General features: G+C 48.6%; 4 protein-coding genes and 1 pseudogene across 13 annotated transcripts; 2 read left to right on the top strand and 3 right to left on the bottom strand.

The window, feature by feature from the left end:
* Positions 1–10,448: 10,448 nt before the first annotated feature.
* On the top strand, positions 10,449–74,404 carry OLFM2 (olfactomedin 2). Of its 7 annotated transcripts, XM_060145255.1 has the most exons (9): positions 10,465–10,683; positions 12,290–12,424; positions 14,818–14,882; positions 47,757–47,811; positions 68,778–68,927; positions 70,692–70,838; positions 71,091–71,310; positions 71,645–71,751; positions 73,261–74,404. In XM_060145255.1, exons 5-9 carry the CDS (start codon positions 68,916–68,918, stop codon positions 73,936–73,938), a joined length of 1,164 nt encoding a protein of 387 aa, XP_060001238.1. In that variant the 5' UTR covers positions 10,465–10,683; positions 12,290–12,424; positions 14,818–14,882; positions 47,757–47,811; positions 68,778–68,915; the 3' UTR covers positions 73,939–74,404. The 7 variants fall into 7 exon arrangements, with proteins under 7 accessions (XP_060001236.1, XP_060001238.1, XP_060001237.1 ...); XM_060145254.1 differs by lacking the exon at positions 47,757–47,811; XM_060145258.1 differs by lacking the exons at positions 12,290–12,424; positions 47,757–47,811.
* A 3,526-nt stretch (positions 74,405–77,930) lies between these two features.
* On the bottom strand, positions 77,931–90,410 carry PIN1 (peptidylprolyl cis/trans isomerase, NIMA-interacting 1). Of its 2 annotated transcripts, none has more exons than XM_060145250.1 (4): positions 90,267–90,410; positions 88,071–88,283; positions 79,489–79,599; positions 77,931–78,556 (listed from the first exon to the last, which is right to left on the bottom strand). In XM_060145250.1, exons 1-4 carry the CDS (start codon positions 90,322–90,324, stop codon positions 78,447–78,449), a joined length of 492 nt encoding a protein of 163 aa, XP_060001233.1. In that variant the 5' UTR covers positions 90,325–90,410; the 3' UTR covers positions 77,931–78,446. The 2 variants fall into 2 exon arrangements, with proteins under 2 accessions (XP_060001233.1, XP_060001232.1); XM_060145249.1 differs by lacking the exon at positions 90,267–90,410 and adding an exon at positions 88,634–90,253.
* Positions 90,411–96,335: 5,925 nt separating this feature from the next.
* On the bottom strand, positions 96,336–98,023 carry UBL5 (ubiquitin like 5). Its single transcript, XM_060145263.1, has 5 exons — positions 97,872–98,023; positions 97,434–97,500; positions 97,143–97,226; positions 96,944–96,981; positions 96,336–96,490 (listed from the first exon to the last, which is right to left on the bottom strand). The coding sequence occupies exons 2-5, from the start codon at positions 97,487–97,489 to the stop codon at positions 96,447–96,449; spliced, it is 222 nt and encodes a 73-aa protein (XP_060001246.1). The 5' UTR covers positions 97,490–97,500; positions 97,872–98,023; the 3' UTR covers positions 96,336–96,446.
* FBXL12 (F-box and leucine rich repeat protein 12) lies at positions 97,936–110,006 on the top strand. 3 transcript variants are annotated; one of them, XM_060145261.1, is made up of 4 exons: positions 97,936–98,546; positions 103,397–103,545; positions 103,661–103,733; positions 108,528–110,006. In XM_060145261.1, exons 2-4 carry the CDS (start codon positions 103,460–103,462, stop codon positions 109,347–109,349), a joined length of 981 nt encoding a protein of 326 aa, XP_060001244.1. In that variant the 5' UTR covers positions 97,936–98,546; positions 103,397–103,459; the 3' UTR covers positions 109,350–110,006. The 3 variants fall into 3 exon arrangements, with proteins under 3 accessions (XP_060001244.1, XP_060001243.1, XP_060001245.1); XM_060145262.1 differs by lacking the exon at positions 97,936–98,546 and adding an exon at positions 104,777–104,817 and having other exon boundaries at positions 103,482–103,545; XM_060145260.1 differs by lacking the exon at positions 97,936–98,546 and having other exon boundaries at positions 103,226–103,545.
* Positions 110,007–117,588: 7,582 nt separating this feature from the next.
* On the bottom strand, positions 117,589–117,779 carry LOC132518962 (small nucleolar RNA U3; annotated as a pseudogene).
* Between the last annotated feature and the right edge of the window lie 20,965 nt (positions 117,780–138,744).

Here is a 138,744-nt window from a genome sequence, read left to right on the forward strand (position 1 = left end):
GTGTACAGTTCAGTAGTGTTAAGTATATTCACGTTGCTGGGCAACAGATCTCTACAACTTTTTCATCTTGCAAAACCGAAACTCTATACTCTTTAAACAACTCTCCATGCCCTCCCACCTCAGCCCCTGGCACCCACCTTCTACTTTCTGTCTCTATGGATCTGACTCATCTAGGGACCTCACATGAGTGGAATCATGCAGTATTTGTCTTTTTGTGACTGGCTTATTTCATTGAGCATCATATCCTCAAGGTTCACCCATGTTATAGCATGTATCAGAATTTCCTTCCTTTTTAAGGGTGAATGATATTCCATTGGATGGATGGACCACATTTTGTATATCCAGTCATCCACTGATGGACACTTGGGTTGCTTCCAGCTCTTGGCTACTGTGAATAACGCTGCTATGAATATGAAAGTGCAAGTATCTCTTTGAGACCCTGCTTTTGATTCTTTTGGATCTATCTCCAAAAGTGGAATTGCTAGATTGAGTATTATTTCTTTCTTAGCAATTGTTTTCATCCAGGCACACAATATGTACAATAAAATGCACTGATCTTAAGTGTTCTGTTGGAGGAGTTTTGACAATTGTCTACACACCCTAAACAAGATGTAGACTGTTTCTAGCACCCAGAAAATCCTGATGCCCTTTCCCATGCCCCCCTACCCCGGAGACACACCTTCTTCTCGGATCCATTCCAAGTGTGGCAAAACTGATGAATGAAATATGGAAGGTTTATGGAGGTAGTGTTGTGTAGTGGTTAGAGCCAAACCACCTGGTCCAAGTTTCAGCTCCTTTGCTATATCAGATGTGACCTTCACCCCTCTGAACCTCAGTCTCCAGAGCTGTAAAGTGGGGTGAATAATAGCACCTACAGCGTCAGATTGTGTGAGGATTAAAGTAGTTAAAATAGATCACATACTTAGAACAATGTCTGCCATGTGGTAAGTGCTACAAAAGTGTTACATTTTAAGTGTTGCATATATAAAAATATGCATACATATGCAACACTTAAAATGCAACATACATATAAATATATGGGGAGAGAGAGAGAGGGAGAGAGAGAGAGAAACTTTATAATGAACACTCACGTGCCCACCACCCAACCTAAGAAATAAAGCATCATACCCACAATTGATGCCTCCTGTATACATTTCTGCCATTGCATTCCTCTCCCTTCCCCAGCAAGGGTAGATGAATGTGGAGAATTAAAACAATGGGTTTAGGGACTTCCCTGGAGGTCCAGTGGTTAAGACTCCGTGCTTACACTGCAGGGGTTGGGGGTTCGATCCCTGGTTGGGGAACTAAGATCCTTCATGCCGTGCAGCACGGCCCAAAAAAAAATACATACAATAAAATTTAAATCATTTACCCATTTTTAAGTGTCCAGTTCAGTGACATGAAATACATCCACATTGTTGGGCAACAATTCCCACCATCCAACTCCAGAACTTTTTCATCTTCCGCAACTGAAACTCCATCCCCATGAAACCCTAACTTCCTATTTTTTCCTTTCCCTAGGTTGTGGGAATTTTTGACCTCAGTTTATTTCTCCATGTTTACTGCTTGCAGAAAGCTGTATCCAGAGATGATGGACAACACGATTTTGCAAGTTTCTAAACTATCTCACGCTGGTACAATATTGAACATGTTTTTTTGTGACTTGCTTTGTTAGTTCAGACAGAGATTTTTTCATCTTCTCCATGTAGGCACAAGTATTTCTAGTCTTGTCTTTTTAATTGCTTTGAAAATGCTCACCTCAGCAGAGTTAGCTGTTCTCCTACTCATAAACTTTTAGGTACTTCCCATTTTGTTCCTCTTCAAACATCTAGGCATGTGTTGCACATGGTAAGTATCTCTAGGATGTCTAAGTATATAAGGAATTAGGAAATTCTGGGTTAGGGAGAAGCTGCATTTTCATCTATCCTGAGTAGGATATTCATGCCGGTTGCTCAAACCTCACGAGGTACCTTTCAGATCACCCCTCTCCCGAGACTCCCTTTTAGCCCTAAGACAAAGTCCAAGTTCTTCTACCTGTGGTTCTGGCCTCACTTGCCACCACACCTCATCAGGAGACCTAGCCTCCTGCACCTTGTGGCCTCAGGGCCTTTGCGCCTGCTCTTCTTTCTGCCCACCACGCCCTGCCAGCTCTTACTCATCCCCCGGATTGCAACTCTGGTGTCACTCCCTGATGCTGACCCCTCAGGCTAGATCTGGGCCCCCTAGTCACACTCAGTGAACCCTGCCCACCTGTGCAGGCACCTACTCCTAACTCTCAATTACTTGAAAACGGGGCTTCCCTAAAGCCAGTGCAGGCTGGGCCTGGATTGAGTGCCCGGTCTCTGCTTGTGGATAGCTGGAGGAGTCTGTGCATCTGCCTTGGGGCTGGGGTAGCAGCTGCACAGAGACCTGGGCTCCACTCCCAGTTCTACCACTTGCTATAGCTGTGTGACCTCAGGCAATGGCTTAACCCCTTTGAGCCCCTCACTTTCCTCTCCTGTGAAACCCTTCCCAGGGCTGTTGCAGGGGTTGAAATGAGCCCCGGCCAGGTCTGGCTCAGGGTAGACCGCTTTTGGTAGGAGCTGCTGTGGTTCTGAGCCAAGTTCCGGCCCCATAACCTTGGATTAGGGCTTCTCTCCTTCCTGGCTTGGCAGGGCTGGGAAGTGATGCTAGGTCTCCTTGTCCCGCCAGCTCATTCCTCAATTCCCAGGCCTTTAATGGGAACCACATGCACTGGACGCCTGCCTGTCCACCCGCCCTCCCTCCTCCGTATCCTCCCCCAGAGAGGCCTCCTGAGTCATCTGGTCCCCCTCCCCCTCCCCTGCTTCTCACAACCTCATTCCCACACTGCTCCGGCCTGGGGTTTGCGTGTTGTGGGTGTCTGTGTTGTGTCATGGGTCCCTGTGGGTGTGTGTGAACTGTCTGCCTGTACTTTGTGACTGTGTCTGAACTGTGGGTCTGTGGGTGGGTTTTATACAAACGGTGTGCCTCTTTTTTTTGGTTTTTTTTTTTTTTTTTTTTTTTGCAGTACGCGGGCCTCTCACTGCCGTGGCCTCTCCCGTTGTGGAGCACAGGCTCCGGATGCGCAGGCTCAGCGGCCATGGCTCACGGGCCCAGCCGCTCCGCGGCATGTGGGATCTTCCCGGACCGGGGCACGAACCCGTGTCCCCTGCATCGGCAGGCGGACTCTCAACCACTGCGCCACCAGGAAAGCTCCCCCGGTGTGCCTCTTTTTTGTGTCTGTGTGTTGTACTTAAACTACCTGCCCTGTTTTGTGTGATTGTCTTGTGAGTTTGTGCATGTTACTGTATGAACGATATGTCTGTTTCATAGATCTCCACATACATGAATCTGTGTGTGTGAGCTGTGCGTCTGAACCATGGGGTTTGGGTGTTTTTTGTGTCGGGGGTCTGTATGTGTGTTGGATCAAATGTATTTGTGAGTGCTGGTTCTTGGGTAACTGGTTGGTTCACCTCTGACGTTATTCCACCATTTGATGGGTGTGTGTGTGGGTTTCTGTGGGCTCTTCTGCCTGGAACGTGTATCAGGCTGTGTGTTGCATGTGGTTGTATGTGCTGGTTCTGGGTGACACTGTTCCGTCTGAGCATGGCATTGTGCCTGGACCATTTATCAGGGTGCAGTGTCCCCGGGTGACTCTAAGTCCATGTTGTGTGTTTGTGTGTCAGTTCACTTGAGGCCAGGCCTGTGCAACTGGGGGACAAATTCTCATGGTCAGTGTGTGTGTGTGTGTGTGTGTGTGATGCCTGGAGGGGAGGGAGTTCCTTTGGTGGCTGCAGCTCCATGGTGAGAAATGCCCAAGAGAAGGAAAGAATGGGGCTGAACAGTGGGGCCAGTCTGTGGGGAAGCCCCAGGCTCAAGGGCTGAACTTAGGAGCCTCTCCTAGGACATGGAAGGAGAGCTGGGCTCCATTCTGAGTGAACAACTGGAAGAGCAGAGCCCTGGACCTGGAGGGCGCCTGGAATGATCGCCATGGAGTTGCATGTGCAAGCCGGGCAGGGGAAGAGGTGATGCTCAGCTCATCTGGGATGGACCAGGTCTTCTGGATGCCACGTGAACATATCCCCTGCCACGTGAACAGATATCCCCTGCAACCACAGCATAAAAAGCCTCGTGTCTGGAATCCGACACGAACCAAATTATGGTCTTAGCTCTGCTGTACACCCTCTCTGTGACCTTGCTCAAGTGTCTTAATTTCTCTGAGCCTCAATTCCTCCATCTGAAAAGTGGGACCGAGGCAGATGATGTCAGTGTCCTGCCTGTATCCCTCTTGCCCTCATGGGTTCCTGTGCACACTTTAGCCTCAGGGCTTTCTCAACTCATATTCCGGCCAAACCAGAAATGCTGAGGAGCTGATGCCCCTGGGAGCAGGCCTCCCACAGTGACACGTGGGACTTGGAGAATAAATACCTCCCTCCCTCACCCTCTGGTGGGACAACTATGAAGGGCAGCATCTATGCTCTCTCCAAGGGGTCTCCAGGAGGACTGACCCTCAGTTGTCTATGTGGATTTGATAGGAAAGGAAAGATGCAGAACAAATAACCCAGTATCATGCTACAGAGGTCAATAGGTTGGCTTTGAGTCAGACAGAACTGGGTTTGAACCCAATGTCTGCTGTTTGTAGCTGGATGGCCTTGGTCAAGTTAGCTAACCTCTCTGAGCCTCAGACTTTGCATTCTTAAATTGGGTCTTAAATTGGGGATAATCATTCCTACCTCATAGGGTTGTTGTAAGAATTCAAGGAAATAGGGACTTCCCTGGTGGTCCAGTGGCTAAACCTCCATGCTCCCAGTGCAAGGAGCCCAGGTTCAATCCCTGGTCAGGGAAGTAGATCTCACATGCTGCAACTAAGAGTTCACATGCCGCAACTAAAGATCCTGCACGCGACAACGAAGATCCCACACGTGGCAACGAAGATGCTGCGTGCTGCAACAAAGATCCCGTGTCCACAACTAAAAAAAAAAAAAAGAAGAATTAAAGGAAATAATGCATGGAGAGGACTTCATCTGGTGTTGAGTCCTTAGTGGGAGCTCGATGAGTGGGGATGGTTGTTATTAAAGAGATGTAGGGAATTCCCTGGTGGTCCAGTGGTTAGGACTCTGCGCTTCTATGGCAGAGGGCATTGGTTTGATCCCTGGTTCGTGAACTAAGATCCCGCAAGCCACGTAGTACAGCCAAAAAAAAAAAAAAAGTGTGTGTGTGTGTGTGTGTGAGAGAGAGAAAGAGAGAGAGAGAGAGAGAGGGAGAGAGAGAGAGATGCAGCCCTGAGTAGGTAGTCGCACATAGCCTGGGGTATTAGGACTTCATGAATGACAAGGTTTTCTCCAAACAGGTAAGGGGAATGAATATTCCAAGAACATATCAATCAGCGTTTAGCTATAGGAAATAAGGACCAAAATCAGGGAAGCTAGTGCTTACAAAACTGTTGGAAGGCAGAAGGATGGGGCTCTAGGCTAAGCCTATTGGATGACTTACTACAGAACATGACTTCTGAATTGACCCTTCCAGGAGCTTCTGCCTCTGATATTCACATAGGAAGGTGGGGAATAACACACTGGAACCACTGACTTCAAGAATACATCACCATAACAAGAATGAATATATGTATATGTGTAACTGAATCACTTTGCTGTATACCTGAAATTAACACAACATTGTAAGTCAACTATATGCCAATAAAATAAAAAAATACATCACCATAATGCATAAGCAAAATCCGGTCCAGCCATACAATGGAATATTATTCAGCTATAAAAAGGAGTAAAGTTCTGATACATGCCATACCATGAGGTTTTTTTCCATTGTGGCCTTTCCCGTCGCGGAGCACAGGCTCCGGACGCGCAGGCTCAGCGGCCATGGCTCACGGGCCCAGCCGCTCCGCGGCATGTGGGATCTTCCCGGACCGGGGCACGAACCCATGTCCGCTGCATCGGCAGGCAGACTCTCAACCACTGTGCCACCAGGGAAGCCCATACTTTGAGGTTTTGTTTTGAACCCCATGTTTTGAGGTTTTGATAAACCTCAAAAACATTATGTCTAGTGAAAGAAGCTAGACACAAAAGGACAAATATTTTGTGACTCCACTTATATGAAATATCTTAGATAGGCAAATTCATTGAGACAGAAAGTAGATTAGAGGTTCCAGGGGTTGGGGATGGGAAAGATGAGGAGTTATTGTTTAATGGTTACAGAGTTTTGGGGAGACGAAAAAGTTCTGAAAACAGATAGTGTTGATGGTTTCACAACACTGAAGAGGTAATTAATACCACTGAATTGTACCCTTAAAAATGGTTCAGGGAATTCCCTGGTGGTCCAGTAGTAAGGACTTTGTGCTTTCACGGCTGAGGGCCTGGGTTTGATCCCTGGGTTGGGGAACTAAGATCCCACAAGCCACGCAGTGTGGAAGAAAGAAGGAAAGAAAGAAAGAAGAAGAGAAAGAAAGAAAGAAAGAAAGAAAGAGGAAGAAAGGAAGGAAGGAAGGAAGGAAGAAAGATGGAACTTCCCTGGTTGCACAGTGATTAAGACTCTGAGCTCCCAATGCAGGGGGCCCGGAGTCGATCCCTTGTCAGGGAACTAGATCCCAAATGCATGCCACAACTAAGAGTTCGCATGCTACAAATAAACAGTTGGCGAGCCGCAACTAAGGAACCCACCTTCTGCAACTAAGACCCAGCGCAACCAAATAAATAAATAAAATATTTTTTAAAAAGAAAGAAAGATAGTTTAAATGGCAAATTTTATGATACTTATATTTTACTACAACTTAAAAAATTAATAATGTAATATACCAAAAGCCATTGAAGTATACACTAAAGGGTGAATTGTATGGTACGTGAATTATATCTTGATAAGACTGTTTTTTTTAAAAAAAAATACATCTCCATGGTTGCAATTTAGAGATTTGGAAGCTACCCTCATTGTCACTTGCAACGGCCTCTCAACAAAAGCTAGTGACACTGGTGACTGAAGACAGTAACATCTCTGCAGGAAAACCCACAATAGAAAGATGACCTCCATCCACTTCCCCCACCCACATCTCAATCTTCCAATTGATAGAATCTCATTGCCATACAGAAATCTAGCTGCAAGGGAGTCTGGAAAACATAGTTTTTAGCTTTGCAGCCTCTGTAGTGTAGGAATGCACACTAGGAGGTTGGGATGGTGCTGAGAGTCAATTCATTGTCTTTTGGTTTTGCTTACACAGGAATTTTTCCCTCTTTCAATGGTAAAAGTTCCATATCTCCCCCCGCCACACACACTTCGCTCCCTTGTTTTCCATCCAATATAGATTGAATGAGGCTAACTCCACTTTCTGGGTCCAGAGGGCTGAACTATGAGCCAGGTCTTGTCAAGCCACATAATCAATTCCTCTGAAACCATGATTGGCTCAGGGATGGGCACATGACTTGGGATGGACCAATGAGAGACATTATTTTGCAAGCTCTCTTTTTGCTGAAGTTGCTGAGCTTGGAAGATGTAAGCTCCTGGGAATTATCTTTAACACCTCCTGGCTAAAAGGGATCCCTTGTAGAGAATAGTAGAGATGATAAATGGAGACAGAATTCTGATGATGTAACAGAACCCCTGGATCCAGCCATGCCTGAATTCCATTACCTCTGGATTTTTTCTTTCAGCTATGTGAGCTAATAGATATTCTTTTTTTGTTTAAGACGGTTCAAGTTGCCTTTCTGCTACTTGCTATCAAAGGAGCCCTGAATAATATATGGAGGGGTCAGCAAGAGCAAATGTATGGGTAGACATGAATGGCCTAGATTCATTTACTCATTAAATTCTTCTTGATCATCTTCTCCATGTCAGGCCCTGTGCAGAGTATGGGAAAACAAAGGCCTGGACTGTTTCTTCCTCTGGCTGGACACATAGAGGGGTCACAGGTGAGTAAAGCCAATGGCTGCCCAAGCATCAATTAAGAAAACCCAACGGCCAGCTGGCGAGAGCTGGCAGGGATCCACTGCCCTTCTCCCCTGCCTCTGCACATTGTGGAGAGCAGACTGCGCAGTACCAGACCCCAAGCCACCTGGTCCGTCAGTTTTGTTGTACAAGGTCCTTGAGAAGCTGATCTCTCTTCAGTGACGGTGCACAAGGCAGACATCACGCTCATCGTAGCACTGACCATGGTGCTGATCTTGAAGCGGACAACTGTACAACCGGGACACCGAGTATGACCCTGACCACAGTACAACACGATAATAATTCTGACCATAGCCTGGCCAGGTCACTGTCCAAAGCTAGGTCAGAACACTGACCACAGCATGACCAGGACAGTGATTGTGACTCTGAGCCACACACAGCCAGGAAGCTGACCACCACACTGACCACAGCACAGTCAAGAATGACCAGTGGAGACCACAGTACTGACCACAATGCTGACCACAGTAGAACCGGGATGCTGAGGGCAGTGCAGATCACGGTTTAATAGAACATTGACACAGCACGATCAGGCCACTGGCAGTGCCACTGACCACAGCTGTGGTTATGTCTACAGCACTGAATGTATTGGCCAGGGTCTAGTCAGAAAAACAAAGCTCACGCCAGATAGTTCAATAGCAAGAATTTAATATGGGGATTTAGTTACAGACGTGTTAGTTAAGCTTTAAGAGCAGACAGGGGGCGGTGAATCTACTCTAGAATAGCAAGCCACCGCCTTCCAAGGTCTGAAGCAGCAAAGGGAGGAGGTGTTTACCAGAGTTACGGCCACCTGGCAGGAGCTGAATGAACCATGGTGGGGACCCTCAAAGGGGCTGAGACCACAGAGGCTGAGACAACAGCCACGGCCAGAGACACCCAAACTGGAGAGAGAGGGAGAAATACCCTGGCTTCTTTTTTTCTCCGGTCCTCCAATCTCTCTCCAGGCTTCCCATTGCCTGAGCCCAGCCTGGGAAATGTAGTTTGTAAGGATCAAGGGAACCTGGGAAATGTAGTTTTCAGGGGCCATCTCTCCTGAAACAGAGCAGGGGAAGGGTGAGGAATGGACCTAAGGGCCTATTGACCCATGTCAACCACACAACACAGGCCATAGCTTGACCATACAATGACCTCCTCCGTGACCAATCCCAAGGAGGACATTGTCCGTGGTTCTGAAACACAGCACTAACAAGGGCAAGGAAAGGGACAGGGACAAGTAGGGCCCTCCTCCACCCGAGTTGACCACAGCCCACTCTTCGTCAAGAGCTCGTGGGTTCCAACAACCAATACCCCTCTCCTATCCCATGCCTAATGCAGGCTTGGCCTGAGGAGTCAGCAAAAAGATCATCTCCCATCTGGGAAAAAGAGGGAGAGAGATGACGAGATGCCTTTCCTGGCTCAGATTCTCTTTTGTGTCCCACATCCCATGGCCAGTGTCCTCAACCCCACGCTTCATTGTAGTAATGCCCTCTGGGGATTGGGCGCTGGTTAGGTGCTCTATTCACTCATGAGTCACAGAAGTCCCCAACACCTCAAGAGGAAACAGGTCTCCTAAGAGAAGGAAAGCTCTTTGCCTGGGGTCACATGGCCAAGAAGTGACAGAACCAGGGTCGAACCCAGGTCATATTGGATAACAAGCTCTTTCTCCTTGCTTTGACAAAACCATAACTTATCTACAGGGCACACAGTAGGGTAGGAAAAATGCCAGGCTTCCCCACTCCCAATATTTTATGGCTGATTTCTCTATAACCTGACTTGCTTGCTCCCTCACCCAAAAAACCATAGAGGAACTTTGGTGAGGGAAGATATCTGGGGAGACCGATGAGGGGGGACAGGCAGAGAAAGTCCGGAGGCTGGACGAGGACGTCCTTCATATGCAAATAGCTTCGTGTGGAGGTGGCCTTAATATTTTGATTCTCTCAGGATCTGGTCTCTTGCCATTGCAATGGGAAACAGAGACTGTCCCAGGTGTGATGGGGGAAGGAAGATGCCCACCAGCTGGCCATCCCCTTTGGCCTAGTCTAGAGATCTCCCGCCCCCTGTATCTGTCTCTCACTTTCTGTCTCCATCTCCGCCCCCGTCCCTGCAGTGATCCGTCCCTCGAAGCCCAATTTCACAGACTCTGTCTCAGTTTCCCTGTTGACTCCTGGGCTTTTTAAAGAGGAGGCCTCTCAATTTCTCTTCTTTGCTACCAGGCCTTCCTCCTACGCCCCCTGCCCCTTGATCCCTCTCCCAACCCCATTTATAACGTGGGAAATGTCCAGGGAGGGTGAAATTGACTACCACGTGAAGGAACCCCCTCACCGTCCCCATCTCCATGAGCCACCCCCAGATTGGCCTTGGGGTTCTGGGTCGCAATCCCAGCTACCCTCTCGGGTGCCGGCTTCCCCCCGCCCCGCTTCGCCGACCCCAGACCCCGCTCCTTCGGCGCCCTAAGACGAGCTGGGGGCGGGGCGGGGGGCGGAGCCCGCAACAAAGACTCGGAGCGAGCGAGGGGCGGGGGTGGGGCGGAATCCCAGCCGCCCGCGAGGCCGGGGAGGCGGCGGCATAGGGTCGCCCGGCCCGGCGGGCGGGGTAGCGCCTGGTGGCGGTCCCCGTGCCGAGGCGTCGCTAGGGCGGGCGGGGAACGGGACGCCGGGCCGGGGGCACGTCATGTGGCCGCTCACGGTCCCGCCGCCGCCGCCGCCGCCGCCGCTGCCGCTGCCGCTGCTGCTGCTGCTGTGTTCAGGCCTCGCCGGACAGGTAGGGGCCCGGCAGGCAGGTGCGGGCGCAGAGGGCTCCAGAAGGGGCGGGGGCTCAGGGGGCCCCGCAGAAACGGGACTGGGGGCTCCATGAGCCCCCCGCGGCTGCGAGGGAGGGGGCGTCGCGGCGAGGGAGGGGCTGGGACGTCCACCCTGGCTTTGGGAATGGGAAGGGGAGCTTCAGATCCAGCCTCAGAAGTGGGATGGTTTGGAAGACAAGCTGATCCCAGCTTTGGGGTTCTCAACCTCTCGGTGACCCGGAGCCCACACCCGCCATCTCGCTCGAGCTAAGTGGGGTCGTGGGGGGACTTCAGGGGGCCTTGTGTGTCGCTTATCCTTCACTTCCCCCATCATGGCAGGAGGTGCCCGGCTTTTATAGCCCCCCACTCCTCGCCCGCACCCCCAAGGTGGGCAAGGGGGCGGGACTCACGTGTGAGTGACTGACGGGGACGTGTGTGAAGTGCTGGAGGGTGCTGGGTAAACGTGTGTGCCTGTGTGTCACAGCTGGGTGTGACTGAGAGTTTGCGTGTGTGGCTGTGCAGGTGTGCCCAACCGTGCATGACCTGGGGCATGAGTGGGGGAGGGTGTTTGTACCTGAGGCAGAGTCTGTATGTGACAGTGGGAGGCTGTGACTTGGAGGGCCGATGAGGAAGGCTTGTGAGCCTGAGACCGGGAGTTGTGTATCTGTGTGTGACCGGCTGGGTGACAGCAAGTGAGGACTGTATTAATCCCAGCGGTATGTGGGTAGCTGTGGCTGTGTATAAAGGACGGTGTGTGTCAGTGTCCCCATGACCCTGGCCCATCTGCCCGGGTGTTGTACAAAATGTGGGTGACCAGGTGTGTGGGAGCTTTGGGTAACCATGTGTCATTCTGTGCCTAAGTCACTCTAAAAGCGGATGTGCGGGGCAAGGGCTGTGTGTGCGAACGTGTACATCCGTGTGTGTGTGTTGGTGCCTTGCACACTACATGCTTTCACAGGAGCACGTCTCCCTCTCCATGGTACCTCATCTCTTGGGCAAGAGATGGGGGCTTTTCAAGATGCGGGGGAGTGGTCCCAGCTTTCTAATGCTATTGGGAAACCTCCTTCCTCCTCCATCTTGGGGGTGGGAACCCCCTAAGTTCTCCAGAATAATAAAATGTCTATAATAACAGCTAACACTTATTAAGTGCTTATTATATGCACACCGAATGAACTAAGACATTTAATCCTCTGAGCGGCTTACCTTCATTTTACAGATGGTGGGGGCTGAGGCATAGAAAAGTCAGGTCACTTGCTTAAGCTCAGACAGCTTGGGAGTGGCAGAGCTAGGATTGAACCAAGGCAGTCCGGCTCCTTAGCCCACACATTTACCCTCTTGTTAAATAGTCCACTCCATGGGTGTGAACAGTGCCTGTGTAAACACTAGGAGGGTTTCTGGGTAGAAGCTCAGAGGAAAAACAGTCCTGGCACCTTCTCTTTCCTGGCCAAGAGAAGAATCAGAACCTTGTATCCACCCTGAGGGGGGCTATTGGGAGGGATGGAGATCAGACTCTAGATAGAAAGATTTCCAGGCTACAAGGAGACCTCGTGAGGTCCCCTCCCTCACTCCTCTGTTTCCCTATCTCAGGACCCACATACGGGCTGGGATGGGAAGTGTGCTCAGAGCCAAGCATCAGGCCACACACACTGGGTGCTCAACTGATATGTGAGCCCCAAAGAAGTAAAGAGAGTCAGCTGAGCGAGAGATGAGAGACCGAAAGAGGTATACACTTGAGAGAATGGTGCATAAAAATGCACCAGGAGTGAAGTTGAATTGGGTCTCCAAGGAGGATCCTTGAAGCCACTACCTGGGGATTTTCCTCCAACCCTGCCGGCCCCTAGGAAACTCTAGATATCCTGTTCGTTCTCCAAGATTGCCTAAGGGTGTGGGAGAGTGCAGTGAGAGGTGATGTTGGGTGACCCCAGAGGAGGGTGGGAGATGCTTGGGGGCAGGGCTAACATGAAGATGCATGAGAGCCATACCAGGCTCTTTAGGGGGTGGGACTAAACTGGGTTCAGTGGAGGTGGGGCTAAATGGCCGGTGGGGCGGAGCTAAGCTGGAGTAATCAGGTGGGGTGAGACTGGTAGGGTCCTGCCACCAACTACAGTGCCTCCAGGCGGCCATGGGCACTACAGTGTTGCGTGCCCCAGCTTGCCCACCCAGCCTGGCGCCCCAGGGAAGGAAGAGGTCTGGAGAATGGATGCTCTGTCCCATCTCCGTCCCCTCCATCACTTCCCAGAACCCCCTCCTCGGTCCTTGATGGGCCCTGGTCTCCACCAGGTGTTCTTTCTAGAAATCATTCATTTGTCCATTCAATCAACAGATATGATGAAGCATTGGAGATATAGCCATGAGCCAAGTCATCAAATCCCTGCCCTCCTGGAGCTGACCTTGTTGCAGGAGAGACAGACAAGAATCGAATAAATATATAATACAATGTCAACAGCTAAATCAATATATAATACAATGCAAGTGGCCTGAAGAATAATAAACAGGGCAAAGGGGATTAAAGTGTGATGGTGGTGCAGTGGGGGGCTATTTTAGCAGGTGTGGTAGAGGCGGTGTCTCTAAGAAGGTGGTATTTGAGGCGACACTTGAAGGAAGTGAGAGAAGGATGCCTTCTGTATCCAGGAGAAGAGAATTCAAAGCAGAAATAGCAAGTGCAAAGGCCCTGAAAGTGGGAACAAGCATGGTATGTTTGGGGAGCAGCAGAGAGGCTGGTGTGGCTGGATAGGTGTGAGTGAACGGGGAGTTGGGGGGAGATGAGGCCAGGGAAACCAGGAGGGACCGGCCAAGTGGGAACTTGTGGGCCGTGGACAGCAGTTTGGATTTGACCCTGAGAACAGGGGAGTAGGACCTGTCAGAGAAGTTGTCCATCCCTCCAGGGTCTGGAGCTGCCAGAGAGCTTGACAGGTCCAAGGCCCACCATCTTACCCGTGGGAAAGATGGTCCCTTCCTGACCACTGGGAAGTCCTCCTTAAGATCTAGCTACAGGGCTTCCCTGGTGGCACAGTGGTTGAGAATCCGCCTGCCAATGCACGGGACACAGGTTCGAGGCCTGGTCCGGGAAGATCCCACATGCCGTGGAGCAACTAAGCCTGTGCGCCACATCTACTGAGCCTGCACTCTGCAGCCCGCAAGCCACAACTACTGAGCTTGCGCACCACAACTACTGAAGCCTGTGAGCCTAGCGCCTGTGCTCCGCAACAAGAGAAGCCACCGCAATGAGAAGCCCATGCACTGCAACGAAGCCCCGCTCGCCACAACTAGAGAAAGCCCACGCTTAGCAACGAAGACCCAATGCAGCCAAAAATAAATAAATAAAATAAATACATTTACAACAACAACAAAAAGATCTAGCTACATCTTTGGTACTATCTGGGTTTGGGGTCACCTCTTTCCTGGGGTCCCCACAGGATGGGACAAGAGGAGTAGCTCAGTTTACAATGCATGCCTCAGGACCTTTGCACTTTGCATTTCCTCTGCCTGGGACACTGATCCCCCAGGTAACTACTCAACTTCCTCCCTCTCTTTCTGCTTAAATGTCACCTCCTCTGAGAGGCCATCAAAAATGACCTCCCACTGCCACTTTCTGAGCTCTTACTCTGTGTTATTTTTCTTCATAGGCTTTGTCACTACATTTCCAGGATTTTTTTCTTCACCTATTGTCTGTCTTCCCTTAGAGGGGCAGCTCATCAGGGTCCAGTGGTCTCTGTTGTATCCTCAATGCCTACAGCAGAGCCTGGCACATAGTAGGTTCTCAACAAATATCTGTTGAATGAATGGATGAATCCCCCTCCTCCTCCCACAGAATCTCTTTCTTTCTCAAACAGTGGAACTCTTGTGTCAAGGGAGGGTCGGGGGAACAACTCTCCCCTTGGGCTATCCCATACCCATTTCAAGTCAACCACAGCTCCTGGATCAGAGGCATCAGGAAAACCCATCTTCTTCATCTGTGCCTAAAATTCCACCATTGCAGGGCACCACTATTTGAGGTTAAGATGCTGTTTCCCCCAGGGCGCCTTTAGAAAATGTAAATGTCCCAGGTGGGTGGAAGTAAAAGGAAATCTTGAGGACTCCCAGATAATAAGTGAACTGGACATTTTCTTCCTAAGGAATGGTGGTGTTGATGCTGAGCCGAAGATGAAGGAGCTGGGGCGACACCTAGTGGTAGAATGAGGTTTGTTCAGAGACTGTGTACGTCCCTGGGACTCTGGGGAAGACGTGTGGGCAGATGCCCCTGGGTATGTGTGTCAGCCAGGGTCCTGATCAGGGTGTGAAGCAAACGGGGCACTTGCCTTGGGTGCAAGATTGAAGGGAGCGCCCAAAGCCTCAGAGACCAAGATAAATACTATTTTAATGCAATATTTTAAGAAACTCAAAATTAATGCAAAAGATCCATGATGAACAAAATATCAAAATTTAAATACAGGCAGGATCTACCTCTGCTCTTGCATGACTCACCTCACTGTAACTCTGGCCCTATAGGAGTGTGTCTGTAGTGTCCATGGGTGTGTGTGTGTGTATGTTTAGGGACATGTTTGTGGGTGCGTGGGCACAGTGACTCTGTGTCCATACAGGTTGACCATGTGGGCGTGTGTGGATTTCTCATAATCCCAGCAGTTGTTGTTGGCAATGACTCCGTGTCCCCAGAATTCAGTGTCAGTGCCTGGGAGGCAGTAACTTGCTCTTTTCATTTATTCATGCGTTCACGTATTCATTTAGAAAGCGTCCATTGTGAGCCTTCTGTGTTTTGAGCCTTATACTGGACACCAAGGCTGGGTGGCTGCTGGAGCTCTCAAGGACTGGGATGGAAGATTTAACTTCTCTAAAGTTGAGCCTGGCTGTGCTGGGGAGAAGGGAGTTGTGACAAGGGCAGGAGATTTTGTTCCCATTTTTCAGGAACTCTTGTCCAAGAACATTGACATATCTTTACTCCCAGAGCGGAAGCCTGGTATGTCTCACAACCTCATCCATGCAGAGCTCAGCCACAAATCAAGGAGAAGCCAGAGGAACAGAGAGGAGTCAGAATAGGTTCCATGAAGTCTGTGTGCAGAAACTGACTTGTGTTGCTTCTGGGAAACCCAGGAGGGTCTCAGTGCCTGTTAGCATCTAAGCCCTGCTTAACAGATGAGAAGACAGGGTGTCGCAGCGTGAGAAGAAAGAAACCAAGAGGCAAAGTCGGTTGAAGCGATTGAGTGAGATGGCAGATAGCTTCTTACCTTTTAGGTGCTGAGAGGATCCTGGTTGTTCCCAAGAAAAATACACGGGGAGCACATGATGAGCCAGATTCTTTCTAGTCCTAATTTCTCTGGTAATTCCTATGTGAATGACACCGAGCGAGGTACTGGGGAAGTGGAGGGGTGCGACACAGCCCACTGTGGAATCGTTCTCAGGGCCAAGTAAGGGTGTGTGTGTGTGTGTGTGTGTGTGTGTGTGTGTTTAAATAAAAGCGTTTTTTAAATTGTGTCAAAATACACAGAATATAAAATTTATCATCTTAACCATTTTTAATTATACAATTCAGTAGCATTAAGTACATTTGCATTGTGGTGCAAGCATTACCACCATCCGCCTCCAGAATTCTTTTCATCTTGCGAAACTGAAATTCTACCCACTAAACAACAACTCCCCATCCTCTACCCCCAGCCCCTGGCAATCTTCATTCTACTTTCTGTCTCTATGAATTTGACTCCTCTAGGGACCTCACATGGGTGGAATCATGCTGTGTTTGTCTTTTTGGTTTATTTCACTGAGGATAATGTCCTCTAGGTTCATCCATGTTGTAGCAGGTGTCAGAATTTCCTTCCTTTTTAAGGCTGAATACTGTTTCATTGTATGGTTGGAACACATTTCGTTTATCCATTTATCCTTCAATAGACATTTAGGCTGCTTCCACCTTTGGCTATTGTGAATAATGCTGCTATGAGCATGAGTGTGCTAATATCTCTTCAAGACCTTGCTTCTAACTCTTGGGTGTATACCCAGAGGTGGGTCTTCTGGATTGTATGATAATAATGTGTTTAACTTCCTGAGGAATATGCATACCATTTTCCACAGTGTCTGGACCGTTTTCCGCTCCCACCGACAGTGCACAAGGGTTCCATTTTCTCCACATCCTCACTAACACTTGTTAGTATTTGACTTTTTGATCCTAGCTCATCCTAAGGGGTGTAAGGTGGTTCTTCATCGTGGCTTTGATTTGCATTTTATTAAGAGTTAGCGATGCTGAGCATCTTTTCATGTGTTTATTGGCCATTTGTATATCTTCTTTGGAGAAATGTCTAGTCAAGTCCTTTGTTCCTTTTCAAAACTGGGATGTTTGCTTTTTTGTTGTTTAAATAGAAGGTTTTAAAGCCAGGAACGAGACATGGTTGGATTTGTGTGAGGGACAGATCCTTTGACTGAAACTAGAGTAGGGACAGTAAAGGTGTGAAGACAGAATGATTTCAGGAGCTAACAAGACCTGAGGCAAGTTGGTGACAGCCAGAGGCATAGTAGGACTGATATTTGGGGGAGGACAGGGGGAATGTACCTCTCATTGTCTGGTGTCCAAGGTCCTCAGCCAGGACTACTGTCTCCTTTGGAATCTCCTCTTGGAATTCTGAAGCAGGCAGGAAAGCAGAGATGGCAAGAGAGAGAATTCCAGGGAGAATTCAACACCATTTCCAAACATTTGCTGTAACCGAGCAAAAAACTAAAAGCAGGCATAGGCTAGAAGATTAACACCATTTGTGTTCCAAGGGGTGCAAAGCTGTGTATGTGCAGACGTAAATTCATGCCTTTCCTCTGTGTGAATGAAATACTGTGGAGACCAAGAAGGCAGAGTTGGTTGACAGAGACCACTTGGCTTCTTACAAAGGACAGTGAGTTTTGCTTGGTTTACGTTTTCTAGCTTTTCTACTGGAACTTCTAGCATTTTTACCTGCTGCATATCAAACAGAAATGACCCTTATGTTTTATACTTGATACCTTAATTCATATTTTTGAGTAAACTTCCTTCTTGACATAAAACATAGCTACAAAGAAGTATGCAAATCATAAAGGTGCAGCTTGATAACTTGTCTTGAAGTGACATAATGTACTAGGTCAAGAAACAGAACTTTGCAAGAATCCAGAAACCTCCTCATCCTCCTTCTAGTTGCCACCTGCCCCCTCAAGAGTAACAGCTAAGCTAATGTCTCTCACTCTGCACTGGTTTGACCTGCTTTGTAACTTAATGAAGTCAGTAAGCATGTAGCTTTTGTGCCCAGCTTCTTTTGCTCCACATAATGTTTGTAAGATTCCTCCATATTACTGTTTTGTGATTGATTCTCTGTTTTTGTTGCTTTATGGTGTTCCGTTGTGTGGATATATCGCATGTGGTATATCCATTCTACTGTTTCTTGGCATTTGGGCTGGTGAAGTTTGTGGCTGACACAAACTGTGCTGAAATAAACACTCTGACACGTGTCTTTAGTGAATGCTTGTTCACACTTCTGTTTGGTATATGTGTACAGTAGATTCTCTATTCGCAGTAATTATGTTCTATAAAGAATTAGTGAATACTGAATTAGTGAATACTGAATCATCGTGGGGTTAGATTCTTGCAAGCTTCTGGTCACGACATTTTTGTTGACCAAAGAATATGCAACCTTCTTTTATGAATGTTTCTGTTTAAAAACACCTTATTTCACATACATTGTTGATTCATTGGCAACAAACTCACTGCCAAAGGCACTATAACTCATGCTTGAGTGAAACTTATGGACAAGTTGTATTTTCTCTGGAAGACATGTTACAACCTTCTTGGCCTAGAGCACTAGGCAGAACCTAGCGCTGTGCATGGGGCCACTTAAAAGAGCGAGATCACCAATAAAAAGCACGAGAATGTGAAAATGTTGGTACTAAGTAGACTGTGAAAAAGACACTTGATTACAGTTATGAGAGCTAAAACAAAAAGGCCAGAGCATGGCTGTGGTGGATCTCCATTGGGAACCTGTGTGTCAGTGACTCAAGTTTTTGCTACCCTGTGGATGTCCATGAACCACCACAAAAGCCCCATGAGAATTGACTTGGGGGTTACAAATAAATTGTAGTGAGTAGGCGAGTTTGACAATATGGAACCCACAAATAGTGAGACTCAAGTGTATATACCGAGGAGTAGAATTGCTGAGTCATAGGGGAGGAATATATTGAACTTCAGGAGATAACTGCTGAACAGCCTTCGAAAGTTCCAAAGACTCTTCAAAGAGTTTACCAATTTACTCTCTCACTAGTAGTGTCTGGGCATTCGAGTTGCTCTGCATCATCATCAACACCTGGTGTTGTCTTTCTGTTTCACTTTAGACATTCTGATGGGTGTTTAGTGCTATCACATTTTGTATTTAATTTACATTTCCTGATGACTAATATTTAAATACCTTTTCACACGCTTATTGACCACTTGAGTATCCCCTTTTGTGAAATGCCTGCTCAAGTCTTTTGCCCATTTCTCTATTAGGTTGTCTGCCTTTTTCTTATTAATTTGTAAGAACATGTGTTTTTATACATCCAAATTTTATATCTGTGTTTCTCTCTTTTACATAAATTAAAAATGAGGATATCAGTTATTTGTTGGACATAAGATTGCAAATATCTTCTACTATGTAGCTTGTCTTTTCATTCTCTTAGTGATGTCTTTGATAAATAGAATTTCTTAATTTGAATGTAGTTTAAATAATAACTGTTTTTCCTTCAGGGTTAATGCTTGTTAGTGTCCTGTTTTAGAAATCTTTGCCTACCTCAGAGTAATGAAGATATTCTTCTATATTTACTTCTAAAAGATTTATTATCTCTCACATTTGATGTAAGATCTACATGGAATTGATTTTTGTATGTGGCTTGAGGTAGGGATCAACATTTATTCTTTCCCCTTTGAATAGGGCCAAATGACCCAGGAACAGCCTCCAGACTCTGGAGCCTGTCTGTCTGGGATAGATTCCTGGGGGCTGGGAAAAGTTTCTTAGCATCTCTAAGAAACCACTCTAATAGCCACTATTTCCTCATTAAAAAAAATGGAATTTAACCCAATCTACTTCACAGTGGTATTCTGAGGGTTAAATGAGTTATTACATGTACATTGTTGCAGATGGTGCCGAGCTCATAAGTACTCAATAAACCTTAGCAACTATTGTTATTGTTTCTGAGAGTTATGAACTTTTTTCCTCCTGATAATTTTCAGGTCAGGGGAAAAAAATTTCTTTCATGGCACCTGGCCTTAGTGTGTTCAGGTTGCTATAATAGAATACCATAGACCAGGTGGCTTATGAACAACAGAAATCTATTTCTCACAGTTCTGGATTTAGGGAAGTCCAGGACCAAAGTGAAAGTGCTGTCAGGTTTGGTGTCTGGTGAGGACCAGTTTCTTGGTGTCTTCTCACTGTGTTCTCATATGATGGAAGGGAGAGGGAGCTCTCTGGGGGGGGTCTCTGTATAAGGGCACTAATCCCATACATGAGGGCTCCACCCTCTTGAACTATTCACCTCCCAGAGACTTCATCTCCAAATACTATCACATTGGGGATTGGCTTTCAACATATGAATTGGGGGAGGGATACAGGCATTCAATCTGTAGCACTCCCCAACACGATGTTTAGAATAATGATGGTGACAGTGAGAAAGGGATTCTTTCTGGAGATATTTCTACATCAGTTTCAGCTGGCATTGGTGATAATTTGAATGGAGTAGGGAAAGAGAAGGAAGGTGAGAGGGGCACCATCTGTAGTTTCTAACTGTGGGTACATTTGGTCCAGGACCAGGGTGAGGCAAGCAAGAGATCTAGGGTGCAAAATTTAAGGAAGGACTCATTCTCATGTCAGTGCAGGGCTCCTGGGGGGTGGGAACTTGCAGGGAAAGTTTAGGTATATTCCTCCTTTTAAACAGTTTTATTGAGATATAATTTATATACCATTAAATCCACCTGTTTAAGTGTGCTACTCAATGACTTTTAGTAAATTTGCAGAGTTGTACAAACATCACCCCAATCCAGTTTTAGAACATTTCCATCACTTGCAAAAGATCCCTCATGCCGGGGGCTTCCCTCGTGGCGCAGTGGTTGAGAGTCCGCCTGCAGGGGATACGGGTTCGTGCCCCGGTCCGGGAAGATCCCACGTGCCGCGGAGCGGCTGGGCCCGTGAGCCATGGCCGCTGAGCCTGCGCGTCCGGAGCCTGTGCTCCGCAACGGAAGAGGCCACAACAGTGAGAGGCCCGCGTAACGCAAAAAAAAAAAAAAAAAAAAATCCCTCATGCCATCCCCACCCCATCCCCAGTTCCAGGCAATCACTAATCTAATTTCTGTCTCTATATATTTGCTTTCTCTGGACATTTTGTGTAAACTACTTATCCAAAGTGTGGCCTTTTGTGTCTGACTTCTTTCACTTAGGAAAATATTTTTGAGGTTCATCCATGCTGTAGCATGTATCAGTAGTTGGTTCCTTTTTATCGTTGAACGACATTCCATTGTATGCATGTACCACAGTTTATCCATTCACCAGTTGATGAGCATTTGAATTGTTTCATTCATTGGGAACAATGCTGTTATGAATATTCACATGCAAGTCTTTCCACGGACATAGGCTTTCATTTCTCTTGGGTAGATGGAATTGTTGTGTCTTATGGTCAATTTCAGTTTACATTTTAAGAAACTGCTAAATTGTTTCTTAAAGTAGTTGCAGCATTTTATGTTCCCACTAGAAAGCGGTTTAAGTTTCTCCACTTCATCACCGATACTTGGTACTGCCTTTTTTTTTTTTTTGCTGCTTTTGGGAGCCTCAGCTGTAGATTCATTTAGTCAGTCAATAAACAATTTCTTGAGCACCTACTATGTGCCAGTCACTGTGCTAAGCCCTAGGGATGAGGCTGTAAAAAACACAGACATGTAGGAGCCCTTGCGGAACTGAAAGTCTAGTGGAAGAGACAAACCATAAACAAATAAAAGTACAATATAATGTCACATGGTGATAAATGTTGTTCAAAAAAATAGAGCAGAGGAGGGGACGGGGGCAGAGGGGTTGCTGTTGTAGATGAGGTGGCCAGGGGATGTCTTTCAGGATACGGTAGCCAAATCGCTCAGAGTCCCATCAGGGAAACAAACCAGTCTAGGTGTTTCAAAGAGGAAATTTAATATAGAGAATTGGTTAAGTGTGAGATGGAAGAGTTGAGAAGCCAGACTGATGGGATGATCAGGAATAAACCACAGCACAAAGCTACTGGAGGCACATGACAAAAGGGTAGTGTGATGAAGAAAAGTTTCTTGTGTGGGAGCTGGGATCATGGGATCATGGAGTAGGTATGGCCGCCGTCAGAATACACACCCCCACCCTAAGCAGAAAGAGAGAGAAGAAATACCCTGGCCTCTCCCTTCCTCCCCACTCTCCAGTCTCCCTCCAGTGCCTCTCATTGGGTGAGACTAATAGGAAGCCAGTGTGCCAGGGAACCCGGGAAGTGTAGTTTTCTGGAGAAGGGTAGGGCATTGCTCTGACTTGCACAATGATAGCGCAGAAATATAAATGAAGTAAAGGAACAATCCACATGTGTATCTGTGGTAATAGTGCTCTGGGTAGAGCAGACAGCAAGTGCAAAGGTCCTGAGGTGGGAGTGTGCCAAATGGAACCAAAACCCTACATGTGAGTGTGATGGATGGTCCAGGCACAGTATACAGAATGACAGTGGCTAGGGACCTGGGGCAAAGCCGTGGGAGACATTTAGGGATAAGGCAGGAGACAGTGATAGTGCAGCCTTTAAGTCAAGGGACAAATGACTTTCAAGAAGGAGGGAATGATTCATGAAGACTTACCTGCGAGAGTGACTAAATGAGGGCTTGTGTGAGACTGTGGGACCAGCAAATCGTAAGGTCACTGGTGCCGTTAGTGAGAGGAGTTTTGGAAGCATACAGGAGGTGGGAGGTAAGGAAGCAGAGACAGCAAGTGCAGATGTGAGTGTAGACCACTCCTTGGAGGAGTTTGGCTGGGAGGAGGCAGGGCAGTTTCCTGCATCACCAATGGTGAGAGAGTGAGAGAGTCTCATTGGGTTCCAGATTATCTAAACAGGAAGGGCTTGGAGCCCAGGTCTGAAATCAGACCCACCTAGGTCCGAATCCTGGGCTCCCATTTATGTGCTGGGTCACCTTGAGCTGGTCCCCTCTCCTCTCTGAGCCTAGTTTCCTCTCTTGTAAATAGGGAAGTTGCTGTACTGTTCATGGGAGGTTGCATCCAGTACTCAGCAAGTGTGTTTGCAAAGTGTTCAGTACTCATAAATGCAAGCTGCAGTACAAGTAGGCAAGGAGGTATCTCATTTTTTAAAGCTCATTATCAGCTGCAAATCATTACAATGTCAGCTACTATTTATGAAACACCATGTTCCAGACACCAGGCAAAGTGCTTTACAAGCACCATCTCTCCCCAGTCTGCCCCAGTTCACTCTGCTGCAACCACACTGGCCTCGTTCCTGTTCCTTGAACACTTATCCTCCTGCCCCAGGGCCTTTGCACTTGCTGTTCTTGGTGCCTGGAACTCTTCCTTCAGATATCCAAATGGCTCCCTCCCTCACCTTCTTCAGGTCTCTGCTCATATGTCACATTCCCCAACCACCTCGATTAAAGTTTTACTCCCCTACCTAGTCCATATGCCCCTTCCTCCCGATACCCTAGGTATTTTACTCCCCACCCCACCCCCACTTGTTGTCTGACTTATTCCATAGAATGTTCATCTCCACATAGGCAGGCATTTTTAAAAATAATTAATTAGTTAATTATTTTTTGGCTGCACTCGGTCTTTGTTACGTGCAGGCTTTCTCTAGTTGCGGCGAGCAGGGGCTACTCTTCGTTGTGGTAGCACGACTTCTCATTGCGGTGGCCTCTCGTTGTGGAGCACGGGCTCTAGGTGCGTGGGCTTCAGTAGTTCTGGTGTAGGGGCTCAGCAATTGTGGCTCGCTGGCTCCAGAGCACGGGCTCAGTAGCTGCCACACTGGGGCTTAGTTGCTCCACGGCATGTGGGATCATCGCGGACCAGAGCTCCAACCTGTGTCCCCTGCATTGGCAGGCAGATTCCCAACCACTGTGCCACCAGGGAAGTCCCAGGCAGGCATTTTTAAAATCTGTTGTTTACAGTGCTTGGGACATAGTAGATGTTCAATAAAGCTTTCACTTGATTCTCAGGACACAGGAGCCATTTACACGTATTAGGTCCATGGGTCCTTAAACCACCCACTTTGCAGATGAGGAAACTGAGGCAGAGAGAGGTCATTGCTGGAAGTCCCATAGGGGCAGAACCTGCCTCTCCCTGCTGTTAAGCTAAAAAAAAAAAAAGGATACTTCAAGACCCCCACCATCCCTACCCCCATGTTCAGCGCTTCTCCCGAGGCGAGCCCTCGGTGAGCTGCCACGGCCCAGGGAAAGGCCTGAGTCATCTCCGCCTCCATACGGCGGCGGCGGCCGCGAACTGAGGGCGACTGCAGCGGCCGCGGCGGCAGCGCGAGGTGATGCGGGGACGCCACGAGAGGGCGTGAGTGCAGGGAAAACAGAGGAAATTAAACCAGCCGGGCTCTCCTCCTGGCGGCCTCGCCGCCCCGCCGCCGGCTGGTGCGTGGGTGCAAAGCTGGGGCACTGCACTCCCCCTTCCTTCGAAAGGGCGGGCCCCGGAGCTGCTCCCTGGGGTCTGGAGGAAGGTCCGAAGTATCAGTTCCCCGCCCCCACCCCAAGTCCAAGTTGTGAGTGGAGACCCAGCTGGGACTTGCCGGCAAAAGGCTAGCTCCCGTGTCGGCCGTCCGGGGTTGTAATGCCGCCCCCTGGAGTCATGGGGGTCCTCCTGCTGCAGAAGTGACCCCACTCCCCATATCCCAGTAATCGCCTGTTGCTTTCGGACCTGCCACTCTGCGCTTCCCTCGTTCGGAAACAACCAAGCGGTCCCCAAAGTGGTCCTGGTACCAGGGAAGCCCCTTCCCCAAGGGAAAAGGAAACACTTGGCCACCCGATTCAAGGGAGCGCACTGGAGCCCACCGCCCCATACCTGCTCTCCCGGGTTTTAGTGAGCCGGGGTCGGTGTCCTAACAGTAGGTGGGTGGGGACTTGCGACTCCGGCCCCCTGCCAGCTTTGGGTGCACGGGGTGGGGCGGCTGCCCATTTAAACGCAGGCCGAGCGCCCGGGGCTCTGAAAGGGGCTGTGAGCGGAGGGTGGCCCGGGAATACCTCGCTTCGGGGGGCAGGGGCGGGAACACCGCTGGGGGCGGGGCTGGGAATGCCGCGGCGGGGGGTGGGGGGCAGGTGGGGAATACCGCCGGAGGGGGCCCCTTGCGGGGTGGGGCGATCCCGGACAGAGGGGTTGAAAGGCCGGGGGAGAGGGGTGGGGACAGCCGGGGCGCCGCCCGCCCCCCGCCGGGCTCTGGGCCGGAGCCGTGACGTCACAGCGGCTGGAAGTGCCCGGCGCGGAGGCTGTGGGAGGCGCGGGAGGGGGTGGGGGGGGGCCGAGGCGGCGCTTTATAAGCGGAGCCCGCCGGGCGCGCCGAGCCGCAGCCCGCGTCCCCGAGCCCCCCCGGCCGGCCCCGGCCCCCCAGCTTGCGCTCGCGCCCCCCGGGCGGCTGGGTGGCAAGGGACCGAGCACCAGGCGGCGGGCGGCCGCGGGGCATGAGGCGGGGGCGCGATGTCGGTGCCGCTGCTCAAGATCGGGGCCGTGCTGAGCACCATGGCCATGGTCACCAACTGGATGTCGCAGACGCTGCCCTCGCTCGTAGGGCTCAACGGCACCGTGTCCCGCGCGGGCGCCTCCGAGAAAATCGTGAGTGGCCGCCGCGCAGGGGGCGCTCCCGGGGGGCGTGGTGCTCGCGCCGCCGCCGCAGCAGCCCCCGGGGGCCCCCGCCCCCCAGCTTCCCGGCGCGCCCGGCCGGGGAGCGCCCTCCTGGGGCTGGGGGCTGGACGCGGAGGCGGAGGAGCCCTTAGGACCCGCAACCACCTCCGCGCCTTTTATTATTGTTATTATTATTATTTCTTATTATTAGTGTGCCGTGTCCGAGCGGCAACAATGTACTAGGCTCGCTCTGGCCCCGGGGCGCAGGCGGAAGGGCTGCGGAATTCAGCCTGGTCCCGGCTGAGTGGGGCGGAGCTGGAGGGTAGATTCGGGCGCCTGGTTGGAACCCTGCCTCCAAATAGGGAAGTCCCCGGGTCTCCGAGGGTCTCCACCTTCAGCATCTCTCCCTGTTTGTGTCTCGGTGTCTCTGAGTAGCCCCTTGTCTGTCTCTCTCTCTCTCCCTCTCTTCTCTCTCTGTCTCTGTCTCTATGTCTCTCTCTTTCTGTCTCTCTCTGTCTCACTCTATTCTTTTTCCTCTGGTTTGCGTCTCTATTTTCCTCTCTCTCTGTCTCTGTCGCGCTGTCTCCGAGTTTGTATCTTTTTTTTTTCTGTCTCTCCTTTTCTCTCCCCTGCACAACACCCCACCCCCTGCATCTCCCTCCTCATTACCTGCCTCACCACGTGCTGAATATTTATTCCCATAACTGACCCTCCGTAGGAGGCCCGGTCTCGTACTGGGGTGGGAGCCGGGGTTGGGGCTCATGCAGGATTGCCCCCTCCCCCATCCCATCCTATCCTCTTCTATCACCTTCATCCTCCAGCTTCCCAAGCCACAGAGTTTGGCTGGGGGGTGAAGGGGGGCAGGATGTGTGTGTTGGGGGGCACTCCCTCGGGGTTAATAATGGTGGTCCTGGGGAGAGGGGAGGAGACATCCTCCACTGCAAACTTCCCTCAACCTCCTCCAGATACGCCCCTTCCCTCCCATTCCTTACCCTCTTCAATCTGGTTTCGGGACTCCTCCCAATACCTGGAACTGGGATTCATGGGGCTCCCCCTCTTGCTTGATGTTCCGCCAACTTCATCAGCCCCCCTGTTTAGCCTCCAACTGCCACCACACTGAAAGCTAAGAGGTCTTTGCTCCCAAGCGTTGTGGACAAGTGGAGAGGGGGGTGCCCTGTGCTCAGGCTTTGTCCAGCTCCTGGAGGGAATTGTCCCTGGGCTTGGCCCACGTGAGGGCTTGCAGTTTAAATCCTCAGCATTGAAGCCAATGTGTGAAACAGTGTTTATCTGTCACATCAAGCGATATTTGAATATGTCCTGGTGTATCTGTCTATGCATGGTGTGTGTATGGGTGTGTGTGTGAGTGGAGGGTGTGAGAAAGTGTATGTGCTTTGCCAGCATGAGGGCACAAGTGTGTCTGCCTGTATATGAGGGTGCATCCCAGAACGAGTGTGGGTGTGTCCCTGAGTACTCGCTGTATCTCGGTGTGGATATGTCTGCAGTTGTATGTCCCTGACTATGGGTTTGCATGTATGTAATTGCATGTGTGCATATAAGTTTATATACATGAGTCTGAGACAGACTTCTTGCTATTGCCTTCTGAGCGGGGAGAGAGATGGTGTCTCATTGAAATCAGAAGTCAGATTCCCCTCCCCTACCATATAAAAAGTTTGAGTCAGTGTAAATGTGTTCATGTATTATGTAGAGCATATGTGTAAATGAGAGCATGTATGTCTGGGGAAAGTGTACATAGTGTATAAGAGCATGTCTGAGTTATGATTTTGTGTGTGTATATGTGTCTTTGCAAATATGTACAAGTACATGTTTTGTGCATATAAATGTGGACATGTATGTCTTTAGAAGTGTGTGCATATATGTTCAAGTGTGTATCTGTGAATGGTCTATGAATGGTGTGTGTGCCTAGTTTGTATGCATGTGGGTGGATTCCTGTGTGTTTCATGGTTTTTCTGTAAGTGTGAGCATGTGTGTGTACCCAAACGGACCTGGTCTTCACTCTAGCCCATCTGTAGCTAACAGGACCTTGATTCAATGCTTCCACGAAATCACCTGCTGAAAGCTAATAGTTCTCCCATTCCTGAACCCCACCCCATCCCTCAGTCTCACTAAGCCTTGCCAGAAGAGCTCTATGGAGTGAGATGCCAAGTAACTCAGGGTAGCACCTGGGAGGGAACTGTGACATGAGGGTGCTCAGGAAAGTGCCTTGGGAGTCTGATAGACATAGGTTGAAATCCAGACTTTCCCTTAACTTGCTCCACGACTTGCACTCTGGCCCAGTGACATCACCGTTCTGAGGTGCGGTTTCCCATCTATGAAATGAGAATGATAATTCCTACCTCACAGAACTGTGGTGGGTAAGAGGTCTACCATCCAGCCCTTCATCCATCCATCCTTCCATCTATCTCTCCATCCATCCATCTTTACACTCATCCTTTCATCCACCCATCCATCCGTCCACTCACCTATCCATCCATTTACCCATCCATCCATCTCTCCATCTTTCCATCCAGCTCTCCATCCAGCTCTCCACCCATCTATCTTTCCATCCACCCATTATCCATCATCTCTCTCTCCATCGATTCTTCCACACATCCATCCTTCCATCCATCCATCTCTCTATCCATCCACCCATTTTGTTTATTCAACAAAATAATTGAGTACCTCCTCTATGTCAAATGTGTACATGCTTGAAAATCCCAGCTCAGTGCCTGACATAGTAAATGCTCAGTTAGTGACAGGACCCTGAGATGAATCTGGGTTTGAATTCTGGTCCTGCAATTTACCAGTGGTATGACCTTGGGGAAATTATTTAATCTCTCTAAACTCCAATAACCTCATTAGTCAAGGGGAGTTCAGAGTCCCCATTAAGCCACAGGATCCATGAGCACATCTGTGTTTTACTCACTATTGAACGCTAAGCCCTGATGCAGAGGAGGCCTACAATAGATATTTGTCAAGTGACTGAATCAACAATCACATCTTCATAAGGATTCCATCTTCAAATGGAAAGATAGCTGGGTGCATAGTAGGTGTTCAGTAAGGAGAGTTTGTAGCCAAGCACATAATAGGCGTGGAATAAATATCTGTCAAGTGTCTAAATCAATAATGCACCTTCCTAAGGATTGGGGAGAACAAATGGAAGTGAGGAGGCACAGGGTCAGTGCTCAGTAAGGAGGAGTTGTGCGAAGCTACAGAGCACCGACGTGGGTAAGCTGAGGGGTTCCGGAACCCAGGTAGTGAGAACTCCCAGTCATGAGGCAGACAGTTGGATGCTGGTCTGGACTTTAAAAACGATCTCTGTGAGGTAGGGGTGAGCCCAGACCCTCAGGCCATTCTTGTCTCTGGTTTCCCCTCCCCGATCTGATCCAGGGAAACAGTTTAGCATGCTAAGAGATTCTGAGAGATGGTGTTACAGATCCTCCCTGAAAGGGGGGCGGGGAGGGAGAAGCTGCCACTGCTACTCCCTTTGGCCAACTCCCAGCCATAAACCATCCCTGTGGGATGGAGCCTTCAGTGGAATGGCTTCACACCTGGGGGGTCATAAATTCAGAACCAGACTAAGAATTGTCAGCCCCATGGCCAGCAGCTGCCGTCATTACGGGGCCTGAAGTGAGTTACCTGCATCCTAAATGTTATGCCCTTGTCCATCCCCTCCTCCTTGAGGGATGGAGGGAAGGAAGGGGAGATGGAGGAGGGATATTCTGTTTGGGGAGGACCCTTTTCCTCATGGGAGGAACAGGGAGGGTCTGAGCAGCTATCAGCAAGAGGCTGTTGGAGGACTTCCCAGTAAAAACCAAAGTTCAAAATCTATGTGTTTTCTTGACAGTTTTCTGTGCAGGGGGGAAGGACCCCAATACTCAGTGTCAGTCAAGAGAGGCAAGGTAACACTGCCATAACAAGTGGCCTCATATCTCGGTGGTTTAATACTGCACAGGTTTATTTTGTGCTTGAACGATGTATCCATGTTGGCTGGAGAGCTCTGTCCATGGTCGTCATGGACCTGGAATGACGGAGGCTCTATGGTGACATGATCACTGAAGCAGGGAAAGGAAGGTCCAGCGTAGCCCCCACTGGCTCCTAAAGCTCTTCCCTAGAAGTGACACGTTACTTCTGCTCACATTCCATTGGCCAACACAAGTCACATGGCATGCTTAACCTCAAAGAGGGTGAGAAGTGTGGTCCTACTATGACCTGGACAGAGAAGAGCGGCCGAATATTTACGAACAACCCTAAATACACTACTGATCCCTCTTCCTCTTATTCTACAACAAGAATTCTCTTGGAGGGTATCTCCATTCATTCATTCACTCATTCATTTATTCAACAAATATTTATTGAGCACCTACTATGTGCCAGGCGCTATTCTAAGTGCCAGGGATATGACAGTGAACAAAACAGACAGAAATCCTTGTCTTTGTGGAGCTGACATTCTAGGGCAGGGTAGGGGAGAAATAAATAAGTATACAGATAAATTTATAATACATGGTGATACCTGTACTATGAAGAAGCATAGAGCAATATAAGGGGAGTGGAGAGTGCTGGGGGGGACTATTTTAGATTGAGTAGGTGACATTTGAGCAGAGATCTGAAGGAAGTAAGCAGAGGGAACAGCAAGTGCAAAGGCCCTGAGGTGGGAATATGCCTGAAATTTTGGAGAGTCAGTGAGGAAATCAGTGTGGCTGAAGCAGAGCGAGTGAGGTGGGAAAGTGAGAAGAGATGAGGGCAGGGAGGTGGTGGGAGCCACATCATGTTCGGGGGAGAGGGACTTGCAGGGATTTTAGATTTAACTTGCAACTTCTCATGCATTCCCTCTCCTCATTTCACGCTTTCCTTTTCAACATGCACTTTTAACCTTCTAACATTCACAGTGTAGTTGATATTTATTTTGTTGTCTGATTCTCCCCACTGTAATGTCAGCTCCATGAGGGCAGAGATTTTTTTAAAAATCCATTTATGTTGACAGTTATAGTTCCAGTGCCTGGCACTGGGTCTAGCACATAGTTGGTGTTCAATAAATACTTGTTAAGTGAATAAATGGGATGCCAGGAGGGTGCTAAGCAAAGGAGGGATGAGACTTAACTCAGGTGTTCACAGTTTTTCTCTGGCCCCTGTGGGGAGGACAGACTGTAGGAGGTGAGGGTGAGAGCTGGGAGACTGGGGAGGCGGCCACAGCACTGGTCTAGGTGAGTGATGATGGGGGCTGGACCAGGGCAGGGACCAAGGAGGTAGAGAAAAGTAGGCGTATTGTGGATTTGACCCACACCTGCCTATTCACCTGTTCCTAACTGTGGACTTAATGGCTTTTGCTCAAACACCTCAATATGTCAGGAAATATTTATTGAGCGCCTACTTTGTACTGGGAAGGGTCCTAGACTATGGAATATAGAAATGAATAATGCCCCAGCTTCAATCAGATCGCTGTCTCATCAACAGTACTTGTGACACGACATGGTATGTGTAGAGACAGAGATATTTCTGGAATGCTGTTGGGGCACAGAAGAGGGGCACTGAAATCAGCCAGGTTGCAATGGAAGTTTCTTGGAGGTGGTGATGTCCAACTGAGTCTTAAAAGTGGAGAAGGAACTGGCCAGGTGAAAACAGAGCAATGGCATTCCAGACAGAAAGAATAGCACGGACAAAGGCTCAGAAGTGAGGAACATCTTGTTGAGGACGGACACTGCAAGCTGTTCGGAGTTGCTGAAGACAATGTGCCAGGTTGGGAAGAGTGTGGAAGTGGCCTGAGTGGCCAGAGGGGTCCATGTCACAAAGGGATTTGGACTGAGGTGTCTGTACTTCATTCTGAGTGTCAAAGGATGGGAAACTTGAAGGGGTTTGGAGCAGGAAAAGAATATGAGGCTGTCAGTTGCATTTTTCAAAAGAGCTGATTGTTAGAAAATCCTTCTAGATTGTGAGTATGAAATTTATCTCATTTTAACATTTTCCTGTCTCACTTGCACCAAATCTAAACTCCTTACCCTGGCCCAACTTGGTAAGCCTCAGTTTCTTCATCCATAAAACGGGGATAATAGTAGATTGTACCATATAGCATTGTGTTCAGCCATGTGCCTAGCATGTGGAAGGTGCCTATAAGGTTCGCTATTATTATTATCACTAGACCCCTGCCTGAGTCTCAGATCTTGGATCACTCTTCTATCCCTTGCTGCTTTTCCTGCCTCTGGAACTTTTCACTTGTTCCCATCCTCTGGGAACATCCTTCCTCCAGTCCTCCCTCTAGCCAGCTCCTTCTCACCCCTCCTGTTCCAGCTCAAATGTCACCTGCTCAGAGACAGCTCCCCTGACCACCCCAGCTACAGTGTCCCCACTTTATTATTTGAACCTGTTCTATTATCTTCTCAGTACTCATAATGATCTGAAATCATCTTGGTAATTGTTTGTTTACCACCAACAGAACAGAAGTGCTATCTGAGTGAAAACTTTGTCCGTCTTGTTATTACTGGGATTTTCTCATTTGGGGCCATAGGTATTTCCTGAATGGTCTCAGTTCTGCCCCATGAGACCACTGCCCCTTTGTCCTCCCGGTGAAGCTTCTGAGCCTTGATGAGTATTTCTGTGACCACTTAGTCTTCTCCCATTGCTCAGAAGTGTCTGCTTCTTATAGTTTTTTTTTTTTTTATCGTGTCTTTGTTTCTCAACCCCTCTCTGTTTGAATGGATGTCCAACAAATGTGCACATTGTCACTTTCTCCATCTCTGTCTCTCGGTCTATGTCTGTCTGTCAGACATAGATCTTGCCACCAGAGAGCAGAGTCATCCCTGACTAGCAATCACTGAGCTCTTCTGTGTGCCAAGTCCTGTGTTGGGGGCTGGGGATACAGCAGTGAACAAGAGAAACTTGATCTCTTTCCTCACAAAGCTTGGGTTAATCAAGGAAGGCTTCCCTGAGGAGGTGATGTTTGCCCTGAGACATGAAGGATGAGTAAGAGTTGGGCGAAGACAGAGCTGGTAACGTGGAGGGAGAGAGGCCAAGAGAACAGGATGTGTGAAGGTGTTGGGATGGGATGGCAGGTGGTGTGTGAGGATCTGGCGAGTTAGGCAGATACCTGACTACCACTCCAGACCCCAAGCTTGATGCAACACATAGAAATGGCTTGAGATGCTGCCTTTGCCCATACGGTCGGCACCAACAACAGCACCATGGACAGCTACCAAGGGAGGTGGTCTGGGCTTTGGGGCTGCTTGAGTGTAGTTAAAACTGGCTTCCTCCTCTTCCAGAGGGAAGCTCTGGTTTCTGCGTCTTGGTGTCTTCATGCCCCCAGCATCCTTCTCACCTCCTGCCCTGGGCGGCTGACGCCTCTTTGTGAAACTCCAAGAGAGGAGCAACCGCAAAGCTGGGCGAGGAAAAAGCAGGCTTCTGGGGGAGGCTCAGGCGTTTTGAGAGAGTCTGATGTGGCGTTGGGTGTGTTTGTGTGTGGGAGTGAAGAAGTTGCCACTGGGAGATCTGAGGGACCAAGCTGGTTCTCAGTCCTTGTCTCTCTCTGTCTCAGCCTTGAGGCTTCTCTATTTTTAAACTTTGTATTTTGAGTCTGTCTCTGTGTGTGTGTCTCTCTCACATATCTCTGTCTCATTAGTTGTCTTTATTCCTCTCTGTCTTCACGATGTATCTACAACATATGATAGACTTTTGTTCTCTCTCTCTGCCTGTGTCTCATGTCTGCGTCTCTTTGCCTCTATCCTGCTCTCTGTTTTCTCTCCATCTCTGTCTTGTCTCTATCTCTGTCTCTAAGTCTGTTTCATCCTTTCTGTGTATCTCTATCTCTATGTGTCTCTTTTGTCTCTGGTTCTGCCATCTCTGCCTCTTTGTGTCTCTGTCACTATATCTCTTCCATCTCTGTCTCTCAGTCTATGTCTGTCTGTCAGGATTCTGTTTCTCTCTCTCTAGAATTCTGTTTCCATATCGCCATAGTTACTGTATCACGGTCCAGGACCCTGACAGGGAGTGGGGGAGAGACTCAAATTCTCAGACCTAAGAGAGCTCCTGAGACAGGACAGGGCCAGAATGTACGTTGGGTGTTGGGCAGGATTCAGTGAGTGGGACAGGATGAGCCAGACCTTGAAGGCCCTGGGGGGACAAGGGAGGAGATGTTTGTACCCCTGGAGATGCTGGGAATGGAGGCCGAGCTTTGATTTCAGCCCAGGGTAAAGGGTGGGTGGGTGCCCAAGCTCCAGGTGACCCTGTGCCCTCCCCCACCATTCCCACTCCCCTCTGCTGCCCAGGAGGGCATCCCTCTAGGACCCAGCCGCCAGGCCCCAGCGCTGGCTCCAAGATGGAACAGCTGTCTGGGCTGCAGCTGCAGAAGCTCATTTTGAACAAGGGAGATGATTGCAGGAGTGAGTGGGGGAGGGTGAGAGAAGGGGAGGGTTGCAAGGGCCAAAGAGGAACCAGGCTTGATTGTTGCTGCTGCTGCAGCGGGTAGTGTGCCCAGGAGATGGGAGACTGGGTGAGGCAGAAAAAGGCAGAGGGAGGTCTGTCGGCCCACGCGTGGCCCATCTGTCCCCACTTCTGGTCCTCCCTCGTGTGAAGTTTTTCTGCCTGTCTCTGGCTGTCTCTCCCTCTGGCTGTGTTTCAGAGCCTGCATCTCTGACTCTGCCTGTGTTTCTTATTGTGACACCTTCTGCCCTGTATTTCAGTTTCCCCATCTCCCTGTCTCTCTGGCTGCCACGCCGCCTGGATCTCTGTGTATCTCTGAGCCTCCTCGCCTGCCCCTCGGTGTTGTCTTCATTATCAGAAGCACGGCTAAGTCTCCAGCAGCCCTTCGGACTGCTCTTTCTTTTGTTGGCATTTCTGCGATACTCAGGGGTTGGAGACAAACAGAGATGGCAAATTCCCAGGAAATGATGGGATCGTGTCCTTCCATAAAGGGATAGTTACAAAGATATCTCAATTAGGACTAATGAATTAAGCGAGTCACTTCCCCTGCCCTCTCCCCAACCCTGAGGTCCCGCCGTCTCCTGGGAGAAAACCAGCCAATGACTGGATGACAGTCTGGTGCTCAGGTAGCGTCTCAGTGTTTAATTTATAACAGCCTTCTCCTTGCTGCCCTACAATCCATCGGGAATGGCAAGGTGGCCTCAGGCGCATAGACTCAGGCAGAGGCTGGAGACCTGCTGGTCCCCCGGAGCATGCAAAGGCATGTGTGCATATGTTGGAGCCTTCCCTGCATGTCAGGGCATGTTGTGGCATGTTTGAACATGTTGGGGTAGGTCTTCATGGCAAACATGTCCCTTCGTGTAAGGAGAGTCCGATGGCCACCAGGCATATCTGAGCACATGGAACATGTTGGAGCAGGTCAGAGCATGTCTCTCATGTGGGGAATGCCTGAGCATGAGGACCCCAACAGAGGATGTGGCAACGTGGCAGGTCACAGGGCACAGGATGGCTCCTATGCCATGCAGTGAAGGTCTGCACTTGCAGGTTAAGCATTTATCCTCAAGTGCAAGGCAAACTATGTCTTGCAGGACCTCCCTGGCAGGGATAACAGAGCCATAACAATATCTACAACTTCCAGGAGGAACTGGTCACCCCCACCCGCTGCCACCCCTGCAGCTGTTGCACTCTGAGTTTCCACATCCCCTTCAGCACTGGTGGGTCAGGAGAGTTGAGTTCCAGCTCTTTTTTTGTTGTTGTTGTTGCACCGCGTGTGATGTGGGATCTTAGTTCCCTGACCAGGGATCGAACCCGTGTCCCCTGCAGTGGAAGCGTGGAGTCCTAACCACTGGACCGCCAGGGAGTCCCCGAGTTCTAACTCTCGATGCACTATTTGCTCCTCTGTCCTCTGTAGTTTCCCTCCGCCAGTGCATGGCATCAGGGTCCCCATTTCCCCCATTGCTACAGTCCTACCAGGTCCCTTGGGATTACTTCTCACCTCTGCCTGCACCTTCCCACCCCACACAGTCTGTTGATGCAACCCTCAGTGTAGCTCCCATCAGAGTGATGCAGCCTAAGATATAATGACAAATCTGGAGATACAGTCCTTAGTGTGATGCCGGGGTAGTGTCGGGGCCATAAACTATCTTGAAATCTGACTTCAGTTCTGCAGACAGGCACTGGCTGGGACATTTGGTGCAGTGAGAAGGAAGAGAAATTTGCTCATTCTGGTGAATACATTCTCTTGCTATTCCAGGAAACAAGGATTCCCCAGACCTGTTGGCCGAAGCTGGCTCCATTAGCCCTTGTAAGTGTCATGTGACCTCAGCAGAACACCAGGCTTATTAGTAACGCATAAATTCTTCAGGAATATTTCAGGACTGACTGCAGTGCTAATGAGTTAGTCGGGGAGACCTAAGAGTGCAACTGACAGAATGTATACAGATGTCAGTTCCTACTGAGAAGAGTGTAGGAATGTTCAAGGCTACAGGATGGACACGAATGGACCTGGAGGATTATACATGGAAGGGTGCGGGGGTTCTTGAAGGGACACAGTTGCGTAACATGTTTGTGGCTTCTGGATAGACCTACACATATGTACGTGGCTGTCCAGAATGGCACACAGAGGGTTGTGGGTATGTAGAGGGGGGCATTCCCCTGTGTGATGGGCACACCGTGGCAGAGCTGTTTGTGGGTTTAGGCAATGTGCGTTTACATAGGTGGCTACTCTTTATATAAAGAGTCCTCATGCAGACTGACTTGTGGGCTCACAAATTGTGCACAGAATATATGGGAATAGAATGCTTGTGAACACGTCTAAATGAAGGGGATGTACACGGCTATGGACAACAGTGCAAGAGGCATGTATACTGGCATTTGCTCACTGGTGCACACCGGCATTCGCTTGCATTTACACAAACGTGCACCTATGCACATAGCTAGTCACTGATGTATCCAGATGTTCCGTATGTGTCCGGAAGGTAGATGCTCACAGGTGCCTGTGGATAAACATGGATGCCCACAGACAGTCACAGAGCCCCCTGTGGACCCCAGTACCCACATGCCACTATTTGGGGATGCAAATGACCAACTCCCTCGCAAATTCCCCAGATTCCTGGCAAAGTGAGATCTCAGAGCAACAAGAGTGACCTTAGAACTGCCCCCAGACCCTTTTTGGAGGACCACGGAAGGGATGTCTCAAGTCACACGAGTGCCTGGGTGACCCGGCAACGCCATCCAGGAACACAGAGCCCTGAGCCAGCCTCTCTCAGGCTTTCTTAGCTGAGATTCTCACCTGTTTGACATCCACCTTGCATAAGGGCCAATTATGGCAGCCAATGCTCAGAAGTGGCTTACAGTAGCGCCCAGCATGTTAAGGAGCATCATTACCGCTGAGTAGAAATGTTACTACCATTGTGAATATTCTCCTTGAAATGCAAAGAGATCCTGGTCCTCTGCATTTCAGTCCTGGCATCCACCGCAGTGTCCCACCAGCGTTTCAGCTTCATCTGTTTCTCTCCTGCTCTCATTGGAGAGAGTCAGTCAGTCCATTAAAGCCGTGGTTTCCTCTCCCACTGTGCACTCTTCCCTGACATCTCTCTTCATTCTCATTTGCCTCCAAGCATCACAGTTCCAGTCTGTCTGCCTGGGGGTGGGGGGGGTGTTAGAGAGTCTGTTTGGAATAGAGAGCCCCCTAAAATGGGCTGGTGAAATAGGAGCTTTAGATAAAGAATGGAGGGAGTCTCAGAAAACCCAATAGGTGGGGCTTTAGGGACTCGGAAGGCCGTCATTCACGCACTCATTTAGCAATTCAGTTAGCAAATATTTATTACCCACCTACTAGGAACCAGGTGGACAAGATAGACAGGGTGCTTGCTCTCGTGGAGCTGACATTTTAGTGGGAAGAGACCAGTAACACACAACGAGAACTTATCACCCAGTAAGAGCTCTGTGCAGACTTAAACCAGGGTGAGGGATGTGGTGGAGGTGGGGCTACTCTGGATTCAGGAGAAAATCCCCACTTTCCTGTCCTCCCCTCCACTCTGGGGGCCCTTCATTTCTGCACCCCTCACTTCAGCCTGCCCATGGCTCTGGTTTCTGCAGCCCCCAATCCCCCATGCACCTTCAGCTCCAGGGCCCCCCTGGCTCCATACCTTTTCATTGCTTTGACCTCCATGTTCCAATTCCATTTCCCTGGACTGGAGGATTTGTCTCTTTCAACTTGTATCAGGAATCCACTTGTTGTCCAATTTGCCAGACACCTTGGGCACTTGGGAGAGCAAATACGTAAACAAGTTCATTTTGGATAGATAAGTGCTGTAATAAAAATAACAAGAAGTAAAGTAATGTGACTGGGGAACCTCATTTTGTCAGGACACTGGGGTAGCCTCTCTGGGGAGGTGGCTTTTTTCCCAGCTTTATCGAGATATAATTGACGTATAACATTGTGTAACTTTAAGGTGTACAACAAGATGTTCTGATACATGTATGTATCACAAAATAATTATCACCGTAGGGTTAGTTAACCCCTCCATCACCTCACATAATTACCATTTGTGTGTGTGTGAGGTGAGAACATTTAAGATTTCTCTCTTAGCAACTTTCAAGTATATAATACAGTGTTGGTAACTAGAGTCACCATGCTATACATAATATCCCCAGAACTTATCCATCTTATAGTTAGAAGTTTGAAGAGGTGACATGTGAACACAGATGAGAAGGAGTCAGTGGTGGAAAGAACTGGGAGAGGAGCATTCTGGGAGAGGGAAGAGCATTCTGGGAGAGAGAAGAAGATTCTGGGAGGAGAGCATTCTGGGAGAGGGAAATAACTGGGAGAAGAGCATTCTGGGAGAGAGAAATGACTGAGAGAAGAGCATTCTGGGAGAGGGAAGAGCATTCTGGGAGAAGAGCATTCTGGGAGAGGGAACCACAGTGCAAATGCTCTGACATGGGAAGGAGCTTCTTGCCTTCTGGAAAGAGGACCAGGTGGATCTAGAGGAGGAGAGGATAAGGTCTTATAGCTTGGCAGGAGACACTGCATGCAGGGCCTCACAGGCCAAAGTGAGCTGTTGGGTTTTATTCTAAATACAGTGAGAAGCCACTTGACAAGTTGCAGTGGAGAGGGGAGCCATGATCTGATTCACATTGTGTAAAGATCCCTCTAACTTCTGTGATGGGGAATGGATTCCAGGGAGTGAGCATGGAAGCAGGGAGATCAAGGAGGAGGTGACTGCAATGGTCCAAGCAAAAGCCGGTGGTGGCTGGGCCGGGATTGAAGCATCCGGAATGGTGAACAGTGGGCAGACTTGGCACATGTCTTAAAGTAGAGCCATCAGGACTTGCTGATGGATCAGATGTTAGGGGTAAGAGGAAGTGAGGAACCGAGAAATGGGGTGATGTTTACAGAGAACCAGAGACCTAGGAAGCATTTCTAAAAGACCCCGGGGGGACCAGAGCAGACCAGATACCAGCTGGGTCACTCTGCCTCCTAATAACCAGGAAGATATAATGGCCTGAATCCCCTTCTAAGATCCATGGAAGGCCATTTATTCCCCAAGATTCCCCCACCCCCTGGAGGGCCTATATTCTCTTGGTCATCCCTGCCTCTGACTTCCTGCTTCTATGCAATTATTATTCTTCACTTGGTGTCTTGTGTCTTTTGGTCTCTGCTCTGACCTTTACCTGGACTGAGAGCTCAGTCCTTGAGGTCATGGAGAACCTCAAATGCCAGGGCAAGTCATCTAAACTTAATCCTGAAAGCATTGGGGCCATTTATGCAATCATTAATTTATTCAACAAGTACTTTTGAGGACCTACTGTGTGCCCTTGCTGGGAGATAAGATGATGAGCCAAGCAGTGCCTGGAGCCTCCTTTGAAACAGGGAGACAGGTAACGATCAGATATTCACAGAGAAATATAAATTGCAACTGTGATAACAGCTTGAGGAGAAGATTCTTGGTGTTATAGGAGATTCTAATAAGGGGATTTGATCTAATCTGGAAGGTCAGAGGAAGTAAGAGCTGAGATCTGAAGCAGAGAACAAAGGGTATTCCAGGCAGAGAGAATTGCTTATGCAAAGGCTCTGAGGTGAGGGAAAGTGTAGGCAGTATAACAGAGCAAAGAAGGCTTTGGAGGGGAAAGACGGTGTAGGATGAAAGCAGAGAGGTAAATAAAGGGCAGACCTGCAGGGCCTTGTGACTTTGTTGAGGAGTTTTATCTGTATCCTAAGAATAAAAGGTGTCTACCAATGAGGTTTTGGTTGGGAGAATGATATCATCAGATGTGCCTTATAAAATTTCCCTACCCTCCTACACTGTTGCTGGGAATGTAAGTTGGTGCAGCCACTATGGAAAACAGTATGGAGGTTCCTCAAAAAAACTAAAGATAGGGCTTCCCTGGTGGCACAGTGGCTGAGAGTCCGCCTGCTGATGCAGGGGACACGGGTTCGCGCCCCGGTCCGGGAGGATCCCACATGCCGCGGAGCGGCTGGGCCCGTGAGCCATGGCCGCTGAGCCTGCGCGTCCGGAGCCTGTGCTCCGCAACGGGAGAGGCCACAACAGTGAGAGGCCCGCGTACCGCAAAAAACAAAAAAAAACAAAAAAAAACAAACAAAAACTAAAGGTGTTATGGTTTTCTCAGGGTACCTAGAGTCTGTCGTACAGAGTGAAGTAAGTCAGAAAGAGAGAGACAAATACCGTATGCTAACACATATATATGGAATTTAAGGGAAAAAATGTCATGAAAAACCTAGGGGTAAGACAGGAATAAAGACACAGACCTACTAGAGAATGGGCTTGAGGATATGGGGAGGGGGAACGGTAAACTGTGACAAAGCGAGAGAGAGGCATGGACATATATACACTACCAAACGTAAGGTAGATAGCTAGTGGGAAGCAGCCGCATAGCACAGGGAGATCAGCTTGGTGCTTTGTGACCGCCTGGAGGGGTGGGATAGGGAGGGTGGGAGGGAGGGAGACGCAAGAGGGAAGAGATATGGGAACATATGTATGTATATAACTGATTCATTTTGTTGTAAAGTAGAAACTAACACACCATTGTAAAGCAACTATACTCCAATAAAGATGTTAAAAAAAAACAAAACTAAACTAAAGATAGAGTTTCCATATGATCCAGCAATCACACTCCTAAGACATAAATCTGGACATATTTGTCTGGACAAAACTATAATTCAAAAAGATAATGCACCCCTATGTTCATAGCAGCACTGTTTACAATAGCCAAGACATGAAAGCAACCTAAATGTCCATCAACAGATGAATGGATAAAGAAGATGTGGTATATGTATACAATTGAATACTTCTCAACCATAAAAAAGGATGAAATAATGCCACTTGCAGCAACATGGATGGACCCAAAGATTATCATACTAAGTGAAGTAAGTCAAACAGAGAAGGACAAATATCATATGGTATCACTTACATGTGGAATCTAAAATATGACACAAATGAACTTATCTATGAAACAGAAACAGCCTCACAGATACAGAGAACAGACTTGTGGTTGCCAAGGAGGAGGGGGTTGGGGAGGGATGGATTGGGAGTTTGGGCTTAGCAGATGCAAACTTATGTATAGAATGGATAAACAACAGTGTCCTACTGTATAGCACAGGGAACAATATTCAATATCCTGTAATAAACCATAATGGAAAGAAATACGAGGAAAAAAATTTCCCTGAGGCTCCCATGTGTGCAGTGGACTGGTAAGAGGAAGCGTAGAGCAAGGTAGACCAGATAGACTTTCTGAATTGTGAGGGTGGCTTGGACCATTGAGTGGTGATAGAGAGTGGAGAACCCTGCATGAGTTGTAAAAATATCTAGGAGTTAAAGTCAACCAGACTTAGAGAGGGAGTGGAAATGGGGGTGGGGATAATGCCTGGGTATCTGAACCACTAGCCTGGGGGGATGGAGAAGGTGACGTAGGGAGTATTGAATGAGAATTGGGCTCAAGAGAGAAGATCTTGCATTTCATTTTGAGAATGTTGAAACTGAGGTGCTTTTGAGATGTCCAAAGGTGTTGGGAGGAGGGGATCAAGGAGTCAGATGTATATATGGATTTGGAGTTCTAAGGACGTTAATGCATGCAAGTGATGATATAAGATTTGGTTAGAGGAAGCATCCTTAGAGAAAGATTGACGTAAAGAGAGAGCCTAAGGCTGAGTCTAAAGCAGTGGTTCTCAACCCAGAGATGATTTTGCACCCAGGGAGATATTTGGCAATGTCTGGAGACATTTTGTTGTCACAACTGAGAGGGGATACTAGCGGTGTCTAGTGGGTAGAAGCCAGAAACGCTGCTCAACATCCTACAATGCACAGAATTGTTATCTGGCCAAAATGTCAATCGTGCTTAGGTTGAGTTACCCTGGTCTAGAGTAACATTTAATGGCCAGGTAGAGGAAGATGAGCCTGCAAAACAGATGCACTGGGGTAGGAAGGAACCATGCAAACATATGTGATGGCAGCCAAGAGAAGGAAATATATCAAGAAAGAGAGAAGAGTCAACAGAGTTGAACCCTGCTGAGAGGTCAAGAGAGATGGTGGGCTGAAAAGCAACCACTGGATTTAGAAACGTAGAAGCCATGGGTGGACTTTGCAAGAACTACGTTGGTCGTATGATGGGGTCAGAAACTAGATAGGAGCAGTGGAGGTGCGAGTTCAGGAAGTGAGGAAATGGAGGCAGTTAGTGTAGGCAACTAAGAAGAGGAGCAGTAGACAGATGGAAGGAGGAGTCAAGTAAGGCGTTTTGTTTTTTCATAGGAGAGACTTGAGTTTATTTAAAATCCAATGAGAGGGCTTCCCTGGTGGTGCAGTGGTTAAGAATCCGCCTGTCAATGCAGGGGACACAGGTCCGAGCCCTGGTCCGGGAAGATCCCACATGCCGCGGAGCAACTAAGCCTGTGCGCCATAACTACTGAGCCTGCACTCTAGAGTCCACGTGCCACAACTACTGAACCCACGTGCCACAACTACTGAACCCATGTGCCACAACTACTGAGCCCGCGAGCCATAATTACTGAAGCCTGAGCACCTAGAGCCCGTGTTTAGCAACAAGAGAAGCCACGCAATGAGAAGCCTGCGCACCACAACGAAGAGTAGGCCCTGCCCGCCGCAACTAGAGAAAGCCCGTGTGCGGCAACAAGGACCCAACACAGCCAAAAATAAATAAATAAAATAAAATAAAATGCCTTGGAAAAAAAGAGAAAGTTCGCTTGAGAGGGAGAGATTAAATATGTAAGATAAAGACAAGTAATATGATAGATAGATAGGTATAGACAAGAGACAGATAAATGCAATACCTTGTATAAGAAGGCAGAAGAGGACCAAGGTGAGAAAAGCTGCGTGAAGGGCAGCTCCTCCACTGTAACAGGAGGGAGGGGCTGGGATGGGGCAAAGGTTTGTAAATTATGTCAGGGGAGAAGAGGGGGTTCCATTTTATGGCTCTTATTTTCCCTGGGAAGTCAGGGAACGTTGGAGGGGAACGGAGAATGTTTTGAGCCTTCCAATGTAGCTGGAATTGCCCGTGATGGTGTGCAGGCCTTCCCCATGGTACACACCCATGAAGAAAGCCCTCTTCCACGTCTCTTACTGAACTCCTGTCCTGAGGTTTGGCATATGAGCCTAGAGAGAGATCAGATGGGGAGTGGGGTGTCCAACTCCAATATTTATGAGGTAAGACTCGTGATGGGTTCTCGTAAAGTCCCCAACTCTTGAAGATTAATGCTGTTTGTAATAACTTATCAAGAAAGCCTTGTAATAATCCTTGAAAGACCCGTAAAATCCACTCTAGTGAATTTTAGATAATGGCATTGGAAAAATAAAATCCCCCTACCCTTGTTAATCCTGGAACACACCAATCATTTGCAGTGGACATTCATTCAAGAGGCCTGAGCACTTGTGAGGGAAGTGATCCATGAGTGGGGAGACGCCCAGGAAGAGGAAACTTCAGCTGTTGATTTCCCACCTGTTGTTGAAAGCTGAGCTAGGGCAAGGTGGGCTCAGATACTAAGATAGATCTGGGGGAAGCTGGGTTCTGAGATAGATCAGGCTCAGCTCAGGTCCTGAGACTGGAGAGTATTTCAAGTCCTGGGGCAGAGCAGAGATACACCCCTGAGGTCTTAAGATACTCCGTGGTTGACCCTGAGACAGGAGCCGAGGAATGAATCCAAGTCCTGGGTGAGTCAGGGCTACAATATGAGTTTGAGAGAGACAAGGCCAAACCCTGGTCCTGGGATAGACAAGAGTTGAACCTGAGTCCTGAGATGGTCCAGTGCTGAACCCATATCCTTAGAGAGACCAGAGCAGAGCTTACGAAGATACAGACAGAAAATGGGCTTCTCTTGGGAAAGCTGGAGAGAGCAGGCTTGCCCTCAGGGGATCTCCCAACCTGTTGAGCCACTTTGCTCTAACTGGTGAGTACCTCTTTGATTAATGTCCATTGTAAATGACACGGCATATCCCAGGACTAATGAGGGGGAGTGAATTTTATTTGCCGATGCCGGGTCATCCTAGGACCCAAGTCGGAGCCAGCTCAGGCCCATAGGCCTAGAAACACGTTCAGCAGAGCTGACAGCTTGGGAATGCCCAGGGTAGCCAAGCCTCCCCTCCCTCCCTGTTTTTTGTTTGTTTGTTTTCGTTTTTGCTTTTTTGTTTGTTTGTTTGTTTTTGTTTTTCGGGGTTTTTTGGTCCTGCCGCACATCTTGCAGGATCTTAGTTCCCTGACCAGGGATCAAACCTGGGCCCCGGTAGTGAAACCACCGGAGTCGTAACCACTGAACTGCCAGGGAATTCCCCTCCTTCCGTATTGACTGTGACCACTCTGATGGAGACTACAGTGACGCTTACACTTCACACAGGCTCATCACACACAGGGGCTCATGCATTCACACTGCAACAGATACACACACAGAGCACACAAACCCATGCATGTGCCTCAAACACACAGCAACACGCTTTGCACAAATACGCACATTGATACAGCTGCCATATACAAATCCTCACACACACACACACACACACACACACAGAAGCACAGACCGCATCACAAATACACTACCAGCCAGCCAAGGCAGTGCATTCAGACATAGCCTCCCACACCGTAGTCATAACACTTTCATATGTACAACAGTGGCACTACTCTAGGGGACGTGGTGTTCTCTGAGAACAGTGCCCCCAGGAGTTGTGCGTGCAGTGCCTCGCCATTCACATTCACATTTTCTTACCCACCTGCAGAGTCTTGCACAGACTTACTCAGTCCCTGTTTATACACTGATATGTGCAGTTGCATACAGTTGCTGATGCTTTCACACTTAAGCCTGTACATGGCTACAGACTCACGTGTGTTCTTGGCCACACGGACACAGACGTGCCACTCGTCCATCTCACGCACTCTCAGGCTCTGTGCTAGTCAGCGTAGGCGAGGCTGTGCTGCGTAACACACAGTCCCCAAGTCTCAGGGGATTAGCATGACCAAATGAGCGATTGCTCATGCTACATGAGGGCTGGCAGGGGTCTCTGCCTTGTGTGGCCACCTGCTGGAGGCTTCTCATCAACACACAGTTCCGCAATTCCTGAGGCAAGAACGTGGCAGATCACACGCTGGATGTTAGAGCTCTTAGCCGGAGGTCACTTCCATTCACATGGCGTTGGCTAAAGGAAGTCCCAGGGCCACATTGGAGAAGTACAGTCCTATCATGTGCCCAAGAGAGAACTGGAAATTGTGTGAACAGTTCTATCAGCTGTCACAGTCTCTTACACATTCGAAGAGTTAGACATTCACAGAGGCAGGCCCATACGTGCACATTTTATTTTTCCCATATGGACTAGTCTTTGGCACCTGTTCTCCTCCATGGGACGAGGCAGCAGGCCACACGTGCCCTGCCCATAGTTTGCCTCCAGAGCTCCATTGTTTCATGGCACATCTGAGGGGTCTTCTGCTCCCTCCTGAGCTGCGGAGTCTCAGGGTAACAAGTTTCCAAGCCCGTGCTGTAGTCAGAGCTGAGAAAACAGCATACATACCTTCTCTTCCCCCTGCGGAAGAAGAATAATAGGCATTGGGGGATCTCCGTATTGGCCGAGAACCTTCCCCATCTTGCCAACTGCAGCTTGGAAAAGGAACCCCGAGGGGAGAAGGCTATTCCAGAGAGACCCCAGTCCTCTCCATCCACGTGTCCTCCCATCGCCACCAGGACCCTCTCCTTCCCCTCTCACGGCCCGCCCCACTCCTCCTCTGACTACTTAAATATTCCAAGGCAGGAAACTCATGAATATTTATAAAGGCCTGACAGTGAGGGAGATTAAAAAAAAAAAATTGGGAATCTATGAACCAGGATCCGTCTATAAATAATCAGGCCCGTGGCTGGCGGGGCTCTTCCCTTACCCACCACATTCCTTCGACTTCAGGTCCAGCCCCATCCAAGCCTCCTAGAGCTACCCCTTCTCACTCCCCCCTCTACACACACAGCTTGGCTGTGGTTACGTGAATCCACATCGTCTGGTGCACTGTCACACACACACACACACACACACACACACATTCCCACACAGCTGAGCACACAGACACACATTCACACCTGCCTGGGATCTAGCCCATTACCTCCTTTCCACACAGAGACACGCACTTGCAAAATCGGCCTGAACATGTCCAGGCGGCCTCTTCCTGTGTCCATGTTCAGACAGATACAGGCATTTAGGCTCAGACCCGCACACACAGCACAAAGTCGCACACAATCACACACACCCGAAGAGATGCCTGTGGACCACTCCCTTAACCGCAAGCCAAGCATGGCGTTTCCCCTCAGTGGGCCTCGGTGTCCTTATCTGTGTAGGGGGACACTCAGAGTCCCTGCCTCATAGGGAGTTGTGAAAATTTTTTTAAATTAAATTAATTTATTTATTTTTGGCTGCGTTGGGTCTTTGTTGCTGCACGCGGGCTTTCTCTAGTTGCGTCTAGCTGGGGCTACCCATCGTTGAGGTGCGCAGGATTCTCATTGCGGTGGCTCCTCTTGTTGCAGAGCACAGGCTCTAGGCTTCAGTAGTTGTGGTGCATGGGCTCAGTAATTGTAGCACACGGGCTTAGTTGCTCCGCAGCCTGTGGGATCTTCCCAGACCAGGGATCAAACCCGTGTCTCCTGCATTGGCAGGTGGATTCTTAACCACTGCGCCACCAGGGAAGTCCCGGGAGTTGTGAGAATTTTTTAAAGTAAAAAATGGATACCTGTTGTGGTCAAGGTACTATTCTAGGTACTGGTGAAACAGCAGTGAATAAAAACAGATGAAGATCCCTGCCTGACATTCTGGAGGGGAACAAAACATTAATGCATAAATGATGTAGTGTGTTGGAAGCTGATAAAGAAAAGAAGGCAACGGGTGGTGCTGAGACATTCGTAGTTCTGACTGGAGCAGAAGGGGCGTCAAGGAGGCCTTTTGAAACAATGACATTAAATAAAGGAGTTGGAAGGACATTCCAGGCAAGGGGAATAACGGGTGCAAAACCTCATATAGAAGCGTGCTCGGGGTGTTGTAGGAACAGAGAGGAGGCCTGTGTGGCTGGAGCAGTGAGTGAGGGGGAGCATGGAGGAGGCGAGGGCAGGGATGGGACAGGCACCGACTGTGCAGAGCCTTGTGGGCTGCAGGAGGACTTTGGCTTTTACAAGTGAGGTGGGAGTCATAGAGGCTTCTGAGCAGAGGAAGAATATGATCTGACTTGTGCTCACAGGCGCCCTCTGGCTGCTGCAGGGGGAACATACTGTAGGCGGCGAGGGTGGGATCCAGGGTACCAGGGCAGAGAAGACTGCACCAGGAAGATGCCCATCCAGAGCGGGAAAAGTGCATAGATTCCGATTGTAAAGAGGTAAGAGAAAGAGACAGTTAAAGCTGTCTCCAAATGAATGCATTTAAAGGATTCATTCTTTATTTCCAGAAATGTTTATTGAGCACCTACTGGGTGCCAGGCACCGTTCTGGCTTGAGGACACAGCAATGAGCAAAGCAGTAAACATCCTTTGGATGCTGCCCTTGGAATGTTGACAGCATCACGGGGCAGACAGAGGAAGCAAGATAAATTTTAATGTAGGGTCAAGGGGCAGTACATTTTATGCAATAAAACGCAGCTGAGGGGCGAGCCTTGGGGAGTGATAGGGGCTGCACATTGTAGGTTGGGTGGACTGGGCAGAACTGGGGATACATTTTGACACGAGAGCTGTTATCAGGATTGGTTGATAGATGGCGTATGTAGGTGGAAATGACAGAACCTGGTGCCTGGGTGTGAAGATGAGCTTTGAAGGGACACCCACATAAATACCCTCTTCTGTTGAATGTTCATTGTTTTCCCCCATCTTAGGTTGGGTTCCTGAGAAGCAGAACCCAAGACAGGGATTTGGAGCACATGACTAATTGTGAGTGGAGGGTAAGGGAAGTGGGACCAGGGAAGGGGACTCGGGTACATTCCAGGCTTGGCCTGATCCACAGGGATGGGGGGAGCTCTGGAACGTAAATTGTACCGCAGAGGGATGGGCTTTTGGACCCCTGCATCAATCATTGGCTGCTCCTGGGGGTGGGGGATGCCTCTGAGGCATCTCCAGTTTGTGGTAGCTCCCCAGAGCCAAGGGCAGGTCTCCAGAAAAGGTCACCAGTGCTAGCTGTGAGCCCCCACTCTCAGCAGCTGTGGGGTGTGTGTGCCCCATTATAAGAAGATTTAGGCAGAGCCCCAAGAGTATTGCCTACACCCCCAGGCTCCAACAAAGAGGGTCATGGGAGCACCAGGCATTTATGCCAATCACAGCGCAGATGTCTGACACCAGAACCTGTTCTCAGCTCTCTCAGGATGAAAATCAGGCCAACTTGGCACTGGGGCTCCCCTCACACAGCTGAGATCCTTTCCGGATTCATTAACTGCTCGAGACTCAGCTCTCCACTGCCCAGACTTGCCTGGGAATTGCAGAAGGGAGCTGTGAGGAAGAGATGCAGCCCTGAAACAGATCCGAGTAGCTCATTTCATTCTCCCATGGTCCTGTAGGAAGGCACTGCCATCATGCCCATTTTGCAGATGTGGAAATGGATGCACAGAGAAGTTAAATCACTTGCCAAGGTCACACAGCTAGAAACCAGAGGAGCCAGGATTTGAACTCAAGTCGTTAGGATCTGGGGTCTATGTGCTTCTGAGCTACATTCAACTGACTTAGACCCCACGCCCCCTTCAAAACCCAAAGCCCCTGTATCCACCCTGAGAGGAGTGGGAAGAAGGGAGGAAACCCTGAGAGAATAGAACAGAGAATATGTGAAGGGTGGGGGAGAAAGAGGTCACCTGGAGGACTTGGAGTGGGCAGGAGGCACTCATTCATTCATTCATTTGTTCGTTCATTCATTTACTCCTTCATGTCCTGGTGATGCCTGCCTACTCTGTGCTGGTGTTGGGACCTCAGTGGGAACGAGCACCCAACTCCACCCTTTTGGAGCTCAAGGTCTGATAGGGCACGCAGACACTCATCCAGGCAAGAAAATGTATCAAATATAAGAACCTTGTAAGAGGGAAGGGGTAGGGATTTTGGAGACACACACAGAGGGGATTCTGACCTGTCTGCGGGGATGGGGGAGGCTTTTCAGAGGTGGTAATGTTTACTCTGAACCCTGAAGGATGCAGAGAGTTTGGACAGCCCTGGGGTAGTTGGCAGGAGGATGGCAGAGTAGAAACACCAGCATCTCTACAGCGCCATGGAACTGGGTTTGTAATTCTAGCTCTACTATTTAATATACAGAGCAAGCAGCACCACCTCAGTGTTTAAAAAATATTGTACAAATATTTATTGAACACCTACTATGTGCCAAGTGCTGTTCTAGGCATTGGGAACATGGTAGTGACCAAGATATAAGGTCCTTGTATTTGTACACTTCTCATACACTACCCCAGCTAACAAATGTATATAGTATGATTTCTTCCACGACAAGTACAGGCAGGGAGATGGGGACTGAGAAGATCTTTAAAGAGGTAATCAGGGAAGGCTTCTTGAGGAGGTGACTTTTTCTTTTCTTTTCTTTCTTTCTTTCTTTCTTTCTTCTTCTTCTTCTTCTTCTTTTTTTTTTTTTGGCCATGCTGCATGGCTTTCGGGATCCTAGTTCCCCGACCAGGGATCGAACCCAGGCCCCTGCAGTGAAAACGCCAAGTCCTAACCACTGGACCACCAGGGAATTCTCATAAACTTAGGTGACTCTTAACTATGGATAAGAAGGATCCAGCATTATCACTGTTCCTTCAAAGACTTATTATTGTGAGGCATGAAATGGGACAGTTGACTGAAACAGATCCTCCCTAAGTGTGTAGCTTCGTAGTTAAGACAACTTTAGAGAGAGGCAGGCTGGGCCCTGAGTCCTGTGGGCTGGTCATTTACATGGTGTCCCTCAGATTCATTCCTTGCCCTCCCATTGTTTTTGGTATCAGAGGGGGGTTGACCCCTGAAAACTACATTTCTCAGATTCCCTTGCTCACTGGCTTCCTGTTAGACTTGGCCAATGGGAAGCCGTGACGGGAGTTGGAGGCGGGAGGAAGAGAGAAGTCAGGGGATTTCTACCCCTGTTTATTTGCTGCAGGCAGTGGCCTTGTTTTCCCCTCCTTGGGTCCAGCTCCACTAACCCCCTTTGCCCTGCCACCCTGCAGCAGTTTCTTCTTCTTCTTTTTTTTTTTTTTTTGGTCACAACGCGTGGCATATGGGCTCTTAGTTCCCGACGAGGGATGGAACCCGTGCCCCCTGCAGTGGAAGCACAGAGTCTTAAGCACTGGACCGCCAGGGAAGCTCCCAACCCTGCAGCTTCTTACAGTTGCTATTCTTTTGATCACTTCACCTTCCGCACCTACCCCATCCAGCCCTTCTGGCTCCTTGGCACCGCACTCCCCATATTAAATTCCCTCCATGGAACCATCTAGCATAGCTTCTGTCCCTCAACAGACTGATGGCATGGTAGGCTCTGCCCCCTGCCTTTCCTCCCTGACCTTCAGCTTAGGACACCCCCTACATCCCACAACTGTCGGGAGGTGAATGGAGGTGATCCTATCAGGAGCTGACCTTCTACAGTTCTTACGACGTATGGTTTGAAGCTCTATGTGCTCAGGCACTCGTTTACCTCCACCACAACCCTAAGAGGTGGGTGCTGCTGTTAGCCCTGTTGTTTTGTTTGTTTGTTTTGTCTTCGTTGCTGCGCACGGGCTTTCTCTAGTTGTGGCAAGTGGGTGCTACTCTTCGTTGTGGTGCGAGGGCTTCTCATTGTGGTGGCTTCTCTTGTCGCAGAGCACGGTCTCTAGGTGTGCGGGCTTCAGTAGTTGTGGCTCACAGGCTCAGTAGATGTGACGTGCGGGCTCTAGAGCGCAGGCTCAGTAGTTGTGGCACACGGGCTTAGTTGCTCCGTGGCATGTGGGATCTTCCCGGACCAGGGATCGAACCCGTGTCCCCTGCATTGGCAGGCGGATTCTTATCCACTGTGCCACCAGGGGAGTCCCGGCCCTGTTTTATATATAGGAAACCGAGGCACAGTGAGGTTCAAGGCCCTTGCCCAAGGTCACATGGCTGGGAGGTGGCACTAGGAAGTCCCTCACGCACGCATATGCCTGCATAGGACCTGGCACACGGACGGCACTCGGTAAGGCTGGTGATAATGATAATCATTACATGTAGAGCTGGTCTCTGCTGAGTGCCAAGACTGGAGGTGATGCTGAAACTCCACCTTGGACCAGTGCAGGAGCCGGCAGTCACAATGCATGCTGACTGAGGGTCCTTCTGGGACCCATGACCTGGTAGAACAATCCTCGGGCTCCTGCTGGCTCCTGTCCCAGCCCTGGTGGAGAGGGGGCAAAGGGCCTCTCTACAGCAGCTTTGGCTGGGAGCAGCTGCTCTGTGCTTAGCCAGGATCGATTTCCCTTCAAGCGGGCCATTCACACTAACAAAGGGCTCCGGTGACCCAGGTGGCCATCACTGCCTCCTGCCCTCCCAGCGGAGGATGTGCCTCGCGGCCGGAGCTGTTTTCTTTGAGATCCATTTCTTTGAAAGCTCTGGCAAACTTCAAAGGATGGGCCGAGTCAGCCCCGCAATGTGCTCACCTGAACCTTGCTGGTGGATTTCTCTGCCTCTCTGTCTTGCTCTAACCAGCCCACCCTCAATGATCTTCCTGACCAGGTCTTTTCTCTGCTCACACATGGTTATGGGCTGAACGGTGTCCCCCCACACCCCACCCCACAAATTCATAAGTTGAAGTCCACACCCTCAGGACCTCAGAATATGACTGTACAGTTAAGCCCCCTCTATACAAATGAGTTCTGTTCTGAGATCATGTTCGTAAGTCCAACAAAGTTAGCTTAGGTACCCAACTAACACAATCGGCTATATAGTACTCTACTGTCATAGGTGTATAATACTTTTCACACAAATAACACATAAAAAACAAACAAACACGAAAAATAAAGAAAACATTTTTAATCGTACAGTACAGTACCTTGAAAAGTACAGTACAGTACCAGCTACATCACCACTGTTTTACACTTGCTTCCGGTCATCCTGGGCTTGACATCCTGGGGAGATGCCCAGAGGAGCCACCAGTGTCAGGAGAGGAACGTTGCCACCGTGAAACCATTGCTTGGCAGGAAGGGAACCAGGGGATTCAATACACCAGACTCTTTCCTCTGTCCGCCCCCCACCTCAGTCTCCTGTGGTCACGCTCACTGGCCAGACGTCGCTGGAAGCTGGAGGGCGGGGGCTTCTGGGAGGTGGAGGCTGCAGGGGTCAGCCTCCCGGAGCACAGAGCCGATGGAGAAGTGGGGAGAGAGGACCTGGAGGGGCAAACAAAATATCCAGCTTATCTCCTGGCCTCCCGATTTGAGCTTCAAATTCTGCACCATCTTCTCCCTACTGTTGTAGAATCTTGGCGAGAACAGGGATCTTTGCCTATCCTGTTTGCTGCTGTGTCTCCAGTACCCGGCACAGAGTAGGTGCTCAATCAGTATTTGTGGGATGCCTTTGCCCATGCTGTTGCCTTTGCCTGGAACCCGTGTAACCAGGCTCCGCAGCCATCCTCTGCTCTTACTTGTGCTGGCTCCATCACGGCTTTGTCGCGCTGTTTTATAATCGCCTCTTTGTCTCTCAAATATCTTAGCTCCCTTAATCCTCAAAACACCAGCTTTGTCATCACTCTTCTCCGCTTTGAGGAAATTGAGGCGCAGAGAGAGTAACTCGCCCAAGGTAACCCAGAGCCAGGATTTAAATGCAGACTGTCTGAGCCCCAGATACTGGGCTGCCTTTTTGGTTCCCCGTCAGCATCTATTTGCCTTTTTTTTTGGCTGCGCTGCACAGCTTGCGGGATCTTAGTTCCCCGACCAGGGATTGAACCCTGATCCTGGCAGTGAAAGCACCGAGTTCTAATCACTGGGCCACCAGGGAATTCCCTCTGTTTGCTTATTTTCATGCCATGATCAATTTTATTGCACTCATGTGTATATTACATTGCCGATGTTAAGCTATTCGAATACACTAACAACAACCTCAATGACATCACTGCTATTCTTAGCTCCATATCACTAGTGGGGAAACGGAGGCCCAGGGTGGCTAAGTCACTCGCCCAAGGTCACACAGCAGAGCTGAGATTGGAACCCAGGCGACCTGGCTCCAGATTCGGTGCCCTAAATGACCATGCTCTGTTGCCTCACCTTGGCTGGGGGAATTGAATGCCTGTCTTTGAAATCCTGAATGTGAGTCCAAGGTGTAGCCAAATGATAAAAGGTTTGGACCCCAAATTAACTTGCCACCCCCAGTGGCGCACACAGAGCCCACGGAAGTCAGTTTTCAGGCAGTGCTTATGCCTGGCTGTCTCTGTGAGTTATTAGCCAGCAGATCGGGCCCCTGTCACCTCCTGGCCACACTGTCCAGCCTTCAAGGGCTCCCTCCCTCCATCCCCCACGTGGGAGCCTCATAGCAAACACCTTCATTTTGTGCAGGGGCGTCCTGGCACCCGGCGTGAGATCCCTGAGCCAGCCAAAGAAGGTCAGCTTCCACCGTGACGACCTTTTCCGTGCACCGATGGATTGATTTCAGAAATCCAGCTCCAGCCAATGGGCCCATCCCCTACTGCAGGCACTGATGGCTGCAAATTTATGCCCAAGCCAGAAATTGAATTCCTATAGGTCGAGAGAATTGTCAGAAAAGCTCATCCAGGCTCATTTTTACTTCTGACAAACGTCAGGAGAGAGATTAAACCTGGGCCGGTGTCTTCCAGCAGCAGGGACTGTGGTGGCGGGGAAATGACCTTGACGTGGGTATTTTTCTTACATTCCCTGGCTTCACCTTGGCCTCCCAGAGCTGAGAAATAAAAAGCAACCGGACCCACAGGCCTGTGTGGTTGAAGGGAATTCCCATTTCTGACCAGCTAATATTCAAAAGGGGCAAGCTCTGTGTACCCAAAGGCAAGTCTCTTGGTCCCTGTGGCAAATGTTGAGCCATTCAGAGGGATGGGAATCACGTGACAGCCAGGCCACTTCCTGCACCAGGTCCTGAGGGCAACTTTACAAGGTTCTAATTAATCTTCCCTGTGCTATGACAAAGAGGACATAAAAATGTGGATAATGGGATGGGACTACCCTGGTGGTCCAGTGGTTAAGACTCCGCATTTCCACTGAAGGCGTTGCAGGTTCGATCCCAGGTCAGGGAACTAAGATCCCACATGTCGCACAGCGAGACCAAAAGATTTCATTTTAAATGTGGATAATTCCGTAGCCCCTCACCCCTACTCTGCCGCCTGCCCCAAGGCCGGGAAGGAAGAAACAGAAATCAAATGATAGCTCTGGGAAGGAAGAATCCCTGTCTTGCTAGAAAAAATCTCTCTCACTTGCCTTGAAAAATGAGACGTCTGATGCGAATGTAGCTGCTTCCCTTTGGTACAAAAGCCCCTAAATATTAAAGAAATGAATCCTTGATGTCTACAAAGAAAGGATCAAAAACGAAACTTTCTGAAAGGAGAAGAGCTTTTATTTCGCTGTGAACCTTTCTAGATGTGGCCTCTGGCAGGGATGCCTGCAGAACATGGAGTGCGGGAGGATAAAGAAATAAATGACTGCCGTTCTTGTATTCATTCATTCATTCATTCATTCAGGAAGTGTCTGTGAAGCAGCTACTGCATGCCAGGTATTGGGCTGTGAGCCAGGGAAACCTCAGGGAGAAATTAGGGTCTGCTTCCCGCCCTTCAAAGCTGGTGGGGCATTCTACAAAGTCTCTGACCTGTAGTCCTCAAAACTGCCAAGGTCATGAAAAGCAAGGAAAGATGAAGAAACTATTACAGACCAGAGGAGATTAAGGAGATGTGACAACTAAATGCAATGTGCAATCCTAGGTGGGATTCTGGACCAGAAAAGACATGAGTGGAAAAACTGGAGGAATCTCAATAAAGTCTGGAGTTTAGTAAGAGTGATGAACCAACGCTGGTTTCTTAGTTGTGACAAATATGCCATGGATATATAAGATGTTAACAACAAGGGAAATCGGGTGAGGGGCGTATGGAAGTTCTCTGTCCTGTCTTTACAATTTTCCTGTAAATCTAAAATCCTTCTGGGACTTCCCTGGTGGTCCAGTGGTTAGGAGTCCACGCTTCCACCGCAGGGGACGCGGGTTCAATTGCTGGTCGGGAACTAAGATCCCGCCTGCCCCACAGCGCAGCCAAAAAATAAAATTAAAAATGATCCATTAAAAAATAATAATTAAAAAGGTAAAAAATAAAATACTTCCAATATAAAAAGTTTATTTAAAAAAAAAGTTAGCAGGGGACATGGAACGGTTCTAGAACAGTGCTGGTTCCGTGAATTGATATAAAAGCTCCCACTGACTGGGCAGTCACAATGTACCAGGCACCGTGACTGACTCCTGACATGTACCAATTTCATCATTTTCACAAGAACCCTGTGAAGCCTGGCCGTTATTATCCCAACTTTTAGATGAGGAAATGGAGAGGTTAAGAAAGGCACAGAGGGGTTAAGCTACTTGCCCAAGGTCACACAGGAAGGAGTAGATCAGAATTTGGACTGAAGCAGCCTGTGTGATAAGATCTACAGCTGGCTGTTCATGCACAGTATTTACTGAGCAGTTACTATACCCTTCAGAGGCTGACCAGAGAAACAACTCTTCTAGGGCTTTCGGCGACTTTAGTTCAGGGGATTGGTTACAAAGATGATGGAAGAGATGAAAAACTAAACAGAGATGGAAACGAAAACCAGAAATTAGCAACAGCTGAGAGCATTTATTCCCCTAGGACGGGTGGTGGTGGGGTGTTGGATAGAAGAGGTGGTATAAACAGAGCCCAGGCCTGGGATTACCAGGGAACCAATGCTGGAGCACAGGAGGCAGAGAAAGCAGGGAAATACCGCTGCTTCTCCCCTTGTCCTGCCCTCATATCCTCCAGAGTGCCTCCCATTGGCTGAACCTTTCTGAAAGCAAAGGAGTGTGAGAGCTGTAGTTCCCAACCGTATGCAGCAGAGCAGGGGAAGGAAAGGATGAAAATTCAGCCATCAGGCAGCTTACACTTAAGTATGTGTGTGCATGGGGGGACTAGGCAGGAAGGGGATGGAATGGTTTTGGTTCCCATTTTACAAATGAAAGAGGCAAAGGGATCTGCTTAGAAACTCACAAAGAGGAAGTGGCAGATCCAGGATTTGGACATGTATTATGGGTTCAACCTCGTAGGGTTCTTCTGAGGATTGGTGAGAAATGAGCCGCAAAGCCCTTAGCATAGAGCCTGGCTTACAGGATATGCTCCATAAATGTTAGTTGTTATTGATGATGAGGAGGATGATAATAATTATTATTACAACTACTGTCATTTTTATGATGGTAAAGGACCTTCCTCTGCATAGAACTGCTGTATCCCACTGTCACAGGACTCTGTGTGTGTATGGGTGTGTGTGTGAGGGGGTGGAGATGGGGACCATTTAAGAGAGGGGTCCATCCTGGAACCAGAACACCCCACTCTGCTGAGACCTGAGCAGATTTTCCCCATGTGAAGGAGGAGAGGGAGAGTGTCCTAAGCAAAGAACACTGCGCGGACAAAGAGGCAGAGGCAGCAAGGGGAACTGAAACAGCTGTATGTGGGTGAAGACAAGTAAGTGGTGAGGCTGAGAATTCAGCCGTACCCCAGTGGGCAGGACTGGTGAGTGCATCCAGGTGGCATTTGGGCTTTATACTGAGGGCACTGGGGGCCATGAAGGGTCCAATGTGGGGGGTGACACTTTGTAAATTTATTTATTTTGGGCTGCTTTGGGTCTTCGTTGCTGTGCGCTGCTTTCTCTAGTTGCGGCGGGCGGGGTCTACTCTTCGTTGTGGCGCGCGGTGGCTTCTCTTGTTGTGGAGCACGGGCTCTAGGCGCGCGGGCTTCAGTAGTTGCAGCGTGTGAGCTCAGTAGTTGTGGCGCACAGGCTTAGTTGCTCCGCGGCATGTGGGATCTTCCCAGACCAGGACTCGAACCCGTGTCCCCTGCATTGGCAGGCGGATTCTTAACCACTGCGCCACCAGGGAAGCCCGGGGGTGACACTTTGAAAGCTGGCTCTGGCTTCTCTGGGGAGAATGGATCGGTGGATGCAAGGCTTGAAGCCAAGCTTCCATGGAGAGAGAGAGAGAGTCTTCTCCCATAAGCATAGCGGCTAAGAGTGAGGACTTGAGAGTCTCACAGGCTGGGCTCCAAATTCCAGCTCAGACACTTGCTCTGTGAGTTTGGGCAACTAACTTTCCTCTCTCTGCCTCAGTTTTTCCATCTGTAAAGTGGAGCTAGAAGACAGGGATCCTGATAAGAAGAGAAAAGGACACACAGAAATACAGAGAGGGACAAAGCCCACGTAAAGACAGAGGCAGAGACTGCAGTGATGCACCACGGCCAAAGAACACCCGGACTACCAGAAGCTAGAGAGACAAGGAAGGATTCTGCCCTTAGAGCTTTTGGAAGGAGCGTGGCATCTTGATTTTGAACTTCCGGCTTCTAGAATGGAAGGACAACACATCTGGACTGGGCGGTCGAAAAAGGAGATGGGCTGCTGCACGTAGACTGTCTGCACAGCAACTGATGGAAGGAACAGAACAAACCGGCCAATCAGTAAATGAGGAAGACATTCATTAAATGCAAAACAGTAGAGGCAGGATCTCGACAGATATTTGCTCACCCATGTTCAGGAGAGCACTGTTCACAAGAGCCCAGAGGTGGAAGCAACCCAGCGTCCATTCATAAATGAATGGATGAACAAAATGTGGTCCATCCATGCAACGCGTTATTAGTCAGCCTTAAAAAGGAAGGAAATTCTGACACATCTTATAACATGGATGGACCTTAAGGGCATCAGGCTAACTGAAACAAGCCAGTCACAAAAAGACAAATACTGCTGATTCCACAGATAGGAGGCACCTAGAGTAGTTGAATTCATAGAGATAAAAAGTAGAATGGTGGGTGCCAGGGGCTTGGGAGAGAGGAGTGAAGGGGAGTTGCCATTTAATGGGTATAGAGTTTGTTTTGTATAATGTAAGAGATGGAAGGTGGTAATGATTGCCCAAAAATGTGAACGTACTTAATGCCACTGAACTGTACGCTGAGAAATGCTTAAGGTAATCAATCTTACGTTATGTGTTACTTTACCACAATAAAAAAAATTGGGGATGGGTGAGGAGGGAGAAAAATGACAAAAAGGGAAGAAATCAGTGGCAGATTTCCAGAATTACCACTTGAGGGGCTCTGGAAACCTCCACACACGAGATGGGGGAAAGGACTGTGTGTTTCTGGAGCAGATTTGGCCCAGCTCCACCAGGCTTTCAAACTCAACTGTCTCTGGACTCAAGTGCGGAGCTTATTAAGAATGCAGATTCCCTGGTCCTGCCCTCAAGACCGTCTGATTCAGCAAGTCTGGGGCAGGGTCCCCAAACTGCTTTTTAAGCTCTTGAGTGGTTCTACAAAGGTGGTCTGCAGATGGTAATTTCAGAAACAGTGATGTGATGGGTTTTAGCCTCAATTTTCTTCATCCGTAGATTAGTGGTTGCCGGGGGCTGGGGGGATGGAGGGTGACGGGGGTTTCTTTCTGGGGTGACGGAAATGTTCTGGAATTAGTGCTGATGGTTGCACAGCTCTGTGAAGATGCTAAAACCACTGAATCATATACTTTAAAAGAGTGAACTTTATGGTATGGGAATTCTATCTCAATAAAGCTGTTTTTTTAAAAAAAAAAAAAGTGGAGCTAATGTTAGTATGTACCTCATTGGGGGAGGGGAGGCTACAAGGATTTAAAATTTGTAAAGCAGCTTAGAAGAGCATCTTAGTTCGTTCAGGCTGCTATAACAAAAATACTGTAGACGGGGTGGCTTAAACAACAACATTTATTTCTCACAGTTCTGGAGGCTGGGAAGTCCAAGATCAAGGTGCTGGCAGATTCAGTGCCCAGTGAGAACCAGATTCCTTGTTCATAGACGATGTCTTTTCGCTGTGTTCTCACGTGCCAGAAGGGTTCAGGGAGCTCCCTGGGGTGTCTTATAAGGGCACTAATCCGACTCCCAAAGACCCCACCCCAAAATACCATCACACTGTGGATTAGTTTTCAACATATGAATTCTGGGGAGACAGAAAGAGTCTATAGCAAAGAGCACTCTATAAGTGTTAAATAAAGTAAAAACCCAGGGCTTCCCTGGTGGCACAGTGGTTGAGAGTCCGCCTGCCGATGCAGGGGACACGGGTTCGTGCCCCGGTCCGGGAAGATCCCACATGCCACGGAGCGGCTGGGCCCATGAGCCATGGCTGCTGAGCCTGCGCGTCCAGAGCCTGTGCTCTGCAACGGGAGAGGCCACAACAGTGAGAGGCCCGCGTACCGCAAAAAAAAAAAAAATTTTTTTTAAATTAAAAACCAGTAGGAGAGGCTTCTCATGGCTTTTAATCCCATCTCTCTGCTGAGGGCACTGAAATATTTATCTCTAGCCAAACCCTCTCTCCTCCTCTCCCCAGCTACCTACTTGATATTTCCACTTGGAGGTGGTCACAAGCAGCATAAATGGGACATGTCTTCAGGCTGGACTCTTGATTTTCCTCCCCCTCTAATTTTCCTCCCCGCCCCACTCCACATGGGCTCCTCCTCCAGCCTTTTTCAGCTCAGTAAATGGTACCCCCCCATCCATGCACTCCATTGCTTGGGCCCCAAAAGTTGGACTCATCCTCAACTCCCCTCTTTCCCTTCCGCCCCACATCTAGTCCCTCAAATCCTGTGGGCTCTGCCTTTATACTTATTTATTTATTTAGCTGTGCCGTGAGGCATATGGGATCTTAGTTCCCCAACCAAGGATCAAACCTGTGCCCCCTGCAGTGGCAGTGCGGAGTCTTAATCACTGGACCGCCAGGGGAGTCCTGGGCTCTGCCTTTAAAACATAGGAATCTACCCATTTGCTGCCCCCATTCCATCTACCCTGGTGCAAGCCCTCATCATGGCTCACCTGGATGACTGTGGGGGTGAACAGCATGTTCAAAGGCCCCGGGGTGATAAAGAGCTCAGGAGTCATTGGGAATCTGAATGTAGGCTGGTGAGATTCAGGAGACTCGAGTGAGGGTTTGTTTCTTCCCTGAGGGGTCTCCTCAAATGGGGTGCTATTGAGTGCTGGGGACGGGCAGGAACTTGTCCTTTCTCAAAGCAAACTGGTCTGACGACTGGAGTGGCCCTCGTGTTGTAGCCTGGATGCAGACCTCTGTCCATCAGCCCAACCCTTAGGGCTGTCTGCGGGCATCCACGGTGTTTCCGACAGTCTGGGCCACACTGCGAGGGAATGGACTGTGTTTGTAAATTCTTGCACGAGGCAAGCCTCCTCCAGGGAGAAGGACCCCAGGGAGGGCAGTCAGTCAAACTCAGAGACCTGTGTCTCTTCCCACCTTTCCCAAGGAAGTCTATTTCATTCATTTTGGTCCACGTTGGCACTGTAATGGCAGAGCCTGAGACATCCAGGAATGTATGTCTGGACCGGGGCCCAAGGGGCAATGGGGGTCTTCTGCCATGGCTTGGCTGGCTTCAGAGGGTGAGAGGTGGTATGTGCCAGCCTGAATAGCCTCTCAGGGCAAGATGGGTTATCTGCATTGGAAGGGAACGAATGAATAAATGAATCGGGAATTCCAGTGGTTGGGACTCAGTGCTTTCACTGTCGAGGGCTTGGGTTCAATCCCTGGTGGGGGAACTAGGATCCTGCAAGCCGCAGGACGCGGCCAAAAAAAAAAAAAAAAAAGAATGCATGAATGAATGAACTCACAGTCGGCCCCCCCCATCCCATCCCAGCCCCTCCCCCGGCCGCGGGCTCTCACAGGCCAAGCCCCAGCTGCTCAGACTGAGGGAGGCTCTGGTTCTCCATCTCGGCACGGGTGAGCTGATATCTTCTTTAAAGGCTGTCAAGCTTATCACTCAGCAGGGATTTGCCCAATACCGCTAGGTCTGACAGGAGCAGCCTGCTATCATCTCAAGCCCTCCAAAGGGACTCAGGCCCCATCACGGCTGAGACGTGGCAGATAGGTATGTCCCTGATCATTCATCACGGCCTTTCTGCCGTCCCTGCAGTCAGAGGGGAGCCGCCGCCGCCTCTGTGCCTGCCACAGATGATCTGCAACTTGATCTCAGACAGTCCCTCCCTGGGACAGGCGGAAACCGATTTGGTGGTGGAGAGGAAACGCATGGTGAATCCGTGATGGGCTGTTTGCCCATCAGCATCTAATTATTCAACAAACATTCATCATGCCAGGCCTGGGGGATTCAGCAATGAGCAAAGCAGACAGAACTCCCCTTTCCCATCCCCTTTCCCGTCGGGGGGCGGAGGCAGGCTTTCAGCCAGTGGTCACACCCAAGAGGTCCCAATGGCCATTGTGATCAGGGCTTGAAGGAGAACAGGGGAGGTGCGGCATGGTGGTGTAGACTGTGGAGCCATGTGGCCTGTGTTCAAATCCCAGCTCCACCACTTACAGACTGTGAAGCTCTGGGCAAGAGATTTGAGCCCTCTCTCCCCTCGTTTTCTTCACCTCTCAAAGGTGGATAATGACAGTGCCTGTCTCCTAGTGCCGTGGTGAGAGCTCCACCAGTTAAAGCATGCAAAGTGCTTAGAACAAGGCTTGACATACAGTAAGAAATACAAGTATTAGGGGAAAAAAGCACAGGGTGCCTTGAGAAGTGGGTAACATGGGGAAGGGACAGCGGAGGCTGCTTTCGGAAGAGACGTTTATGCTTGAGTCCTAGAAATGGGGAAGAGCTAGCCCAGCCATGAGATGGGGCAAGAGTTTTGATGGCTCAGGGACCAGCCAGTGCAAAGACCTGAAGGTGGGAGAAAGCATGGTGTGATCCAGGAAGAGGAGGTTGCCTAGAGGATGGGCCACAGAGAACACGGCCGTGTGAGCCTTGGGGTTTCGTTGTCGTCTTTTTTTTTGTTGTTCTTTTTTGTTTTGTTTTGTTTTGGCTGGACCGCATGGCACGTGGGGTCTTAGTTCCCCTATGGGATTGAACCCGTGCCCCCTGCAGTGGAAGTGAGGAGTCTTAACCACTGGACCACCAGGGAAGTCCCATGAGCTTTGCTGATTGCCTGTTACACTGAAACTCCCCTCCACCAAATTACATCAGGGAGATGTAACGAGGACCAGAAACTGAACTGACCGAGTCACGTGACGCGTAGGATGGAGCAGTGTCTCTGTCTGTCTTTGGTAGGACTCGACACCCTCTCTCTCCCTGTATCTCTTTCTCTCTCTCACTGCCATCCGGCTGTGACTTCTCATCATCTTGCATTCTCAGCCCCAAATCCAATGGACTTTCACCCATTCTTCCAGATCATCTCAGTTCAGTGCCCGCATCAGATTCCAACCATTCTGACTTCAGGAAGTTACCAAATTGGCTTTAGAGCATCATGGGGATTATAACAAAAATAGCAAACGTTTCTGTAGCACTTACTACATGCTGATGACTGTTCTAATTGCTCACAAGTATAGTATTTTTTTTTTTTTTGGCCACGCCACACGGTATGCAGGATCTTAATTCCCCACCCAGGGATTGAACCCGTGCCCGCTGCATTGGGAACGTGGCATCTTAACCACTTGACCACCAGGGAAGTCCCCTCTCACGTGTATGGTATTGACTCGTTCAAGCTTCCCAGCAACGCTGTGAGGTAGGTACAGATTATCGTGTCCAATTTACAGATGAGGGCAAGGAGGCACAGGGAGGTTAAACAACTCACACAGCAAGTGAGTGGCCAAGCCAGGACATCAACCCAGGCAGCCTGACCCTCAGACCCTGCTCTTAACCACCTGGCTCTACTCTACCAGCTGAGTAGGAAGAAGGGACATCCAGAAGAAACGAGTCATTTCCATTGTAAGGATGTTGTCTGGAAAGATGCTGGTGACATCACACGGACTCCTTTTTGGGAGGACCGTGGGAGAGATCCTTGCCTGTTCTTGGTACTAAAAATAGTTAAGTTTTCTCCTGAGCATCTGGTGTGTTTTTGTTTCAGGACACTGGGAGCCGCATAAATGACCAGCTTTCCCTTTTTGAGTTGGCTGCTAAGGAGCTTGAAGCCAAATTTATGGCCCAACCATATGCTGGTTGTTCAAGTTTTTAAGGGATGGGTTTTTCTTAGCCTCACTTCTGGCTCTATGTCCCCACTTTTTCTCTCTCTTCCTTGCAAAAAAAAAAAAAAAAGAAACCCGCAAAACTTTAAACGGACTGAGAAAAAACTTCACAAGAACAATACGCGTCTATTGTAGAAAACTTAGAAGGTAAATTTGAAGATGGGAATAAAAATCCCTACTCGTCCCCGATTTTAATGGCTGCATAGTATTCCCTCGTGTAGAGTTTTAAAATCAATGCCCCTACTGGCAAACGACTGGAGGGGAAAAAAATTCCAGTTGTCCAATTTTAGACAACACTTTAATGAGCATTCTTGTAGCAATTGAGTACTTGTCACATGGTTTCCCTGGGCTAAATTCTTAGACTCAGATTAGGGTTAAATACAAATGCAGAAATCTTAAGGTTTTGGATTGGCAGACAGCCCTCCAGAAATATCTAATTCCTGCTCTCCTATTTAATTGGAGCTATCGTGTGGTATTTTACATATCCTTGTAAACCATTTGCAGTCTTCTCTGGAACAAGGCAGCCAACAAATAAATATACGAGCCCCAAGCCACTTCTGCTTCCCGATTAAATTATCCAGCCTCAAACGCAATAATATCCTTGACTTATCAAGAGGCAGCTGCTTGCTCTAGTCCTGTTTGCTCATCCCCAGTAGCCGGTGCTCAATGGTTGGCTGCCCCTGGGATCCTGTAGCAATCCCTCGGCCCCCGGAAGAACCAAGAATTGTTTTTTGAACCAAGACGTAGGTGACGGAGCTGTAGGCTGAGCTGATGATCCCGGACGCGAGAGCTAGAAAAACTTTTCCTGCGTGTCCTGTACTCAGTCAATCCTGGACCTGTTACATAGACGGCTGCTTAATTGGGGCAGCAGCCTAGGTGAAAGCATTTGAAAAATCCCAGCCACTGTGGAGGACAGTATGGAGGTTCCTTAAAAAACTAAAAATAGAATTACCATACGACCCAGCAATCCCACTACTGGGCATATGCCCTGAGAAAACCGTAATTCAAAAAGAGTCATGTACCAAAATGTTCACTGCAGCTCTATGTACAATAGCCAGGACATGGAAGCAACCTAAGTGTCCACTGACAGATGAATGGATAAAGAAGATGTGGCACATATATACAATGGAATATTACTCAGCCATAAAAAGAAACGAAATCGAGTTATTTGCAGTGAGGTGGATGGACCTAGAGTCTGTCATATGGAGTGAAGTAAGTCAGAAAGAGAAAAACAAACACCGTATGCTAACACATATATATGGAATCTAAGAAAAAAAGGTCATGAAGAACCTAAGGGCAAGATGGGAATAAAGACACAGACCTACTAGAGAATGGACTTGAGGACACGGGGAGGGGGAACGGTAAGCTGGGACAGAGTGAGAGGGTGGCATGGACACATATACATGTGAGGTGAGACAGGCCACCAGATCAGAAGTGTCTGTACCGGGAGAAGTCTGCGGCTCTCACACCTGCTGTTATAAACATTTCCCTTAGGTATAGGCATTCTCTATCCCTAGGAATGTGACCTCTGAGAATTTGTGACTTTGGTTTGAAGCTAAACCCAGTCTGGGAGAGCTGGCCTTTGGACTGTCAAACACGGAGCCTCCCGGGACATTCCAGTGGGTTCCCAAGGACATGAATTGACTCTGTGTTTGAACTTGAACCCGATGGGTGAAACTCAGGCTCTTTGCCGTGCTGAGATTTGGCAGCCAAACCCCGCGCATTTAATTACGCTGCTGCAGAGAACACTCCAGCGAGGTGCGTCCAACGCAGACAATTATTTTAGGAAAGCCGTGGAGGCCTTCTCTCTGCGCCGCTTAAATCATGCTTCTCTTTTACAATTCAATATTTCGTGTGTTGAGAGAAAATGGCTTGTTTGCTTCAAAGCACACGCTACAGAATGTAGGAAGGGGATGTTAATTATGTTGAACCGGGCTGCTTTGTCCCTGCACAAATGAGAATCTTCGGGGGGTTCTATCCAAATTGCTTGGGGATCAGAGCCAGGGGAGCACAGATGGAGATGTTTGGACTCAAGTTCATGGTTTTGTTTTTTTTGTCTTTGTTTTTTAAGAACAGTATTTGTCATGAAAAAAGGTGAAGCTAGTTCTGCATTCTCCTAGAACCAAAGGGGAAGGCATTCCTGAATCACTTTTCTTTTCTTTTTTTTAATTTTTATCTTTTACTGGGGTTTAGTTGATTTACAATGTGGTGTTAGTTTCAGGTGTACAGCAAAGTGATACATATATCTATTCTTTTTCAGATTCTTTTCCCATACAGGTTATTACAGAATATTGAGTAGAGTTCCCTGTGCTATACAGTCAGATCTTATTATCGTTTTTTTTGTTTTTGTTTTTTTTTTTTTTGCGGTACGCGGGCCTCTCACTGTTGTGGCCTCTCCCGTTGCGGAGCACAGGCTCCGGACGCGCACGGGCCCAGCCGCTCCGCTCCGGGAAGATGTGGGATCTTCCCGGACCAGGGCTCGAACCTGCATCCCCTGCATCGGCAGGCAGATTCTTAACCACTGCGCCACCGGGGAAGCCCTGATTATCTATTTTATATAGAGTAGTATGTGTATGTTAATCCCAGCCTCCTAATTTATCCCTCCCCCTCTGGGTCACCCTTTTTGTCTTAGGCCATCCTTCTCGGTTTTGGTCGGGCTTCTTCAGGAGCAGAGCTGGATGAGAGGAGTTGAGTGCAAATACTTAGCTGGGAGGCGATCCCAGGAGGAACCAGTGGCGAAAGGGAGATGGGCAATGAAGGAAACCCAGGCAGGGCAATCTAATGGTCCCACTGTGGGCACCTGGAGCACAGATCCCCATGGGATCCTCTGGGAAACTGCAGGCAGCAGGCACCCCAGCGTTCTCCCACTGGAGAGGCGGGAGGGCTGGTATTTATCACGAACTCCGTGGGGACTTCCGGGTGGGAGGTGCTTCTGCCTGCCCAGTGCAAAGGCAGGGTGGGCTCGGACCACCCGAGGAAGCCCTTGGCAGTGAGGCGCTCTGCAGTAAGGCTGGAGTGTGGGCTCCACCTGGACCATGCCTACATGCAAGGGAGCCTGGGAAGGTGAGTGACTTCATTCCTCCGCCGGGGAAACATGGACTTGTAAAGAGGGGGTTCCCTCAACCTCTGAAGTGAGTACGTAAGGCTCAAAGAATGACTAATGACAATAGTTTCAGATGGCATCTATGAATGTTTTCTTTTTTTCTTATAAATTAGCGGACGAGTCAAGCTCATCTGAACAGTGATATCACTTGCTCACATTCCAATAAGCTAAAAAAAAAAAAGGCTTTATTGAGTGGGAGAGAAAAAGTGGGCTAACAGCTGGAGTCTCTGGGATTGCTCATTGCCCATTGCTCACAGCCTGGCTTATCTCTGCTACAGCTCATGGGAACAGCTTCTGCGGGGTGATAAGTAGCGGCTGTGCAAATGATCCATGATGGTGAAGTGTTTTGTAAAACACTTGGGGTTTTATCAGACTTTCTTCCCTGTCTTAGGAATGCATTCTGGATAGGACCAGCATCTTCTACTTCCCATCACCGCTTGCCTGGACCCTTGCAGTCACCTCTGCCCTGGTTTCCCACCCTTGCCACCTCACACCCACAGTCTGTTCCCCCCCACAGCAGCCAGGGGGCGCTTGTGAACACCTGAGTCAGGTCCTGTCCATCCTCTGCACAGAACCCTCCTTGGCTCCTACCTCACTCAGAGCAAAAATGTGTCCTCCCCATGGTCCACAAGGCCCTGCACATGCTGTCCTGTCCCATCTCTGTCCTCATCTCCCCCACCCCGCGCACAATCTCTCCCTCGGTGACTCTGTTCTAGCTGAACTAGCCTCCTCCATGTTTCCCAACCATACCAGGCATGGTCCGGCCTCAGGGCCTTTGCACTTGCTGGTCTCTCTGCCTGGAGCATCCTTCCCCAGATATCCTCATGGCTCCTCCCTCACCTCCTTCAGGTCTTTACTCAAATGACATCTTCTCATTAAGCCCTTCCCAGGGCCCCTAAAATTGCAACCCTAACCACCCCCCAACCCTAGCATCCTCCATCATTTCTTCCCTGCTTTACTTCTCTCTATGGCACTCAAAACCCTTTAAATACTTGGTGTTAACTTATTTATTTCTGTTGCCCTCCACTTTAAAGTAACTCCTAGAGGAGCTTTTGTGTTTGTGTTTTGTTTACTATGTTTTCAATGTCCGGAACAGAGCCTGACACACAGTAGGAGCTTAACAAATATTTGTTGAACAAATGAGACCACCATGCCCTGATTAAAAACAAAAAGACTGGGACTTGTGACTGACTCCAGTACGTTCTGGGGAAGCTCAAGGGGGCCTGATCTGGGGGCCCAACACGTTCCATCCAGTGAGGATTCAATGCTTTTTGAGCAATGTTTCTCCAATCCCTCCAGGTATTGGTCAGAATTTGTATGCCAGAAGTGTCCCTTCCTCTCTCCCCTTCTCCTGGCTCACTCATCCCTCAAGTTCAGCTTACTTGTCCCTTCCCTGGGGCACCTCCTCTGAGACCCTCAGCCTGGGAGGGTCTGCTACTCTGTGTACTTTCTTGGTAGCATTCACTGCAGCATATAGTTCTAGAAGTAATGGTAGGATTCCATAATTCATGTCTGTCTCCTCCACATCTATGGGCAGCAATCGATATGCTTCCTTCGTCTCTCTCTTCCTAGACCCTATCCCAGACCCATGCCTGGCATAGAATAGGCATTCACTAGATATTTTCTAATAATTTTGGAAAAATATGGCTCTGATGAACATGAGCCATAGGACACACGCATCCCTTAAAAACCTGAACAACCAGCATCAGTTCCCTGATGAAGATGAGCATTTCAAAGGTTCTGATAAGTCCTGCATTAAAGAAACTCGTTTCAGGAATTCCCTGGTGGTCCAGTGGTTGGAGCTCTGTGCTTTCACTGCTGAGGGCCCGGGTTTGATCCCTGATGAGGGAACTAAGCCCTCAAGCCGCGCAGCATGGCCAAAAAAGAAAAAAAAAAAAAAAAAAGACAGAAAGAAACTCATTTCACTCAGCAATGCACAAACATATTTGACCTCAGAGTACCGTCTTCCCAGCATGCCTGCTAAGATTGCCAGGGTTCCAAGGAGCATGGTTTGGGAAGCACAGCCATAATTGATCCCTGAATTATCTGAGCAGCATCAACTGACTTGAAGTTTAGTTTAGGAGGAGTCTAAAAGTGACACCTTCTAGTCAAGGGCTTGGAGGTCTCTGTGAGGAGTCGGTCACCCTTTGGCCATCACCCTGCCTCTTCTCAGGAACAGGGGTTGGTGGAAGGGGGAATGACAATAGTAGAGTTATGCTTAGTGGCCCCCAAGATATATCCAGAACCTGTCTGTCACTGTGGGTTGAGAAGCAGAGAGGAATGTTCAGGTTTGAGGGTTGGTAGGAGTCTGAGTCTATGTTCTAATGGTGGTTATGGAGGCATTGTTGCATGCGTGTGCAAATGTGTTTGAGAGAATGAATTCCCCTCTTTGGAAGGGCTCAAATCCCACAATTCCTTGCCATGTTCCTTCGCCCCTCATACCTCAGTCTTATCATCTGTAAAATGGGGCTCCCTGAGGAGGGATTGAGATCACACACGTCTGGCACTTAGCACACTGTCTGGTACATTCCAAGGGTCCAGCAAAAGACCTCTGTCATCTCTCCGGGGCCCCTTTTCTCTCCCAGGAGCGATGGGGTGATTCCCCCATTGGGTTCCCACTCTCTGACTCCGACCTCCCCGCAGACCCTCTTCCAAAGCCCAGAGGAAGGCTGGCAGCTGTACACCTCGGCCCAGGCTCCCGACGGAAAATGCATCTGCACGGCCGTGATCCCCGCGCAGAGCACCTGCTCCCGCGATGGCCGAAGCCGGGAGCTGCGGCAGATGATGGAGAAGGTAAGAACCTTCCAGGTTCCCTTGTGAAAAATCTCCCAATTCCCACCCTGCCCTCTGCCCCCATCCAGATCAGCCGGGGCCAGATCTAGCCAAGCAGATTATTCAGAACTGGTGGATGACCTGGCTCCCCTCCAGGTGGATATTCCGGTCAATATCTGTTTAGTGCTTTCTTTGGAGGAGAAGCTGAGCGCTGTATGGGGACAGGGAAGGAGAACCCCAGTGGCAGCATCTGAGTCTTCGGTGCATGAGCTCTGGCCCCACCACGCACTCAGCCAGACTCACCTGCTAAGAAGGGTCTCACCCTCCATCCCAAGAGACTTACATAAAGATGCCTTCCCCTTCTGATTGTGGTTGATATAAACTGGTCCCCATTCAGTACATTCCCAAGGATATTTCGGTGCCCTTTAGAGGCCGACAGCTGTCTCTCCACTACCCAGCTGAACTGCCCATTAGTCACCTCTGATGTCGGTGTTGAAAGGGACTAGCAACTTCCCACCGCCATCCTGTAGAGGAGGAAGCTGAGGACAGAAGAGACCCTTGTTGGCACTGGAGTCTTCCACCCATTAACTCTGTAGGATCCTGCCCTGCCCGTGACACCGGAACTGCTTTCCCCAACAGTGCAGAATGGCCATGTGGTGTCCCCTGATTGTTGACCATGACCATAAAAATGTTTTGTGGCGTCCAGGATGGGTATCAGGCTCTTGACTTTCTGAGAACTTCCAAGTGTCACGTGAACGATGGTTCAGGAAAGTCTGTATATTTCAACAAGCATCCAGTGTTGCCTCTGAGTTCACCTTGGCCGGGAGGAACTCAACTTAGCCAAGTGGAGGTGGGAGCTAGGGGGCCCTCGGTCTGGATTAGGAGAGGTCAGGGCAAGGGGAAGTTCAGTTCCCTCATTTAGCCTAAAGGTATTTATTGAGCATCTAGTATTTACTGAGCATTCAGCTGTGGACAAGCCAGACACTGGATCTGCCTCTGAGGATCCCACCTAAAGGAGACAGATGAATAGGAATGTTCCAGGTAGTAGTCATAGCTGGAAAGAAAATAACCACGTAAGGGGGAGAGGGTGAGTGGCTGCTTAAGGCAGGATGATCAGGGAAGGCCACTCTGAGGAGGTGATGCTGGAGTTGAGACATGAAGGATGAGGCGAAGCCAGCGACGAAGACAAAGGGAACAGCGCTCCAGGTAGAGGGATCAGCAAGTGCAAAGGCCCTGAGGACGGAAGAAGCTTCAAATCTATGTGAGCGAAGTTGGGCTGGTGGTTGCAGTGGATGAACACGGCGAGTAGGCAGGCAAAGGGGCAGGACCAGCTCGCAGGGTCTGCAGGGGAAGGTGATCCAATCTTCCTTTTGAAAAACTCCCTCTCGGGACTTCCCCGGTGGTCCAGCGGTTAAGACTCCGTGCTTCCACTGCAGGAGGCCTGGGTTCGATCCCTGGTTGGGGAACTAAGATCCCACACGCCTCGCAGTGTGGCCAAAAGAAGAAAAAAGAAAAACCTCTGCCTGGCTGCTCTGTGGAGACTTGACTGCTGGGGACGAGAGTGGTGGCAGGGAGAGCAGGGAAGAGGGAAGAGGTGGGAGGTGGTGGTGGCCAGACTAGTAGCCAGTGGATGGATCGGGCCTGCCATTGGGAGGTCAGGTTGCTGGTAAGGTTGGGAGGAGAAGGTTGGTTGGGTGTTTGGCCTCTGGCCCCGCCAGGTCTTGTCTGTGGCATCCCGGGGACGGGGACAGGAGTGTGGCTCTTCCTAACCCTCCAAGTTCCTAGGTTCAGAACGTCTCCCAGTCCATGGAGGTCCTTGAGTTGAGGACGTACCGTGACCTCCAGTACGTGCGAAGCATGGAGACCCTCATGCGGAGCCTGGATGCGAGGCTCCGGGCGGCCGACGGGTCCCTTTCGGCCAAGAGCTTCCAGGTGGGTCCTTCTGGGTTCAGGTCAGAGGTCAAGAGAAGCATTGGGATCGGTGCCCATTAGTTCCCAGAGTGGGGGTCACATCTGGGAAGGACCGAGTGTTGGCTGGCCCAGATCTAGGGTCCAGTGTGGGCTGAATGCCAAGGGCCAGGTGTGCATCAGAGATACGGGGTGAAGTTGTGGGTTGAAGCCTGGGCTCAGGTCTGGGCCACTGGTCAGGGGTTGGGATCAGCAATGGTTCCACCTTGGGAGCAGGAGATGAAGGACAGGATGACGGAGCTGTTGCCCCTGAGCTCGGTCCTGGAGCAGTACAAGGCGGACATGAGGACCATTGTGCGCCTGCGGGAGGAGGTGAGGAATCTCTCCGGCAGCCTTGCAGCCATCCAGGAGGAGATGGGCGCCTACGGCTACGGGGACCTGCAGCAGCGGGTGATGGCACTGGAGGCCCGGCTCCACGCCTGTGCCCAGAAGCTGGGTATGCCTTGATGCTTGACCTTGACCCCTGGCCTCCACACCCAACCCCAAAACCCTCTGTGTGCCCAGGGCATGGTTTTGACCTCTAACTTCGAAACTTTGACCTTTGACCTCCCTACCCAAGGCCAAAAATAGACCCAGAAGCTGGAAATGCTCCTGACCCTACACTTCCAGTCCCTCACCCCCAACCTCACTCCACCTTGGGACCAGATTTCTGGATCCTTCCTCACCCCTGTTCCCAGCTCTTCAGTTTGATCACACTACCTCATCCTTGCCCTGCCTCCCTTGCGCTCTTCCCATTCTCCACCCTCATCCCCCCTGTTCCTGCCTCCCAGGCTGTGGGAAGCTGACGGGGGTCAGTAACCCCATCACCATTCGGGCCATGGGGTCCCGCTTCGGCTCCTGGATGACTGACACGATGGCCCCCAGTGCGGATAGCCGGGTGAGTGACTGGGCCCACACCAGGGGTCAGAACCTATACTGAGGAGGAGACATAGCCTGTGGCTGCCCCTAGGCGCCAAGCAATTCCACATCAATGATTATCTTGTAAGCCAAAGTGTCCTAGGGTCTCCAGGGCCCTTGGACCTCCCCCTGACTGTCTAGCGACCACCAAGTGACCAAGAACTTTCCAGCCCTGTGAATCTGTAAGTCAGCTGACCTCCAATGACTGTATAGAGACTAATGGTTACTAGTACTAATGACCAGCTTCCAGTGACCACTGACCTCAAAGTAACCACCAGTGACCACTGCCTTCCCAAGGACTAGGACCTACCAGCACCACTCAATGATTTTTTTTTTTTTTTTTGCGGTACGCGGGCCTCTCACTGTTGTGGCTTCTCCCGTTGCGGAGCACAGGCTCCGGACGCGCAGGCTCAGCGGCCATGGCTCACTGGCCCAGCTGCTCCGCGGCATGTGGGATCCTCCCGGACCAGGGCATGAACCCGTGTCCCCTGCAACGGCAGGCGGACTCTCAACCGCTGCGCCACCAGGGAAGCCCTCAATGACCTTTAAACTTCCGGTGGCCACCATGGTCACGATTGCCTATCACCTCTGATCCACAGGAACCATCTGTTAACTGCCTAGTGACTATCCTAGTGATGGATGTTGGTCACTGGGCAGCCATAGAGGGTCATAGATTAGAGGCAGCAAATAGCCACTGCCCCACTGTGATCATGGCCTCCCAGGCATCATGGTGGTTCAACCAAGGGGTTACGAGCTTGGGTTTGGGGGGAACTGCCCGGTGGTCCAGTGGTTAGGATTGGTGCTTCCACTGCTGGGGCATGGGTTCAGTCCCTCGTCGGGAACTAAGATCCCACAAGCCACGAGGCACTAAAAAAAAAAAGAAAGAAAGAAATCAGACTTGGAGTTATATCCCGCTTCCACCAATTCTTAGCTGGGAAACTTGGGGAGGTTCCTTAATGTCTCTGAGCCTCAATTTTCCTTATCTTAAAAATGGTTACGATAACATCAGCGTTACAGTTTTTAGGTTGCTTAGCCCAATAACCAGCATGAGTAAGGGCACTCACAAACGCTAATACCATGGTGACAGCGAAAGACGTTGACGGAGAGGATGCTGACGTACAGGAATTACCCACGGGCGATGGATTCACGTGACCTCTTACCACCCAAAGGCAGCCTAATGACCACTAACCATCCCATATCCAATGACCAGTGAACTCCTAGGCCCAGTGAGTCGCCAGGGACTGCAGTTTCCCCGATTCTTGGGGATCAAGCACTGTCCTCTGAGCGTCTGAGACCAATAGCACTCCCTGACCAAATGATCCCAGTCACTGGGATGATGCCTGGTCATGAAAGGTCACTGGACATCCCATGACTGAGTAATGACCACTTAGTGACTGTTGATCCCTAATGACCGTATGATTCCTTAGTGGCTGCTGGGACCTTTGGGTCATTGGTCGTGGTCCACCAGTGACCAGCGGCTCTCTTGTAGGTCTGGTACATGGATGGCTATTACAAGGGCCGGCGGGTCCTGGAGTTCCGTACTCTGGGAGACTTCATCAAAGGCCAGAACTTTATCCAGCACCTGCTGCCCCAGCCGTGGGCAGGCACGGGCCACGTGGTGTACAATGGCTCCCTGTTCTACAACAAGTACCAGAGCAACGTGGTGGTCAAGTACCACTTCCGCTCGCGTTCCGTGCTGGTGCAGAGGAGCCTCCCTGGGGCCGGCTATAATAACACCTTCCCCTACTCCTGGGGTGGCTTCTCGGACATGGACTTCATGGTGGACGAGAGTGGGCTCTGGGCCGTGTACACCACCAACCAGAACGCAGGCAACATCGTGGTCAGCCGGCTGGACCCGCACACCCTCGAGGTCGTGCGGTCCTGGGACACCGGTTACCCCAAGCGCAGCGCCGGCGAGGCCTTCATGATCTGTGGCGTGCTCTACGTGACCAACTCCCACCTGGCCGGGGCCAAGGTCTACTTCGCCTACTTCACCAACACGTCCAGCTACGAGTACACAGACGTGCCCTTCCACAACCAGTACTCCCACATCTCCATGCTGGATTACAACCCCCGCGAGCGGGCCCTCTACACCTGGAACAATGGCCACCAGGTGCTCTACAATGTCACCCTCTTCCACGTCATCAGCAGCGCTGGGGGCCCCTAGGGGCTGCCGTCGTCGCTCACGCAGCCACGTGAGGGCCACGGGAGCCCTTTCTACTCCGCCTGTGTCCTTCCAAATTTATCTTTCTGTCTGTGTCCTGCCCTCTCTCTCTCTCTCCCTCTCCCCTCCTGTACTGTTTTTTCTCCCTCCACCTTTGCGCCCAGCTTTCATTCTCTGCTTCTGTTGTCAGTGCGTTTTCTCAGTATTGTCTCTTCTTTATTGATCTCTGATTTTGATACTTCGCTTTCTGTTTATTGAGGCCTCTCTATCTTTTATTCGATGTGACTCTCCAGCTATCTCTGCCTGTCTCTCTCCCTCCCTCCCTTCCCTCTTTGCGTCCCACTCAGTCCTCCTCCTCCTGGCTTCACGTCCCCTCCTCCCGACCCAAGGAGTTGAGTGCATGGATGTTTATTTTATTTACACCTTTTCTTTCCGGGTTGCTGGAATAAACGGGACCTTTGACATTTCATGCTTCAGCGGCTCTGTGTGTCTGGAAGGGGCAGAAGAGGCCAGGTGGAGGGTGAACCTGGAGGCCCACCCCAGCTGGGTCCCCTTGTCCCAGGCCACAAGCTTTGTGAACAGGGGCAGGTAAGCCCAGCCTGGGGGGGGGGTGGCTGAGGGCCCTGGCAGAGCCCTTTGGGAAGAGAGGAGAGGATACCCGATCCAAACTTGTTTCAAACAACATGATCCAGATAACCAAGAACTCTATCACAATGAAGACTGGCCTCAAATGAATATTCTTTGTCACTGTTTTTTTTTTTTTTTTCACTCGCTGATCACACAGGTGCATCAGTAACCCATCTGGCAGCTTTTAAAATGGGTTTTTAACAAGTTGGCTGCTTTTAAGAATATGGATATGAGAGGGTAGCACACAGAATTTTTCCTTTTTCTTCTCTTTTTTCTTTGTAACATCAAAATCATTTTGTATGAGTTGCACCTGTTCTGAGTTAGCTGATTAAGAAAAGACAGCAAGTCTGAAAGTGCATGGGGGCCCTTCCGCTGGACACACCCACGCCCCGTGCCCGGGCTTGGGCAGGGACAGTCCCTGACATGGGGACCTACATGGGGACTGGAGCTCCTGGAGGGGAAGGACGGGCAAAGCTAGCAAGTATCAGAGACAGGAAGGGAAGGGGTGTGTGAGCGCGTGGGGAAGAGACTGAAGTAAGCAAAGGCCAAGTCCTCAGGAACCTCAGCAGTGTGACTAAGGTGGGGTGGGAGGGGGTCATAGAAGGGGAAAAACAAAATGAAGGTTTTATTTTAGCCAGATCTTTGGTAGCCTGGGTGACAGACTGCAAGGAGATGGGGGAGACAGTCGCCTCTGAAGCTGTGGCCGGGAACAAAGGTAGTGCTGACCACTCCCCACCCCTGCGTACGCCCCAACACACGCTCCCCCCTGAAATCTCCAGCAGAAACATTGTGCAAACAGCCCACCGGCCCAGACAACACCCCCTGCCCGGCCCTGCTGAGGCCACGGAGGCCAAGCTTGCTCCTCTGGGAGGAACCCTCCCTCCCTGTCTCCCCGTCTCTAATTAATGGCCTGATTAAATCATCTCCGCTCCGTGATGGCATCTCCGGGAACTCGGGACACTGGGGCCGTACTGCCGATGAAACCAATGAATAATAAATGCGACTGCCTAATGCACTCATTTAAAACCAATTTTTAAAGAAATCTTCAAGAAAAGCAATTAATTTCCATTTAAATTAACAAGTTCGACATTGAAGAGAATCGATTCCTGGATAAGCACCTTGAGAGGCACTCTGCTCTGTATCTGCTTTTAAAAAACAAACACACAAACAAAAAAACAGGCACAGGGCGAGGGCACCTAGAACATCTGCGCCCCATCCCTCCAATTTGTATTGGGCATCAGACAGATGCCCACAGGCGCCCCTTCTCTCTTTCACACACACACAGAGAGGCAGGCCCAGCCCTCCTTATTCTTTGGGGTTGGTGGCTTTTGTTCCAACCAAGGTAGGCAAGGAGTAATTAACCCCCTGCCCCTCGACCCAGGCGAGGGTTGCGTGTCATCTGCGTGTGTCCTAGGCTGCCTACTGCTTCCCCTGCTTCCCCTTTTGTGGAGGTGTGTCTGTCTACATCGGGGAAGCTTTGTAGCCCATCCCATGGCAGTACCCATGTTACCCCGAGTTGAAGTAACTGGCTCTAGCCCTGCTCTGCGGCCACAGAAGCCTGAGCTGGTGAAAACGGCAAAAGAGTGGAAACCAGCCCCCTGGGTCGAGTTTGGGCCGGGAGATGCCAGACCAGTGACAAAGAGTATACTCTCACCACGCTGAAGGCCTGGGATTTAGGGCCTCACTTCTGGGCAGGAGGGGTGTGGAGCAGGTGACACAAGCCACAGCTCGTGAATCACGCGTGCTGAGTGGGCTCTGGGGGCATGTTTACCAAAGAGCAACGTTCTTTTGTGTTGGGTTTTGGCCGCTGCACAGCTAGACAAAGGAAGAGGGAGGTCCATGGAGGCAGGTGGTCACGCCCAGACGGAGGGACCCCCGGGTCACACAGGACAGACACACACCTAAGGCCAACTAGTCACATGGGCACATGCAGGCTTGGGCGCGCACGCACATACACACACACACACACACACACACACACACACACACACACACACACACACATCCCGCACCCTCCCTTCCCCGGCAGCATCTCAGATGCCTGGGAGCCCAGGGAGACCTTCCCCAGGCCTTTGGTGCTGAGAGCGAGGCACAGGCCCACCCTCAGGCGGTGCCTTGGAGCAGGACCTTGAAAACCCTTCCGCCCCCAAGTACTCATTTCCGATCCTTCCCAGAGGCTCCTTTGGACCTGGAGGGGTGCAGTGGCTCCCCCGACACCACAGAACGGTTGGCGCAGACAGCAGGGCTGCTGCCTGCCTTGTGGCCTCCACGGGCGGTGGTAGAGGATTCTGCCTGGAGGCGCAGCCAACCATCCGGCTCTCCCCAGCCCACCAGAGCTGAGAGGAAATTCATTAAACCTTCCTAATGACGAACGCTCTGGCAGGCGGCAGGCAGAGCGCGACGGCTCCAGAAGCTGGCCAGATGGGAGTCGGCCCAGGCCGCTGTTTGATTCTCGGGGCTTTTATCAGAGACTCAGCTTCGTCGGGGACGGGGGGCGGGGTGTTCCCTGGTGTCAGGCCAGGAAGGGCTTTATTTTCCTCAGGTGCCCAAGCCCCGCTAGCCCGCCACCTGACCCCCGCCTCCGCCCCGGGCTGGTCCCCGTGAAGCAGGTGGGCAGACCAGGCCTAACCGCCTCTCAGCAGCGCCGCAAACCTCCTGACTGACCTGAGCCCCCAGCCCAGGCCCTGGCCCCGGGGCAGCTCCGAGGAGGTGATGCACAAGAGGTGGGCCGCACCCCAGCCCCCAATCTGAAGAGGAGGAAGAGTCCCCCCACCCCCACCCCCATGTGCCACAGCGATTCCCTCTGCTCCACGGAGGCCCCTCCCCCAGAGGGCGGGGCAGGATCCCTGCTCTCAGAGGCGCCCGGCAGGAACCCCCACCCGCCTGGCCCCCTGCTGCCATGGTAACGGCGCCTGCAGAGGCCGCAGGACCCAAGCACAATCTTCCAGAGCGCTTGTGGCGACAGGGAAGCAGGCCTCAGGGTGCTGGGCGTAGTTCATTCTAACTCAAGTGGCCCACGTGCGTGGAGGGAGTTGGTGGGAGGGGGGCGGCGAGAGCACCCAGGGCACGGGGGCTTCAATCTGGCTCCCCGAGGATGCCCTGCTCCACCCGACCTGCTGAATCCAGAGCTGGGGGGTCAGGGCCCTTGAACACCCGAGTGTGAGGAGCGCTGGCGCTGAGCAATGCTCCAATTCCCCGAGAGTCCGGCTGCCACTAGGATGCCCCCAAGCCCAGGAAGAGGAGAGGCTGCTCAGGCAGGAAAGGCGGCCTGGACACCTGGACGCCAGGGATGGTGGGAGATGATCGCTCCTCCAGTCGAGCCCCACTCATCTCCGCAGGGAGGAAATGAGAGACAGGGACAGCAGAACACTGGTTCCAGGTTTAATGGAGGCTGGGGAAGGTGCTGCACTGCTGCTTAGAGAGGGCCCCCAAGCAGCAGGCAGCCTGGGCCCCAGGCGGAGCGTTTGCTTTTTGCAACCCAATAGAGGAAGGTGGCAAAACCAGAAATAACTCAAGGCCCTCCTGCCCCCGCCCCCCGTCCTGGACCTGGGGGGACACAGGGGGCGGCTCAGCTAGCCAGGCCTTGTCTTTGGGACAGGTCACCCCCAGCCCTTGGATGTGGAAGCCCGGCGAGCCTCTCCACCCCGCGCCCTTCTGAAATCAATTCCTAAAGGGGAGGCGAGTCTGGCAGGGAGCCCCCGGTGGTGAAGAGCCCCCCTCCCAGCCATTTTGGGATCAATAAATACTGTGTGACACGAGCAGGGAGGGGTGCCCGCTGGTCAGCGGCAGCAGGGAGCGGAGTCTGCGCACCCGGCCACCCTGCCCCGCACCCACCCGGGCGGGGGCGGGGTGTGTGTGCGGCGGGCCTGGGCCGTCCACGCCCCTCACTCCGTGCGCAGGATGATGTGGATGCCGGAATCCGTGAACACGGGCCCGCTCATCTCCCCTGTCCGCAGTGCAAAGGAGGCGTCTTCAAACGGCTTCTGCATCTGACCTGGGGAAGGAAGCATGAGGGATGGCAGGTGGGGGGTCAAGACCCGGGCTGCAGGCCAGGACCAGGCAGGGCAAGCAGATGGGGCTCCCGCCTGCACCCCCGGGCGCTCATTTGGACTCATCTGTCACGTGCTTTAGGGCCCGGTCACAGTGGCGAGTGGGGCCCAGCTGAGGGCAGCAGGGCAATTAGGGAGGCCCCGGGAAGGCTGAGGACAGCAAGTGAGGGATGAGGGCAGAGCTGCGGTCTCTGCCGCGCATGTAGAGACGCGTTCTAGGGATGAACTGGTCTCCCTGTGCCGGTCCCCAGCCCCTGCCACACTGTCTGTCTCCCTTGCCTCCCGGGGCGGGCAGGCGGTCCACAGACCCTTGCTGGCTCCCTGACACCCCTCGCCCCATCCTGGGCCCCTCCCCGATGCTCTGTAGACCCCAGGGATGGAGTGGGAAGGAGGCGGAGGCCTGGTTCCCTCCGCCCCTCCCTTTCCACAGCCCCAGCTGGAGGTGCCTGAACTCGGGGTTGCTGATCTGACCCCCTCCTCCCCTCACCCCTGGTTTCCCCACCCATGAGGGCGGGGCAGGGGATGCTGGGGGACATGCCCTGCGGCTCTAAGGGGCCCCAGCCTTACACCTCCAACAGGAGGAGAGGAAAATGGCAGCAAGTACCCACCTTGGTGGGCCCGTGATGGGGACAACTGAGCAGAGAGACACACGGATGGACTCCCCACCGCAAGAGAGAATGTCACCGGGGAGAAGGCTCTGCGGCCACGACCCCCAGCAGGGCGGCCTCTGAAGCCTGAGGGAGGGACTTTGCTGCCACCTGGTGGACTCCAAAGGCCCATGCGACAGGCGTTACCCCTCCCGATCTCTAGGTGGTGGGCGGGCGCTGGTGGGTCAGAGGGTCCTGCCGGGGTTTGGTGGTGCCCATTCCTCGCGCACCTCTGCTGAAGGCACCCAGGTCTCCCCTGGCCTTGGCGGAGCTGCAGTCACTGAACTGTGAGGCCAGAGATTCAAAGTCCTCTTCTCCCGACTTAATCTTCTGGATGTAGCCTGCGAGGGGGACACACAGGGAGACCTCCCCGTCAGGGGTGGGGCGGGGCAGAGGGCTCCAGGGAGGGCGGCACTCCACTCAGAAAGTGCCTTTCACATGCATGCACACCGTGACCCTGTGGTGACCGCAACAGCCAGCTGGTCTCACGTCCCATCCCAATACCGCCCGCTGTGTCACTCCCCACCACACATACACTCAGCAACATACAATGAACAGAGCATGGCCTCTTCCTACCCTCACACATACTCTGAGAAAATCTACCCCCCAGGCCCTTCTGGGGAGGACAGCAGAAGACAGAAGTTACAAAGGGACACTGGGACCCAGGGGTCCCCCAAGAGCCCCAGGGCAGTGGTGGAAGCCCCAGTGGAGAGTTTTCTAGAGGCTTCTAGGAGAAAGGCAGGAGGCCAGGGCGCCAGCGCAACTCTGCCACAGGAGACGGCTGGGTCCTCAGCTGTCTCATCTGTCCAAAGTGTGAGGAAGGCCAGGGCCGCTTACTGGGGCATCGTGAAGAGACCCAGCGGCGGCCTAGCCGGGGCTTGGGAAGGGACACGCGTCATTCCCACAGACTGCGCCCCAGAGACAGCAGGGTGTGTTGGTAGCGCACCAGATTCATCCTCTGTGCAGCCCAAACTGTCCCCATTGGGTACCGATTCTCCCCGGAGGGACAGGGAGGCCGGGCTGATAGGAGGGAAGGAAAAGGATGACTGAGGCGAAGGGCTCCCAGCAGAGGGCGCCAGGGGGCAGCACCGAGCACCTGTGTGACTCTCCCAGACCCTGCGTGTGCGGGGGTAGGAAAGGGCCGCCAGCCACTCTCCTGAGTCCAGGCAGGAGCCTTTGGAGCAAGAACCCATCCTGTCCTCCCCAGACCACCACCGGACAGCCCCTTGCCTCGAGCTAGGCCTACGTTGGCTTCCCTGACAGCCACTCTCCTGGGGGGCATTATCCCTGAGGCCCCTGGGGGGACCTGGGACGCACCACCCCCAGCTTAGCGACGGGACACCAGCCCACGCTGGATGTGAGAGGCACCCTGTCACACCCACCGGTGGGTTTCTGAACTCCATGGTGACACCTCTGCCCGTTGCTCCTGTCTGACCTAAACGAGGCTGTGACACGCCTGGTACCTGTCTGAGCACCACAGTGACACCGCGGATTAATCTACCTGGTGCTCTGAGGCCCAGACACGCAGCCAGGCCATCTGCCTTATGAGCGGCTGGTGCAAACTTCACCTCGGCCCATGGGTCTCCGACTCCTGTCCGACCTCAACATCACTGGTATCCATCTATCTCCCTGGAACGACGGTGACAGCACACCTATCACTCCCCGCCCACCCCCGTCTCACTGCATGTCACAGCAGCAACTGCGTGTCCCGGCATCTGATCTGCACGGCTGCTTCCACGGCTGTCCCGGTAACCCCTGCCTCCCCCGTGTCCCTGTCACTCTCGCTCTGTCCTCACCGTCCCTTTGCTTCTGAGCCTCAACTGTCAGCCATTTGCCAGCAGGCCACAGGGCCCCGCAGCACAGTGCCCGGCACAGACAGACGCCTTGACAAATGGCCCTTGCTGTCACCATCCTGTTCCCTCTTCCGTGTGGGCTGTGCCAGCCGCTGATGAGGCTGCCCCTACTTCTCTCTGACCTGCCCATCCCTGGTCCTCCTCGCCCGCACCTCGCAGTCTGCGCTGGCCGTCACCGTGGCGTGCCGCCTGGTCAGGCAGGCTCTCCGTCGGATGCGACACAAGCCCCACCCTCTGTGGACTGCATGCATGCTGCAGTGGCTTCTGCCGTAATGCTCTGCTGTGCTCTCTACACCGCCCTGGGGCTGCCAGGTAGGTGATCCCCCTGCGCCAGACGCATTCACAGGTGACTGCGATCTGAACCGGATGTCACTAGGATACCCCTCCTCTACCTCCTCCTCTCCCTGGATTCTGGTTGTGCCCTCAGCCTCACCCGGGCAGCACCAGGATATCTCCTCTCTCTTCTGTCCGGACCTCAGTAACACCAGCCAGGGAATCCTGAGTGCACGGTGCTCCCCAGTGCACCTGCCCGCCTCCAGGTACCTTGGCGGGCACTGCTGCACATGCCCAGCACTTGGGGAGTCGGGCCCAGCCCTGAGCCCTGCACAAGCACCCCCCTGCTGCATCCTCCAGCAGCTGGAGCTGTGGGCACAGTGGCAGGGAACCCCTGAGAGTAGGTGGCGTGGCCAAGGTGTGCACACAGTGCATGTGTGCAAGCAACAGCAGCCTAAAGACTGATAAAAGCCAAGCGTTTGCCCCCCAATAGTTTTTTGTTTTTGTTTTTGTTTTTGCGGTACGCGGGCCTCTCACTGTTGTGGCCTCTCCCGTTGCAGAGCACAGGCTCCGGACGCGCAGGCTCAGCGGCCATGGCTCACGGGCCCAGCCGCTCTGCGGCATGTGGGATCCTCCCGGACCGGGGCACAAACCCGTGTCCCCTGCATCGGCAGGCGGACTCTCAACCACTGCGCCACCAGGGAAGCCCTGTTTGTTTGTTTTTTGGGGGTTTATCTGGCCAGCCGTATGGCTTGTGGGATCTTAGTTCACTGGGTCCTTAGCAGTGAAAGCGGAGTCCTAACCACTGAAATGCCAAAGAATTCCCATGTCCCCCATAGTTCATAGCACCCAAAACTTCCTCTGAGCAGCCAACTGTCTCAGAAAATATTCTGCTTGGATAGGAGCCTGAAATGATTTTGTTTAAAGAAACAACGCTTCCTTCCTGAGCTTTCCTTTCAAAAGCTGACCTTCAGGGGTCTGGCCATAAGTCAGGATGCAAGGCTACATTCAGAACTCCCTGTGTCCCCTCAGCTCAGTCTTACACCCCCCATGGTGTCCCGCCCAGTCTTGCCCACCCCCGCCCCCCACCTCTCAGCCTTTGCTTAACCTTTGTTTAATCGTCTCTTCCCACCCGAAGCTCATCTGCTGTCCTCTGGTCTCACCCAGGAGTCTCCCTAAGGCCTCACTAGGCGAGGTGCCTCCCTGGGCCCTGCATTTACCCCTTTCCTGTTTGTGCGTCTGTTGCCGCCTCACACGGGGAGGACAGGGACCAGGTCGGCCTTGCTCACTGCTGTGTCCCCAGCTCCCCGTGCTGTGCACTGAACAGGTGTTCACTAATGTTGAAGGAATTCGTGAATAAATGAGACAGAAACAGGTCATGGGGAAGGAGAGAGAGGGATCCACCACTGGGTTCTGTAGATGGAAATGCTGGAATCTCATGCCTTTTTTCTGTGAACCTCAGGCTCAAATGCTACAGAGGAGGCAAGAAAGGAAGTGCAAACCAGACACCCTGGGCTGCTCTCAGCAATGCCCTGCCTCACCTGACCGGCAACACCCCCTACCCAGACAGCGTCCATCTAACCCTCACCCAATGGGGCAGCTGAGGCAGAGCAGGGTAGATTGTGGACCCCAACTACTGTGTTCGGATCCCAGCTCTACCGATCCTGAGCTCTGGTACGTGACTGGTACGTGACTTCGTCTCTTGGAGCTTCACTTGCCTGGTCTGTAAAATGGGCTAATTATCAGCTCTGACCTTGGAGGGCTGCTGTGAAGGGTAAAGGAATTACTGCCAGAACAGTGCCTGGTGCAGAGTGAGCCTCTGACAATTACTAGCTGTCAGTCCATAAATAATACAGGTTGAATGTTTATGTCCCTCCAGAATTCATATATTGAAACCCTAACCATCCAATGTGATATTTGGACATAGGGCCTTTGCTGAAGTAATTAAGGTTGAGTGGTAAGGGAGGGGCCCTGATCTGACAGGATTAGTGTCCTTTTAAGAAGAGACACCAAAAAGCTCTCTCTCTCTTTCCCCACTGCATGCACTGAGGTAAGGCCTTGTGAGCACACAAAAGGTGGCTGTCTGCAAGCCAAGGAGAGAGGCCTCAGAAGAAAACAAACCTGTCGATACCTTGATCTTGGACTTCCAGCCTCCAGAACTGTGAGAAATAAATGTCACCCAGCCTCTGGTATTCTGTCATAGCAGCCTGAGCTGCACCATAATTATTTCAGGGAAAGTGAGTGAACAAACGGACTGGTCTCTGACTCTAAAAAGGTTTAGATGGGACCTCCCTGGAGGTTCAGTGGTTAAGACTCTGAGCTTCCAATGCAGGGTGCGTGGGTTCTACCCCTGGTCGGGGAACTAAGATCCCACATGCTGCACAGCACGGCCAGAAAAAATAAAAAGGTTTAGAGACAAACTAGGGAAGGGGCCTGGACAGGGAAAAAGGTGACAGGATTAGGTCTGCCTTCCTTCAAGGCCCAAATCCCAGCAGGGGGTGCCTAGAGAGGCCAGACACCCAGCCTGAAACCAGCAGGCTAGAAGGGAGCCACCCACCTTGGGTGGGGACACTGGGCCAAAGGTGCTCACCGACCCTCAGGCCCTGGGCACAGTTACATGTGGGGGGGGGGGCTGCTGCTCACATCAGGGCCTCCCTGGGACCCTCAGGCCCTGGGCATGTTGGGATGGAGGGATGGGAGTAGGCAGGGAGGGCTTCTCCATGGCCTGGCTTCCTTACACAAGGACACTGGCAATGACAGGCAGCCGGTACCCAGATCCCTGACAAGCCTGTGGCCGCAGCCCAGCAGCTGCAGAGGAGCCAGCACTGGGAAAAGGAGCCTCAGCAGAAAATGTGGACACACTGCCGGCAGCCTGTCCCCTCGGGGCAACTGGGGAGCACAGGACCTAAAATCGAACTGACAGACCCAGGCTGCCAGCTGCAGAGTGTGCCGCCCCAATCCTGGTCTCTTTATCACCTGGAACAAGCCCATGACGAGAACAGGGGAGGGGGGACAACATCCACTTTCACGAAACAGAAAACCAAGCCCAGGCGCCCAAAGCTTGCTGATGTGCCACACAAGTGTTTGGTTACCGAGTGCACCATGGCCCGGGCCATCTCACTGCTCCCTTGTAATGACCCTCGAGGGGGCCTGCCTCAGGCCAAGGTCACTGGAGGGTCTGCACGCTAAACCCACCAGGCCTCCCACGTCCTGGCCCAGAGCTCCACCCATGGGCCATGGGGAAGCAGCGGGGAGCTCTTGGTAGGCGGAAGCCTTGTCCAGACCATGGTGCCCACCGCACACTCCTAAATGACTGGGGTCGAGGCTCTGCTGTGTAGACAGGAAGCGTCCGACACTGAGCCCATTGCTCTGCTGAGCATTCAGCTGCTGGCCGGCCCCTGGATCTTCATGGCCACCCTGTCCCCATCCTACAGATGAGGCAACTGAGGCTCCGAGAGTAAAGCCACTTTCTTGAAGCTACACCGCTGGCACCGAGATCCATCTCTGTGTGACTCCAGGGCTGGGCCACACTGGTTCTGACCTTACCCCACCCCTGCCCCTCTAATCCATCACCCTATCCTCCCGATTCTGCCTCCTAAATCTCTCTAGAATCTACTCTACCTGCTTCGTACCTGCCCCAAGTTCAAGTCACAGTGTTTCTAGCTGAAATTCCTCCCACAGCTTCCACCAGGCCTCTGGCACAGGCAGGCATGTCGGACCCCTGCTAACACTCCCGAGTGTGCACTGCCTTAAGGCTAGGCCCCAGGGCCCAGCTGCTTACTGGGCACACCCCCAGACACCCCTTCCCAAGACCCCGGCTGACCTCAGCACCGCCAGGCTCCCACTGCAGTGTGAGCCCCACCAGACACACCCCTGTCCATTCTAGAGATGGGTTGGGGGGCATCCTCATCTGCCACTCCCAGGCAGTCCCCAGGGCCCAACAGCTTTCCTTCCACGTGATGCTCAGATATCCCCATGTCCACCTGCCATCTCTGGCCAGGACTGTCGCAAGGGCTTCTGTCTCTGGCCTGCTGCTCTGCTGAATCCAGGTCCTCTCACGGTTGCCTTGCCAAAGTCTCTTCCTCAGACCCTCAGATTTAGTGAGTCCCTCCCCAGACTGTGCCTCTTCCCAACCCCCTCAACCAGTGACGGCACCTCCTCTGCTCAACCTCCAAGTGCCCATCACCTCTTGCTCACTCTCATGTGGTTCGGAAGCCTCAGAACAGGGACCCCTCTAGGAGCTAGGAGGACCCAAGAGGTCATCTCGTGATTCCTCCGGGTTTCCTGCCACGTCCTCTTCCCCTGGGGCCGCCAGACCCCACTCATTGCTCACAGCTCACCGCTGGTCCAGCCAGCCTGGGCCCTGGGCCTTCTGGCTTTCTTGGTCCGTCACCCTCCAGCCACACGGCTCTTTCCTAAAAGCCAGCGCCACAGGGCCCCCCTCCCAGTCACACGCGGCCATGTGTTTCCTGCGGTCTCTGGGAAAGGACCCAAACTCTTGGCCTCACTCTGAGCCGTCCTCCACCTGGCTGGGACCTGCCCTTGAGGGGTCTCATCCCTCTTCAGTCCCCTGCACAGCCTTCCCCTGAGTCCTACCTACAGCCCAGCCACAGGCCTTCATTTCTGCCACTTCCTCTGCCAGGGATCCTTCTCGCTTCCTCCTGATTCAGGAAACCAGGCTGTGAGCAAAGCCGTGGGCCAGGCTTTGTGTTGGGTGGCAGGAATACAGTGGGGAAAGAGACAGATCCAGTCCCTGCCCTCACGGAGCTCAGGAGGTGAGCTCTTTGAATCTGCCTTCAAGATTCTGTGCAAGAGCTTGGCTCTGCTCTACCAGGCTGGGAGGTAGGAGGCTAAGAGGTGCTATTTATCAGGTGCCAGACACTGTATGGGGGGTATAGGTGTGGGCAGAGGTGTGTTTAAGAATATCCCACAGGCCAGGGACTCTCCTGGTGGCGCAGTGGTTAAGAATCCACCTGCCAAGGCAGGGGACACAGGTTTGATCCCTGGTCCGGGAAGATCCCACACGCCACAGAGCAACTAAGCCCATGCGCCACAACTACTGAGCCCGTGTGCCACAACTACTGAAGCCTGCGCACCTAGAGTCTGTGCTCCGCAACAAGAGAAGCCACCACAATGAGAAGCCTGCGCACCGCAACGAAGAGTAGCCTCCGCTCGCTGCAACTAGAGAAAGCCCATGCGCAGCAATGAAGACCCAACACAACCAGGAATGAATAAATAAATAACAAAAATAAATAAAATAAAATCCCACTGGCCAAGTACCAGACCAGTGATGTCATAGCAAAACAACAGCCAATATGGACTGATTATGCCAGGGCTGTGCTAATAACAACCATCATAATCGCCACGAGCAATTACAGAACATTTACTAGATGCCAAGGCTGGTATTCATGCTTTACTGCATTAGGTCAGAGTCTTCTCAAGTACCCTATGCAGTGGGTCCTATTATCATAACTCTCATTTTACAAGTGAAAAGATCGAGGCTCTGAGATGTTAAGTAACATGCTCAAGGTCACACAGCCAGGACCTGGCAGAGCTGGATGGGCGCTCAGGCTATTTGGGCATGGGAGAGAGACGGGTTATGTGGGGTTGGAGGGCCCAGGAGGGGTCTGGGATCTCTGGTGAGAGAGGCTGAGTGGATGATGAAACCACACGTGTGATCCAGACCAGCACTGTCCAACAGAACTGCCTGCAAGGATGGAAACATTCTCTATCTGTGCTGTCCGAGATGGCAGCCACTAGCCACATGTGGCTACTGAACAGTGTGCCCAGTGTGACTGAGGACCCAATCTTTAATATGACTCAAATTTAATTAATTTAAATGGAAATAACCACATGTAGGTGGTGGTGGCCACGCTGGACAGCTGTAGCCCAGGGTGCTGCAAACTATGTCCCACGGGTCAAATCCTGCTGTTTTTGTAAATAAAGTTTTATTGGCACACAGCCGCACCCATCTGTTTACATATCATCTATGGCTGCTATGGAGTTACCAAGCAGAGCTGACAGAGACTGTATGGCCCGCAAAACCTAAAATATTTACCATCTGGCCTTTTCAGAAAAAGTTTGCCTATCGACTGCTGCTCTAGACTGTGGAAACACAGAACAGAACGAGGAACAGCCTCCTCCTTCAGGGCAGAGTTAATTCACTAACTCTACCTTTCCAACCTGCCTCCTGACCCATCCATACATGTGCCCCAGGACCCTGCTTGATGATACTACTCTCAAGGATAGCTCCCACTGAATGAGGACCCACTGTGTGCCACGCACTTTCTCATCTCACTGAGCTTTCATGATGGCCCTTGGAGGCAGGTATATGATGATGCCCATTTTACAGAGGTGAAAACTGAGTCTCAAGGAAGCAACGTGAATGTCCCAAAGTCAAGGAGCTTATAGTGGCATGGCTACCGTCTGAACCCAGGTCTGCCAGCCCCAAGGTTGGGTCCTCCACCCCTACCCTGGCTCACCCTCAAATACCAGCTGGAGAGGAAAAGGAGAGGCAGCCGTGGGAGGCAGGCTTGAGGCGCTTCCAGGTCTGTCAAGGCCACAGCCGACAGCTGAGCAAGCTGGGGTAGAGAGTCTGGCATGATTTCTGCAAGGCCCAGTCTGGCCCCTGGGGAGAGGGACCTGCCCCCCGCCGGCCCCCAGACCCTGTCTCCACCTCTGCTCACCATTGATCAGCTCCAGAGCCTCCTCCTTGGTCCGGGTGATCTTCTCCTGCCGCCAGGACGAGGGCCGCCGCGACTGGCTGTGCTTGACCAGCAGGTGTGAGCAGCGGACCCTGGCAGGCTCCCCTTGTCCATTTTTGCCGCCGCCAGTGCTATTGCCACTCGGCCGCTCCCACTGGCTGGCGTTAGTGATGTGATTGAAGTAGTACACCCGGCCTGGAAGAGGGGGGAGTGGAATTCAGCTGGGACCTGCTCAGAGGACACCACCGTAAGGCCGTGATAAGGGACTGGCCAGTGAGATGCCTCCATTCAGCCAACCCACTGTTGTCCACCAGTGCCACCAGGTCTTAGCGAGCTAACATTCTAGGTGGGGGCAGACAGACACCAAACAAGCAATAAGACCACGTTATAACTTCAGTCATTCATAACTTCAAGGGGGAAAGTAACCCCAGGTGAGGAAGAAAGGTTCCAAGCGTGCACTCAGCAGCCAGACCGCCCGTTCAAATCTGCCACTCTGCCACTCACTCACTGTATGATCAACCTTCCCTGGGCCTCGGTTTTCTCACCTGTAAAATGGAGATGACGGCAATACCTGCCTGGAGGGTTGCTGTAAGGGCTGTATGAGTTCATATCTGTAACGTCCTTAGGATAGCACCTGGCACACATCAGGAGTGTGGTAGCAACTATTATGTCCATTTTATAGACCACAAAACTAAGCAACGTTTCCTGGGTGTTTACTCTGCTCCAGGCACATGTGGGGGAGGCAGGAACTGTACCCATGTGCGTCAGACACAAAAGCTCTGCTCTTTTCCCCTACCCAGTGTACTCTGCTGCAGAACTGGGGGCCAGCATTACTGGGGCCAGATGTTACCCAGAGACTAAGGAGCATGGAGTGAGGGCCGCAAACAATAAGCTTGAAGTAGGACCCAGTAGAGATAGGCTGTCATCCCAGGGGCAGAGAGTTTGCCTGGGTTACGTGGAGGACTTGTGCCCACCAACGTGAAGGGACGGATGTCACCCACGGGGAACACTGTTAGGGTTGCACTCGGAAGAAATGGAGGGAGTGGGGGCCCTGAATTGAGCAGAGCATCAGCTTCATGCTGCAGGTCACAGCCAGGGCTGCAGCAGGGTGCATGACAGCTGAGCCACTGACTGCCTCTAACACCTTGGCAATGGGCTCCATCTCCCTGAACCTCAGTTTTCTCATCTGAAAAGTGGGGGTGAGGTGAGAGAATAAGGACATCAAACCTCATGGGGTTAATGTGGAGAGTCGATGATGATGTATGCAAAGTGCTCACCAGAGCTCCTGGCGTTCAATAAATCGGAATTCTTACTGCGACTGTGATTTACTGTGAGCTCTGGTCCAGCGGAGTGAAACACTGGACCTCAGTGTATCTCAGTGGTTTGCAGTAAGAAGGGCAGGGGGCTGTGGAGTCAGACTGACTGGATTCTAACCCAGTCCCCACCCCCCGAAATGAATGACCTTGAGCGAGTTCCTTCAGTTTTCTGGCCTCAGTTTCCTGACCTGCAAAATGGGAGTAATAACTACCTACCTTCCAGAATTGTAGCCAATCAGAGAAAGAAAACACCTAGCTTGGCACTGAGATAAACGTGCCCTATTATTGACATTATTATTGGGGGAAAAGCCTTAAATCGGGTCCCGGAGCACGGGGGGATGTTCTCAGGCAGAATACCACCGGGCGGATATCGCAAACTCAGAATTAGGTATGGATGGCAGTAGGCATGTTAGCAGTAGGAGGTTGTGGACCCGAGGCCGAGCAACCCTGGGGCCCCGCCCTGAGCATGGGGTTGGGGTGTCCTCCCCCAGGGGTGCCCCCTGGGCCCAGCGGGGTGCAAAGACCTTCTCCCCGGACGTCACGTGCATTAGGCCGAAAGAAAGGTGTCAGATCGGCAGGGCCAGGGCCATCGTCTGAGAGAGTGCCGAGGGATCACCGTCCCCCTATCACCCCGGCCGTGCGAGGGGCCTCTCCGGCCCCGCTCCTTGCCTCAGTTTCCTCAGGGTTCCCCACTCCTCAGGCTCGCAGCCCCCACGGGGTGAGCCGGGCCGTCACCCTGGGACGACGCGGAGGAGCCAAGACCCCACGGCAATCGAGGGGCGGCGCCGCGCCCGAGGGGCGAGCTCGAGCCCTGCTTCCGCGGGCCCTCGCGGCCCCGCCCCAGCCCCGACCCCCACGGCACCTGAGCTGCGGCTCATGCGCTTCTCCCAGCCGGGCGGCAGCTTCTCCTCATCCGCCATCTTCCCTCCTGCCGCAGAGCCCGCTCCGCCTCCGCCGCACCGCCTCTGCCGCCCGCGCCTGCCCACCGCCGCTGCCGATTGGATGGGCCCGCCCCGCACCGGGGTCTAGCGACGACACTCATTGGACACCCCAACTGTCCGGACGGGCTCTCTGGCTTCCTATTGAGCAGAAGCGGGGGTGGGCGGGACCCCACACGGTTTTACCTGGGCCCCGCCCCCGGTCGGCCTCACCCAGGCCCCGCCCTCCTCCTTTCGTCGGCCCCTAAGTGGTGGGAAAGGGACACGAGCCCTCCTTGTCAACGCCCTTTGCCGAGCTTCAAAGAAGTCCTCACCTCTCCTTTGCGTCCTTCGCCTCAGAGCTCATCCGATTGGCTACTGCAGCAGCAATTCCCGCCTTCCTAAGCCGTACCCGGAGAGCAGCAGCTCCCCATGCGGAAGTGTCTGGTTTGTATGGAGGTAACTGCAGCAGAGAAGGTTCTTGGCAGAGGCTGTGCTGCCTTTGCTGTTGCCATAGCAACGCAGTTACCTTGGTGATGAACAGCTAGGAACCCAGAAGCCTAAATTTGGCTCCTGCATCCTCCGTCTTCCCACCTGTTTCCTCCAGATGTCCAAAGCTAGCCCACCTCCTTTTAATTTTTTGTGCAAGTCTCTTTCCCTATGCTACTGACCCATGACCCAAGCACCTTACATTTCCGTTGGAGTCTACTTTACTTCACCTATTTCCTCCCAGTCTGGCTCCTGCCTCCGTCCTGGGTGACTAGTGGGTGTTGGCATTGCCATTCAGATGGGAGGCGCGGATGGAAGGATGATGAGCTCAGTTTGAGTCAATTTATTTTTTTAATTTATTTTTTTATTTAAGTATAGTTGAATGAGTCAATTTAAAATTAAGTCTGTGGCACTCGTGGGACACTGAGGAGGTGGTCGGAGACCTAGGGCTGGAGATAGACATGGGAGTCAAGACACCAACAGGGAAGAGTTCAACTACAGTTCATCTATAGCACAGGCCCTTACATAACCGTTAAAAAGAATGAGGTGTAATGACATGAAACACAGGGAAACATGTCTATGACAAATTATAGAGGCAGGATGGGAATTGAAGGTTAAGAGCACTCAGGAGCCAGATTGCTTTAGATTCAAAGCCTGGCTCTACCATTTGCTATAACCTTGAACAAATTACTTAACTTGTGCACTTCAGCTTCTCCATCTGCAAAATGAGGGTAAGAAAAATACATATCTCATAAATACCTTTGATGTAAAGGTTAAATGAGTTAATCTATGTAAAGCACTCAAAAACAATGTCTGGTCCATAGCAAGGATATGTGTTGCTGGGTGAAAAAAAAAAGCAAGTCACAGTACAGTGTGGCAATTATAGTATGTATGAAACCATAACAAAACCAAAAAAAATCAACAAAAAATAATTTAATTATGTGTATTATTACAGTACATACAATTATCTCAATTGTGTAAAAACTAGTTTTATATCACAGAAAATTTCTGGATTTATTCAAATATGTTAATGACTAACACTGGTGATTCAGGTGAAGGAAGAAATGGGAACTTAAGTTCTAACATAACATTTTGATTCTTTTTTACAAGCATATATGAGCACAGTAGTAATAATACTTTTTAAAAGATAATTTTAGACTTAGGGCAGAGCTGCAAAAGTAGTATAGTTTTCAGTGTCCTTCACCCAGCCTTCCCTTATATTAGCATCTTACATAATAGAACAGAGGCTCTCAACTAGGGGTGATTTTGTTCCCCAAGGGACATTTGGCAATGTTTTAAGACATTTTTGATTGTCACAAATGGAAGAAAGGAGATGCTACTCGCATTTAGTGGGTAGAGGCTGAGTATGTTACTGAACATCCTACAATGCACAAAGAATTATCCACCCAAAATGTCAACAGTGCCAAAACTTGAGAAATTCTGCCACAGAATAATGATCAAAACTAAGAAATCAACATTGGTACAATACTATTAACTAAACTAGACTTTAAAAGAATTTCCCGTTTTCCCACCAATATCCTTTTTACGTTCCAGGATCTACATTGTCATGTCTCCTTAGTCTCCTCCAATATATGTCAATTTCTAGGTCTTTCCTTGTCTTTCATGCTCTTGATACTTTTGTAGAGTAGGATGTCTCTCATTCTGATGTTTGGTCATGATGGGGTTTGTCTGGTATTTCCTCATGATTAGACTGAGGTTATGCATTATTGGGAGGGATACCACAGAGATGATATGCCCTTCTCAGTGCATCATACTGGGTGATCAATGATGTTGCAATGTATTACTGGTAGTATTAGAGTTTCAACTGCTGCATAACAAATTACCCCGCAATTTAGTGGATTAACATTTGCCATCTCAATTTCCAGTACAGTTTAGCTGGTGTCAGCAAGGGTGTCTGTGGTCTTATCTGAAGGCTTAACTGGATAGGATCTGCTTCCAAGTTCCCTCCTATGGTTGCTAGCACGATTCAGTTGCTAAGAGGATACTGGACTGAGGACCACAAGTTCTTCACTGGCTACTGGCTGGGGGCCAGTAAGGCAGCTCACATGGCATCTGGCTTTCATCAATGAGCAAGAGAGCAAGCAAGATAGAAACCAGTCTCTTCACAACCCAATCTCAGATGTGATATACCATCACTTATGCCATATTCTGTTTGTCAGAAGTTTGATCTACCTTATACTCAAGAGGAGAGGATCACACAAGGGTATGAATACATGAGATCACTAGGGGCCATCTTAGAAGCTGCCTCTCAGTTGTGACGTTTTTGATCACTTGGTTAGGGCAGTATCTGAACTATTTTCCCCTTTGTAATGAATAACTACTTTTGGGAGAGATACTTTTGAGACTGTGCAAATATCCTACTTCTGCTTAAACTTTTGCCCACCAATTTTAGCATCTATTAATGCATCTTGCCTACAGCAATTATTACTACGGTGATGCAAGGGTGGGTGATTTCTTATTTCTCTCTTTCCTTCTACAACTAACTGAAATCCTTTTGTAATGAAGAGTTGTCCCTTCTCCCCCACTCATTTACATATTCAGTTATTTATTTATATGAGCATGGGCTCAAGGACATTTAATTCTTTGGGTTATAATCCAATACTATCGTTATTTTGTTGCTCAAGTTGTTCCAAATTTGGCCACTGAGAGCTTTTTCACAGGTTGGCCTCTGTGCCCTTTCAACATGCTTCCATCCTTTTTATTTGAGTACTTCTTACCTTATGGTACACAAATTTTGGGGGGTTTTTTAAGCAGACAGGTAAGGAGGATACTGACCTATAAGAGCAGGAAAATACGGGCTCAGCTTATATTTTCCCTGCCCTAGCTCTGGAATCAATTACTTCTCCTCCCCCCCACCCCCACCCCAAATTACTTCTCCCAGAAGCCCTGGTTCCTTTTATTGGAGAATATTATTTAGAAAGCAAGATCTGGCTGCTGGGTGTGCTCACTGATACTGGGGTGTCACGGCTTCTGGTCCCTCTAAGTGGGTAAAGGAAATATATGGATATATGCACATGTCTGTATTTCTACATGTGTCTGTAAACATATTAAACGAAAACCATGAGTCCACACTGATAACTCCCAACTCTAATCCAGCCCCACAGGGTTCATTCTACCCACTCCCTTCCACTGTACCCTCTCCTAGTTTGATCTGTAACTTCTTTCTCCAGCAGCAAGAAACCTGGCTCTAATTATATACAATATATTATCCAACCCTGTGTGTATACATGTACAAAACTAGTTTCAGTCTTTCTCCAGCAGCAAGAAACCTGGCTCTAATTATATACAATATATTATCCAACCCTGTGTGTATACATGTACAAAACTAGTTTCAGATTTGCTAAGTTATACCACTGTGAGGAACACAGTTACCAACTAAAGTACAGTGTTTGTGTATAATTCTTTTTTCTTTATCCTTACAGTATTAAATCAAATTACTTTTTCAAGGTTATTTAGGTCAGCACCTTTCTCCCCTAACCCCTTTGGTGGGGACATGTGACTCATTCATAATACAGGCAGATATACTTGACAGCCTGCATTCCATCTTTCTCCCTATGTCCTGGTTGGCAAATGCTGAGTCCTGCATCCACCACTAGAGTTCCAGCCATCACCACAAAAATCCCTGCATACTGCCCTTTGATGTAAAAAAAAAAAGCAAACAAAAATCAATAAAAATACTAATTAAAAAGAATGAAACAGATAATTTATATAGAAAGAAGCATAAAAAAGCAAACCGCTGAATGGTATGCAAATATTACATAATATATAATTATTCCAAGTGTATAAAAACTATAGGTTGTATTTCAGAAAACTTCTGGATTCACTCAAATGTTAATTATTGCCACAGTCAGTGGGGATATTATAAAAATAAGAAACAATTTTTTCACAAAACATTTGGATTTTTTTTACAAGTAGTTATTGGCACAGTCTTTTTAAAAATAAAACTGAAGTTTATATAAATGCACTGAAAAAGGCCTGACCTCAGGAGAGAGAATGGGGCCAGGAGTGGGGTCTTATTTTTGGCCTGTACTTTTCTATGCTGATTTGAAAACAAGGACTCACCTTGTCAAGGTTGTCATGAAATTAAAAAAAAAAAAAATTGGGGGGGTTTGTTTTTTAAGCAGACAGGTAAGGAGGATACTGACCTATAAGAGCAGGGTTACCAGAAAACAGAGATTTCTAACTTGTCCGAGGAAGTGGAGTCCTAGGGACAGGAGGGAAGCCAAGGGAGCAGGTAGGGAGGTGGCCAATGGAGACCAAGGTGAGACCATCACCCCAGGCAGCCGGCAGGTCTGCATCCCAAGAAGCTTGGTGGCAAAAGGCAGGCAGGAGCCTGGGTGGGGCAGTGGGCTAGACTTGAACATGGTTATGTCCTGAGAAGGATCAGTCAAGTCAATACACAGAGAGGGGAGAAGGGATGGAGCAAGGTTCTAGGTGAAACTCTCAAAGCAGCTCCAGAATGTGGCTCTGGGAAAGGACAGGGCCAAGGTTGACCCCAGGGTCTGTGGCCAGGGGAACAGAAATGGAGTGTCTGGGGTCCTGTCTACTCAAACCTGAGGGAAGAAGGCAGGAGACAGCTAATAATGCCAGGCATCCTGCTGTTTTTTTTGTTTTTTTTGGTATGTGGGCCTCTCACTGTTGTGGTCTCTCCCGTTGCGGAGCACAGGCTCCGGACGCGCAGGCTCAGCGGCCATGGCTCACGGGCCCAGCCGCTCCGTGGCATGTGGGATCTTCCCAGACCGGGGCAGGAACCTGTGTCCCCTGCATCAGCAGGTGGACTCTCAACCACTGCGCCACCAGGGAAGCCCCATCCTGCTGTTTTAACTCCATTATCTCATCGTTATCCATTATCTCATCATTATCTCATGGAAACGTGATTGTCATCATGGTTCCCGCTTTTAGAGGAAGAAACTGAGGATCAGAGAGTCTGACTCCTCCAAATTCCACTGCTAATGATCAAAATTCAAACCCAGTTGGTCTGACTGTTGAGGCTGGGTTCTTCTTATAGCCTATGCCACACTGTTTCACTCTGTCCACAAGGATTTCATAAGCGCTAAGAACTGTGGCTGCTTAATCATGCTTTATCTCATCTCCACTTCACAACACACCACTGAAGTAAACACTGTCGGTTCCAGTTTGGATAAGGAAATGAAGGTTAAGGGAGATTAAGTAACTTGCCCAGGGTCACAGTTGGTGGCAGAGCTGGGATTCCACCCACAGTCTCTCTGAATCTAAACCTGTATTCCTAACTACTACATCTACTGTCCTTACCCAGAGGTTCCTTGGTCTATTAGGGTGACAATAATCCCAGGATCTGTTGACCTTCAGAGACACATGGCTAGCCCCAGAGCTCTGGTCTTCCATTCAGGCTCCCAGTCTACTGGCTCCCTCATTGATCCAATCTTGAACTCTTATTGAGCAGCTGGGTACCGAGAATATAGTGACGACCAGATGCCAACCCTCCCCTCAAGAGATAGCCCTCACTCAAAGATGACAACAGTGAATGAAGCAGCCTCTAAGTTTTTATTAACATGAGTTTTCAAACACAAGCATCCATATTAGTGTGGGGGGCGAGGGTGGGGGAAGAGAGAAGGACAGGGAGAAGGAATTCTGCCCTATTGGTAATAAAGCTCCAGGTTCATCCCATCATGGATTTCATCTGAAGTACAAGCGTTAAGGAATCCTCACTGTGGGCTCCATCCCCACCCCTCCCATCTGTCACAGTTGGGTCAGGGTGGCCACATTTTAGTTTGGATCATTTTAATTTGAAAAGAATCCAAACTTTTAAAAAAGTTCATGTTCCTTTTGCACAACAAACATGCCCGAGTCTCCCTCCACTCTGACCTCCCGTACCCAACTCAAGTGGAGCTCAGTAATAAATACTTTGACTGAAAAGTGTCAAAGTCTTACAAGCCAAGTCAAATCAAAACATTTCACCAACCACCCTCCTCCCCCAACAAAATAATTACATGGCTCCCATTTTCTAAATACTTAGCATGTGCCACATATTAAGCTAAACACATTATGTGCATAATCTCATATAGACTCCAGTATTGAACAAAGAGAACCAAGTCCGGGTATGGAGACCCTTCCTCAAGAAGTCAAAGGATACAGTCCCCCAGAGATACGTGGTCCTTAAAAATCGTGTACCTGCGGGATAAAAACTTTTCAGGAAAAAGCCTAAGGAGGCCCTTCAGCCTGGAGGCAAGCTGAGGAAGTTCTGTCTAAGCAAAGGGCTGGCTGCAGCCCTCCCCCAACCAAAAACTTCTGGCCTGCTCCTGTCCAGCCCCCAGCTCTACCCCTGTACTCACCACTTCTTCAATACGATCTTGTTCCAACGGGTGCCAGTTTGGGCTGCAATCAGCTTCTTAAGGTCCCCGATGGTGTCATCAGTACTGGGCGCAGAGGAATTAAGGAAAATGGAAGGGGGAGATAGAACGCGACGAGGACATTTCCAGTAGTGAATGCACTCTGCCAGGACCCCATTCCCACCCCTGCCCCCGGGTTTAACTAAAATCACCCTACAACATAGACTGAGTTGCCTGCCTCATTCATGTCAAGCACCCTCCGGAAGCCACCGCCTCTCGGCCGCCAGTGGATACTTGCATTTAACGCGGACCTTCTTCCCCAGACGGTCGTTGCAAACAACCTCGATCATCCTGGCTGGAGCTGCACAGGGCGGGGATAGAGGCAAAAGAATCAGGACTTCAGGATGGAGCTACACAGAGCGGGGACAGAAGCAAAAGAATCAGGACTTCAGGGGTCCCTCAGGCCCCAAGGCACCCGGTTATTGAGACTTAATGTTCACGCCCCCCTCAATCCCCCAGAACGCAGTCTTCCTGGGCCCCAAGTCCCAGGACCTCGGACCCCACGGCGACCGCAGACCCCAGGCAGCCGCGCGTCCCACCCCCCCGGCCCGGCCCAGTCCCATTTCAGGTAGCCTGAAGGCCGAGCCTCGCCTCTCGCAGGCGGGCGGATCCTCGATGGCCGGGTCCCGTCAACTTTCCGCTACTCCGGGCCTCTCCACCTGGCCACCTCACCTTGAATCTCCTGGCACCAGCAGACGCCACAACAAGCTCGCTCGAAGGCAGAGCCCCGACCAGCGCTGACGCTAAGAACCGGAAGCGGAAGTGCGCAGCCGAAAGCTCCTCCCTCCGCTCCTCCCAGTGCCCGTCAACACCCCGCGGAGTTCGCAGCCCTGGGGCGGAAGTGGGCTTGCGGTTCCCAGGAGCAGCTTTGGGGTCCCGATCCTGAGTAGAGGGACACATGTGGACGGAGCGTGGAGCCGAATGAGGGTCCGGGCGGGGGAGGGGCGTGGAGAGTCAGAGGTCATGAAGCGGCGCCCAGCCGTTTGGATGCATTTAGTTGAAGGCTTTTCGCTGTGCCGAGACGCCGTCTGGTGTGGCATCTCGGTGGGCGGGGATGACCTCTCGTTCCTGAGCCTGACGGAGCCTCTAACTGCAGCTTTAGGGCTTTGGGGAGCCTGGGTCAAGTCCTGCGGGCATCCCGTCCGCCCCCCTGCCTTCATTCAGGGCTGGGCCTCGGAAGCGTTTTGCTCACCCCTTCCCTCTGCTTATCTCGCCTGCCCCCAGGGACATCTTGGGTGCAGACTGCAGTCAATAAGTGAAGGAGCCTCCTGATCCTGGCCTGGATACCAGCACTTACCAGAATGGAGTTCACGTTGCACGCCTACCTGCAACTGCAAAATCTCCCAGGTCTGTATCTTCAAGGAAGGTCGCTCCCGCCCTACAGGGAGCACTGTGTACCAGTTCCCAACCTTGCCTTTCAGCGCCAAAGCAGCACCTGAACTGGTCTGGTTCCCCAGAGCTGGTGGGACAGAGAACACCCCTCCCTAAGTCCAACCTGCCAATGGAACTGACTCTTGAAGTGTTCCTTCTCAGCAGACAGGATTCTCCTAGTTTGGTGAGCCTAAAAGGATTCACTCTGAAAAGGGGCCACCACTTTTTTTTTTTTTATTTTTGGCTGCGTTGGGTCTTCGTTGCTGCGCGTGGGCTTCTCATTGTGGTGGCTCCTCTTGTTGCGGAGCACGGGGGCTCTAGGTGCACGGGCTTCAGTAGTTGTGGCACATGGGCTCAGTAGTTGTGGCTCGTGGGCTCTAGAGCGCAGGCTCAGTAGTTGTGGTGCACAGGCTTAGCTGCTCCGCGGCGTGTCGGATCTTCCCGGACCAAGGCTCGAACCCGTGTCCCCTGCATTGGCAGGCAGATTCTCAACCACTGCGCCACCAGGGAAGCCGCGGGGCCACCACTTCTGATTCACCCAATCCGCCTTCTCAATCTAGGATATGAGATTAGGTGGAAGACATGAGATGCTTTCCTGGGGAAAGGGAGGATGCTCTGTGACCCTGCTGGGACTGTCCTGCCTTAGGGAACTGGCCCAAGGAGTCCCACCTCAAACACTAGACTCAGGGGCCTTCCTGCCTCAGGACTTTGATACGTTATTTCTCCGACCCCTGCAGAATCCCTCTGAGTGGGCTTGAGCGGGCAGGGAATCTGAACGGAAAGCTTATTCAGATTGGAGACACAGGCTTTGGATCCAGACAGATGAGTCAAAACCCCTTAATATTAAGCTGTGTGATCTCAACTCTTCCCCTCTCTGATTCTCATCTTCCTCACCTATGAATGGGGAGAGCAATCCCCACCCTAGGATTGTAGTAAGAATCGGTCTTGGACCAGCCCCTGACAGTCCTCTTGCAGAAGAACAGATGGGGCAAGAGGGGGAGATGGGAAGGTCAAGGGTGAGCTTGAAGGGACTAATGTGCCCGAGAAAGTTTGGAAGGAACACATTTTTGCACTCACATAGAAATACTAGGACACACCAGATGTTGATGGTGTTTACCACTAGACGGTGGAATTGCTGTGTCTCATGTTCCTCTTTTTGGTGCTTTTGGTGTTTTCCCAGATTACCTACAGTGAACATATGTTACTTTTGTAATCAGAAGAAGAAGTAAATGTTATTTTTTTAAAACAAGAAGTTCTATTTTTTCAGTGTTTGATTCAAAGATAGCTAGGGAATTCCCTGGCGGTCCAGTGGTTAGGACTCTGCGCTCTCACTGCCGAGGGCCTGGGTTCAGTCCGTGCCCAGGGAACTAAGATCCCAGAAGCTGTGTGGTGCAGCCAAAAAAAAAAAAACCCCAAATGTTTTTAAAAATTAAAAAAAAAAAAGGGGAGCTAAGGCACAGGATGGTGATGCTGAGTTATGGGCTGGGGGAGATTGGAAAGGGGTGAAGAGTGCTGCTGAAAGGGGAGGAATATAAAGTCTGGGATTGTTGGGGGCTTGGGCTCCATGGGCAGTAGTGGGGATCCAGTCGGGGGCCGCCAGCCCCAACTGGGCTAAGGCATCCTGAGGCAGTGGAGGGGATGGGCAATGGGAAGTCCCAGGACTAGGCTGCCACTGCTGCACGGACTGCCTCCTCCAGAGCCAGGTGGGAGGGAGAAAGGCCTCAGGAGACAGGACACCTCACCTTAGAGACCTCTCTCCACATCCTGGTAAATATCATTCGGCGCTTCCCATGAAGGGCCTCAGTGCCTGCCCCTTGAGGGGCCAGGACAGTCCCATCCTCCCGTCTAGGCAGCCGAAGGACCTGCTGTCAGAGCTGCTCTTGTGAGGAGGTAGATGCTTCCCAGGAGGGAGAGTTCTGGGTCAGAACTCAAGGAGCAAGCTGGGCAGGGCCCCTCTGCCCCTTGTTGCCTAGTTTCTGACCCAGAGGAAGGAGCTTATACTTGGGGATTCCCATCCCTCCACTCCTGTATGCTTGATGGGGAGGAGATGGTTCTTAGGAAACCCCTGTAACTGAGCTGGGGTCAGCGACACCTGCGTTCCGCTGAACTTAAAGGTTCACCAGAGGGGAAATAATCTTAGAGGTGGAGAGAGTTGCTCAGGAGGTCCCTTCTCCCAACATCTCAGCCTGTCAGCAGGCCTTGGAGATGCAGCAGTGTCCAAGGCCGACCTGCCACCCCAGAATTCAGTCTGATACAGGAGGAAGACAAGTAAAGAAGACAAGTGAAGAGGTCCTTGCAATACAGTGTGACACAGGTGCTGTGAAGGGGAAGCCCAAGGCGCTGGGAGCAGAGGAGTCATTGCCCCTGCGTGCTGGCATGGGCTTTCCAGAGGGAATCGGAGAGCACTGTGATAGAGGCCCACGCTCTGGCATCAGAAAAATCTGGGCTTGTGGCCCTGGCAAGCGACTTGACCTCTATGTGATTCTTTTGGTCTTTTCTCCCACAGTCGTAAAATGGTTGCCAGAGCATGAAGCATTTTTTTTCTGTGCTCTTGTTTGAGGAAAAATATGAAAGGGGTTGGATTTATTAATAAAACATTTGGAACTTTCTTGCACATGGTAAAAATTCAAGCAGTACAGAAGTATTATATACAGCAGCATAAAGTTTCCTCACCCTCCAGACCCCAGGCCCTCCGCAAGGACAATTACAGTTAAAAGTTTTCATTTCATCTCTGTGTCTTCAAACATGTGATACAGAGCCTCCCAAGAAAATGATGAAACCTCTCAGATGTCAATAACGCGTTTCAATGGAGATAGGGACTTTGTATTTTCAAGTAACATACAATATTTTAAGTTGTGTCAAAGGGCAGAAATGAATGACTTTGTTTTCATACAGGCCTTTATGTATAAAATGAAACACAACAAATATGTATATCCAACGAGATCAAACTATATACACTGTTCTCTACACCTTTTGCTTTTAAAAGAAAACAATATCCTAGCGATTGTTCCAAACAGCACAGAAAGACCTACCTCATTCTTTCTGACAATTTGAGATCCTAGAAGTGGAATTATTGGGCCCTACAGGGGCTGCAATCTGATATTGCCAAACTGTCTTCAAAGATTTTGCATCAATTCTGCCCCATCTGCAGTGGTTGAGAAGGTCTACTTCCTCACACCAAGGCTAGTGTGGGTATTTTCTGGCTTCCTCATCTTAATCTGATAGGTGAATACCACAGTGTTTTACTTTTTATTTATTTATGGATAAGTGAAAGCATACAGATTTTTAAGCTTTATTCAGATATAGTTGATATACAAAATTGCACACATTTAACATATACTTTTTTTTTTTTTTTTTTTTGCAGTACGCGGGCCTCTCACTGTTGTGGCCTCTCCCGTTGCGGAGCACAGGCTCCGGACGCGTAGGCTCAGCGGCCATGGCTCACGGGCCCAGCCGCTCCGTGGCATGTGGGATCTTCCCGTTCCGGGGCACGAACCCATGTCCCCTGCATCGGCAGGCGGACTCTCAACCACTGCGCCACCAGGGAAGCCCTAACATATACATCTTAATGAGTTTGCTTTCTTTTGAGGGGGGGCGCCGGGCTGCCCGTCATGCGGGATCTTAATCCCCCCACCAGAAAACGAACCTGCACCCCCTGCAATGGAAGCACAGAGTCTTAACCACTGGACCGCCAGGGAAGTCCCAGTTTGCATTTATTTCTAAAACAGTTTTCAACGTCTCCAATTTCTTCTCTGTGTGTGTATTAAAAACATGTATTGCCAGGGAATTTCCTGGCGGTCCAGTGGTTAGGACTCGGTGCTTTCACTGCCCTGGCCGGGTTCAATCTCTGGTCGAGGAACTAAGATCCTGCAAGCCGCACAGCGCGGCAAAAACAAAACCAAACCAAAACAAACAAACAAAAACAACCCAAAACCATGTATTGCCATTATAGGCTCTTGGGAGTGTGATTTGGCAAAACCTATTCAGAATTAAACTTCACATGTCCTCTGACCCATCAACCCAACTCCTGGTTATTTATCCTATAGAAATAAAAACATAGGAGGTATATATTACATATGTATGTGTGTGTGTGTATATATATATATATATATATACACACACACACACATATGCATGTACATACATATATAAAGAGAATGTTTAGCGCCGATATTGCGGTGATAGAACTGGAAGCAACGTGAATACTCATCAATACGGGAATGTTTGAATAAATTTCACTGCCCTTATGAATTGCAACTTTAAAAGTGAGTAATATATTTAGAAAAAAAAGAGTGATATATATCTGGAGGGAGTGTCAGTTCAGGCTCTGTGGAGAACAATTTGGCGCCATCAATAAAAGCGAAAAATTCAACACGCCTTTTAACAAGCTATTTCACTTCTACAAATTTATTCTCTAACTCTCCACCTTGTCCTCCGCTCTTGGTTCCGCCCTCAATCCTTCCCTTTAGGGCTCGTGACCGCCCCAGCCACGCTTTCCCCCAGTCTCGTTCCCGCCCTTAACCCCGCCCCCGGACCTCGTCACCGCTCTAGCCACGCCTTCAGGGCGTGGTCCTAGTTCCCCAGGCACGCCCCCCGAGTCTCGTTCCCGCCCTTAACCCCGCCCCCGGGTATCGTCATCGCCCTAGCCACGCCTTCCGGGCTTGGTCCTAGTCCCTAAGCCCACCTTCGGTGCCGCGTTCAGATCCCGTGCTGGTCTGGCTCCAGGGCCCAACCACGTCCCCGCAAGAGGAAAGCCAGAACTCTGCCGGCTACCGGAAGCCACGACCACCTCCCTGCCGGCACCCTCACTTCCTGCCGTCTCTTAGGGGCTTCCAAGGCGAGTCAACGAGTCCCTTTCGCCGGAAGCGGAAGTGCGTGTCGGCGGGATCATGGCGACTTTTGCGGACTTTCCGGACTCTGTCCTGTTGGAGATCTTCTCTTACCTCCCGGTTCGGGACAGGATCCGCATCTCCAGGTGCGGCCCCGCCCCGCGCGAGGGAAGGGCCGGGCGGGGGGGGGTGTTGCACCAGGAGATGGACATCTGGTCCCCGCGGGGCCGGGACGTTCTAACGGCAGGTCCCCTTCCCCAGGGTCTGTCACCGCTGGAAGAGGCTGGTGGACGACCGGTGGCTGTGGCGACATGTCGACCTGACGCTCTACACGGTATGCGGGGCTGGCCGGGCAGGTCTGGGCCAAGGTCGGGCTGGCCCGACCTCGAGGACCACGCCTCCAACCCTGTGTTTCGAGCGAGGCTGTTCCGGGTGCATCCCGGCCGCGTCAGTTATTTGCTCCACTGTGACGTCCAGGCCTCAGTTTCCCCACCTCCAGAATGGGTGTTACCAAAGTCGTGCAGGGAAAGGGCTTATTGATGAGTTTTCATGGAGAAATCATTTTCCATAGTCAACTTATTTCCAGAATTAATCTCCTGAGTGGTGCAGGCAAACCATTTCCACTTTCTCCCATTTGCATTTTATTTTTTTCTTTTTATTATGAACTATTTCAAATATATGTAGAAATGTACAGAGGATAATATCTGAAACTATTTACCCCCCTACCTAGATTTAACCTTTTTTAACCTTTGGCCTTATTTACTGCTGATCTTGTGAAACACACATACAAATGTTTATATATACACATCTGCATACAACAGTTTTAGGTATATCTCTTGCACTTTTGAAACCCTCCTCAGAGGTAACCACTATCATAAAGTGGATTTGTATCCCTTCGCGTTTTTATTTACTTCTTATGTGTGTGCCCGTAAGCAATACACAGTATTGTTAATGTATTTCTAAAATTTAGATAATGCTGCTCTACTCTTTAGATAGTTAAATGCTGTTTTACTTATATAACCAGCTTTATTCACACATCGCTTTTGAGATTTACTCTAATCAGCACTTGTAAATCTAATTCATTCCTTTTAACTGCTGTCAAATGAATATACCACAATTTGTTTATCTATTTTCCTGTTGACAGATGGTTAGGTTATTTCCAACTTTCTACTGTTATGAACAGCCTTATAAGGCAGTGTCTCAGACTTTACTGTGCATACGAATCACCTATGGGGATCTTGTTAAAATGCAGATTCTGATTCAGTGGCCTGGAGTGGGGGCCCCAGATTCCAAATTTCTAACAACTTTCAAGGTGTTACTGATGCTGTTGCTTCTTGTTCCACAAGAATGTCCTTGTGTCTGTCTTCTTGCATCCAGGTACCAGTTACTCTGAAACCTAGAAGTACAATTTCTGAGAGGTAGGATCCTTTATATTTTCTCACTTTCAGTTCTTCATCTGCAATTCCAAAATCAGAAAGCCAGAAAAGTGAAAAGGTTTTTTGTAAGCTTGGCACAAATTCATTTGGTGGCAACACCTGATGTGAACTGGTGTGAGGCTATTAATGTCCTTTTCCTTATCCCACTTGGAATAAAAGTCATGTTATACTGAAAAATATTAATCTGATAACAAGGTGCTGCCCTTGACCCTTCTGATGGTATTATATATGGTATTTGTACCACATTAATTCTGAATTCTGAAACCCATCTGTCTTCAGGAGTTTTGGATAAGGAGTTGTGGCCTTGTATAGAAATTATTTTTATTGAAATCACCTTTAAAAATGGTTATTTTTTCTGTACTAAAAAACTAACACATTACATAATAATGTAGTTCTTAGTTATTTTTTCTGCCATTTTATTATGAGAAATTTCCAACATATATAAAAGTTGAAAGAATAGTACAGAGAACACGAAGTTGCCCACTATTAGTATTTAACTACATTTGTTTTATCCCCTGTTGACCGATCCATCCATCCCTCTTTCCATCCATCAATCCATTTTATTTTTTAAATACACTTCAAAATAAGTTGCAGACAAGAGTCCACTTCATCCCTAAATGCTTTAGCATACGTAATAGAGATTAACTAGAACATTTGTTTTGCGTTTCTCTTTTTGAGGTTTAATTTTTAAAAATCACACAAGTCATGAATAATTCTTGTAAAAATGTTGAAGTAGTATAACTATGTGTGGTGATGGATGTTAACTAGACTTATGTGGTGATCATTTCACAAGATATACAAATATCGAACCATTGTGTGTACACGTGAAACTAATATAATATGTCAATTATATCTAAAAACAAAAAACCATTGAAGTATTGCCACAGATGAAGCTAAGAGCCTTTGACAGTCATCCCCTGGTATCTTCAACCCTTCCCCAGAGTAACCACTATTATAAGTGTGGAATATTTCCTTCTATGCCTTTATATCCTTGGGCCTGTATAAGGGAAGGAAAGGAAAGTGGTTACAAGAGCAAGATTGGCCTTTGGAGTCAGGCTGTGTTGAATCATAGCTGTACTCTTGCAACAAGATTCTGGCCACTGCATTTTTCCAGAGGTACCTGTTACACAACCAGGTACTGTGTGAGCTTTCTAGTTCAGTGCTCATCACTGCAGCTGGCAAACAGTAGGTACTCAATACAAGTTAGCCATTATGGTTGGAATAATTGTACCCATATAAAATATATAGTATTGTTTCTTTTTTCTTTAACCTTTAAAGTATCATTTTGCCACTCTTTCCTGCATGTTTTGAGGAGTTACCAGGGTTCATATCTCTGGATCTACTTTGTTCTTAGTTACTACCTACATGGCTGTTATCTTATCAGTGGACATTTGGTTTTTGCTGTTAAAACCACGATGTCAGAAACTAATGTTTCTGTCGGGTAAATTCCACAAAAGAGGTCTTACTAGGTCAGGCAGTATGTGCATTTAAACAAACTGAAAAATTAGTTTAAAAAAATAATAAGGGGGGCGGTGCAAAAAAAAGATATACACAGGATTCAAAAGGTACAAAATAATAAAAATTGGAAAGTAAGGTCTCCCTACTTCTGTCACCCAGGTCACCTTGTTCTTTCCCAGAGAAGCAGCAGATGCTCCCCACCCCCTTTTTTTTGTGGGATCTTAGTTCGACCAGGGATCAAACCCGGGCCCTTGGCAGTGAAAGTGTGGAGTCCTAACCACTGGACCGCCAGGGAATTCCTGCTCCCATATTCTTAAAAACAAAACAGGTGCCAGTGGGTGTCCACATTTTACATTTCAGTAAAACCCACCAGATCGCATTCCAAAGTATCCAGACCAAGTGCCACCAGCAGGACCTGAGAACTGCTTCTCCACATCCTGGCCAGTGTTTGATATTATGAAACTTAAAGGATTTTCTAATTTTGTCCTTTTACAAGTAAAAGGGATTCAACCTCTGGCTTCGTGGGCATTTAAAATTTTGCCAACGGTCGCTTCTACTTTTGTGAGTTCCCTTTTAGTGGGCAATGTTTCTAGTGAGTCCCTTTCCCTCGGCCCAAACTTGCAGGTCCAAATTTTATCAGGAATATTTTTTTTTTTTTTTTTTTTTTTTTTGCGGTACACGGGCCTCTCACTATTGTGGCCTCTCCCATTGCGGAGCACAGGCCCCGGACGCGCAGGCTCAGCGGCCATGGCTCATGGGCCCAGCCGCTCCATGGCATGTGGGATCTTCCCAGACCAGGGCACGAACCCGTAGCCCCTGCATCGGCAGGCGGACTCTCAACCACTGTGCCACCAGGGAAGCCCTATCAGGAATATTTGATTCCTCTGTCAAGAGTAGTCAACAGGGAGAAGGGATAAATTAGGAGTTTGGGATTAAAATATACACACTACTGTATATAAAATAGATAACCAACAAGGACCTACAGTATAACACAGGGAACTATACTAAAAATCTTGTAATAACCTAAAACGGAAGACAATGTAAAAAAAGAATATATATATATATATATATATATATATTCTGAATCACTTTGCTGTACACTGAAACTAACCCAAGATAGTAAATCAACTATATTTCAATAAAAAATTTTAAAAAAGAATTTAGGAATAAAAGGATTAGGGATACCAAGAACCCAACAGAAAAGGTGTAACTGAGAGGCAGCAAAATATCCTCTTGCCTGGTCGTGGATTTTGCTAATAAAAAAGTCATATTTACCAAAAAAAACCTCGTGAACAGATTTTATGGTATGCAGTTTCTTTTTAATTTTATTTATTTATTTATTTATGGTTGCGTTGGGTCTTCGTTGTAGTTGTGGAGAGCGGGGGCTACTCTTCGTTGCAGTGCGCGGGCTTCTCACTGCAGTGGCTTCTCTTGTTGCAGAGCACGGGCTCTAGGCACGCAGGCTTCAGTAGTTGTGGCACGCAGGCTCGGTGTGGCTTGTGGGCTCTAGAGTGTAGGCTCAGTAGTTGTGGGGCACGGGCTTAGTTGCTCTGCGGCATGTGGGATCTTCCCGGACCAGGGCTCGAACCCTTGTCCCCTTCATTGGCAGGCGGATTCTTAACCACTGCACCACCAGGGAAGTCCCTACAATTTCTTTTTTCTGTCCTTTTTTTTTTGAAGCTAAAATGTACATATAATGAAATGCACAGGGTACCAGTTAGTTATAGTTTGTTTGTTTGTTTTCTACTAATTTCCCAGGGTTAATTTTTGCAGCTTTCACTATTACCAAGCTGTGATTTTTATTTTTTTCTTTTAACCTAGATCTGATTTACCCTGGGCAGTTTTAGCCTTTTTCAGTTTTATTTTGTATTGCTTATTTCTATGAGGAGGTAGTCATTAAGAAAGGGATAAAAATATTGCCAGGTGGATTTACTTTCTTGCTTACTGCAGAAGATAACGAGAATCCACTCTCTTGCTAGAGACGGATCTGTTATGGTCTCTTATCGCCATTGCTTTCGTTCCAACCTAGAGGTCAACACAGATTAAATCATCCTGTTGCTTCTGGGGAGGTGTCTGGTTGTGTGAGGCTGGTGAGGGAAGGACAGAATTCCCAGGGAACATCAGAGCCCCAGCTGGGGACTGCCTGTCTCCAGGCAGGTGGGGGCCTTGGAAGATGCCCCACATCTCTCCCCCAGTCACAGCCCCCCCCCACACCCCGTTTCTGGTTCTTACAGATGCGGCCTAAAGTCATGTGGCACCTCCTTCGCCGGTACATGGCATCCCGGCTCCATTCCCTGCGGATGGGCGGCTACCTGTTCTCGGGCTCCCAGGCTCCCCAGCTGTCCCCCGCCCTGATGAGGGCCCTGGGCCAGAAGTGCCCCAACCTCAAGCGCCTCTGCCTGCACGTGGCCAACCTGAGCATGGTGCCCATCACCAGCCTCCCCTGCACCCTGAGGACCCTGGAGCTGCACAGCTGTGAGATCTCCATGGCCTGGCTCCTCAAGGAGCAGGACCCCACCGTGCTGCCCCTGCTCGAGTGCATCGTGCTGGACCGTGTCCCCGCCTTCCGCGACGAGCACCTGCAGGGCCTGACGCGCTTCCGCGCGCTGCGCTCGCTGGTGCTGGGCGGCACCTACCGGGTGACCGAGACCGGGCTGGATATGGGCCTGCAGGAGCTGAGCTACCTGCAGAGGCTGGAGGTGCTGGGCTGCACCCTCTCGGCCGACAGCACCCTCCTGGCCATCAGCCGCCACCTCCGAGATGTGCGGAAGATCCGGCTGACCGTGCGGGGCCTCTCGGCCCCTGGCCTGTCGGTCCTGGAGGGCATGCCGGCCCTGGAGAGTCTGTGCCTGCTGGGGCCGCTCATCACCCCAGAAATGCCTTCCCCGCATGAAATCCTCTCCTCCTGCCTCACCATGCCCAAGCTCAGGGTCCTTGAGCTGCAGGGGCTGGGCTGGGAGGGTCAGGAGGCAGAGAGGATCCTGTCTAAGGGGCTACCCCACTGTATGGTCATTGTCAGGGCCTGCCCCAAAGAGTCCATGGACTGGTGGATGTGACTGCACCAGCCGAGCCTGAGACCCCTCTCAGCTTTTATTAATGAGTCCCAGACCCTCTGAGCAGCACCTTACCATGGGCAGGTAATCCGGCTGGAGAGCTATGAAGGCCACAGGTAGAGAGAACCTAAGCCTTGGCTCCTCCATTAGAATCATGGTTTGCCAGCTGTGTGGCCTCTGTGACATCAGCCAGCCTCTCGGAGGCCCTGTCCTCACCTCCAGAAATGAGGAAGACCATAGCTACCTCTGGGTTATGTTGCAAAGCCTTACTCTTTACCAGCCCTGAGGCCCGAGAAGGTCCTGGATGAAGAGCCATTCTCAGGAACAGGACAGATGTGGAAGGGTGGGTTAGGAGTTAGGGAGACCTGAGGGGTCAAGGCCCTTTAGGAAGCCTGGAAGGGCTGTCAACGCATGTGCACCAGCACACTGACACATCATTGACACGCCGACACACCACTGACACGCCGACACACCACTGATAGTCCTACATGCACGCAGGAGACACGGAGAGAAGGGCAGATACAACTCATGCTTTGATGTTCGAAATGTTAATAAAGTTTATAAGTTGTCCTTTCAGTATTTTGTATTCTGTATTTTCCAAGTTTTGCGCAATATATATTATTTTGCTATTAAAGAAAGATAATCACGTTTTTCAAAAAAGCATTTGGTTTATTCATTCAACAAATGTGCCTTCAGCCTCCGCTCTCTTGCAAGCATGGTTCTAGGCACTGGGACCACAGCAGTGAACAAAACAGACAAGGAAGAAGACAGGATGGTAAACAGGTGAACACACGCATGGAACGGTTTCAGAGACTCTGAGACAATAAACCAGGGCCACGTGATGGGGGCACACGTGTTTGGTTGAGTGGGCAGGGTGGGCCTCTCTGAGCCCAGAGCTGAGAGGTGAGGAACCAGCCCTGGGAAGCGCTGGGGAAGACAGAAAAGGCAAAGACTTGAGATGGGAGTGAGCTTGGCAATTTCCAGGGATGGGAAGAAGGTCCAAGTGGCTGAGGGAACGGGGTGAGCAATCAAGAGTGAAGTCAGAGAGATGATGGGGAGAGGTTAGAAGGGCCTCACAGGTGGCTTTGGTTTTAGGGGTTCAAAAGGTAGCAACTCCTTTTCCTGCCCTTTGAGTCTGAACCACTTGAAAGATGCAGGTGGCAGACTGATAGTGATCCTAAGTGCCCACCCATGAAATGACCGTTAATTTTTTTTTGAAGTATAGTTGATTTACAATGTTGTGTTAATTTCTGCTGTACAGCAAAGTGACTCGTGACTCAGTTATACATATGTATATACATTTTTTTGGGGGGGGGCCACGCCGCACGGCATGCAGGATCTTAGTTCCCCAGCCAGGGATCAAATCCGTGCCCCCTGCAGTGGAAGCGTGGAGTGTCAACCACTGGACCTCCAGGGAAGTCCCTGTCATCTGTTTTAAAATGTACCTGGACAATAGTGCAGCCTTGGGACAGGGTCCTGGTACCCCCCCCCCACCAAGGGATATACATAACAGTATCTTCAAGCTGTTTTGCAGATACTGAAACCTCCACCAGGTGGGAGAAGTTAACTAACGGTATGGTGCCCACAAGCATTTAGACCCCAGAACGGTTAGAACCAGAAGGTTAATGATGCTGACTCCCACCTACCTCAACCAACAAATCAGAAGAATGTCCACGAGCTGATCACGCCCTCCTCTTTGAACCATTACTATAAAACTCCTCACTACCCCACTCCAGGTCGGGACACACAGTTTTGAGGACATTAGCCTGCTGTGGCCCCCTTTGCCTGGCAAAGCAAAAAAGCTATTTTTTTTCTAATTCACCCCCACCAAAATAAAAATAAAACAAGACAGAATGTACCTGGAACTTGTTTTAATCAGGTATAGTAAGGTGATAGACGTGGAGACAGTGGTTGTATGGCCATTAGCATAACTGACACCATCTTGGGCCCTGTTCCTCCTGTCCTTCCACTGACCCTATGCAAGACTGTACTGTACAGTAAATGACTTCTCTGTCGTCAAGGGCTTTGTAGTTAATACTGTTTCATAATCATTAGGTTCAGGTGGCCTCTATGCTCTGTTAGGCCCCAAACAATGATGAAAACTTTCACTGCTGATGTATTCCCGGCACCCATGAGACTAGTTACCCATTTATAAATTTTGACTTAGGAACGCACATCCTGTTTCCAAGCACCTTCCCCCATCCCCTAGGTTAACTATAAATTGTCCAAATGGCCCCTCGGGGGTGTGGAGTGAGGCTGTGAATGCTTCCGGATCGCTGTCCAATTGATCCCACCCTGTGAGCAAGTTACCCTCTAATAAACTGATCCATTGATTACATGGAGCTGCCTGCCTTGTTTTTCGGTCTCAAGATGCTTTCTTATTTCGGTGGTCTCTTCATTCTCTCCATCCTCCAACTGTCCTTTAAAGAAGGGCTTATTACTACAATTCCCAAGAGCAGGGGCATGCCATGCCAAGCACGGCCACACAGGGGCGCACCAGGACTGGTCAGCAGGAGTGAGGGAAAAGCATGGGCCAGAGCCTCTGTTATAGTTTTTGCTGGAAGGAATGCGAGAGGCAGGGGAGGCCAGCAGAGCAAGCTAAGAATTGGATGGTTTAAATAATTTCAGTGGGGGACTTCCCTGGTGGTCCAGTGGTTAAGAATCCGCCTTCCAATGCAGGGGACGTGGGTTTGATCCCTGGTCGGGGAACTAAGATCCCACATGCCGTGGGATCACAACTGAGCCAGCAGGCTGAAACTAGGGAGAGAAGACCATGTGCCACAACAAAAGATCCCACATGCTGCAAGAAAGATCCTGCGTGCTGCAACTAAGACCCAATGCAGCCAACAATTAAATCAATATATATATAAATAAATAAATGTTTTTAAAGGTATTTAAATAAATAAATAAATAATTTCAGTGGGTTCTAGGCTCTAGGGGTGGTCCCTAGTTGCATGCTACATGGTCCTGGGATGATTTAGGGCAGAGGGAATATTGGTGTAGGGTCCCAGGGTTAGATAAAGGAGGTGATCGGATTGGCTGGTTTGCATATGAGAAGCGGGCTCCCAAGCATGTGGTTTGCTCTCTCTAGGAACTAGCTAACCCTGGGAGGGGCGGTCTTTCCCCAGGTTTGCAAGACCTAAGATGTCAAAGCATCATAAAATGTAGAAAATAAAAAACATGATTAATACACCCTCCCATGGGAATTCCCTGGCTGTCCAGTGGTTAGGATCCGAGCTTTCACTGCCAAGGGTCCGGTGTTCAATCCCTGGTCGGGGAACTAAAATCCCACAAGCCACGCAGCGTGACCAAAAAATAACCCCCCAAAACAAAACAAACAAAAAATACACCATCCCATGAAGGTAAGGTATCATTTATCAAGTGCTTGCTTATTGCATGTCAGGTACTGTGCTCAGTCCTTCATGTACAGACTCCTATCAGCAGCCCAGTGAGAAAGGCACAGAGGAGGAAACTGAGGCACAGAGAAGTTAAGCTGCCCAAAGCCACACAGCTAATGACGTAGCAAAACTTGAGTAATCTTATTCCATGATCTTAACCATTATGTGAATTTGCTTTGTTGACATGGAACATTATGTGAAAGGATGGCCCAGTAACTGTGCCCCATTAGACAAAAAAATTTTTTTAGTTTATTGAGGCATAATTAATGTATAACAAACCACATGTTTAAGTAATTTGATGACTTTTGACATGTGTGCACTCATAAAACCACCACTACAATCAAAATAACAAACATTTCCATCACCCCCAAAAGTTTCCTTGTGGCCCCTCATAACCCTCCCTCTGTTCCTGTCCCCAGGACCACTGATCTTTCTGTCACTATAGATTATTTTGCTTTTCCTAGAATATTATATAAATGGAATCATATAGTGTGTTATTTTCTCTCTGTGTATGGGAGGGGTCTTGTTTCTTTCACCCAGCGTAATAATTTTGAGATTTATCCAGACAGTTGCAGGGATCAAAAATTTGTTCCCAGGAATTCCCAGGCAGTCTAGTGGTTAGGACTCCATGCTTCCACTGTAGGGTGCCCCTGTTTGATCCCTGGTGGTTGGAGGAACTAAGATCCCGCGTGCCCTGCAGCGTGACCAAAAAAATAAAAACCAAAAAACTTAAGAAAAAAATTTGTTCCTGAGCAGTATTCCATCATACGGCTAGAGACAATTTGTTATCCATTCACTGATGGATGGTTATTTGCGTTTAAACATATAATTCTTGAGAAGAAATTAACACAACGTTGTAAATCAACTATACTTCAGTTAAAAAAGTAAAGTATAAAATAAGCCTTGGGACTTCCCTGGTGGTCCAGTGGTTAAGACTCCGCAGTCCCAATGCAGGGGGCCCGCGTTCGATCCCTGGTCAGGGAACTAAAGATCTCACATGCTACAACTAAAGATCCCGCATGCTGCAACTAAGACCCAGTGCAGCCAAATAAATAAATTTTTTTTAAAAGAGCCTTAAAAAACATATAATTTCTGGTTAACAAGAAATTTTCCTGATGTTGATAATAATACCTGCTTGTAAATAATTTTAACATTACAGAAATTGAATCTATTTCTAATCTCCGGTCCGCAGGGAATCATTGTAAGTTTGGCTTATCGTCTTCTAAAATTTTCTTTGTCTTGTTGACTGAAAAAAAAATGCACCATGTGAGAGTTGTGAGTTAAGTTTTATTAGGGACAAAATGAGGACTATAGCCCAGGAGACAGCCTCTCAGATAGCTCTGAGGAACTGCTCCCAAGAGGTGGGGGAGGAGGTCAGTATACATATGACTTTAATGAAGGGGGATACGTGCAACAAAGCACACATTTGGTAGAAGGTCGCTGCTAGTCGCAAGGGGCAGATGTCTCCGTTAATAATTTTAGTGCTTTTCTAAATATGAGAAGATGGAAGAAACTAGACTGATAAAATCTTCTGAAAAATCTAACTATCGGAAGACCTGTTCTGCCAGTTTTTCCCAGAGCACAGAGTGCCTCATTCCTGATCTCCACCCTGAACTCCTTGCAGGGTGAGTTGAAGGTCAGCCACTGCAGTGGCTAGTGACTTCATTCCTGTAGAACCAGAAGGCAAGTGACAATTTTTAGTTGGCAGTCTATTATTGTGACTTTGGACAAAAAAAAAAGTGGGCATCTCTTCATTTCCCTCCTGAGTTTGAGACCAGTCACAGGAATCAGCAGTGAAAACATCAGCTTCATGGCCCATAAAAGCAGGACTGAAACACGTGGCTCCACTATGCAGCCTGGTGGGTTTTCTGATATTTCACCCCTAAATTTGCCAGACCTACTCGGGCATGGCAGAGCTGGTCAACCACAAGGCTCCTGTAGATGCTTACTGCATGGCCCCAGCCTGATCAAAATACCCTCTGTCTGGGGCCCAGAAGACTCCAAACGGCAGAGAGAAAGGGTGTGAACCGTTCAGACTCAGCTCCTTCTTCCAAACCCACTATTCAGATAAAGTGTGTGCACGTGTATGTGCAGAGAGGGATCAGAACTGTTGCTTCAGCTGAAATTCCCCCCACTCGGACCCAGGGAGCCAGAGGAATGGAGTTTCTGCCCTAACTCAGACTAAAGTGATGCATACCTGTTTAAAAAATTTTTTTTGATTTTTTAAAAATAAATTTATTTATTTACATATTTTTGGCTGTGTTGGGTCTTCGTTGCTTGCACGCTAGCTTTCTCTAGTTGCGGCGAGCGGGGGCTAGTCTTTGTTGCGGTGCGTGGGCTTCTCATTGCGGTGGCTTCTGTCGTTGCGGAGCACGGGCTCTAGGCACGCGGGCTTCAGTAGTTGTGGCACATGGGCTCAGTAGTTGTGGCTTGAGGGCTTAGTTGCTCCACGGCATGGGGAATCTTCCCGGACCAGGGATCGAACCCGTGACCCCTGCATTGGCAGGCAGATTCTTAACCACTGCGCCACCAGGGAAGTCCCTATACTTGTTTTGTGTCTATCTCAGCCTATCGACAAGGATGCTATCAGCTAGGGATGCCTGGAGCACTCACCTGGGCCCAGACTAAATGCAGCGAGCCTCCACAGACATTTCCCCAACCTGAGCCACTGCTATGTGGCTGGACTGGCCCTTATGGTTTCTTATTATGATTGTGATGAAATAAATTTATTTTAAGGCTGGACAAGAAAAAATTAAACATAGATTCTCTCTCTGCCCATTTGGGCCACTACCTCCTCTCCTTTGTGTACAATGTGCTTCTGCATTATACATTCACCAGACCTCCTTAGAAGACACAAGAATACCTGCCCGATTGTAAAGAGCAATTTTCTCCTGGCACCAGCAAGGTAACTCCTTGGGAGATAACATTCCTTTCTTAATCTTGTAAAAGGTCACAATGACTAACTATTCGCCTTGTACGTGCAGATCTGTACTGTGTGAACTCTCAGCATGTCACTTTGATGTATAACCTTTTTCTCAAAAAAATGTATATAACTGTGTTTTGACCTGTAGCTGGTGGACAAGTCCTCAGAGCTTTCTGAAAGACTGTCTCCCAGGTTATAATCCTCAGGTTGGCTAGAATAAAATTCTCTATTTCTTTATTAGATTGGCTACTAATTTTTTTTTTCACTGAGAATTTCAAGAAGCACCTCAGCAACAATCGACAGGGAACTTGAAAAAACAAGGTTTATTAGTCACAGGTCCTAAAAGGTACGAGGGCATGCCTAAGGTCTCAGATAGAAGGAGATAGGAAGCACAGACCTGGGTTCTGTCTTTCTTGGGGTGGAGGGTGGGGTGACAAGTATTTTAAGGTTTCACTCTGTATTGGTGAATTTAAAACATAAGAGCAGGAACCAGGGGGCAGGAAGAGAAAAATGCGATCACTTAAACAATCAGTTATCTAGGTTGCCCAGGGATCGCTAAAAGAGGACCTTCGTGGATGGGGCGGCCTTGTTTCTATCTGGTTGTTTAGCTAGTAACTGTGTTATGCAACTGGTAATAGATTTATCTGAAACGGATATCTTTGAAATAGATGCCTCAGCAATCAAAAGCTAATGTCAGCCATGTACACTGCGCCTCCTTAAATGCAAAGATATCCCCTGAGCTTCTTGGGGAGAAACTCCCCCAACAAAAGAAGAGCCTTTTTCTGCCTAACTCGTTAAGATGCTTGCAGATCTCGTCGGAGTGTTCTCCCTCTTGCAATAACCATTTTGAATGAAGTCTCCTCTTACCAATGTCCAGAATTATTTTTATTTGACAATACAGAACAAACAAACAAAAATCCTCATTTTAAAAAATATCTATATATTTCTTTTATTATTTGGTTGCGCTAGGTCTTAGTTGTGGCAGGCGGGCTCCCTAGTTGTGGCATGTGAACTCTTAGTTGCAGCATGCATGTGGGACCTAATTCCCTGACCAGGGATTGAACCTGGGCCCCCTGCATTGGGATCGCAGAGTCTTAACCACTGCACCACCAGGGAAGTCCCTCAGAGTCATTCTTGACTCCTTGCCCCCAAACTACACAACAAATCCATCAGCAGACAGTCATCGGCTCTGCCTTATTTCTAGCATCAGAGCACTGTCCCACTCCTTCCATCCTCCCCTGCCACCTTTGTCCAGACATCTTCATCTGTCATCAGGATTATTTCCTTAACTTTCTAATTGTCCTCTCCAATTCTATATTTGCTTCCATGGAGTCACACACAAGACAGAGATCTTTTAAAAATATACATCAGATAATGTAGCTCAAAACCCTTCAGGGGCTCCCCACCGCACTCAGAGTAAAACCCAAAATTCTTACAGTTGCCCAGATGGCCTCATATGATCTGACTCTATTACTTCTCTGATTTTATCTCCTGCTGGTCTCCAACCTTCACAATTCACTTCAATCATTTTAGGTATTGAGCTTCTGCTGTTGGTCAAAGAGGCCAAACTTTTCCTGCCTCAGGACGTTTGCACTTGCTGTTCATTCTTCCTCCAGAAATTCTCACAGTCCCCAAATTCCTTCAGCCTGAATTCTGGGGGTAATGTGGAAATACTGTGTCTAGATAACTCTGGGCCTTAGTTTTCCCATTTGCCAAACCGTCGCTCTTCCCCGCTGCAAGCCCAAGCACTAAACACTGTTAGAACCCAAAGGTATAGTGGTAAGGAAAAATGCTTTTTTTAAAAAAATCTTTTTTCTCTTTTTTTGTTTTTTTTCCTCTTTTTGTTTATTCTTTTCTTTTCTTTTTTCTTTTTTAATTTTAAAATTTTTATTATTTTTATTATTCTTATTTATTTTTTTACTCAGATGGCATTCTCTCCCTCTCCCTCTCCCAAAGGAAGAGAAGAGCGATCATCAATGGCTAATGGCAGCTGCAGAAGCAACACCAATAACCAGCTTCATGCTCAGGACAGAACACCACACCTTCTCCTTCACATTCAGAGAAACTTCTCTAGAAACGACCTATAGAAATGATCCCTGAAAGTACAGTCTTGAAAAATGCTTTCTTAAAATGAGAACTTTCCAATACGGAAATGAAAGTTTTATGGTTGATTTCAAAAGTAGCCAGTTGAGATAGAATCTAATACCCTTGATTCCCAGCAGATGGCAGCACATCACCAGATTTGCCATGTAAATTATTCACTATAACTTCTTGGGACTTCCCTGGTGGCACACGGGTTAAGAATCCGCCTGCCAGTGCAGGGGACACAGATTCCAGTCCTGGTCCGGAAAGATCCCACATGCCGCGGAGCAACAAAGCCCACGCACCACAACTACTGAGCCTGTGCTCTAGAGCCTGTGAGCCACAACTACTGAGCCTGTGTGCCACAACTATTGAAGCCCGTGTGCCTGGAGCCCATGCTCCGCAACAAGAGAAGCCACCGCAATGAGAAGCCTGCACACTGCAAAGAAGAGTAGCCCCTGCTCTCCGCAACTAGAGAAAGCCTGTGAGCAGCAATGAAGACCCAACGCAGCCAAAAATAAATAAATTTATTTGAAAAATGTTATAACTTCGTAACACAGGAATTAAGAGAAGCTGCTAACATTTGTATTCCTCTTCACCCTTCATAAGGGGAAAAATGAAAGGAATTCGTATTTGTTGAATATCCACTTTATCAGCAGGATACTCTGATTTACACCTATGATTTAAATCAGAGCACATCCCTCATCTCTCAGAACTCCCCAAAAATAGTCAAATGGGAAATAAAACGAAAATTTAGATGTATGTATGTACAGTGTCTAGGAGTTAACCTAATAGAAAGATACAACCCACTGAAGAAGAAAAATTTAAACTTTAACACCCTAAAGAAGAAACAGGGTAAACAGAGGATGATCCCTTTGTGGACAGATACCTTCCTAAACCTGGTGTTCTGTTGTATAAGGGTCTCGGAATGGTAGAGAAAAGGAGCAAGAAAAGCCTGTATTGGATATCCTGAGGACTGGCCAACTAGAAGCGAGGCCCCGCCCAAGCCCCGCCCTCACACCTGAAACCCTCCCCCAGCTCAGACCCTGAGCCTGGGCCCGGCTTAGCCCCGCCCACCAGATCCTGTACCTACGCCCAGCCTCGCCTTCTAGGATTGGTCTTCAGCCCCGGTTACGCCCCCAGGCCTTATCTCTGCCCAGGCCACGCCCTCCAAGAATCTTTCTCCTCTCTAGCTCCGTCCACTTACCTTGGTAAGTGGCGCCAGGCTGGAGCAATTTCAGGAACATGGCCGCCCCTCTGGCTTCTTTAGGCTCCTCCCTAGGGCCCCGCCCCTTTCCGGCTCACAAAACCGGAAGCGAAGTGGGAATCAGTGGGCCTGCAGCCTCAGCGGGCGTCAAGATCACTCAGCAGAGGTATGGACTGCCGGTTTGGGGGGTGGGTCAGGGTCACTGGGTAGGTTCAGTCCTGCCCCAGTAGTGCTTTTTTCCCGACCCACTGGGGTGGGGGAAGAGCTGAAGTGGAATTACGTTCAGGTGACGCTGGGCCTCTATTTTCTCATCTTTCAAACTGTTGTCCACCCTCCCGTCCATAAGCACAAGGCAGATGTTATAACTCAAAGGTATGGTGGGATGAGAAAATGCTTCTTTAAATGAGAACTTTCAAAACGACATGGGCATGGATGATGGCAAACTACCTGCGCACACCCTAATCTTGTCAGCAACCCCACCCTTGAAGTATTGCTGTAAAACTCCTCATCAAAAAAAAACACAAAAAACCAACAAAAAAAACTCCTCATCAAATCCTCCTGGGTCGGGACACATAGTTTTTCAAGGCAGGAGCCCGCTGTGTCCCCCTTTGCCTGGCAAAGCAGTAAAGCTATCCTTTTCTACTTCACCCAAAACTCTGTCTCTGAGGTTCGATTTGGCACCAGTGTACAGAGAAGCAGAGCTTTCGGCATTAATTGCCTCACCACCAGCCAATCAGAAGAATGTCCACGAGCTGATCACGCCCTCCTGTTTGAACCATTACTATAAAGCTCCTCACTACCTGATCTCAGATGGCCTCCGCCTGCAGCGGCTTGAAGCAGGATTTTTGGTTCCCTGGCCAGAGATTGAAGTCAGGCTGTGGCAGTGAGAGCACTGAATCCTAGCCACTAGACCAATGGCCAGTGATAAGGCCCTGGCCCATCAGCTTTGTAGAAATAAATTTCCACAAAGAGACAAAGAGTAGTGAAAGAAATAAAGTGTTTATTAGGAGGAAAAAGAGTACGTGTGGATAGATACACGGGCGGACTCGGAGAGTCGTGCCCTCATGGTAGTTTGAATCACGTATACGGGGCATTTCTTCTGAGTTTCCTTTGGCCAATCATCTTGCTTTGCCTGGTTCTGAGTCCGTATTTGGTTTGTCTTAGGGCCCTCCCATGTGTGCGAGGGCATCTCTTAGCTGAGGTGGATTCCAGTGAAGAGGCCTATGGATAGGTTGACATCACTCCCTTTTTGACCTCCAAGGAGACTTTCTGCTCATGTACAGTCGGGAAGGTCTCCTTGACCTTGAGAATGAGAAATATGGGAGAAGTTAACTGTATGCTGCCCATAAGCATGGTCTTTATCTTTTATTTGCACAGGGTTCAGCCTCTCCTATACTTCTCCTGCTATTTTCTTCATCTTGGAGTATCTGCCATGCGAAAAATAAAAAACAGAATAAATACTCAAGGAAGAAAAACACATAGGTAACAGAAAAATGTCACTACTTTGAATACACAAAGAAATCAATGATAAGAGTTTAGTACGGTGACCAATATAAATTTAAAAAAAAATAAGGGGAAATAAAGGTTAAATAAAGGATTGATTGAATGGAGGAGATGATGCTGAAAGCTCAGCTTCTCTGTACAAAGGTACCGAATCAAACCTCAGAGATAGGGGTTTTGAGTGAAGTATCAATAGAAAAGTATAGTTTTATTGCTTTGCCAGGCAAAGGGGGACACAATGGGCTCCTGCCTTGAAAAACTATGTGTCCCCTCCCAGGAGGATTTGATAAGGAGTTTTATAACAATACTTCCCAAGGGTGGGGTTGCTGACAAGATTAGGGTGTGTGCAGGGGCTCAGGTAGTCTCCCAATCTTGATGAGCTTCTCTGGTCCCTTTAATCTTGCCTCAGGTGGTTTCTTGGCTGCTCCTCCCTTGATTGGCAACTGTTTGAATCTGCTCTTGGGAAGGTCATAGAGTCTGGAGTCTTGCCTACAAGAAATGGGGGACAAAAAAGAGACCTCCATGCCCCAGGCCCTCCCGCTCAGTTTCATAGATAGCCTATCTCATGGATTGGCAGCCTTATCAATATGGGAGACTCATTCTAAAGGCTCCAGGATGTTGAGGACAGGCAGGTAGATAAGCTTTTGAGGAGCGACCTGGTGGGTGAGTGTCCACCCCCAACCTCTCCTTTCTGATCCCTAAGCCAGCACTGGGCCTCCTCCTGCACCAGCACCACTTCTGGGTATGGGACCGCCCTCTCCTCACAGCCCCGCCCACAGGCCTAGTTCTAGCCTAAGTTTGGCTCGTTGGGCCTGTTTCTGCTTCCAGAACCCAGGCTGAGCCAACTTCAAGACCTCCAGCACCAACTACAATTCCCTGCCAGCAATGGTTGAACTTGATTGGCAGCCAGAGTCCCGGGGCCCCGCCCCCTACGGCCGAGGCAGGAAGCGGAAGTAGCGTCGCTGGTCGGTGGCAGTCTTCTGCCTCGTGTCCCAGTTCCTGGTGCAGCAAGTCCCTGTAGTCGTCGTGTGATTCAGCGTGTCCTTTGTGAGGCTCGCATCAAGGGAGGGCTCTGGGATGCGAGGAGGGCGATAAAGGACAGGTTTGGACGAGGCCACCACGGCGCTGCCTTAGAAAGACCTGGTCCCTCCGCTTGCGTCCTCCGGGACCTGAGCCACTGCGTTTAGCCGGTGGGACTTGCGGTAAGGGCGCTTCTGCGGCGTGTTGTCATTCACTGTGTTTCCCTATTCTAAAGCCTCCACTCTGTTTTTTGTGACTTTCCTCCACGAGGAAAAGAATTTCCGCTGTTCTGGTCAACAGTTGCTCCAGCTCCCACCTCCTCCGGGTGTCAGGAACCTGGCGATCCTAACGTGTTGCTCTGAGTATTAGGGAGAGTTGGTTCTTTTTGTATGAAAAAGAATGTTTCATATGAGAATTTGGGTTTGTCTTCCCGTGTTCTTTATTTTTGAATATTACATAGAGGTAGATAAAATACTTTCTCAGGTGTCAAGGGTGTGCATATTTCTGTATATAAATGTAAACGTATGTAGATCACAGATCTTTCTTCTAATAAAAAGCAAGAGTACTTAGTCTTCTCGTCATCTGAGCTTCCTGGGGCTGTACATGCCCACAGAGTGAAAACGAGCCTCCAGGAGATGTGGCGTAGGCTTTATGATACTAGTTCCAGAATGAGGAACCATAAACAGGGTGTTCGGACTAAGCGTGTTTTTTCCCCATATATATATATATATTTGTAAAATCTTAAACCTCAAGAAAATGTGAACATCCAGTACAATGAATGTTCTTTGTAGTAGATTCACTTATTTTTAGCATTTTACATGTGCCAACTTAAAAAAAAATGCACAACGTGAGAGTTGTGAGTTAAGTTTTATTTGGGGCCTTAGAGACAGCATCTCAGATAGCTCTGAGTAACTGCTCCAAAGAGCTAGGGGGGGAAGGTTAATATATATGTGATTTTGGTATAGGGGGAGTACATGCAATCAAGCACATAGTTTTTTTGCAGAAGGTTTCTGCTAATCTTGTGAAGGTTACTGCTAGTCACGAGGAGCAGAGTCACCATGGAAGATTTTAGTGCTTTTCTAGATATGAGGAGGTATAAGAACTGGGCTCATAAAATCTGTTCCTGAAAATATCTATCTGAAGACCTGTTCTGCCAGTTTTTCCCAGAGCACAGAGTGCCTCATTTCAGGGGGTGTTGAAAGTCAGCAGCTGCAGCAGTTCATGATTTAATCCTTGTAGAGGTAGGTGGCAAGTGCCAATTTGTAGTTGACAGGGCCCCCTCATGGTCATAAATTCGACCATGCTTTGGGAGGCATTTCATGACCATTTTGTCCCACCGTGCTAGGAAGGCTCATTCCTAAGTTTGGCAAAGATTTTGCTGATAGGCCACTCAATGTGCTATTATTGGACTAGGTCTTATTAACAATAGCCAAAGGTCTCTGGATCACCTGTCTTACTAGTCTGTTCCAAGAAAAAAAAATTCCCTCTTATTGCATCTTCCCATATCTAGAGTTACACTATTACAATCACTGATCCCATACAGAATTATATACTTGATCAACTGCTTCAAGTTGCCTAGTCATCATTATTTTTGTTGGAGGCTCAGTCACACATTTGGAAATACAAGAAACAATAATCCTGTTAAACAGGCAAAATATAAATAACATAGCTAGCAGTATTATTAAAGTCATAAGTAAGAATTAAGCCAAGAACTTCCATTAGGTGCGGCCCAGTATATTCCCAGGTCATCTGACTTAGTCTGTTCTGTACCAATCCTTATCTTTCAGGGAAATTATGTGTTGGCACTGTCCATAAGGCTCCCAGCCCAACTTCCTGGTGTTACTAGGCTGGTTATCCTTAGTATCATTTAATTGTTCCCAAGATAAAGGAGGGTCTTAAAACTTAAATGACCATAGCCTGGTGTTAACCACATAAATCCATATCATAATTGTGAGAGGTTTTATTCCTTGGCTGAAATTTTGCTTGTTGCTCTAACTGAGCTTGAGTAACTAGAGGAAAATTCATTTTTATGACCAGTGTCAGAGCAGGTATTATTAATTGGCTAGGTGAGAGGATCCCACCTAGTATACCGATAGTGGCTTGAACAGGACTATAATTTCTTTCTTTTAGAATACATTTCCTAAGGGCCAACCAATTAGAGCCTTGGAGTGGAGAAATCCACTAAGGTAATCCGGAAGTACTAGACAAAGATAATTGGTCACAAACCCAACAATTGGGTTGATTTTTAAAACTAGCATAGGATCATGCCCATGATAGGAAAACATTTGATTCATATGCAATGGTTCAAGAAGTCAAGAAAACATTATAAATGATCATACGAGTCAGGCCCAGTATCTTGGGCTAGCTGTCTACTTCTGATGTCTTCTTCTCGTCCTGGTAGGAGTGTAGTTTGGACTAAGTGTGTTTTACTCACTTTTTTTTTTTTGGTAACATCTTAAACCTCAAGAAAATGTTAACATCCAGTACAATGAATGTTTGTTGTAGTAGGTTCACTTATTTTTAGCACTGTGCAGATTTGTTCTCTCGTAGATTTACGAATACATTGTATAGTGAGGTGTTTGAGTGTAAGTTGAAAATAAATTGCATACATGCTACTTGACTTTTAAGAACTTGGAAAGGCTTCTCCTAAAGATATGGGCATTATCCTAGTAAAATCATAATATCATTATTTCACACAAGGAAAGTAAAAATAACAATGTCTTCTAATATCTACTCTAAAAAGTTAACTTCTCCACATTGTTCCAAAATATGTTTTGGGTAGTTTTGGGATCTACAACACAATCAGGGTTTATACATGACAATTGTTTATGCCTTTTAGTCTGTTTTAACCTAGATCACTTGCTGTTGTTTGTCTATTATATTAATTATATTGACTCTTTGACGAGTCACATGCCTTATTTTAGAAAATCACACATTTTGATATTCCTGCTTCTATTTTCACAGTATGTTTAAGTTTTCCTTCATGTCTTGTATTTCCTGTCAGTTAGTAAATGGGTTCAGTTTAGTAAATGGGTTCAGAGTAAATGGGCAAGCTTTTGGTATGAACAGGTCCAGATAGTAAGTTCTTGATGCTTTGTGGGCTGTAAGGTACGGAATTACTCAGCTCTGCCTTTGTAGCGGGAGAACAGCCAAAGACCTAAGGAAACAAATTGGCATAGCTGTGATCCCAAGAAACTATTTACAAAAACATGCCTGTGATCAAAGTGTGCCACCTCCTGGTGTAGAAGCTTCAAAGGGTCATTTCAAAATATTTTGAAGGTGATGTTGTGTACATCAAATTGCATTCCATTGGGAAGATGTAAACTTGTGACATCCCTTGGTTAGTGTGCTAAGTTTGATTACTTGCTTAAGATAGTAATCACCAGAGCTGTCTATTTTAAAGATAGACTTTTCCATAAGAATAAAAGCATCATATGTGGGGTGATATTTTGATACTCAGAATCTTTTTCCCCCTAGCAGTTGTTTTAGTATCTGTTAATAATCTGCAGTAAATAAGTTTCTAGGGTGTTTTTCTAGGTCAAAGGCAAGTATACATTTACTTTTGTTGGCTATTACAAATTCCCTTCCATAGATCTTGTGCCATTTTGTAGTTTCTGATCAACTTTAAAAAAAATATCTAAAATTTATTATGGAGAAACATAAGGAACAAATTTTAGTTTTTTAAAAAAATTTATCCATTTTATTATGGTTCATTATCAGAAATAATGGATACCTCTAAGTTTCTTGGTGGAGAATCCATCACACCTAAAACATGAAAATTATGTAGTACTCAGTATCTAATAACAGGGAAGAGGAACAGTGGAATCAACAAATATTTAATAATAGTGATGACAGTTGCTTGGCTCTGGTTAAGATTTCCTTTTAAGTGTAACAAATTTTAGTTTTAACTTCAAGACACTTGTTTTCAAAAAGAATATCCTATCCACTTTCAGTTTTTAAAAAAAATTTATTGAAGTATAGTTGATCTACAATGTTAATTTCTCCTGTACAGCAAAGTGACTCAGTTGTATATGTATGTGTGTGTGTATGTATATGTATATATATATATATATATATATATATATATATACACACACACACACACACACACACTTTTTCATATACTTTTCCATTATGGTTTATCACAGGATATTGAATATAATTCCCTGTTCATAGGACCTTGTTGTTCATCCACCCTACTAGTTTGCATCTGGTAATCCCAAACTCTCAATTCTTCCCTCCCCCACCCCTCTTCCCCCCTTGGCAACCACAAGTCTGTTCTCTCTGTTTTTATTTTGTAGATATGTTCCTTTGTGTTGTATTTTAGATTCCACAGATAAGTGATATCATATAGTATGTGTCTTTCTCTTTCTGACTTACTTTGCTGCAAATGACATTAGTTTTATGGCTGAGTAATATTCCATTGTATGTATATACCATATCTTCTTTACCCATTCATCTATCAATGGACATTTAGGTTGTTTCCATGTCTTGGCTATTGTAAATAGTGCTGCTACAAACATAGCGGTGCATGTATCTTTTTTTTTTTTTTGCGGTACGCAGGCCTCTCACCGCTGCGGCCCCTCCCGCTGCGGAGCACAGGCTCCGGACGTGCAGGCCCAGCAGCCATGGCTCACGGGCCCAGCCGCTCCGCGGCATGTGGGATCTTCCCGGACCAGGGTACGAACCCGTGTCCTCTGCATCGGCAGGTGGACTCTCAACCACTGTGCCACCAGGGAAGCCCCATGACACTTTCTTGATGACACTTTCTTGATGACACTTTCTTGAGGCTAATCAAACCATTGTAATAATAATCCAAATCACGCTTAAAACAAAGCCTGGACTGGAATTAACCTCTGAACCTTCATTTATACATATTAATATATGGAGTAATGTGTCATGTTTGGTTCCTTTTTGTGTATGCATATTGCTATTTGGCCTATCTGTTGACCTCTTTAATTATTGGCAGTGACACTAATTATCAGCAGATTAGTCTTAACTCCCTTGAATGCAGTGTAATGGATTATAGACTAGCCCTGGATGACATTCTGATTTTCTGGAATAAGACCTACATTTCCAGCAGAATTTGTTGCAGTTGCCTGAGTCTGAGACCTCATGGGTCATGTTAGAGGTTTATATGCAGGTTGGCCTCATTCTGCTGCTTCGACTCCTAGTGATAGTGTCATCAACAAGTGCTCACTGAGATCCATGAAGCAGATTTCATCCCAGCTTTTGTTCTTCAGTGGCTGACCAGATGTCATTTGCATGTGAAAATTCTCCATAAGCCAAGTTGACGTGTCAACCAGGAGTAGCTTTTTGAAGACCCTCCTCCGTGCATCACTCTTGCCCCTGCTCATCATGTTGTACATGTGAATACAAGGCTCTGACCCCTTTTTTTCTCAGAATTGAGAAACGCAGTGAGGAGCTTGGAAAGACGACATCATCTCTCCCATTGAGACAACAAGCAGGCTTTGTTCCTGCTTCAAAGAAACTGAAATAAATTCTACAACCCCAGCATTGCTTTCCTGTAAGACAACCCAGTGTATGTGTAGACTCCACGTGGGCCCTCTGTGTCACTCCTGAGAGACTCAGGGACAAAGGGAACCAATACAAACAGGCTAACTTTCCTTGGAGGAAGGGAATAATCAAGTCACTGGTCCAACAGTTTTGGTGATGGAGACGTGGCTTCCTGGAAGAGGCAGAACAGTAGTGGCCAGGCTGGGTGGAAAGACAGAAAAGCATCTGGAATCCACTAATGAAAGCTCTTCCCCAGACATTTGCCCATGTTTGGGGCAAGAAGAGGGAACAAGGATCCCTGCTGTCCTACTTCTTAATGAGGCTCAACAGTAAGTGTATCAGTAGTTATATCAGTTTCCTTTTCCTTAATTTCTTAATCTTATTGTAGCATTACTTTTTATTTATTTATTTATATTTTTTTTGCGGTACGCGGACCTCTCACTGCTGTGGCCTCTCCCGTTGTGGAGCGCAGGCTCCGGACGCGCAGGCTCAGCGGCCATGGCTCACTGGCCCAACCGCTCCGCGGCATGTGGGATCTTCCCAGACCGGGGCACGAACCCGCGTCCCCTGCATGGGCAGGTGGACTCTCAACCACTGTGCCACCAGGGAAGCCCTGTAGCATTACTTTTTAAATGTCTCTTTTGATATAGACATTATATGGAGTCTTAAGATGCCCAGGTATTTGAAATGCAGTCTTAAAATCCCTTTTTCCCCCTTGGTGTATTTATAATATGTAATTACTAATAAATTTGGGTTTGTGTCTAGCATCTTATTTTTTCCATATTTATCTCATTTTTCATCTTTCTCTGCATTGTTAGTATATTTTCATGTAAATGATTTTACTGTCGATGATTGAAATTTATATGCTCCACTAATTTTATATTAGTTTTTACCCTGAAACCTTTTAAATTAATGTCTTTCATTGAAGTCTTAATACCTTTTCCCTCGTACAAAGTGTACTGGGACTTGTGAATACAGCAATGCCCATCGTCAACTCCTCAGCAGCACACTGACCCAGAGACCCAGAAATAAGTCCACAGTTAGAAGAGCCACTAAACAGACCCAGGTGGGAAAAAGAACCAACTCCCCCTCGAGAAGTGGCAGAGCCCCACCTTCTTGGGAGAGGTTACATCTGACAGGGACTTGGATAGCCCTGTAGGGAAGTGCTCAGTACCATCAGAAACAGTGAAATGAATGCACTTTTGTGAGGTAAATTGGCCTCCTCCATAGGGGTACAGCTGTGGAGACTGCATGATTGCCACGCTGTGGACCTAACAGTAATGACGATGGAAACGGCTGTGACTGGTCCCCAGCTTTCCTGGGTCATGAAGGCTTCATGTTGGCCTTTTCTATCCCAGACGACTTTGGACCTGGCTGTCTCCCTCAGCCCCCAGTGGTGCATCCATTGGGTTTCCCATTGGCTTTGTCCCCTGACCTTTCTGGGACCCCGCAGTCAGTGCAGCTCTGGCCCTTTCTTCACTCTTTACCCAGACCTGCCGCTGTCACAGGCAGCTGTCTTCCTGCCTCCTTCTCTCCCTCTGACTGCCCTGTCACTTGTCACATAACGGGTGGCCTGTGGGTCCCTGGTGATGGGGACATTATATAAGACGTTATTGCCCCTGAGCAGTATGTCTTTCCACATAACAGCAGAAAATCATCTCTTTAGTACAGGAGCTTTGAGGCGAGGAGTGGGGAAGATTATTCATTAGAGTGAAGGGCGGAACAGGGTCAGCTTGTGTTTGTGCTCCATGAGGGGAGGAGAGATCTGCACCCTGAGCTTCTGAACCAGTTCACTTGTGACCCATTGGAACACAGCGCCTTTCACCATTACGAATCACTTTCGTCAGTGGAATCAATTTCATCATTCTTATCTCAATGTTAATGGAAAAGTTAAGGGACAGGTTGGGGATATCCTTCCGCCTGAATCTATCACGTCTTGTCTCTAGAACAAGGCCCAGAGTTCTTGGTCACAGAACATGTTTAAACAGGTACACCGTTCAGCCCATGGTGACTCTGGGGGCACCAGGCCCCTGCGCTGGCCTGGACGGCCATGTGATGCCTCAGCAGCCAGGCAGATTGGAGCCCAAATATCTACAAGGGCAGCTCCAGGAGCTACTGGGCTCCCCTCAGCCGGGAATACAGAACACTATATTGTGTGGGCTTCTTCCTTGAAGCACTTCTTGGTGGCTGATTGGTGTCAAAGCCCACCTTCCCTCCCCAACCACCGGCTCTCAGTGATGTGTGTCCGATGCTCTCCCTGCATGACCCACTGCATTTGGCCTACCCTCTGGTGCCTGCCTGGGAACAGGGTGTTTCTCTTTCTGAATGGCTGAGGCAGCTGTGCTTGTGAGGCTACTGACCTCCCTGTGCCGGCCACCTCACGAGTGACCCTGCATGTGGGCATTTTAAAATAGTTTTGTGGTAGGTGTTTTGTTCAGTGTTTTAGTCTTTGAAATGCCAGCTAAACAGCTTTATTTTTATACTCACTTTTTTACACTCTGCATTTCCCCATTTAGGGTCTGAGTTTAGTAGTTAAAAACAAACCTAGCCTTTAAAAAAAATCTGACTTTTGATTTGCAAATTGATTTAAAATGTCCATTTTAAATAAGCAGCTCAGATACATAAATTTAATATTACTAACGAAACCTCCAGTACTTTAAGGTCCTTCTTTTATGGGCAGGTATCTTTTTCTTTTTTTTTTTCACTCTTCACACCTTTTATTTTATTATTATTTTTTAACATCTTTATTGGAGTATAATTGCTTTACGTTGTTGTGTTAGTTGCTGCTGTATAACAAAGTGAATCAACTATTCATATACATATATCCCCATATCGCCTCCCTCTTGTGTCTCCCACCCACCCTGCCTATCCCACCCCTCTAGGCGGTCACAAAGCACCGAGCTGATCTCCCTGTGCTATGTGGCTACTTCCCACTAGCTAGCCATCTTACATTTGGTAGTGTATATATGTCAGTGCTACTATCTCACTTCGTCCCAATTTACCCTTCCCCCTCCCCGTGTCCTTAAGTCCATTCTTTACATCTGCGTCTTTATTCCTGTCCTGCCCCTAGGTTCTTCAGAACAATTTTTTTTTAGATTCCATATATATGTGTTAGCATACGGTATTTGTTTTTCTCTTCCTGACTCACTTCATTCTGTATGACAGATTCTATGTTCATCCACCTCACTACAAGTAACTCAATTTCGTTTATTTTATGGCTGAGTAATATTCCACTGTATATATGTGCATCATCTTCTTTATCCATTCATCTGTTGATGGACACTTAGGTTGCTTCCATGTCCTGGCTATTGTAAATAGTGCTGCAATGAACATTGTGGTACATGATTCTTTTTGAGTTATGGTTTTCTCGGGGTATATGCCCAGTAGTGGGATTGCTGGGTCACATGGTAGTTCTATTTTTAGTTTTTTAAGGAACCTCCATACTATTCACTATAGTGGCTGTATCAGTTTACATTCCCATCAACAGTGCAAGAGGTTTCCCTTTTCTCCACACCCTCTCCAGCATTTATTGTTTGTAGATTCTTTGATGATGGCCATTCTGACCGCTGTGAGGCGATACCTCATTGTAGTTTTTATTTACATTTCTCTAATGATTAGTGATGTTGAGCATCCTTTCATGTGTTTGTTGGCAATCTGTATATCTTCTTTGGAGAAATGTCTATTTAGTTCTTTTGTCCATTTTTGGATTGGATTGTTTGATTTTTTTGATGTTGAGCTGTATGAGTTGCTTGTATATTTTGGAGATTAATCCGTTGTCAGTTGTTTCATTAGCAAATATTTTCTCTTTGGGCAGGTATCTTACACGGCTGGGTCTCTAAGAGAGGCACTGCCAACCAAACTGGTTTTAAATTTCTTTTCCCCCAGATCTGTGGTTTTTGGAGGATCCGTTAAATACTTCTACTACTAATCCTGCACTCACAATCTTCTACTGTCCTAAAATACACATCATGTAAAATTTACTAAACTATTTTAAGTGTGCAGTTCAGTGGCATTAAGCACACTCTTATTGTTATGCAGCCATTGCCACCATCCATCTCTAGATGTTTTTCATCATCCCAAATTGATACTTGGTACTTATTAATCAATAACTTCCCGTTGCCCCTTGCTCTAGTCCTGGTAACCACCACTGTACTTTCTATCTTGGGCTCTATGAAATAGACTCCTCTGGTTACCTTATGTATGTGGAACCATATACTACAATTGTTCCTTGAACAGCATGGGTTTGAAATGCGCAGGTCCACTTATACTTGGATGTTTCCTCAATAAATAGTATGGTACTACATGATCCACGGTTGGTTGAATCTGTGGTTGCAGAACCACGGATTCAGATGGCTGACTCTGGGACTTGAACATCCCTAGATTTTGTTGTCCCCAGCAGGTCCTAGCAGTAGTCCCCTGTGGATACTGATGGATGGCTGTATTTGGCTTTTTGTATTTTGCTTATTTCACATAGTAGAATACCTTCAAGTTTCATCCGTGGTGTTTCATGTGACAGAATATTTGTTTTTAAGGTTAAATAATACTCCATTGGATATGTATACCACATTTTGTTTACCCAGTCATCCATTAATGGACACTTCGGGGGCTTCCATCTTTTGGCTACTGTGAATAATGCTGCTGTGAACATGAATGTGGATAGAACTACCAAGTTCTTTCAATTCTTGGTGAAACTCAGGAAATCGCTGGATACTACGCTAGGTCTCTATGTATCCTCGTTCACTTTTAAATCCTACCTTATCTTGACAGGTATGTGATTCATAGGGATATTTGGAAAAAGTACAAAATGGGAGCTTTTGACATATAGAAATTCTGTCAGTTGTGTGTAAAGATGTAGTGTAAGAGCCTCTAGAGCACTAGAGCACTGTATGTTTTTGTTTTCTGCATTTGCCTCTAGATGGGTATCTATTATATCCCATGGTGGACTGTGTATTACATCAAGCAACCTAAGAGCCAGTGATTTTGCTATATCTAAGTCTCCTTTACCAATCTTGGGAAGAATCTAAGTTGTGTGTTAGTCACAAGTCCCTGGGTTCCCTCAGTGAACAAGGCTCTATGCAAGGTACTATGTCATTGGTAACCAAAAGACACAAAAAAAGCCATAATGTGCAAAAACTCTCCAAAAGAAAGTAGATCCTAATGCCAGATGATGTAGATTTATTTTTCCTGTTTTTTGAATTTTTGACCACACTGTGTGGCTTGTGGCATCTTAGTTCCCCAACCAGGGATTGAACCCGGGCCCTCAGCAGTGAAAACTCTCAGTCCTAACCACTGGATGGCCAGGGAATTCCCAAGACAATGTAGACTTTGAAGCATTTCTACAGGTAGAGTTAATCAGATAAAAGATTCCAGTCCTTCAAGATAGGAAAAGTTGAGATGTGTCTCCACTAAATATTTTTGTAAAATATATAAAGGAATGTTTGAGAGAAATAAAAGGATGAAGAGATAGTACAGAGTTCCACAGGGGGACTTAAAATATTTCTCCCAGAATGTTTCTCCAAACAATAGAGGAAAAACAGGACATATATATGAGAACAATGAGTAAATGCCTAATATCTGTGTACCAAATACTGTATCTAGTAACTGTTAGAAATCGGAAAGTGCTTGTCTGGGGATGAAGGTGAGGGGATGGACTAGAACAGGCAGGAGGGCTTTGGGGGAAGATAATTATGTTCTATACCTTGCTTCCTCTGGTGATTATGCAAGTATATGCAATTTTCAGAAGTCATTCCCAGAATGCTTACGTGTACATTTCATTGTACACTAATTGTATCTCAGTGGGAAAAGAATGTAAGCATCCTATGCAGTCACCAGGAAAATAGGTCTCTGGGCCTGTGCAGTACAAGGTTTCCTAGTTTGAGGAATGTGGCATTAAGTAGAATCTCTACTAGGAAATAGAGAGCTGATTTTTACCCGTGACCCTGTGTTACTTCAGGGTTAACAACAACAACAAAAATTGGTAAACAAAAGACATATGATGCTGCCTAAGACATGTAAAATCTCTCCACAAGAAAGCAGATCCTAATGCCAGACAACATAGACTTGACGTATATGGTTTCAGGCTTCAGGCTTCTCATTTCTGTGGTTATTGAGATGGTAGATTTGGTTCATGGATAGAAATTGGAACTTTCTGCCTTTGTCATTCTAATACTATTGTGGAGATGACCATTAGGCTGCTCTTCTGTATTTTATTTATTAAAGACTGTGATTGAGTTTATTTTATTTTTTAAATTAATTTTTATTGGAGTATAGTTGATTTACAATGTTGTGTTAGTTTCTGCTCTACAGCAAAGTGAATCAGTTATTCCTATACATATATCCACTCTTTTTTAGATTCTTTTCCCATATAGGTCATTACAGAGTATTGAGTAGACTTTCCTGTGCTGTATAGTAGGTCCTTATTAGTTAGCTATTTTATATATAGTAGTGTGTATATGTCAATCCCAATCTCCCAACTTGTCTCTTCCCCACTTCCCCTTTGGTAACCATAGTTTGTTTTCTACATCTGTGACTCTATTTCTTTTTTGTAAATAAGTTCACTTGTACCATTTTTTTAGATTCCACATATAAGTGACATCATATGATATTTGTTTTTCTCTGACTTATTTCACTCAGTATGACAGTCTCTAGGTTCATCCATGTTGCTGCAAATGGCATTATTTCATTCTTCTTTATGGCTGAGTAATATTTCACTGTATATATGTACCACATCTTCTTTATCCATTCATCTGTCAATGAACATTTAGGTTGCTTTCATGTCCTGGCTATTGTAAATAGTGCTGCAGTGAACATTGGGGTGCATGTATCTTTTCGAATTATGGTTTTCTCTGGATATATGCCCAGGAATGGGATTGATGGATCATATGGTAGGTCTATTTTTAGTTTTTTAAGGAACCCCCATACTTTTCTACATAGTGGCTGTACCAATTTACATTCCCATCAACAGTGTAGGAAGTTTTCCTTTTCTCCACACCTTCTCCAGCATTTATTGTTTGTAGATTTAAAAATTTTTTTTAATTTAATTTTATTTATTTTTTATACAGCAGGTTCTTATTAGTTATCTATTTTATACATATTAGTGTATACATGTCAATCCCAATCTCCCAATTCATCCCACCACCACCCCCCGCCACTTTCCCCCCTTGGTGTCCATACATTTGTTCTCTACATCTGTGTCTCTATTTCTGCCCTGCAAACAGGTTCATCTGTACCATTTTTCTAGGTTCCACATATATGCATTAATATACGATATTTGTTTTTCTCTTTCTGACTTACTTCACTCTGTATGACAGTCTCTAGATCCATCCACATCTCTACAAATGACCCAATTTCGTTCCTTTTTATGGCTGAGTAATATTCTATTGTATATATATACCATATCTCCTTTATCCATTCATCTGTTGATGGGCATTTAGGTTGCTTCCATGACCTGGCTATTGTAAATAGTGCTGCAGTGAACATTGGGGTGCATGTGTCTTTTTGAATTATGGTTTTCTCGGGGTATATGCCCAGTAGTGGGATTGCTGGGTCATATGGTAATTCTATTTTTAGTTTTTTAAGGAACCTCCATACTGTTCTCCATAGTGGCTGTATCAATTTACATTCCCACCAACAGTGCAAGAGGGTTCCCTTTTCTCCTCACCCTCTCCAGCATTTGTTGTTTGTAGATTTTCTGACGATGCCCATTTTAACTGGTGTGAGGTGATACCTCATTGTAGTTTTGATTTGCATTTCTCTAATAATTAGTGATGTTGAACAGCTTTTCCTGTGCTTCTTGGCCATCTGTGTGTCCACTTTGGATAAATGTCTATTTAGGTCTTCTGCTCATTTTTTGATTGGGTTTTTTTTTTTAATATTGAGCTGCAATATATATATATATATAACTGATCCACTTTGTTATAAAGCAGAAACTAACACACCATTGTAAAGCAATTATACTCCAATAAAGAAGTTAAAAAAATATTGAGCTGCATGAGCTGTTTATATATTTTGGAGATTAATCCTTTGTCGGTTGATTCATTTGCAAATATTTTCTCCCATTCTGAGGGTTGTCTTTTTGTCTTGTTTGTAGTTTCCTTTGGTTTGCAAAAGCTTTTTTAAGTTTCATTAGGTCCCATTTGTTTATTTTTGTTTTTATTTCCATTACTCTAGGAGGTGGATCAAAAAAGATCTTGCTGTGATTTACATCAGAGTGTTCTTCCTATGTTTTCATCTAAGAGTTTTATAGTGTCTGGTCTTACATTTAGGTTTCTAATCCATTTTGAGTTTATTTTTGTGTATGGTGTTAGGGAGTGTTCTAATTTCATTCTTTTACATGTAGCTGTCCAGTTTTTCCAGCAGCACTTATTGAAGAGGCTGTCTTTTCTCCATTTTATATTCTTGCCTCCTTTAGCAAAGATAAGGTGACCATAGGTGCATGGGTTTATCTCTGGGCTTTCTATCCTGTTCCATTGACCTGTATTTCTGTTTTTGTGCCAGTACCCTATTGTCTTGATTACTGTAGCTTTGTAGTATAGTCTGAAGTCAAGGAGTCTGATTCCTTCTGCTCCATTTTTTCCCCTCAAGACTGCTTTGGCTATTTGGGGTCTTTTGTGTCTCCATACAAATTTTAAGACTTTTTGTTCTAGTTCTGTAAAAAATGCCACTGGTAATTTGATAGGGATTGCATTGAATCTGTAGATTACTTTGGGTAGTATAGTCATTTTCACAATATTGATTCTTCCAATCCAAGAACATGGTGTATCTCTCCATCTGTTTGTGTCATCTTTGATTTCTTTCATCAGTGTCTTATAGTTTTCTGAGTACAGGTCTTTTAACTCCTTAGGTAGGTTTATTCCTAGGTATTTTATTCTTTTTGCTGCAATGGTGAATGGGATTGTTTCCTTAATTTCTCTTTCTGATCTTTTGTTGTTAGTGTATAGGAATGCAAGAGATTTCTGTGCATTAATTTTGTATCCTGCAACTTTACCAAATTCATTGATTAGCTCTAGTAGTTTACTGGTGGCATCTTTAGGATTCTCTATGTATAGTATCAAGTCATCTGCAATCTTGTTTGTAGATTTTTTGATGATGGCCATTCTGACCTGTGTGAGGTGATACCTCATTGTAGTTTTGATATGCATTTCTCTAAAAATTAGTGATGTTAAGCATCTTTACATTTGCTTTTTGGCCATCTGTATATCTTCTTTAGGGAAATGTCTAGTTAGATCTGCCCATTTTTTCATTGTGTTTCTGTAATTATTTTAAACATTTAGAGTTGACCTTTAAACCACAGAATGTTAAAAGATATCAAATAAGGAAATCTGAGGGATAAATGAATAAAAAATAAAAGCAAAACAAAAGAACTAATAAATAATACCCAAAGGTAGTTCTCTGAGCAGATTCACATTGAGGAGACCCATTAAATACACAGATATTGGAGAACATCTGACTTGGCATTTGCCCTCTGCAAAGATGAGAGGGAGAGAGCAGACCTGTTTCAATTGGATTTTCCCAACTAAGATTTTCTTCATGTTTCACAGTAGTTAAGATTTATTCAGAGTGGTTTTTGCAGGGAAATCTTGACATTGTATTTCTAATCTTTTTTGGTTAAAGGTGTAATAGTCCATATTTACTTTCCTGTCCTGCCTTTATCTGCCCCAGAATATTTATGCCACTGTGGGTGTGTATGTAGGACCTTCCTTATTTTCTTGCCTCCTTCATTTCCCTCATATCACTTTTGAACTGATATATTAATCATTACTTTATTATCTACCTCCTACATCATATGGGATCGTCTAGGCCTCATACATTTTTTGTATACCTTGCTCATGTCTTCTCAGTTCCTAGCACAGGGACATAACTTAATTATTTACTGATAGATTAAAGGAGAATGCCAGAGGGAAGAACTTAAAAGGAGATACAAGCCTCCAGGCTTCTCCAAGCTCCTTCATGGGAACATCAACTGGGTCAACTGAATAAAATATTTCACTCTTTTTCTCTTCATAATGCCTAGCAGCAGTTTTTACTGTGTAAGCCATATATAGACTTTAAATTTTTTATATAACCACAAGAAACCAAAAAGAAATAACTGAGATCTTTTTTCTTTTCTTTTTTTCTTTTTTTTTGGCTGTGATGAGTCTTTGTTGCTGCGCGCAGGCTTTCCCTAGTTGTGGTGAGCGGGGGCTACTCTTCGTTGTAGTGCGCGGGCTTCTCATTGTGGTGGCTTCTCTTGTTGCGGATCACGGGCTCTAGGTGCGCGGGCTTCAGTAGTTGTGGCATGTGGGCTCAGTAGTTGTGGCTTGCGGGCTCTAGAGTGTAGGCTCAGTAGTTGTGGCGCATGGGCTTAGTTGCTCTGTGGCATGTGGGAGCTTCCCGGACCAGGGCTCGAACCCGTGTCCCCTATATTGGCAGGTGGATTCTTAACCACTGCACCGCCAGGGAAGCCCCTGAGGTCATTTTTAATAAATTTTATTTAACCCAAGATATCCAAAACATTTCAACATAGTAAGTGGTAGTGGAGCTATTTAAATCCTTCATATGAAGTATTCAAAATTCACTGGATATTATATATTCATCAGATGTAACTGATTTGTGTTTAGATCTCAAAAAATTACAGTTGAAAGGATACCTTCCAATACCCAAAATATTTGCAATAATTGTCTGCATACAGGTGTGAGGCCAGGCGCTCCGGAGCCCTGGGTGCAGATTTAGCCTCGGACTCCGGTGTCCTGAGTAGTCATCACATGGCCTCCAGACCTTCCCTCTGACCCAGAGTGCCAAGAGTCACCACAGGATGAATACAGCACATCAGTGAAGGGTGTGTGTGTCTGAACACGTTTACTGACCAACTGGAAACATCCAAATATCCGTGGATAAGCAAAATGTGGCACAGCCATACATTTGAATACTATTCTACAATTATAAGGAACAAAATACTGATGTGTGTTTTTCACATGGATAACTATGAAAAATCATTCTGCTAAGTGAAAGAAGCCAGATACAAAAGATCATCTATTGTATGATTCCATTTATATAAAATAGCTAGAAAAGGCCAGTTTATAGAGACAGAAGCAAATAAGTGGTTGCCTAGGACTGAGGTGGCAGTTGATGTTACCTGCAAATGGGCACAGGAGAGCTTTCTAGGGTGACAGAAATGTTCTAAAACTGGATTGTGGTGACGATTGCATAAGTAAAAATTTATCAAAACTATTGCCCTTATGCTTTAAATGGCTGAATTTCATGATATATAAATTATCCCTCAATAAAGCTATTAAATAAATTTTTAGAAGTTTTATTCTGGACTCACTCAAGGTGAATTGAAAAGTTCTACCTTTGTTTTCAGCATGCATTATTACACACCAATATTATTATGGTTACCACTCTGAATTGCAACATGTTTACCTCTTTGGTCCCCAGTTTTGTTCATATGAAGTAGGCAATAAAAACACTATGGATTAAACTTAGTGGAATCAAATTGAATTAAAACCACACTGAATATCTCTTTCCCAAGGGGGGAAAGCGGGGGGTGGTGGTGGGATGAATTGGGAGATTGGGATTGACATATATACACTAATATGCATAAAATAGATAACTAATGAGAACCTGCTGCAGAAAAAAATAAATTAAATTAAAAAAACCCACTATGGATTAAACTTAGTGGAATCAAATTCAATTAAAGCCCCACTGAATATGTTTTTCCTTACTAATAAATTACGATTTTCCAGTAATTTGAAGATCTTACTATATACCCAG

Source organism: Lagenorhynchus albirostris, chromosome 3 (assembly GCF_949774975.1).
Source record: "Lagenorhynchus albirostris chromosome 3, mLagAlb1.1, whole genome shotgun sequence".
In the NCBI taxonomy this organism is placed as follows: Eukaryota; Metazoa; Chordata; class Mammalia; order Artiodactyla; family Delphinidae; genus Lagenorhynchus; species Lagenorhynchus albirostris.

Excerpts from the sequence above, each read along its gene's own strand:
- PIN1 (XM_060145249.1), bottom strand. The coding sequence starts at position 88,847 with ATGGGTACAGTTCCTGCCTCCCCCACATGTGCCTGGAGCAGAGTAAAC. Across the intron at positions 79,600-88,070 it reads GGCTCTGGAGCTGATCAATG|GCTACATCCAGAAGATTAAG; the intron begins GTGAGCAGAGGT and ends TCCCCCTCGCAG. Across the intron at positions 78,557-79,488 it reads CCTGGGTGCCTTCAGCAGAG|GTCAGATGCAGAAGCCGTTT; the intron begins GTGCGCGAGGAA and ends TTCCTTCCCCAG.
- FBXL12 (XM_060145261.1), top strand. The coding sequence starts at position 103,460 with ATGGCGACTTTTGCGGACTTTCCGGACTCTGTCCTGTTGGAGATCTTC. Across the intron at positions 103,546-103,660 it reads GACAGGATCCGCATCTCCAG|GGTCTGTCACCGCTGGAAGA; the intron begins GTGCGGCCCCGC and ends CCCCTTCCCCAG. Across the intron at positions 103,734-108,527 it reads TCGACCTGACGCTCTACACG|ATGCGGCCTAAAGTCATGTG; the intron begins GTATGCGGGGCT and ends TGGTTCTTACAG.
- OLFM2 (XM_060145252.1), top strand. The coding sequence starts at position 25,357 with ATGTCGGTGCCGCTGCTCAAGATCGGGGCCGTGCTGAGCACCATGGCC. Across the intron at positions 25,492-68,777 it reads CGGGCGCCTCCGAGAAAATC|ACCCTCTTCCAAAGCCCAGA; the intron begins GTGAGTGGCCGC and ends ACCTCCCCGCAG. Across the intron at positions 71,752-73,260 it reads CCCCCAGTGCGGATAGCCGG|GTCTGGTACATGGATGGCTA; the intron begins GTGAGTGACTGG and ends GCTCTCTTGTAG.
- UBL5 (XM_060145263.1), bottom strand. The coding sequence starts at position 97,489 with ATGATCGAGGTTGTTTGCAACGACCGTCTGGGGAAGAAGGTCCGCGTT. Across the intron at positions 97,227-97,433 it reads AAGGTCCGCGTTAAATGCAA|TACTGATGACACCATCGGGG; the intron begins GTATCCACTGGC and ends CTCTGCGCCCAG. Across the intron at positions 96,491-96,943 it reads CCACGTATCTCTGGGGGACT|ATGAAATCCATGATGGGATG; the intron begins GTATCCTTTGAC and ends CTTGTACTTCAG.